Source organism: Phacochoerus africanus, chromosome 3 (genome assembly GCF_016906955.1).
Source record: "Phacochoerus africanus isolate WHEZ1 chromosome 3, ROS_Pafr_v1, whole genome shotgun sequence".
NCBI classification, from domain to species: domain Eukaryota; kingdom Metazoa; phylum Chordata; class Mammalia; order Artiodactyla; family Suidae; genus Phacochoerus; species Phacochoerus africanus.
In genome coordinates this window covers 146,455,751-146,599,929 of record NC_062546.1, presented here as the reverse complement: position 1 = coordinate 146,599,929, position 144,179 = coordinate 146,455,751, and the positions used below count along the sequence as shown (strand labels likewise).

General features: G+C 37.7%; 2 protein-coding genes across 4 annotated transcripts; both read left to right on the top strand.

The window, feature by feature from the left end:
- Nucleotides 1–24,288: 24,288 nt before the first annotated feature.
- On the top strand, nt 24,289–27,882 carry ATP5MC3 (ATP synthase membrane subunit c locus 3). The gene is made up of 5 exons (XM_047772927.1): nt 24,289–24,386; nt 24,581–24,692; nt 25,881–25,958; nt 26,763–26,956; nt 27,622–27,882. Exons 2-5 carry the CDS (start codon nt 24,654–24,656, stop codon nt 27,734–27,736), a joined length of 426 nt encoding a protein of 141 aa, XP_047628883.1. The 5' UTR covers nt 24,289–24,386; nt 24,581–24,653; the 3' UTR covers nt 27,737–27,882.
- Nucleotides 27,883–42,345: 14,463 nt separating this feature from the next.
- On the top strand, nt 42,346–132,286 carry ATF2 (activating transcription factor 2). 3 transcript variants are annotated; one of them, XR_007134022.1, is made up of 14 exons: nt 42,346–42,510; nt 58,665–58,754; nt 67,175–67,249; nt 69,159–69,228; nt 80,760–80,856; nt 84,072–84,190; nt 84,535–84,663; nt 95,524–95,702; nt 97,165–97,279; nt 99,936–100,022; nt 112,446–112,595; nt 113,652–113,858; nt 114,335–114,408; nt 124,532–124,637. XR_007134022.1 is itself a non-coding variant. In XM_047772925.1 (14 exons), exons 3-14 carry the CDS (start codon nt 67,218–67,220, stop codon nt 129,939–129,941), a joined length of 1,518 nt encoding a protein of 505 aa, XP_047628881.1. In that variant the 5' UTR covers nt 42,346–42,510; nt 58,665–58,754; nt 67,175–67,217; the 3' UTR covers nt 129,942–132,286. The 3 variants fall into 3 exon arrangements, 1 of the variants encoding a protein (XP_047628881.1); XR_007134023.1 differs by lacking the exon at nt 124,532–124,637 and adding an exon at nt 117,342–117,589; XM_047772925.1 differs by lacking the exon at nt 114,335–114,408 and adding an exon at nt 129,715–132,286.
- Nucleotides 132,287–144,179: the final 11,893 nt, after the last annotated feature.

Below are 144,179 nucleotides of genomic sequence, written 5' to 3'. Positions count from 1 at the left end.
AAAGAAAGCTGTGTCAGGAACTGGCAGAAGAAAGCAGAGGAGAAATTCACAGCCTCCTCCATCATTTCCATTATAATGGGCACCTATCCTTGAGAAGTGGATGCAAAGTATACTGCCTACATTGATTTTCTACTCAAAAACTCTTGTGTACAGATGATTCTCAACTTTCAAAAGATTGTCTTCCCAATGTTTTTGCCCATTTCCAAGCTTTGTACTCCTCTCTTAGATCACACTTTCTCAAAAGTGTTGTACAAGCTATATGTGACCACAGAGGCTCATTCCCCAAATCCTATTTGAATATAGCCACAAATCCAACCTTGAAGATAAAAAAGGAATGAAATAAAACTTTTCTTGAAAAATAATTATGACTAATGAAGAAAATAGCATTTAATTATAACAGGGACTTTTTTTTTTGTCTTTTGTCTTTTTAGGGCCACACCCACCGCATATGGAGGTTCCCAGGCTAGGGGTCAAATTACAGCTATAGCTGCTGGCCTGTGCCACAGCCACAGCAATTCGGGATCCAGGCCATGTCTGCAAGCTACACCACAGCTCATAGCAACACCATATCCTTATCCCACCAATGAAGGCCAGGGATCGACCCTGCGTCCTCATGGATGCTAGTCAGATTTGTTTCTACTGAGCCACGATGGGAACTCCTGGGATTTTTTTTTCTTTAATTTAATTTCTCTAACCTTGAGAGAAAGTACTAAAGTTGGAGGGATGGTCAATGGAGACTTCAGTGGAAATTCTTAAGGAGACTTCTAGATATTTTCAAGGGCTTTGGAGGCTAATAAGAGATGTTAGCCATCATTTCTAAATCTACTTTCTTCATTCAATCAAGTAGAGGTAGCTGATACAAATGATTTTCTATAGTCACTGCTTTATTCAGGTTTGCTTTAGATCTAATGGCCATAAGTTCCTTTCCCTCGAATTTAGGGTACATAATACTTCAAACCCTAACTCCTCTTTCAAGCCCACTTAATCAAATATAAAATCCAGGAGTTCCAGTCATGGTGCAGTGGGTTAAGAATTGAACTGCAACAGCTTGGGTCACTGCAAAGGCACTGGTTCAATCCCCAGCCTGGCACAGAGGACTAAGGATATGCATGTTACTGCAGCTGTGGTGCAGGTTGCAGCTGTGGCTCAGATGCAACCCTAGCCCAAGAACTTCCATATGCTGATATATATATATATATATATATTCCAAGCCATAGTAAAGAAAGGGCACTCTCTCTTCACATTTTTCCTTGTCCCTTCATTCTCTCAGACCCAGGTTCTCTTATACAATCTCAGCATAATCTGTATAATTTTTAAAAGAAAATAAAATATTTCAGCTCTTATAAATTAATGGGTTTCTTATAAATCAATGGATTTTTTTGTTGTTGTAGTTTTATTAATTTATTTTAAAGAGCTCAAAGATTTTTAATCTTAAAACTCATGCTTTAATATAAAAATGTTATCCTCACAGTCCAGATTTGATTGTGAGACAAGTGAAATAATAAATATACTTTCATTTATAATGTAATTGGAATTCTGTAGCAGAAACTCCCCAACTCCCGGTCAAACTTTTTAATAGGACTTTTCTCTACTTTTTTTTTCTTTTCTCTTTAGGGCTGCATCTTCAGCATATGAAGGTTCCCAGGCTAGGGGTCCAGTCGGAGCTGTAGCCACCGGCCTACACCACAGCCACAGCAGCACAGGATCCGAGCCGCATCTGCAACCTACACCACAGCTCACAGCAACACCGGATCCTTAACTCATTGATCGAGGCCAGGGATCAAACCCACAACCTCATGGTTCCTAGTTGGATTTGTTTCCACAGTGCCACAACAAGAACTCCAGGACTTTTCTCTATTTTAAAAGTCAAATCAGGGACTCCAGAAAACTGATGATAAAAGGAAAAAAAAAAACAACTTAGCCGAGAAATGAAGTGAAAACCTTTATTTAAACATAAAGAAAAAAAACAGGGCAATAAATTTAAAAATTAAAATAAAGAATTTAAATAAATATAAAGAAAGCAAAAAATAAAATAAACCTGACAATGATATCTACAAACAAATACAGGCAGCTGATCCAAATCTTGCTGTTTTCAAGCATTACATATGTAAAGTCCTCAGGAATGGCTTCCAGCTCACCCAAGAGAGAGTGCTTCTCCACATGCCAAGTTACAAGGCGAAGGCAGATTGAGGGAGAAATATAATCAACCATTTGTTGATTATTTATTTTTTAATCATGTCCTCAAGCATCTACAGATGTAAGGAAGCATGTGGCCTCAGACTGGAGCTGTTTGCAAACAGCAGGATTGCCTGGCCCAGGAAAGGGCGCTCACTGTGTGATGAAAACCATCCCTCCACGACTGTATTTGGTTAGCACCTATGCCCTGCTGAAACTGGCACCACACATTCTCCGTGGGCATGCTGCCAGCCTAACAGATGGGCATGACTGTAACCCTGCCAAAGAACCAGCGCGTGCTGCAAGCTCACAACTGTGGTTAGACTCCTTTCCAAGGATGTTGCCTCTATTTAAGCTGCCCATCCAAAAAAAAAAAAAGGTATGACTTTTCATGTCTTCAGATGGTATTAATGAATATGTAAGTAATTCTCCAAATCAGCGGTTCTCAAAGTGTGGTTCCCTGGACAAGCAGCATTGGCACCGTTTGGGAGATAGGCAAGTTCTCAGGCCGCGGCCCAGTCCTATTGAATCAGAAAATCTGGCGGGTTAACAAGCTCTCCAGGTGATTCTAATTCAGCTCTTGTTTGAGAATCACTGTTCTAAACCATGTTCTCACATGTTCAGATGACTTGAGAAGATTTTTAGAAGACCAATGCCTGTGTCTCGGAAATTCTGATTTAATTGAAACAGGATGCAGCATGCACCACAGGAGTTTGACCACCTCCTCAGGTGATTCTACTGTACAGCCAAGCATGAGAAGCACAGCTCTAACTACCCAGAATACCTCGCACGCCCTTTGAGGAGAAAGAAATACTTCAGACCTTCGCAAATATACGTAAGTCTTTATTGAAAGAATATTTGTGTAAGTCTTTGCTTAAATAACTCTTTGGTCTATCACTTTATTTTAAGCCCTTAGATAAGATTAATTTGATGTAATCTGTGGCTTTTGGCTAAATCCTGTGTGCTCTGCATGTCACTTACCATCAAGGCCACCCTCTCTGGCTGCACCGTATTTAACTCTGCTCCCTATTTCAGTGTGCTCTTTTAATCTGAATGAACTCAGCAGGTAATGTAATGTCCCCAAACTCTGTATTCTATTGGTGTCTGGGAGTTTACATTGTGGCCCAATGGGTTAAGAACCTGACATAATGTCCCTGAGAATGCCAGTTCAGTCCCTGACCTCACTCAGTGGATTAAGGATCCAGCATTGCCTCAAGCTGCAGCTTAGTTTGCAGATGTGGCTAGATCTAGCATTGCTGTGGCTATGATGTGGGCCTCAGGTGCATCTCTGACTTGACCCCTAGCCCAGGAACGTCCACATGCCACAGGTGCGGCCATAAAAAGAAAAAAATAAGAATATATTCTATTGGTATCTCACTTCCCTGTGCCTCTCAAATGCTGAAACCTTGCCTTCTTTCCAGCCAGGAAAAGGTCTTATATCAGGAAATTAAAACTTCAAGCAGTCTAGGGAGTTCCCTGGGGGTCTAGTGGTTAGGATTCAGTGCTTTCACCACTGCAGCCCAGGTTCAACCCCCGGTTTGGGGGCTGAGATCCCACATCAAAAAAAAAAAAAAAAAAAAGCAGTTCTCTTGTGGTACAGGGGATTAAGAATCTGGCCTTGTCACTCAGTGGTGCAGGACCAAAATGGCATCCGCATTGAGTACCACCAACATAGCTACCGCTCAAAGAATCTTGCTGCAGGTTCCCAGCTTACCTTACCTGATACCTTAATTTGGGTTTTGTGATTTGGACTTCTGGTCCAGTTTCCCTGGAAATTGGTGAGGTCAATCCCAGGAACCTTTGTCCTGTAAAAGCTTAAGCTCGCCCTCTTCTCCTCATAGACCCACAATGTTGAGGGTCCAGGATGACCACTGGGAAATTGTATCTTCTATGACACTTTGAAGCTTCTTAGAAGGAAGTTTCCAAAGCACAGCCTTCAGGAATCACATAGCTACAATAATTCTCCTCTAGCCTCACAGAGATGGCAGGCTTTAACCCACAGTTTCCTTTGCCTCCTTGCCTCTTCCTCACAGGTGGGGTCGTTTGACTTCATACGATAAGGAGTGTTCCTCTAAATATACCAACCCATTTGCTCTTACATGGCTAAAGACATAGCTCAATGTCTCGGGCACCCTTTGGGCCTCTCACATAGGTGTAGTTTCCCATCTGATTTGTATTCCTTCTGTGGTTAATTGACTGCATAATCAATAGTCTACTCTTTCCAGGCTATTTGGGATAACTCCAGCTCCCCCAAAACTCTGGGCAGTGGCTCTGTCCAGATAAATAATAAATAATATCTTAGCCATAGATAATATATGTTATACATATATTATAGCACATATAATATTAAATATTATTATATCTTAACCATTTAATACCAGCACTGTACGTAATAGCTTAACCATCTAATACAAATATTATCAATGTCCAACCATTTAATATAAATACAGTTTATATACATTATAAACAGCATATTAACAATTTAATGCCAATATTATTCATTCAAAAAGGACTCTACACAAATTTATACAGACAGGAGGTAGAATAGTAGTTGTCAAGGGCTGCATGAGGGGTCAGAAGGAGTTATCGTTTAATGGATTATGAAAAGTTATGGAGATGCACAGTCCTGATAGTTGCACAACAATGTGAACGTACTTAATGTTTCTGAACTATACATTTAAAAGTGGTTACAGTGATAAGTTTTATGTTCTGCATATTTTACCACATTTAAAAAAAAAAGGACTCAGGAAGCAGTAATATTTTTCTCTCATTATTCCTATTCTAGTTATTCACTCTGGGTGGAATAGTCACTCAAATTTCCACAATTAATGGCTCTTTATTTTAAGACTCAGGATGGAGCCAGGATGCCATGGCAATCAACTGGGACCAGGCTGGACCAGAAACTGCCATGTACCCTTGGAACCTTGAGAGAAAGAATGAGAACTCCTCTCTCCAGTGCTCCATTTCCACAGGGCTCAGCCCCTCCCTGTCCCTGCCTCTCCTCACACTTCTTGCTATTCCTCCTACAGAAGATTGGATTCCTCTTCTCCATCTTTTCTCCTTCTCATAGTTTCTGCTTAATTATTCTTTCACCTTTTTCAGTTTAGCTTCCTTAAACTTGGCTTTGCTCTTGGCGTCTATTCTACAATATATGCCTCTCTATACATCCTTTCATCTCAGTTCCTACAGTCCTTGTGTTCTGTTTCCCAGATTGGATTCCCACAGGTGAGTACATGATCAGTCCAACTTGTCGCTCTTTGAGCCAGGTCACCCCAGAAGCTACTCTCCAGGAAATATTTTAGCTCCCTCTAGTGCAATTGGCCATATATATGTAAGGCGGATGTATATGGTACAAAAATCATGGCCACCTTCACCTGCCTCTTCAGCAGTGGCAGTAGGTATAAAAGACTGTGAGAGCCACGTCCAGTACAATCTCATTTTCCTTACACTCCAGAATAATAGCCCTTTTCTAGGCAGTCACATCAACTGCATCTGGGTCAGAGACAACTTTGAAACATCAGTATGCTGTTTTAGGAGCATCTCTACCATCTGACACAGCTGAAGACCAAAGGACTGACCTAGAGATTGTATTAGCAACAATACCTGCAGAAAGCCCTCCTCGTTCTAGGGATCACATGTATAGCAGACAGCATGCCTCAGGTGAGAACATATGCAAAATCAATTTGAAACATTAGCTTGATTTTAGGACACATTTTTACCCCTGCTGGTTAATTATTGTGTTCCCCCTAATGCTGACATAGAATAAATCCAAAAATTCCTTTGGAAATATATCATTTTTAATCAGCAAAATATTTGTAGTTCTTGGTCATTAAATCCTAATAATGTATCTAGTACATTTGGCCTGTAGCAAATGGCACTAATTATTAGTGTTTTAAATAGCACATAATAGTTTATTGTGTAGGCAACATGTTAAGTAAGATATTCCCCCCAGTTGGAGGCTCTTCCTTGAGACATCAAATCCGGCTGTCTGAGTCCCGTAGAGCAGAGTGAACTCATCAGCTGGCTCAACTCCAGCTCTGCAGGGCTTGAAGCTTCTGGGCAGGAGAACAGGCAGAAAAGCTGCATTGTGGGTGCCCCCAAGTGGGTACATTTTGATGTGCACGCTGAGGATTTTCTGGCCAGTAACTAACATTAGGTCATGTCTGTGAAGCGTTTTTAAAGATGGAAAAAAGCTAAATAAAAGTGGATATGTTTTTCAGCATGCATTTCTTATTATGTAATATCAACTGAAACAATTATTTCAGGTTATCACAGATATTTAATTTCTAGCAAATGTCTTATGGGAAAGCTTTCAAGTTGAGCTGCCATGTAACAGTGTGGAAATAAAAAGAGATGGACTTTAGTGGCAGACACAACTTGACTTTGAACACTCAGTCCCTTATTAGTTACGTGATCTTGGGCAAGCCACTTAATCTCCCTAATCCACAATTGTCTCCACAATTGTCTCATTTTTAAAATGGGATTTAGGAGTCTTTGAAAGAGTATTTATCTTATAGGGTTATGTTTTGGACAAGACAATACTTACAGTGAAATAGTGACAGTGTCTGGCACATTAAAATTGCTCAATAAGGGACTTCCCGTTGTGGCTCAGTGGTTAAGGAACCCGACCTGGATCCATGAGGGTGTGTGTTCGATCCCTGGCTTTGCTCAGTGGGTTAAGGATCCAGCATTGCCATGAGCTGTGTTGTAAGTCACAGATGCAGCTTGAATCTGGTGTTGCTGTGGCTGTAGTGTAGGCTGGAGGCTACAGCTCTGATTTGACCCCTGGCCTGAGAACCTCCATATGCCATGGGTGCAGCTCTAAAACCACACACACACACAAAAAATGCTCAATAAATATCATATTATTTTTGTTTGTAAACAATATTGTTTGATATATACATATTGCAAAATGTATTTATTGAGATATGTCTAGGAGCTCCACAGTACCCTTTCAATAAACTCCTTTCCTGCTCAGTCAGCACTAGGCAATTTCTGTTATTTATGACTGAGAACTGAGCAAAGTATATAGTTACAGCAGTGAAAAAAAAGAATGAGGTTCATCTGGATTTGTCAAAAATGTCAATGTCATGACACTGAGAAAGGCTAAGAAAATGTTCTAGATAATAACAGATTAAGAGACATAATGACTAAATGCAACAAGTGACTTTGGACTGGATCCTGCACTAAAGGGAAAAAAAATTCTATAAGGGACCTTATTGGGACAACTGATGAAACTGAAATACGAGCTATAGATTGAATAAACATTTTATTAATGATAAATTTTCTGAATTGATTACTGTGACTATGTAAGAGAATCTTCTTGTTCTTAGGAAAATGCACCAAAATATTAAGGGGTATGATGCATGCAACCTACCCTCAAATGATTTAGAAAAAATAAATAAAATATGTATAATATCCATGTGCATATATGGATAGATAGATATAGAGAGATGTCTATGTATACACACAACACCATGCAGACACATACACGTGATGGCTAGGAATTTAGTCTACTCTTTCCTTTGCTTTTTAATGTCTGACTTTTCCATTACAATAATTTAGACATTACTTTTAAAAGATTGAGTTGGCTGTGTGTTTACTGAAATTGAAATACTACTAACAAATATTTGTTTAAAAAATCAAGGAATAGGAGTTCCCATCATGCCACAGAAGAAACTAATCCAACTAGGAACCATGAGGTTGTAGGTTTGACCCCTGGCCTTCCTCAGTGGGTCAAAGATGCAGCGTTGCTGTGAGCTGAGGTGTAGGTCACAGACGTGGCTCGGATCTGGCGTTGCTGTGGCTGTGGCGTAGGCCGGCAGCTATAGCTCTGATAAGACCCCCAGGCTGGGAACCTCCATATGCCATGGGTGTGGCCCTAAAAGGCAAAAAAAAAAAAAATCAAGGTATAATTTTGGGGTTGTTATATATTATATTTCACTTATTATTTGGGTTAAATATACATAATATAAAATTTTATATGAACATTTATATTAAAAATTATTTCATTTTTACATGTACAGTTCAATGGCATTAAGTGCATTCACATGTTATTTAACAATCACCACTATTCATTTCCAGAAGTTTTTCAGCACCTCAAGAGAAACTCCGTACCCATGAAATAATAACTCTCCATTTCTCTCCTCATCTCTGGTAGCTTCTACACTACTTTCTATGAATTTGCCTGTTCTAAATACATAACATAAGAAGAATGATACAATATTTATCCATTGCTACTGGCTTACTTCACTTGGCATGATGTTTTCAAGTTTCATCCATGTTGTAGCATGTACCAAATTTTCATTAATTTTTGGAGTTCCCATTGTGGCTCAGCAGTAATAAACCCACCTAGTATATACGGGGATGTGGGTTCGCTCAGTGAGTTAAGGATCTGACATTGCTGTAAGCTGCAGTGTAGGTCACAGATGCAGCTTGAATCTGACATTGCTGTGGCTATGGTGTACGCCTGCACCTGCTGCTCCTATTCAACCCCTGTCCTGGGAACTTCCATATGCAGTAAGTGCAGTGCTAAAAAGAAAACAAAATTTTTTTTCATTACTTTTTAAGGCTGAATAATATTCCATTGTATGTATATACCATACATTGCTTATCCATTCATTTGTTGATGGAGATTCGTGTTGTTTTGACTTTTTGGTTATTGTGAATAATGCTGCTATGAACATTGGTGTACAAGTGTCTGTTTGAATCCCGGCTTTCAGCTCTTTTGAGGATATAGACCAAAAAGTGGAATTGCTTAATCTTATGGTAACTCTATGTTTCACTTTTTGAGGAGCCATCACACTGTTTTCAATAGCAGATACACCATTTTACATTCCTACTATCATCGTGCCAGATTCCAATTTCTCTACATCCTCACCTACTGTTGTTTTTTCCATTTTTGGATAATATTCATTCTAATCAGCATTAAGTGGTATCTCATTGTGGTTTTGATTTGCATTTCCCTAATGACTAGTGATGCTGTACACTTTTTTTTTTTTTTGTCTTTTTGCCATTTCTTGGGCCGCTCCCTCGGCATATGGGTGGTTCCCAGGCTAGGGGTCTAATCAGAGCTGTAGCTGCCAGCCTACGCCAGAGCCACAGCAACGCGGGATCCGAGCCGCTTCTGCAACCTACACCACAGCTCACGGCAACGTTGGATCATTAACCCACTGAGCAAGGGCAGGGACCGAACCCGCAACTTCATGGTTCCTAGTCAGATTCGTTAACCACTGCGCCACGATGGGAACTCACTGTACACCTTTTTAGGTGTTTGTTAACCATTTGTATATGTTGTTTGAGGAAACATCTATTGAATTCCTTTTTCCATTTTTGAATTGGGTCGTTTGAAGTTTTTTGGTTAAGTGTAGAAGTTCTTTACATATTCTGAATATTAATTCCTTGTCAGAAATATGGTTTGTAAATATTTTCTCCCATTTGGTGGGTTGTCTTTTCACTCTCTTGATAATGTCCTTTGATGCATAAAATGTTTAATTTTGATGAAGTCCAATTTATCTATCTTCTCTTTTGTCACCTGTGCTTTTGGTGTCATACCCAAGAAATCCAAATCCATTACCATGAATATTTTCTCCTATGTTTTCTTCTAAGATTATAGTCTTAGATCTTAAATTTAGATCTTTGATCCACTTTGAGTTAATTTTTCTATGTGGTGTGAGGTAAGGATCCAACTATTTTGCATATATGTATCCAATTTTCTTTTCATTGAAAATAAGTTATAAGTTTTTATTCAAGAAAATTTTAAACTATATTCATATATTTCCATGTAAAAATACAGTAAAAGATTTAGAAAGGCACATGCTATGCTGTTAATAGTGGTTACTTCTGAGGAAGGAAACAATATTGAGGAGGAGGCTATATAAGAGCTATGGTTTTTGCTATATGTATTTTTATATTGTTTCGATTACTTACAAGCCTGTAGTCACACATTACTTGTATAATTTTATAAAGATTGTTTTGGTGGGTTTTTTTCCCATTTGTTTTTAAGAGAAAATTAGTTGAATGTCAAAGCATGGGACGAGTAAGGCAAGGGTCAGTATTCTGGCAGGCTAGTAATCCAAATCAAATAAAAGTCCAAGGCCAGAGAACTGTAATGTGGGAAGGAATTAGCAGATCTAAAGGGAAATGCTGTTTGTCCAAATAAATGTGAGTAGCATTAGCAAATAGAGACAAATATGAGAATTTGGTCCTAATTCTTAATGTTCCTCCTAGCCTGCCCCTCATTTATTTTGTTTTTAATCTTCAGCTGTGTTTGGTAGCATATATTTTGTTGATACATGTAAGAGGTAACTGAGGCCCAAAGGTCTCTGTGGACTTTGCCAGAGAAAAACAGCCAGAGTTACAAAGAGGCTCTTATGCAGTTGCAGTTGGGGGCTGGTTGTCAGATCAGAGGATTTTAATAGTGGAGTAGTAAGGGGACAGGAAAAAAAAAAAAAGGCTTTTAATATACATTTTATTCTGGAATTCTCACCAAAGAAATATCTATGGAAAGCTGTCTCACAATTATATATAATAAATAAATAGAATGCTTGTTGAATGAATGCACATGAATCTGAAGGACAGGAGATGAAGACAAATAGATTAAATCAAAATAGACTAATACTAGTAAGATATTGGCCAAATAGTTAGCCTCGATGGGAGAAGAAAAGAAAGGAATATGTCTAGACTTACTTCACAGTAAGGGCAGGACCTCTAAATAGTCAAAAATTGTGAATCTGGAAGCTTGTGACTTCAGTAAACCATCAATGAAACTGACTCACCATTGAACTGACACTGCCCCACCTTTCCTGGCCCTCCCTTTCCTTTCTGACCAACACTCCGTTATTAATGACTCTCCTCTAGCTGTCCTTTTCCTGCTGTTTTTTTTTTCCCCCCACTGTACAGCATGGGGACCAAGTTACACATACATGTGCACATAATTTTTCCTCCCATTGTTGTGTTGCGATGTAAGTAGCTAGACATAGTTCTCAATGCTACACAGCAGGATCTCTTCCTGTAGGTTTTCTACCCTCAGAGCAACTTAGAGGCCAACCTGGAAAGATATTTCTAGTTTTTCCTCTAGAAGTCAGTGTAGTTCAGAAAGGATTTTGTTGCTTTATGCTCAAGAGCTTTTCAATAGCACTGTTATATACTGGCTTCCCAGATCTGCCTCCCTAGAGATATGACTCTCCTCTTCTGATACACTTCTGTCTAATTCCTTGGGTACCTGGCTTCTTTTCTGTCCTCCAGATTTTGAGTGTCCAGGATGGCCAGTCGGCTGGCTAGTATACCTACTATACTCTTGGAGATCATGTCATCTTTTGTCAGAGCACATCCCTGATACTCAGCTCCCAGGCCTCATACTAACTAAGATCCATAATGAATGGCCCATCCCACACAACAATGGGTACCTCAGTTGCCTGAATTCTAAATTCAAGGCCCCATCCCATCTCCTTGATTTGTATTCCAGATTAATGACCCTTACCTGGAATCAACAAAAGTTTGACTACTGTATTAGTTTCCTACCCCAGATATAACAAATTAACATAAACTGGGTAACTTTAAAAAACAAACAAACAAACACAAATTTATTATTTTACAGTTTTGGAAGACAGAATTTTGAAATGGGTCTCACTGAGCTAAAATAAAAATATTAACAGGGCTGCATTCCTTTCGGAGGCTCTAGAAGAGAATCTATCACCTTGCCTTTCCAGATTCTGGAGGCTGCCTACATTCCTTGGCTGGTGGCCACCTTCCATATTTCCTTCCTTCCTTTCTTCCTTTTTTCTTTTTCTCTTTTTTGGCCACACCTGTGATGTATGGAAATTCTCAGGCCAGGGATTGAATCCGAGCCACAGCTACAACCTATGCCACAGCTGCAGCAACAGCAGATCCTTTAACCCACTGCATAGTGCTTGGGATCAAACCTGCACCACCACAGCGACAACACCAGATCATTAACCCACTGCATCGCAGTGGGAATGCCCTCTTTCTTTTTTTTCTTAGGAGTGTAATTCATTTAATAGGCATAAAAAAAATGTAAATAGAACAGCAATTTTCTAAAAGTGTTGAAAACATTGACTCATTCAACATTAAAATTTTCAACTGTCATATGAATAACAAACTCTGTTGAGATGTCATTAAACTAGGGAAGCACCCTATATTTTCATGATCTTTTTAATTGAAATATAGTTGATTTACAATATTATATTAGTTTCAGGTGTACGACATAGTGACTCCTCCATATTTTCAAAACCAGTAACAGCCATAGTCTTTCTCACAGTGTGTCACCCTAACTCTGCTTCTACTGTCACATCTGCTTCTCTGACTCTGACTCTCTGGCCTCCCTGTTTCACTTATAAAGACCTTTGTGATTACATTGTGTCCACCTAGATAATCCAGGATAATCTTGGCCTCACAAAATCTGTAACTTATTCACATCTGTAAAGTCCTTTTCACCATGTAAAGTAATATATACACAGGCTCTGGGGGTAAGGACATGGACAGCTCTGGGAAAGAGCATCATTCTGCCTGCCAGAAGCACCCTCCAAATTTATCTGAGAAAGTCGCAGCCTTTGTAACGGGAAAGAAGTTATCACTTTAGACCCTGAGTTTAACCTGAACCCCTTATATTTGGTTCCTCCCTTTCAGTTCATTCCCCAGAACTCTCAGCATGCTGTCATGCTGTGTGGTCAGATGAGGTTAACTGAGGCTGATCTGACATAAGAATGAAATGTAAAAAATATATATATATGTTAATGAGATGTCAAAAGATCGAAAGATAGTGGGAAATGGTATAGGGGAAGGATTTAATTAAAGTAGTTTACTCTTGAGAAATTAAAGTTTCTAGGATCTTGAGAAAAGGATTACATACAAATGCCATGGTCTAGTAAGTTTTCAGAAAGATGGTTTATCTACCTGGTATATAATACATACCATATTGTTATATATGAATGTACCCTCTATTGGCCAGAGCTATGGGATGGCCAGACCGAAAAGAGGAAGATCTGACAATAAATCCTTCCTCCTAAAGCTAAGGTCCTTGCACTTTTGAAGTGGGCAATGGTGGAATAAGAAGAGAGCAAAACCATGCTTTTCTAGCATGACCTATCTCCCGGTACATCAGTTTCACTGAAGAATAATAAAGGGGATAATTAAGTAATTTAATTGGTGATATAAAGCACTTCAAATTACTTCAATTTCTACAATACAGTATAATATAAACATAGTAGGATTTTTCAAAGATAAAATAGAACAGAGCCTTTTGAAAACTTTCCCTGGTCCTTGGAGGCTCTACTGGTATAGGAGGTCTGTTTGTGTTTGTTGACTAGTAGGAGTTCTCTAGTAGAACAAGCTGAGAGGACTGACTCCCTTATGTTATGGTCAATGATAGCAGATGGCATCTCACCAAAGAACACCCTGGAGCAATTGATACAGTTTACAGTTAAATAACCTGCGTCTACCATGAACATACAGTCATTCTCCTGAGTGATTGACCAGCTCCATAATACTGTATAAGACTGAACAAAATTATGACCAGATAAAAGAAGTGCTTTTCCATATGACTTTCCACACTGGAATGTTCTCATCACAATAATGGAATAGGACCCTCTAAATTAGAGATTTATCTGCTCTGAACTTTGCTTTTCCTATAGTTATTGACCATGGGCATTTTTCTTTTTTTCCCCCATCTTAACCATTTTTAAGTGTACAGTTTAATGGCATTAAGTACATTCACGTTTTTGGGCTACAAGCGCCACCATCCATTGACAGAACTTTCATCTTGTAAAACTGAAACTCAGTACCCATTAAACATTAACTCCCCATTTTTCCCATCCCCTAGCACCATGGGCATTTTTCTTTTTTTTCTTTTCTTTTTTTTTGGGGGGGGGGTCTTTTTGCCATTTCTTGGGCCGCTCCCTCGGCATATGGAGGTTCCCAGGCTAGGGGTCTAATCATAGCTGAAGCCTCCAGCCTACGCCAGAGCCACAGCAACACCAGATCTGAGCCACATCTGCGACCTACACCACAGCTCACAGCAACTCGGGATCCTTAACCCACTGAGCGAGGCCAGGGATCGAACCTGCAACCTCATGCTTCCTAGTTGGATTTGTTTCCACTGCGCCACAACGGGAACTCCAGTTTTTAAAGTTTTAAAGTAATTCATGCTTACGGTAACATATCAAATAATACAGAGATATGTGAAAAAAAATTAACAGTTTCTTCATTCTCCAGCCTCATTGCTCAAAAATGTACTGAGTGCAGAGTTCCCGTCGTGGCTCAGTGGTTAAAGAATCCCACTGGGAACCATGAGGTTGCGGGTTCGATCCCTGGCCTTGCTCAGTGGATTAAGGATCTGGTGTTGCCATGAGCCATGGTGTAGGTCGCAGACGTGGCTCTGATCCCTCATTGCTGTGGCTGTGGTGTAGACCTGCAGCTACAGCTCCGATTAGACCCCTAGCCTGGGAACCTCCATATGCCACTGGTGCAGCCCTAAAAAAGACAAAAAGACAAAAAATAAAATAAAATAAAATAAAATAAAATAAAATAAAATAAAATTACTGAGTGCCTATTAATGAGCCAAAAAATGTTCTTGGCTATGTGGATACAACAATGATCAAAACAAAGTCTCTGCCCTCATGGACTTGGAGTCTAATGTGAAATACAAACAAACAAGCAATAAATAATGCCAGCTAGCAATAAGTACTATTGGGAAATATAAAGTAAGCTAAGGGATCTAGGAAGGCCTCTCTTAACAGGTGACTTGAGCAAAGACTAGAATGAAGTAGAGGTTAAGCCAAGTGAACAGAAGGTGCTCCAAGTGAAAGGAGCAGAAAGTGCAACTCCCTGTTGGGGGAGGAACAGCAAAGAGGCCAGCATACATAAAGCAGATGATCAAGGAGTTGCTTGTCTTTTTATACATTTATTTATTCTTTGTATTTACCCTGTGTAGCTATGCTACAAACTAGATACAGTTAAATTCATTTGTTTCATTTACTTTCAATTTGTGGGGATTTTAAAACTTTTTTACTACTATAAATGGTTGCATGGTTCCAAATTCATATACAGAAAGCAAAGTACATTCAAAGATAATTACCTTCTGTTCTCGTTCCCACCAATCTATTGCTTCCCTCATAAGTAACCATCTTTGAACCTTCTATTTTTTAACCTAGGAAATACATTTGTAAATTCTATCCCCTCCTTAGATCCATTCGAATCTTACCCCCACCATTTTTGTTTTTTGTTTTTTTTTTTTTTTGGTCTTTTTAGGGCTATACCTGTGGCATATGGAGGTTTCCAGGTTAGGGGTCCAATTGGAGCTGTAGCCACTGGCCTGCGTCACAGCCACACCACACCAGAACCGAGCTGCGTCTGCGACCTACACCACAGCTCATGGCAACACCAGATCCTTAACCCACTGAACAAGGTCAAGGATCAAACCTGCATCCTCATGGATGCTATTCAGATTCACTTCTGCTGAGCCACAGCAGAAATTCCTCGCCCCCACCTTTGAGATGAATGGCAGCATACTATAAATATATGGAATACGTGACAACTTTGTGTGTCGTCTTGGTTCAGGTACCATGATAGCTGTCTCTGTATCATTATAATTTTTGGTATATGTGCTGCTGAAGCAAGCAACAAGTTAGATTTGTGTAGATAAGAGTTCAGAAGCTGAAACCCTGTCTGTAAAGAGATGACTTCAGAAGGTGCTACCATGGAGAGTCTAACATAGCCAGGAGACACCAAGAAGGTACCACATGCCAGCAGAGAGAGTAAGCTGCCCAGGGGTGGACCAAAGGCACTGAGATAAGAAGGGAAAGAGTAAACCACTTCACAACCCAGCCTAGGGGCTACTCTGCTTCAGATGATGTCCCATTACTGCCAATATTCTATTGTATCATAGAGCAGATCAATAAACGGCTTTAATGTTTTGGGTTTTTAATGAATTATTTAGGCACACAAGAATATAAACAGAATCCTTTGGCATACATGCAAAAAAAAAAAAAAAGATTGTTAGAACAAATGCATGCCACAAATCAAAAAATCATTTAAGTTCGCTAAGATTAAATTTTGCAAGAAAAAGAAACTCTAGAAGTCATTCTAATTTGTCACAAAATCTTAAAATTTTAGTTAAAAGAGAATAAAGTTTTTACAAATCACTTTGAATGTAGTAAGTACCTTATTTATTATTGAGCAAACATTTATTGAGTGACTACTATGTTTAATACTCTATGTTAGGTTCTGCGGAAGTCATAAATATGAATGAGACCAATCCTTGCCCTTGAGAATTTACCGTCTATGCTAGTCATTAACTTATGACTTCTCAACCATGAATCCATCCCTCTTTGCCTTGCATGAATTTTACAACTGGACCCTACGAGCGGTTCGGTTTTGACAACTGGCAAAATGTTAGGCTTGGCCAATAGAGGGTGCTAGAAAGACACCATGAGGCCTGGCCAGGAGGAAGGACTATCTTCTGATGTTTCCTTACTGTTTCCTCTGGGACCTAGTAGACTGGCTTGCAGCTGAGGCCTGGTTGTGTTCACCTCACCAGTCCTTGCTCCCCTGTGGCCTGAATCTCCAGGAAATTTCATCACCACAAGGGGACTGTAAATTCCTGTGACAGCCACACCCTCTCTCTGCATCTCTAAGTTCTTCCTTACTGTTCATTCTTCCTCAGCCAAGTGTAGTAGCTACTCCTACAGTTCTTGCTTCTATATCCCTTAGAGTCCACTCTAGCCCTTTTAGCAGTTAAAGATCTTTTACTGGCTAACAAACCTTATATGAAATTTTCCCTGTTCAGATTACTAATATGGTTTCTGTCTTGTGATTTACCCAGCAAATAAGGGAAAAAAGACAGATATAGGTTAATGTAAATTCTTGGGAGAAACGGCCGCTGTAATCACAGCCCAAAGACCAAAAAAGCCTCAGGAGTAAATCTATATAGAATTATGTATCCGTTTGGGTTGTATTTAGCTGCATAAAACCAAAAGTTGACATGAGTCATGGCTTAGCAAAATAGAGATTTATTTTCTCATGTTTTATTTTCTTCATGATATGAAGTCCACAAATAGGCAGTTAAGACTGCTATAGTAACTCTAAAAAAAAGGTTAAAAACTCAGGATCCTTATTTTTTTTAATTGAGGCATAGTTGATGTATAACATTATATGTTTCAAGTATACAACATAGTGATTCACATTTTTAAAGGTATACTCCATTTACAGTTACATAAAATGTTAGCTATATTCCCCATGTTTTGTGATATATACCTGTAGCTTATTTATTTTATACCTAGTAGTTTGTTACTCTTAATCCCCTACCCCTATCATAGCCTTCCCCGTTCCCCCTCCCCACTTAACCACCAGTTTGTCCTCTGGAAGTCTGTTTCTTTTTTGTTATATTCACTAGTATTTTTTTATTTTTTTAGATTCCACATGTAAGTAATATATACAGTATTTGACTTTCTCTACTTATTTCACTTAGCTTAATGCCCTCAAGTCCATCCACGTTACTGCAAATGGCAAAATTTCATTCTTTTTCATGGTTGAGTAGTATCAGTTTCCTTTCAGTTCTCAGCTTCTCCATCCTTAATGTGTAGCTTCTGCACTATGGCTGCAAGATTGCTGCTTCACCTTCAGACATTGGGTTCATATTCCAGGCAGGACAAAGAAAGGGAAAAGAAAAAAAAAAATGAGCCAGTTACACCTATCCTCTTTCTAAGCATTCATAGAAGCCCTGCCAAATAACTTCAGCTCACATACCATTGACCATTCCTAACTGTAAATGAACCTGGGAAGCTCAGTAATTTTTTAACTGTGAGCAGAGTTCTATAAGTAAGGGAGGAGAGAACAAACGCTGTATGGGCAACTACCTGATTTGCCATAAATTGAAAAATGAGTAAACTACGTACTTTGAGATGGGTAAGAGTCAGCAGAAGGACTTGATCTCCTATCTGTATACTTATTAATTTTCTTTTAATTAGCCATCAACTGCAACATGAAATTATTTTTTTCTTCAATAATAGCATACCTTCTCAGAAAAAAAGGATGGAATAAAGTGAATTCTATGAGTCTATTGTTTTCATGTAACTCTTTTATATAAATTGTAGCCTCAACCATCTGGACCTCTGAGAAGATGTGGATACATTTACGTTTTATTTTTTACTGAATTCTTTGGGGTTCTTTAGCAAATATTCTATTCCAGTATGCCAGATGGCCTGAAAGTGGCTAAGTAATTAGTAAAGGAGGCAACAGTGATGCTTAAGAACAAAAATTTCTGCACCAAAAAGTGATTAGTAGTCTAGGCAATTAATAGCTCAAGGAGTCTTAGGTTTTATTTAAGAGATACGAAGAAATCTTTTCTCAACAAATCAATCCATCCCTCTAATCCTAGCTCAAGTCTGTCTTCAATGAGGTGTTTCTGAACAGGACAATCTCTTTTCTTAAGTTATTTCCCTTACCACACATCAGAGAATTAAGTCCTGGAACATTTCCTAATTTGTATTTTTCTCCAATTTTTTATATACTTTTGTTCAACTTTTCATATATCCCAATTATATTGTAAACTCTTACCTTTTTCTTGTATTTTCACCATATTAAAAGAAGGGGCATAGTATGTATTTGGAGTTCACCTTGATTGAATAATCCTTTTGAATTAGTGCAGATTTAGAGGCCTTTTTTTTTTTTTGGCTTTTTGGCTTTTTAGGGCCGCACCCGAGACATATGAAGGTTCCCAGGCTAGGGTCCAATTGGAGCTACAGCTGCTGGCCATGACCACAGCCATAGCAACACCAGATCCGAGCTGCATCTGCAACCTACACCACAGCTCAGGGTAGTGCCAGATCCTTAACCCACTGAGCGAGGACAGGGATTGAACCCATAACCTCATGGTTCCTAGTTGGATTTGTTTCCGCTGTGCCATGACAGGCACTCCAGGAGGCTTTTTTTTTTTTTTAAGATAAATTGATAGCAATTTAAGGACAATAATTAGAAATGGAAACTTTTAAACTTTTGTAAGAAAAATATAACATTATAATAGATCTCAGTATATTTTTAATGTATATTTCTTATTTTCACTTCCACAAAGAGTATTTTTTTTTTTTTGGGGGGCCATGCTCATGGCATGTGGAAGTTCCAGGGCCAGGGATCGAACCCATGCCACAGCAGCAACCTGAGCCACAGCACTGATCCTTAACCTGCTGAGCCACCAGGGAGCTCCAAGACTGGTGGAAAATTTACAGATTGTTAAAATGAAATGTTGGAGTTCCCGTTGTGGTGCAGTAGAAACGAATCCGACTAGGAACCATGAGGTTGCAGGGTCGATCCCTGGCCCCATTCAGTGGGTTAAGAATCTGGTGTTGCCATGAGCTATGGTGTAGGTCACAGATTTGGCTCAGATCTGGTGTTGCTATGGCTGTGGCATAGGCCGGTGGCTGCAGCTCCGATTTGATCCCTAGTCTGGGAACCTCCATATGTTGTGGTTGCAGCCCTAAAAAAGCAAAAAAAAAAAAAAAGAAAAGAAAAGAAAGAAAGAAAGAAATCTTTCAAAAGTAGATAATTTAGAGAGTTCCTGTCATTGGGCAGTGAAAACAAATCTGAGTAGGATCCATGAGGTCGAAGGTTCAATCCCTGGCCTCGCTCAGTGAGTTAAGGATCTGGAGTTGCTCTGAGCCGTGGTGTGGGTCACAGATGCGCCTCAGATCCTGCGTTGCTGTGGCTGTGGTGTAGGCTGGCAGCTGTAGCTCTGATTAGACCTCTAGCCTGGGAACCTCCATGTGCCACAGGTGTGGCCCCCTCCCCCCCAAAAAAAAAGGCAAAAAAAAATAGATAATTCATGCATCTTTTCATGTGTGCAAGTTAAAATTACCTTAGAAGACTAGTTTTAATAATAATCTCTACACCATCTCAGTACTTCAAGGAAAGGAGACCTGGGCTTCTCTCTATCTGGTTTGCTGTGAGCTATGCCTGAAATTCTAAACTGAAATTCCTTGTATTAATAGGATTCTTCCTTTACATGGATCTCAAAGGAGTGGTGAATATGTGGCAGACAATATATCCTGTTTCACTTATCTGTGGCTGAGTAACAAACCACATTAAAATTCGATAGTTTCAGGGAGTCCCCATTGTGGCTCAGCCAGTTAAGAATCCAACTAGTATCCATGAGGATGTGGGTTCAATCCCTGGCCTCACTCAGTGGGTTAAAGATCTGGCATTGCCACAAGCTGCAGTGTAGGTCACAGATGCGGCTTGGATCCCGCATTGCTGTGGCTGTGGTATAGGCCAGTGGCTGCAGCTCTGATTGAGCCTTAGCCTGGAAACTTCCATATGCAGCACATGCAGCCCTAAAAAGAAAAGAAAAAAAGGTAAGTTTCAAGAACAACACTTTCATTGCTCTTGACTCTTTGGGTCAGGAATTTGGGAAAGGCTTATTTCTGGTATTGGTTGGTAAGGCTTGAAAACAGAGAGTCCAAGATGGCCTCACTCATGGGTCTGAGACACCTTAATTCTCTTTCACTAGGCCTTTTTCTGTCCATTTAGTTCTCACCATTCGGTAGTCTAACTCATGTTTCTTGATATGGTGGTTGACTTCCAAGCAGAGAAGAAAAGCTTTAATATCTTTTAAGGCCTAGTTCAGTGTCATTTCCAATGCATTCTCTTAATCAAAGTAAGTCACCCAGTCAGCCCAGATTTAAAGAGAAGACTCTACTGCTTGATGAGATGACTGGCAAAGTCACATTGCAAAGGGGCATGCAGGACAGGAATGATTGCTGCAGTATAGGCCAGCCGCTGGCCTATACCAGCCAGTACGAGAAATGATTTTTCATACTTTCTTTACTGCCCCATTCCTTTCTTCCCCATGCCATCACCACCCAAATTCTGATGTCCCATAACTTACCATGACTAACTTCACAGTCTAAGGAAAAATACAAAGAGTATTAAATATTTCTTGAAAGATCGCTGTTTATCTTTATGGTCTCACTCTACTCCTCTCAAAATGTGCCTTTTTCCTTCAAACTTCCTCTGTGCAAACAGCCACCTCCCATCAACATGGGTTGGTGTCACGGAAAAGCAAATCCCTTCCTTCTATCAATGTAAGTCTTAGGGTACAAAACCTAGCAAAATCTGGATAAATCCACCTTGGAGACATGAGCCATGGTCAGCCCCCAACAGAATAGTCTAGGCTACCCTTTAGAACCCTAAGTCCAGTTTCTAGCCTCCAGCATGTGAGAGGTAGATATATTTTCTCATTCTTCACTATTTCTTCCTCTAGCAAATAACTATTGGATCCTTTCTCTATGTCTCTATTTTCTCTGTCTCACTATGTCTTCCTGTCTTTATATCTGTCTCTCTCCATCTCTCTCTGTTTTAAATGTGCACATAAGCGTGCATGGGTGCACACACACACACACACACAATTCTTAAAGGTAGAATATCTGTTCTTTGAACATCTAATATTTTCTTCATAAATATTTAAACTCTTAACTCATAGAACCCACAAAGGACCTATTCTCTCCTCTTCTAAGCCAGTTCATCTGCTTATTGACATGTCAACACTAATTAAGTGGAGTCGGAACACAGACTGCACCTTTCCTTGCTACAGGCAACTAGCCCATAAGCACCCTGGAAGTGAGCCTGTTAGGGATCCCGGCTTTTCTCCTGCCTCTTCCTCAAGAGTTACTGCCCCTACTGATTTACTGAAGAGAAAGGAATTTCCTCGAACCCATCTCCATATGCAATTTTAGAACAAATTTTCCCTTGAGAAGATCTGCTATTGGAATATAAGGAATGTGATGGTTAATTTTTTGTGTCAGCTATCCATGGGGGCATGCAGATTAAGCATTATTTCTGGATATATCTACGAAGGTGTTTCTGAATGAAATTAGCATTTAAATTCATGGACTCAGTAAAGTAGATTGCCCTCCCCAATGTAGGTGGGTGGCAGCCAATCCTGAATAGAAAAAAAGGCAGAGGAAGGAAGAATTCATCACTTTCTCCCCATTTCATTGTTGAACTGGGACATCCCATCTCATCTTCTCTGGCCCTCAGACTTGGATTTGTACCACTGGCTTTCCTGGTTCCCAGGCCTTGAGATTCTAACTGAATTATACCACCAGCTTTCCTGGGTCTCCAGCTTTGATAAGGCAGATCATGGGACTTCTCAGCTTCTACATGAGCCAATTCTTCATAATCAATCAATCTCCATGTGTGTGTGCGCGTGTGTGTGTGCGCGCGCGCGTGTGTGCGCGCGCGCGTGTGTGTGTGTGTGTGTGTGTGTGTGTGTGTGTGGCGCACATTACCTAGAGAACCCACTGGTTCTGCTACTGGTTCTGTTTCTCTGGAGAACCCTAATACAGAACATTATTGTTTATTCTACCTTAGATATCACAGGATGTCATATCACACTTCAGGGAAGAACTGAGTACCTGAGGAAACATAATCTCTCTTTGAATTACACATATGAATAATCTCCATTTTATGGGCTCAATATTGAGCCTGAAATTATTAACTTCCATGGGATTTCGAACCATTTGCATGTGAATTTGAATCAGTGCAAAGTCTTATTCATTTTTCAAGGGTTTTTTTGGTTTTTGTTTTTTGGGTTTTTTTTCGTCTTTTTGCCTTTTCTAGGGCTGCTCCAGCAGCATATGGAGTTTCCCAGGCTAGGGGTCGAATCAGAGCTGTAGCCACCGGCCTACACCAGAGCCACAGCAACGCGATATCCAAGCCGCATCTGCAACCTACACCACAGCTCACGGCAAGGCTGGATCCCTAACCCACTAAGCAAGGCCAGGGACTGAACCCCCAACCTCATGGTTCCCAGTCGGATTCGTTAACCACTACGCCACCACGGGAACTCCCATTTTTCAAGTTTTAGTTCTGAGGGCTTCTCCTGAGGATTGCTGCTAGATGATACTGCATCCTTATGCCAATTGGAAAAAAGTGATCTTCTGGGTCCATGTTGTCCCATGCCAGGGTTCTAGGCCAAGTGGGTAGGATTTCAGTACCCAGGTATTCCTACAACTGGGTATACTAGATATTTAATCTTTTATGTTGCATCACTTCTGATAGACACTTGTTATAACTACTAAGTCAAAATTTATAGAATTTAAGTGCCTACCAAGAAGTCCAGTAATAGCCATTTTCCTGAGATATTTCTGTATTCAATAGAAAATGACTTATCCAAGGTTACCAAAAAACAAGTGTTAAAATTAGGTCAGTTTTAGAAAACACTCAGACTTTCTTTAGTTCCTGGCCCTACAAAAAAAACAAAAAACAAAAACAAACAAACCAAAAAAAACCATTTACAAACCCTTAGTTCTTCCAATCTCAGGACTGGAAGAAAAACTGACCTCCCTCACTTTACCAAGAGGCAACTCTGTGCCCAAAGTCACAAAACTCATTTCTTTGCCCAGGTCAGATCCACTTTTACCCAAAAGATTAGCTAGACTTCTAGAACTCTTTTCCAGATTCCTTTAAAGAAATGCATTCACTTTGCTAGGGACTCTAATTTCTTGTCAAACAATGAATGAACCCTTTCCCCACAGGGTCCTATTTCACACAGGGAGGGAATGACCAGGAAGGGGGTTTCTCTATGAATGAGACCTAGCAACCTCTCTTTAAGAATGTATCAAATGAGTTCCCATTGTGGTGCAGCAGAAACGAACCCGCCTAGTAACCGTGAGGTTCCGGGTTCAATGCCTGGCCTCACTCAGTGGGATAAGGATCCGGCTTTGCCATGAGCTGTGGTGTAGGTCAGCAGACCCGCTCGGATCCTGCGTTGCTGTGGCCCGCAGCTACAGCTCCAATTCAACCCCTAGCCTGGAAGCCTCCATATGCCTCAGGTGAGGCCCTAAAAAGCGAAAATATATATATGTGTGTGTGTCAAATGAAAGATAAAGTCCCACTCTTCTGCGACTAGTTTAGATCAAAAGCCGTTCGGTTTCCTCTGCCTGGGCTGTCTTTAATTTCTTCTTTTTCTCTCCTTCACCACCCTCTGCCCGCCAAGCCATCTCAGAGTGGCTGTCGCTGTCCTTCCCAACTGGTTACCAATAAAGTTGTTACAAAGTGACCTTGAACGTCTTCCGGGCTCGCGGGATTCCCCGCCTTCTCCATCCGGGTGCCGGGGCGCGAATAAGAGCCGGAGTGCGTCTGCGCGCCCAGCCCCACTCCTTCGACCTCTGCCGCAGCGGCCGCCGCCACCTCGCCGGAAGGTAAGCGGAGGGCGCGGGAGCCGGGCCTGGCTGGGGTGGAGCCGCGCGCAGGAGGGACCCATTCATTCTGCTGGATTCTGCTGGCGCCTCGCTGGGCGCGCGGCCCAAGCTGACCGCGTGCACGGGAACCCGCGGGACCTGGGTAGGACAGGCCCTTGGAGAGCACTTGACCTTAAGCCTCTTTGCCCCCGCAGAGAGGAAGCGGGAGAGGAGCTTACATCGCCTGCCGCCCAAGTCTTCCAGCCGCGCCGCCCAGAAGAGTGCAAGATGTTCGCCTGCGCCAAACTCGCCTGCACCCCCGCTCTGGTGCGTAGCCCATGCCGGGCTGGGGACCGAGGGCCGAATGTCTTGGCCTGGGCGTCCACGTTGTCGAACGGGTCACCTCCGGGCAGGACACACCGCGCTCTCGGGATAGCTCTCCCTCGCCCCTCAACCTTTGTGTCCGTTTTTTCTTTTCCTTTTTTTTTTCTGGGGCTTCTCACTCTCCTCCTCCCCTCCTAGGGCATTGAAGAGCCACCGAGGCCTAGCTGTCAGGCCCCACTCGGCGTAGGTCAAACCCTCCTTGCCCCCTCATCGTGGAGCGGCTCCCTCCCGCACCCCCTCCGTCACCCTGTTGGGTCGGGGCCCAGTGGAGGTTGGGGTGCAGAGGGGGAAGGAGGGAGGCTGCCGCGGCCTAGTTCACCGCCGGCGCGCTCTCCATTGCAGATCTGTAGGTCAAATTCGCTGCTGCAGAGGGAGGGACTTTGCCTCTCCCCGTGTGGGCGGAGGCAGGTGGTGCAAGAGCCTGGAGTCTTTCTTCCTGCCTTTGGGATGTTATTTCCATAGTCGTTTTGCACGCCTTTGGTGGAGTGAAGATCTGAGGGATTTGCCTTAGAGAATCAGGTCTCGGTTCTGAAGGGATTTTCTGTGACCTTAGTTCAGTGGACACTCAAGGACGGAGAAGGTGGACTGGAATGTGTCCTTATGGTCAGAGTGTTTCGACGATTGTTTTTTTCCTAATATGGAATAGCTTAAACTGCTTTTTAATTTTGAGATTAATGGACATATAGGAATATCTTAGAAATAGTGGGAGCTCATATTAACTAATGGGCTGTTTTAAATGTCAAGCATTTATAGCACTGATGCCCGAACTTGTTGATCCACTTAAAATTACCGAAGAATGTGGGGCGTTTATTGCTGGGGTTTTTGTCTGAATTGTGGTACTACAAGAATTGAAATTTTAAAAGCAATACTTATTCTTTTTAACTAGTTGTTCTTAGAGGTTTTGTTCAGAGTATTACAAATACATTATGAAGCAAGCTTTAAAATGGCATTAGCAACTTTATCAAGATTCTTTCATAACCAGTATAGCCAAATAAGAATCAATAGAGAAAAGTCATGATCTTTTTGATTCATTTTTGCTGCTTTCTTTTTCAGAGTTCATAGTGCAAGAAGGGGCCTTGAAGTCTTATCTGTATTCTTATTTAATACACAGAATCTTTTTTTCATTAACAGATCCGAGCTGGATCCAGAGTTGCATACAGGCCAATTTCTGCATCAGTGTTATCTCGACCAGAGGCCAGGCCTGGAGAGGTAAAAGTAGTAATAATAGAAATTAAGTAACACTATCAAGTAAGCCTTAGGATTTTGATTAAAGGGGAAAACCTTCATTAATGAATGGTTTGAGCCAGTCCTTTCTACTCTTGAATGGAAAATATTTGCAGAGAATGAGCCAGTGAAAGAAACTTCTATATCCAAAACTTAACCACCCAACTTAGCTAAGAAATATAGTCAGTATGTATATATTTAAGTATATTGTTTTGCATTGCCTATATTTAAGATTATGGTGGTAAGTTACTGAGAAGCTTACTCTCTCTTTTTTTTTTGTCTTTTTGTCTTTTTGTTGCTGTTGTTGCTATTTCTTGGGCCGCTCCCGCGGCACATGGAGGTTCCCAGGCTAGGGGTCGAATCGGAGCTGTAGCCACCGGCCTACGCCAGAGCCACAGCAGCATGGGATCCGACCGCGTCTGCAATCTACACCACAGCTCACGGCAAGGCCGGATCCTTTAACCCACTGAGCAAGGGCAGGGACCGAACCCGCAACCTCATGGTTCCTAGTCGGATTCGTTAACCACTGCGCCACGACGGGAACTCCAGAAGCTTACTCTCTTAAAAAGCATATGCACTGTTTCTTAATTTTTAAAAATCTTAACTCAGTGTAGGAATTGTTACTCCTATTTAAGATTGGACTTGTTCTAAGCCATTGATTTTTCTGTTGTGTGACACCACCTCCTATGCAAACTCAGCTACAAAAGAGAAGTAGTTGTCATTTTGACAGTACCTAATAGCTAACTGTGATTACTGACTTGACCTTTGCCTTTATTTCCTGTTCTTTAGGGCTCGACGGTATTTAATGGGGCCCAGAATGGTGTGTCTCAGCCAATCCAAAGGGAGTTTCAGACCAGTGCAGTCAGCAGAGACATTGATACTGCAGCCAAATTTATTGGTGCAGGTGCTGCAACAGTAGGAGTGGCTGGTTCTGGTGCTGGTATTGGAACAGTCTTTGGCAGCCTCATCATTGGATATGCCAGGTAATTTCAAGTGCCAAATACACTAGTTTAAAAACATACTTGAAGTAGTGGGAAACTTAGAAAACTAGTGAAATAATAATGGCTACTTTGTATTAAGTGCCCATGTCTTACATTTATATTTTGAGGACTTTGCATGTATTATCTCACCGCTCCCAACATCCCTTGGAGAAACACTTCAGTTTACCTCTGAAGGACTACAGCCACAGAGCTTATACTGTTTGCCCTAAGTCAAAGCTAGTGTCAGAATAAAAAAATTTTAACTCGCTTTAACTTCAGAGTCTGCACTCTTAATTCTTAAGTTGCAGTGGAAATATAATTACATATTAAGAGTATTTATGCATATCAATTTCCATTTTATTTAAGGCTTTTTCAAAACTATCAAATCTTAAAAAGTATAGAACATACTTTTCATGGGGATAAGAAGAATCCCTCAAAATGGATGAAGACTAACCATTTATACTGACATAGACAATGCCCCCCCTTTCCGATAGGATTAGGATTGAGGAAAAAGAAATGTCAAGGGCAGAACCAAAAGAGATCTACTGTTCCAATACTTTCCAGTTTACAAAGGTCCCCGTGCTAGTAATCTGATTCTTCAACATTTAGCAGTCATGTTAAAATTCAAATAATATTTCAAAGTAACTGATACATGTTGTCTCTTTTAGAAACCCTTCGCTGAAGCAGCAGCTGTTCTCATATGCCATCCTGGGATTTGCCTTGTCTGAAGCTATGGGTCTCTTTTGTTTGATGGTTGCTTTCTTGATTTTGTTTGCCATGTAACAGAAATTACTGCTTGAAATGTTGGCATTCATATTAATTATGGACGTAATTCTGTGTATCTTACTGTGACTCCGAAAACTGTAGTATTGGTGTCATGGAAGTGTACGTTATTTCCAAAGTCATTTCATTAAAGATGAAAACTTTAATTTTTGCTCTGATTTGTACTTATCTAAATTTAAATTTAGGTCATCACAAAGAAGAACATGTAATTAGACAAAGGCTGTACGAATCAGAGGAAACTACAGTAGTTGCCCCAGTGATGGAAAATATTCTAATGTAATTTTTAATCAGAAATCTTTAATATGGAGTTCTGCACATTGTAAATTATAGAGCTTTGGTTTTTTCAGTAAAAGGAAAATGTTTGAGTGTTTTCAGCTTCTCTGCAATGTTAATTGATTGCTTAAGATGGTTTTGTGTTTTTAAGGCTAACAGGATCAGTACTTGGAAGCAAAATCACCTTCCAATATTAACTTGGCTGGTTTTAACAGCTGGATCTAAAAATAAATCTTGTCAGTTTTTTAGGCATTGAAGCCTTACTAAACAGATGTTGGGATTAGGAGGTAACTTTTGCTTTTTAGTAAGTCTCAAATTAAGCAGTTGTGTGTCTATAGTGAATCTTTTTTTTTTGTTTGTTTTTGTTTTTGTCTTTTTAGGGCAGCATATGGAGGTTCCCAGGCTAGAAGTCAAATCAGAGCTGTAACCACATCTGCAACCTACACCACAGCTCATGGCAACACCAGATCCTTGACCCACTGAGCGAGGCCAAGAATTGAACCCAAGTCCTCATGGACACTAGTCGGGTTTGTTAACCACTGAGCCACAATGGGAACTCTGTCTATAGTGAATCTTATCTGTTTTCTAAGAGGAAACCAAGTAGCAGCTCATTTCTTGGTTAAATAAGGAGTTCCTATTGTGGCTCAGTGGAAAGGAACCTGACTAGTATCCATGAGGATGGGGGTTTGATCCCCAGCCTCACTCCGTGGGTTAAGGATCTGGTGTTGCTGCTAGATGCAGTGGAGGTTGCAGACGGCTCAGCATTGCTGTGGCTGTAGTGTAGGTCAGCAGCTGCAGCTCCAATTTGACCCCCAGCTTGAGAACTTGCATAGGCCACAGGTGCCACCCTAAAACAAACAAAAAACTCCAGTATCAAAAAGTAAACTGAATTGTCTACAATTTGAAGCCAAAAATTGCTAAAGCATTGCTTATCTTTGATACTAACAGATGTCTATAATAGGAATCTTGGGAATGACAATTGGTTTCAGGAGCATTTTGTTTATAATACAAAATACTTGTTGCTTCTTGGTCAAAATTTGGAGTTTTTCCCCCCAGCAAATATATCGTGCCATTGTATCATTTGTCATCTCAGTTTCAAGGTTTCTATAAAAGGTTAGGATGATGATTAGGAAAGTATATTTTAATCCCCTCTGCCTAATTTGATTTCAGTTGAGAAGGAGCCATCAGCTACCAGGGTTTGTCAAAGTACAGTGGGAAGACCATCTCCAGCAGAATCACCTAGGATGTCTAAAATACAAATTCCTAGGCTCCAGACCTACTGAATTAGAACCTTTGGCCTTGAGACGCAGCCATCTGCATTTTTAAAAAAGTTTCCCAGGTAATTTTTGTGTACCCTATTTGAGAATCACTAACTCCTATCTATATCCTTCCCACTGTCTATAAAGTATCAAAAAAGCTAGAGCTAGAGCTATTAGCATATTGTTTGGCTAATCATCTACTCTATATTACATTAGTTCCTAGAGCCTTCACTATTTTCTTAAATAGAACAACTCTGTATTTGAATTCAGCAATGTAAATAAAAAGTACTTTTTTTATATGATCCAGCAATTCCATACCTTGGTATATACCCAAAGGAATTACAAGCATTCAAGCAAAAACTTAGGTACAAGTGTTCATAGCAGCACTATTCACAATAACCAAAAGGTAGAAATAACCACATTAAAGATTGGATTAAAAAACAATGGTGTTTGATTAAGCTGACAAAATGTGGAATATGCATGTGATGGAATATTCGGCCATAGAAAGAATGAAGTATTGATAATGTGCTACAGCATGAGTGAAACTTAAAAACATGCTAAGTGAGGGGTTCCCATCGTGGCCCAGTGGTTAACCAATCCGACTAGGAACCATGAGGTTGCGGGTTCGATCCCTGCCCTTGCTCAGTGGGTTAAGGATCCGGCATTGCCGTGAGCTGTGGTGTAGGTTGCAGACGCAGCTCGGATCCTGCGTTGCTGTGGCTCTGGCGTAGGCTGGCAGCTACAGCTCTGATTCGACCCCTAGCCCAGGAACCTCCATATGCCTCGGGAATGGCCCAAGAAAAAGACAAAAAAAAAAAAAAAGAAAGAAAGAAAACATGCTAAGTGAAAGAAGCCAGACACAAAAGGCTACATATTGTATGGTTCTATTTATATGAACCATATATGAACCATATATGAACCATATTGTATGGTTCTATTTATATGAACCATATATTCAGAATAGGCAAATCCATGAAGACAAAGCAAATTGGTGGTTCCTAAAAGCTAGTGAGAGAAGAGATTGGGAAGTAGCTGCTTAATAGGTATGTGGATTCCTTTTGGGGTAGTAAGTGTTCTGGTGATAACTGGACAACATTATAAACATGTAAATGCCACTGAATTACACATTTTTAAATGGTTAAAAAGGAAAATATATTTGTTATAATTAAAAAGTACTATTAACACAAAGTCCATAGTATAAAATCATACCAAATTTTTAAATCCTAGGGAAATACTTAGATTAACCAGTCCTCTGTTACAAGTTCATTTTAAATAAGATCAATTTAAAAAACTGACTTAGTGATAGTTTGGTAGTTAAAAAGGCCTGGAACATTGATTCTAGAAGTTTATTAAAAGACATGCGCTTGGCTGAGGAAACCCCCTGAGAATGAGAAGGAAATATTAGTGCTGTGCTTCCAGATTACTGAGCAAAATGTTTTTTAGAAAATTGGTGTAACTTAGAAGTACATCCACAGGTGGTTTTACCTAGAAAGGAAAGGGACATAATTGTATCAAAGGATCAATGTCCTAGAATATATCTTTCTGCCTAATATTTTTTATTTCCAGTACCAAGTTTTTGACATTGAAAGTATATCACTGGAATACATCTACTTTGATAGCCAAAATGTTTAGCATACATCATTTTGGCAGCAAATACTACCAGCCTTACAAGCAAATATGCATGGTATTTGTTTTGCACTAACTTAATATCTGAAAGAGGCCAGTATGTTGTTTTTGCATCAAAGGCCAAATGAATTTTCAGTGGTGATAAGAGTTTGCCCTGTTTAAAAACTCCAACGGATGGAAGCACACAAGAGTTCTTAAACATACTGGTATGTTCTTAAAGGCATACTTTTTAGTTGGTAACATGTTGTTAACCTTCCTCATTGCAGGAATGTGGTATTTTCAAAATCTTTGGGAAGTGACTGCTTGGGGTATGGGGATTCCTTGGGATTAACTAACTCAAAATACAGATTTGAGTATGAAGTGTATGTTTGAACTAAAAAGAAACTTGTCATCTAGACACAAACACTGGACATGTATGGAAATAACTAGAACTCAAAAAGTAGAATAGTGGGTTCCAGAAGAGTAGGAAATGCTAAGATGCTCAGAGGGAGTAGAAAGAGTTTACTAGTGACAGAATCACACAAAGAAGTGTTATTTTCCTACAAATTAATATAAACCTTGAACTGGTAGAATGAAGAAAGGCCAGCATAAGAGGGTATCTTGGCCAGTGAATAGCTCAAGGAAAGGTTCGTGAGAAACACAGCTGCCTGGTTATGGGAGGGAAATAGCATGAGATAAGGCTGCAAAGGTAAACTAGAGCCAAATTATGTAACCTGGCAGATGTGGAAGTGGGTTTTATTCATCTGATGACAGCCAGCCATTGAAAGTCTAGAGCTGTGCTTAAGAGAGGGTAATATGAGAACAGTGTATAGGATGGACTAGAGCTAGTGATCATCAGTGGCTCCTACAGTAGCTTTGTTGAGAGGCAATGAGGGCCTAATCTAGGATGGTGGCAATGAGTATTTTTAAATCAGTAGGATTTGATGGGAACCAGCTGGAGGAAGAGAGAATATGTGCATTGAATAAGTGCTACTTCCTGTCCTAGGAACTTTATGTACTAAGTCATTTAACACTCATGACACCTCCGCAAAATTGGAATTAGTTTCCAAGATGCAGAGTAAAATAGGCTCAGAGGAGTTAAACACTTCTCCAAATCACAGCCAATTAGTGGCAAAGTCAGTAATTCAAGTCGTCTTCACCTCCAAAGTCCATGCTTTGATTTTTCATATGATTATCTTACGGATGGCAAGGAAAATGCTGGTTTGGGGGAAGTTATGTTAGAGAATTTTAATACATTTAAGCATACTCTTACATAGAGATTTGTAGGCTTGAAAAGGGGAAAGGTATGGTGTATGATGTGGAGTACATGTAAATACAAGAAGTGCAAAGCAGCAGTAAGGACAGTGACCACTTAGGCCAAGAAAAATGCATATACTCAGAAAAGACCTGAGACCTTAGGTTTACACATTGGGGTGATCCTTAGCATAGAGACAGCCTACAACAATCAAAGAAACAATAACAAAAAGGAGCAAATGGGAAGGAGGAAAATGATTTCCAGAGATTCCACATTATTAGATTCAAATGTCCAGTTTTCAACAACAAAAAGATCACAGACTATTCAAAGAAACAGGAAAGCATGGCTCAAAGGGAAAAAAAAATCAATAGAATCTGTCCCTGAAAAAGACCTGATGGCAGATTTGCTATGAAATGACTTAAACAACTGTCTTAAAGATGATCAGAGAACTAAAGAAGGATGTGGAGAAAGGCAAGGAAAAACATGTATGAACTTACTGATTTCAAAACTTACAAAAGCTACATTAAAGCTGGACATAACAGACCAAGAGAATAGAATAGAGAGCCCAGAAATAAGTCCTTGTGTATATAGTTTGCCGAAGAATATTCTCTCCCTTTTTTCAGTATAGTTGATTTACAGCACTGTTTTAGTTTCAGGTGTACAGCAAAATGATTCAGATATTTTCAGATTATATTCCATTATAGGTTAGTACAAGTTACTGAATATAATTCTTTGTGCTATACAGTAAATCCTTGTTGCTTATGTTTTATGTACATAGTTTGTATCTTAATCCCATACTCTTATTAATTTGTCCTTCCTTTCCTACCTCTTCCTTTTGGTAACTATGTTTGTTTTCTATGTCTGTGAGGCTGTTTCTGTTTTGTATGTAGTTCATTTGTATTATTTTTTAGATTCCACATTATAAGTAATATAGTATTTGTTTTACTCTGACTTAATTCACTAAGTATCATGTTCTCTAGGTTCATCCACCTTGCTGCAAATGGCAGTATTCATTCTTTTGTATGGCTCAGTAATATTCCTTTTTGTGTGCTTGTGCGTGTGTGTGTGTGTGTGAGATAGCCAAATAATTCTGACAGAGTGCTGAGACCATTCAGTGGAGGAAGGACAGTCCTTTCAACAAATGATGCTGGGAAAACTGGACACCCACATGCAAAAGGAAAAAGTTGGATCCTCATCTAACACTACATAAAAATTAACTCAAGTTGGATTAAATACTTACTTGTAAGATTTAAAGCTATAAAACTCTTGGAAGAAAAAAAGGCAAAGTTTGCCAGACATTGGTTTTGGCAATGATTTCTTAGATACGACACCAAAGGCTGAGGCAACAAAAGAGAAAGATAAACTTGACATCATGAAATTTTAAATTTGTGCTATAAAAAACTATTAACAAGAGTAAAAAGGTAATCCACAGAATGGGAGAAAATATTTGTAAATCATATCTGATAAGGGATTAATATCCATGTATATAGAGTATTCCTAAAACTCGGTAGCAACAAAAAACACCCCAATTTAAAAATGATTAATGGACTTGAATAGACATTTCACCAAAGAAGATATTTGAATGGCCAATAAACAAATGAAAAGGTGCTAAATATCATTAATCATTAGGGAAATGCAAATCAAAACCCACTAGCATAGCTACTATTAAAGATAAACAGAAAATAACAAGTGTTGGCATGGACATGGAGAAAACGGAACCCTTGAGCACTGTAGGTAGGAATGTACAATAGTATGGTTGCTATAGAAAACAGTATAGTGGTCCCTTAAAAAATTAAGAATAGAATTACCATATGACCCAGCAGCTACACTTCTGAGTATATACTCAGAAAAACTGAAAGCAAGGTCTTGAAGAGATACTTGTATTTACATATTCATAGCATTGTTAACAATAGCTAAAATAGCAACCCAAGTGTCCCATCAGTGGATGAATGGATAAGCAAAGTGTGGTATGTACATACAATGGAATATTTTTCAGCCTTAAAAGAGAATGAAATTCTGGTCCATGCTACAATATGGATGAATCCTGAAGACATTATGCCAAGTAAAATAAGCCTATCATAAAAAGACAACACTGTATGATTCTACTTATATGAGGTACTTAGTCAAAATCATAAAGACAAAAAGTAGATTGGTAGGGGAAATGAGAGGAGGCAGCTATAGGTTAATAGGTATAGAGTTTCAGTTTTATAAGATGAAAAGAGTTACAGAGATGGACAGTGGTGATGGTACCAACGTTATGAAATTTTTTATTTTATTTTTTGCTTTTTAGGGCTGCACCAGGGGCACATGGAGTTTCCCAGGCTAGGGGTTGAATCGAACCTACAGCTGCCCGCCTATACCACAGCCACAGCAATGCGGGATCTGAGCCACATCTGCAAACTACACCACAGCTCAAGGCAATGCCAGATCCCCAATCCATTGAGCGAGGCCATAGTTAGAACCTGCATCCTCATGGATACTAGTCAAGATTCTTTTCCACTGCGCCACAACAGGAACTCCCATAAATGTATTTAATATCACTGAAATGTACTCTTAAAATGGTTAAGATTGTAAATTTTATGTGTATTTTATGAATTTTTTTAAAGGGAGGGACGAGGGATCAAAGGCTCAGAAATTGCGATAAGGCTGAAGATCCATTTCATTCAGTAAGTGCCAAAAAATAAAAAAAAAACTTTTAAAATTTCAGAGTTCAAGATCTTAGAAGTAAGGTAGGTTCAAGAAATTAATCAAATTTTGTGGTCAAGTTTTTGAATGGCTAAAGGGTTGAAGTTAATGTCACTGAAGTTAAGTTTCAGAAGGGATTTGTAGAGAAATGGGTGGTAACATTTGAGAACCAAATCAACTATACTCATGTTTCTGCTATAAGTGCTAAATTCTACTTGATAATTTTAGCCAATATGGTTTGGTTTGCATGTTAAGTAAGGAAAGTTCATATTGTTGCAGTACTATCCTCTGCAAAGCCTTTTAAAATATTTGATTTCTACACATGTAATTATAAATGGGTTGTTGAATTCTCTACACGCTGAACATACATTTTGTAATTTCATGGCATTACTCCTGATAATACTGTGAACCTAAGACCCAAACACATAGCTTATCAATTACTTGCAGAATTCTTTACATTATTAGGGGCAAAGGAAAAAAAAAATTTTTCAGATCAGATACCATCCTTCTCTGACTCAGCAAACATAGTGGTTGGATTCTGTCCCTGCCAATAGCAATTTTATACCTTAGCTTGCTTTGATGTAGTTAATAAGTCATAGTTAAACTGTGTCATAGTATATAGGATTTATAAGAAACAAGAGCATCTTTCTAATAGTTTAACAAGTAGATGGCGTGAGTTTCTTTACACTTCTCTTCCTTCCATCCATCCATATCCCATCCTCCACACATACACCCCTGCATTCTTCTGTAGGTTTTCCGGCAATGTGCATAACATAATTTACTAGAGCATTGCTACTCACAGCTCCATGTCCATGGATCAGCACCTTTGTCATCACCTGGGAGCTTATTAGAACTGTAGGTTCTGGAGCCTCACACCAGATCTTCTGAATGAGAATCTGAATTTTAACAAGGAACCCAGATGATCTGTATATACATTAAAGTCAAAGTTTACAGTGCTTCTCAAAGGAGCACTACCAAAAGAATACTGATTCCTAGCATGCCATGACTCAGACTCTTAATCTTTCAAAAATCTGTCAACTCATTCACTGGGAGACTTGCTTTCTCCTCCCTATTGGAAGGTTCTGCTAATCCAGCGATTCATTTTTTCTTTTGCTTTTTAGTGCCGCACTGCAGCATATGGAAGTTCCCAGGCTAGGGGTCAAATCTGAGCTATAGCTGCAGGCCTACAGCAATTTGGGATCTGAGACCTACGGCAGTCATGGCAACGTCAGATCCTTAACCCACTGAACAAGGCCAGGGATCAAACCCACGTCCTTGTGGATACTAGTCAGGCTCTTAACCCATTGAGCCACAATGGGAACTCCAATCTAGTAATTCTTAAAGTGAGAAATCTCGAGAGCCTTTCAGGAAGTCCATGAGGCCCTCCCTTTTCCATTTTCATAGCTGGATGAGGCTTGATTTTCATCATGTATTTCAACCAAAACATACTGCAACAGATCAAATGCAGAAGGAGATACAAGAATGCAGCTATCTTTAAGCATGATATAATGATTTACAAAAATGAAAACAATGTAATTCTTATATTTTTTTGGAAAGTATAATTATTTTTCAAAAAATGTTATTTGTATTTACATGTTGTGAGGTGCAGGGCCCCAAAGTCAAAAAGTTTAAGAATCACTGGTCTAATGTGTCAGTAAGAAGACAGGCTCCAATATGCATTTCACTTACAAATCTATAGAAATGTCAGTTTTGTAAATTGAGGGTAACCTGTCTCCCGAGGTCACATCCTTTCAGCTATGAATCTGTTTATAATCTCTAAAAATTGGCACAGGTTCCTGGCAAGAATCTGTTCTTCTTTCTCCGCAATGATGTAAGTAATCTATCTCTTAGATGTTTAGTAACTTAGAACTTCTTACTCAAGGGAGCTTAAATATTGAAGAGAGGAAATGACCTAAGATCAACAGAGCTTCTGACTGTTCCACCTATTAGCATGAGCTAGCATCCTACAACTGATCTTGGCAGAGATTCCTAAGAGGACTCATAGTTGTTGGCAGTAGCTGCTTTTTAACAAAAAGTGTTTAGTCAGCACTTCCCAACCCTGGAGATTCCAGTATCTGCTCCTCTTACGGAGAGAGTCCCAGGGTTTGCTTCCTCAAACAGCTGCATATGTTGGCTGAGTCTGATGCTGGACAGCTCAGTATTATTTCCTCAAGATTTGAATCTAAAGGACAGCTCAAAGCATTGTCTATTTCTTTAGAGACAGGTAGCTCTCAGTCTTCTAAAGTTGTATAAAAGGAGTAAGAATATGATATTGCATGTTATCACACTTCTGCTCTATTTTCTCCATAGCATTTACCATTATTTAAATTATCCTACTATTTATGTATGTTTGTGCTGCCCCTCCTCCCACTGTGAGACTCTCTTTAGAAGACCTTGTCCCCTTATCATTGTAGTCTCAGGGCCAGGAACAGTGCCTGGCATGTTCATGCTCAATAATTATTGATACTTTATGAATAGTAAACTATAGAGACAGAGCATTCGGTTGACAGTTAACCTAAGAGGCTGTGTTCAAGGTAAAAAGGTAATTGGGAAGAGCAAGGTGTTAGTCAAAGGGACCTTCCCTGGTTTCCAGCATATAAGGAATTAATAACTTTGTTATTATTGGGGCCTTAGTTTGACAGATGGACTAGTTACGGGAATCATGAAGGCCAGATAAGAATGACAGACAAAAGCATTTACTGTGGAAGTGGTTCTATCTACATTTACTAGTAACTTCAGAGTGTTTGGAAAGCAGATTGTAATGACGACAAGCCCTCTTTCTAGGCAGTGGGATGAGAGAGATAAGAGAAGACATTGAGATGAAGGATGAAAACAAGACCTCTCTTTGGGCTGGTCTCACTGAAGCTGGCATAAGCTAACTGTAATGATTTGAAGGTAAATATATACAGCCCTCTAATTTTCCCCACAATGCTGCACACAATTATAAATTATTTTGAGAAACCAGAGATTAGGGGTGGGAAGTGGACAGTGGGCTTCCTTGCACTTGAAATGTTCAGAATGTTAATTTCCATGCTGAGGACAGGTACTGAGAGGTAACTATTATAGGTCATTTCATCAATGTGTAAGAAAACCTGGCTGTCAGAGGGAGGAAAAGAAGACTTGCCATTAGATGGAAGCTACCCAAAAAGTCAACTGAGATGTCGAGGGCCATGCTCTCCTCATCTCACCTCTCAGATATCAGGTAGGTGGATAATTACATCCTGCTTCCCTCAGCCCTTTCACATCACATGTACATCACACACCCTTCCTAATCCCACTGGCAAAATCCCACTGTACTCAGAGACTCTTTCCCCAAATCCAAGGCAAACATAAGGGAGTATGCCATGTTTTGTTTAGCTACCAAGTAGAAACTATGTCTTATAAATTAAACCTTGCCTTTTCACTTTTTGTTTACAGATATTTAGCAGGGTTTTACTAGTTCTTTTTTTTTTTTTCTTTTGTCTTTTAGAGCCACACCAGTGGCATATGGATGTTCCCAGGCTAGGGGTCAAATCTGAGCTGCAGCCACCGGCCTACACGACAGCCACAGCCATGTGGGATGCTTAGCCCACTGAGCGAGGCCAGGGATCGAACCCAAGTCCTAATGGATGCTGGTCGGGTTTGCCAACCACTGAGCCTTGACGGGAACTCCTAGTAGAATTCTTATAAGCAATAACAGACTCATTGATTAACAACCACACTTCTAAACAAAGTGTTTAGACAATGTAAATAAACAATGTAAATATTACATTCTGTGGGGTTTGGAAGGTTTTGAGGGCATTTAGAAGCCACTGTTGTTTCTTGTAGTATTTAGTAATGGACACTTTTTTTTCTTTTTTTTTTTTTGACAGAAGTGAATTTTCTTCAAATAGCCTCTCCTTGTATCTAAGGAATACCAATTTTATTCAAAAGTCATGCTGGGTTCTTAAAGGCAGTTAACTAGACTCTAATATTCCTAGAAGTTGGGTAGATAACATATGTGGAACAGTAACACAAAGAAGTAGTCAAGAAGAAGTTTTCTGGGAGTTCCCGTCATGGTGCAGTGGTTAACGAATCTGACTAGGAACCATGAGGTCTCGGGTTTGATCCCTGGCCTTGCTCAGTGGGTTAAGGATCTGGCATTGCTGTGAGCTGGTGTAGGTTGCAGACGCGGCTCAGATCCCAAGTTGCTGTGGCTCTGGTGTAGGCCAGTGGCTACAGCTCCGATTGGACCCCTAGCCTGGGAACCTCCATATGCCACGGGAGTGGCCCTAGAAAGGCAAAAAGACAAAAAAAAAAAAGTTTTCTGCATTTGTAAAGAGAAGATTCTAGAGAATTTTAGGGTTGCTGTAGATATTGAATGAAAAATTGAGAAAAAAATGGAAATACAAAGCATGAAGATATTCATAAATAGTGAGCTTACAAGTTCATGGGATCTGAACTGAAAATATTAACTGTGTTCATTTTTGTCTACACCGAATGTTTTCTCCATTTGTAGAAAAGCTATAATGAAGAACTGTTGTAGAACTAGATAAATGTAGATTAAAGTTAGCCACTTTGCTATGCCAGGCTGCCCACATGCATATTTAAAAGGTTTGCATTTGCTTCACCTATTTTTTCCACCTGACCGCCTTTATACTTTCTCTCGATATTACTTTCTCTTTAGAAAATTAGCAAAACTGTTCTCAGAACAGATCAGAGTACTATTTGTATTATTAAATGATTCTTCTCTTGTCTAGAAAGACTCCTAAAAGATTTTCTTTAAAATAACATGTAAATAATTATCTAATGGCAACAAACTGGGGAAGTAAGGATGAGGGGAAATTTAAAACCAAATCTACTGCCAATTGAAAATGAATCAAAACTGAAGAAAAACATAAGTGAATGGAAAACAATTTTTTTTTAATCTATCTAATTTGAATGCCATAACATTTATAATTCATTTGCTCACACTAGGCATTTTGGGGGATGGTGAAAAGCATCATTTTAGTGAGTGTGTTCTAGATGTAATAATTTATGATCTGTCAATTGCACATTTTGTCCGTCACCATGTTCATCATCAGTAACCTGAGCTGCTGTGGTTTTAATAATCAGTGCTACATTACACTAACACTACACAGTATTACTAACATTATATAGGGACAGTACTTTCATTTTAATTTGAGACAAACTGTTAATAATTTGGTCCCTTTCAGGTTTTTGGTTTTTGTTTTTTGGGTTTTTTTTTTTTTTGGCTTTTTAGGAACCTCACCTGTGGCATATGGAAGTTCCTAGGCAAGAAGTAGAATTGGGAGCTGTAGCTGCTGGCCTACATCTCAGCCACAGCAATGCATGATCCAAGAAGTGTCTGTGACCTACACCACAGCTCACGGCAATGCCGGATCCTTAACCCACTGAGTGAGGCCAGGGATCGAACCTGTGTCCTCATGGATACTAGTCAGGCTCGTTCAGGTTCGTTACCACCAAGCCATGACAGGAACTCCCTGAAATTAGTTTTAAAAGAAGGGGTAAATTGGCTCACACATGTATACAGGCCAGACCTGATAAAAAGTCCAGTGCCATTACAATTTCACTTTTATGCCAGATATCATTATTGAACTGCAGGTTCATTAACTCTCGAATACTATGCCCCACAATCTTCCAGCAATTTCAGTTTCACTTGAGTTTGGAGATAATGTTTGAGGTTTTGGGTTGTTGTTTTTTTTTTTTTTCCTGCACTTGTGGCATGTGGAAGTTCCCACTCCAGGGATGAACCTGTGCCTACCCAAGGTGCTGCACTGACAAGGATCTCTTAGCCCTTTGTGCCACAAGGGAACTCCCTAAGATCGCATTTTATGTTCATACGTAAACTTCTCAGACTTAACCCACTGTGCCACAAGGGAACTCTCTGAGATATTTTATGTTCATGTGTAAATTTAATTCATAATTTTGTTATAGACTAGAAATCATCACTTAATAGATGGAAAACAAAACATTGAAAAAAACACTTTCAAAAAATAATGCAAATTTTTGCAGGAGCCCCATCATACTTTTCAACAGTGCCAGTGTGTATTTACTGAACATCAATATTTGTGTTTTTAGGAGTGTATCTGTGTCAACTGCAGAGCAGTAAACATTGTCCCTTTTGTCTTTCATGTTAATCAAAACATCCCCCCCCCTCCCCCGGCTTTTTGTCTTTTTAGGGCCTCACCCATGGCATATGGAGGTTCGAAGGCTACTGGTTGAAGCTGCAGCTGATGACTTAGGCCACATCCACAGCTGCACGGGATCCAAGCCACATCAGTGGCTGACTCAGCTCATGGCAAGGAGGGATCCTTAACCCACTGAGTGAAGCCAGGGACTGAACCGTGTCCTCATGGATACTAGTTGGGCTCCTCACCGCTGAGCCATGGTGGGAGCTCTTCCCCCCTTCTTTTTAAACATGTACTTTCAGAGCCTGACAGCTGTTTCCTTGGCATTGCATCAACCTACTAAAGCGGTAGCATTAATATTGTGGAAGAGTGCAATTTCTAAGCCATATTCTAATTTGGTGTCATTTGGTCCTCTCTAAAATATTAATACGGAGTTTTGAGGTTTTAAAGGTTTGAAATTATCGCTACTAAAATTGATCTATTTTTATCTATAGTAAGTAAAGGAAAACTGATAAAACAAGGTACACCATAACATGGAGGATTTTTTCTTATTAACAAGTCCTTGCATTGTTTTAAGTTATGGAGACATGGTAGAAGGCCACAGTATTTCCTTTTAGTAAGTTACTTAGAATATATTTGTATGCCAATATCATACACCGGTGCTGGGCGCTTTGAGCCAGAGCAATCAGTTTCAGCTACAACTTAGTAAATTCGAACAAAAGCCGTTCACAGTAAAGGCTTTTTGGTTTATTTTCAGAACTGACATTTTGCTTTCGCGCCTTAGGCGTGTATGGGGGCTCGGGGGTAATTTCCAGCAAACTTCGCCTCTTCTAAACTTCAATTTAACCGAACCCCGCCCCTGCCTCCGCCCCCTCCCCACAGGCTTCACGGTAGCCCGAAGGTGGGTTTCGGTGCACGCCTCCCTACGCTTTACTCTTTTTCCTCCCGAGGGTCGGGAAATGACAGCAACGGAAATACCAAGCTCCCGGATATGACTTCTTCTGCTTTCTCTCCCGCTACTTGCAGCCTTTCCAGAGTTCACCTTTCCTCCCTGCACATCAACAACCTCCTCTAGCTACCTCAAGCAGCCACCTGCTGAGCGCCCCAGTCTCGCGCCCGCCTCCAGCCAGCTGCCAATCACCCTTCTGCAGCTCCTGGGTTACCGAGACAACACTCTTTCGACTGGTCCCGCCCCATCCAGAATTGCTTCCCGCCCATTTGGCTCTTTATCCAATAGCCAGCGGTCGAGTAGTCTTTGGCTCCCGCCCCCTTCACCCCGGCCCTCCTGTAGTCCCGCCCCTTTCCTTTCGCCTGACGGAACCACCTGACCCGGAGGCGCTTGGTCTGAAGGAAAGCAAGAAGGGGCGTGTGCGTGGAGGGGAGGGGCATGATAAGAAAGGAGGGATGCCGGGAGTGGGGCGGAGAGAAGGGTTGTCAGTCCGATCTCGCGAGAGAGGACGGAAGCCTGTGGGAGCCCGTGGCCTTTAAAGTGTGGTTCAGCCCTTTCCTCCTGGGGTGGTTGGTAAACACCGCTGAGCTCGGGTATTCTCAGCCACTGAAAGAAGCATGAACTAGTGACTTGGAAAGGTGAGTGGTGATGGGGAGAGGGCTGCAGGACTGCAGACTGTAGTGATACGGAGAAAGAAGGCACTAATATGGCGACGTCGCTCACCATAGTCCCCACCCCCCGCTTCCCATCACCTCGGGCGCTCCTGACTCGGTGCCTAGCCCGCGGGGCGGCTGTGGCTGTGCTGCCACCTCAGCGGACCGCGCGGCGTCCGCTTCGCGAGCCGGACCGGCCAGGCTGGACCGTTAGGTAACTGGCATTTGTTGTTCCGGCCCCTCCCTGCTCGCGCGCTTTCCTAACGAAGAGGAAAAGAATAACGGCTCCTCTTAGACCCCTCCCCCTGATATAGCTTCCCCTTCTTTGGTCAGTTCAGAGGTCCCGGGGCACACGTCGGATTCGCCGAGGATGCAGGGAGACCCCCCGCTTCAGTCCTTAGATTGAACAGGAAGAGGGCTGGCTCTGGGCTCCCCACTCAGTGGTTTGGGGATTGTTATGTGATGGTGGTGGCGGGGGGCAGGATCATGAGGCGCGGCTGAAAACAGGGTCAGGGTCTCTGGCTGTGGTGGAAGCTGGTGGAACAAATGGTATAAGAACCTGGAGCTGGAAGTATCTGCCTTTTCTGTCCTTTCTGCCCCTTCATACTCTCGCCACCCCCTGCATTTTCCCAATGGGGCGGGGCTGAGGTGCGGGTGCAGATTGATTCTGGTATTTTCCCCCATTTTTTTTTTTTTAACCTTACTGGGTAGACTGCAGAGCTTCTGTAGGGGAATAACCTGTGCTTTTTATTGATGCCCTAGGGACCGAGCCCGAGTGTGTGTGTGTGTGTGTGTGTGTGTGCGCGTGTGTGTGCGTTTTCTGTGTTCGCTGGTTGAACTGACGCTAGGAGGAGGGAGAAGGCGGAGGGGCTGGGAACTATTTTTGTTCCCTTAGGTAGCATAAAATTGTCTTTGCTTAATGAAAAGTTTTAAAACTGGTCAGGACAGGAGCAAAAGTACTGTGAATATGGTGGAGTAAAAGGGATTACTCCTGAGGGACCTTAGGCCTGTGACTGATCCCTTAATTATTATGTGAAAAGTTACAGAGTCTTAGGAATTTTAAGTTTTGGAGACGGCAACAGTAAATACATTTAATGTATATGTTTGAAATCAGGAAAAACCGGTTCCTTTGGGCACACTTTTTGTCCTATGTGAAGAAATCTATAACCACTGTCAGTAATCACCTTTCTAGGCACAATCTTAAAGCCTATATCCAAAACTGTGAAGGTGAGAAGCTTGTTAAAAAGTCATCCCTACAGGGTTAAGTGCCCTGGAAGACAAATACAATAGCAATTATATTTTGTAATTGAATTTAAATTTATTACACTGACTTGAAGAATCCGCTGTAAGCACTGTTTTCACAACTATAGGAACATCATTGTACAGTATGTTCAAAAATAGAGATGCCCTTCTTCAGATCACGAAGCAATTACGTTCATGGATCTTTAAGGTCATTAATAATTTAATTCTAATCTTTGTAAAATAATTTGTATGAATATTCCAAATGCAGTGTGTGCTGCTTTCCTAAGAAACATGTTTAATCTTGTTTTGAGAGAATGCTACTGCCATTATGTTTTAGTTATTTAAAGTGTAATAGAGTGGTAGTTTAGAACACAGGTGTTTGGTTTTTAGTTGTCAGTAAGGAAGGGGCTTTCAGGGACTTTTGTGTGTTGTAAGACACATGCCTTCTGTAGATTTGATTGTATTTTCTGGAATTTCTTTTTTAAAATACCTTATTAGAATGTTTATTTAATATTTGGGGCACTATATTATCTATTAAATGTGCAATCCAGAAATTCCTGCATTTACTTTTTTATTTATTTATTTATTTATTTATTTTTGGTCTTTTTGCCGTTTCTTGGGCCGCTCCCGTGGCATATGGAGGTTCCCAGGCTAGGGGTCTAATCGGAGCTGTAGCCACCGGCCTATGCCACAGGCACAGCAACGCGGGATCTGAGCCTCGTCTGCAACCTACACCACAGCTCACGGCAACGCCGGATCATTAACCCACTGAGCAAGGGCAGGGACCGAACCCGCAACCTCATGGTTCCTAGTCGGATTCGTTAACCACTGCGCCACGATGGGAACTCCTGCATTTACTTTTTAACTTAGAGTATATGTTTCATGTTTTTAAACTGAGATTAACAGAAATGATTGTCAGCTCTTTAAGAAATAATTTGAAGTGGTGCTTTTTATTGGTATTCAGGATTTAGAGACTATATGAATATCTTTTTTTTTTTTTTTGGTCTTTTTACCTTTTCTAGGACCACTCCCCCGGCACATGGAAGTTCCCAGGCTAGGGGTCTAATCGGAGCCGAAGCCGCTGGCCTATGCCAGAGCCACAGCAACACAGGATCCAAGCCACATCTGTAACCTACACCACAGCTCACGACAACACCAGATCGTTAACCCACTGAGCAAGGCCAGGGACCGAACCCAAAACCTCATGGTTCCTAGTCAGATTCGTAAACCACTGTGCCACGACGGGAACTCCTATATGAATATCATTTTAAAAAGATATGCTTTACATCAAACTTCTACTCCCTGTAATTAACATTAACTGAAGAAATCATCTAAAGTTTTTCTACCTAAATTTTTGTATTTTGGAAAAGTTGGGATTTAATGATTTGTATATCCTCTGCTGGTAGATTAAATTGTTAGATCTAGTAAATAATCTCACCATACATGCTGTTTCCATTCATTTTGTCTTCAGGCTCTTCCTTCCAATATGAAATAAGCCTATAAGCTGGCACCTCTTTTTCTTTGATATTCCTAGTTTAATGTCCTTAGAAAAGGTAAAGTAGTTGAAGTCTCCCTATTTTAAACCAGATTTTCACCAGAAACTCTCATCTCCACTGAATAACAATTTTTTTAAATTAATAAAGTATTTGTTATCCTGTTCTTTAATTAAAAGTGTACTATGGAATTCCCACTGTGGTTCAGTGGGTTCAGGATGTGGCATTGCCGAAGCTGTGGTGTAGGTCACAGCTGCTGCTCAGATTCCACCCCTGGCCCAGGGAACTTCTGTACACTGAGGTGTGGGCACAGTAAATTAAAATGTACTGTAAATAAATTTGTATTGTTATAGTCAGTAGTTTAATCTAGAACATTTATGTGTTTATCCAATATTCCCACCTTTTCCTTGAGGCTAAATACTGATCTAAATTCTGCATGTTATTGTAACTTTTACTGATGAGGTAGTAATGATAGTATTCACCTATTCATATCTAGGGGAAAATCCCACAAAAAATATTTTGTTTCTTTTGTTCTGTTTCTTAAGTTTGAAAAGTTAGTGTAAGTTATAGTTTCAAAGAAATTTAAGGATCTTTAAGGTCAGCAATAATTGAAATTATTTTACATGTATTATAACTAAATATCATTTTATAATATACATAAATATTCATTAAAAATCCTACTTTCATTTTTTTAATAACCTTGTAACTGGTGTATCCATTTATATATATGTATTTTTGGGGCAGCTTTTTTTTTTTTTTGGCTTCTCTAGGGCCGCACCCACAGCATATAGAGGTTCCTAGGCTAGGGGTCTAATTGGACCTGTAGCCGCTGGCCTATGCCACAGCCTCAGCAACTTGGGATCCAAGCCACATTTTCAACCTACACCACGGCTCCAGAAATGCCAGATCTTTAACCCACTGAGCGAGGCCAAGGATCAAACCTGCAACCTCATGGTTCCTAGTCAGATTCGTTAACCACTGAGCCATGACGGGAACTCCTCCATTTATATATATATATTTTTTTAGTGACGCTTTCTTTTTCTTCTTCTTGGCATTTTGGTAGTGGTAGTAATTAAAAACATTTTTTGCAACAAGAAGGGATATAAATTCTTGGTGGCCTAGGCCTCATCACCCACCTCTGCATTCTGTATCTTAACAGAGATAGAGATTCTTCACCATTTTTTTCTTTCGGTCTTAATAATTAAGGAATAGAAAGCACTCCCAACAGTAATAGTAGCTTATTACTGGAGAAACTCTCAACAAGATTAGAGGGGAAAGACAGAGTGGGAATGATTGTAATTGGCGAAAAAGCCAGTTGGTAAATTACCAAGAAGTATTTTGGTTACTTTGGTATTATATGGTTACCTTCACCTGTAATGTGACCTTAAATTTATAAATATGCTCCCTAAATGTTCTTTGTTTTTTTTTTCTAATTCTACTGTTTTGAGTTAGTGTGTTTACTTTTATTTACTGAATACTTTTTAGAGTAATGTTAGCAGAAATCAGTTCCAGTTTTCCCTACTAACAGATAAGTGTTTTCATTATTTTTGTTGTCTTCTAATTTGTGCGTATACATTACAGTTTTTACAGAATTATAATATCATAGATAGTTTTTTTATTTTACTTTTATAGCATAAGCATTTTCCCATGTTATCTAACCATTGTAATAGTTAATGGTTACATGATAGTTTACCAAGCAGCTATTAAAGTTTCCTCAATTGTAATGCCTAACAGGAAATTTTTTGGTTTCTGCCTATTTTAACATTAAATTAAGCACCTCTGTGCATATACTTTTTTCTTACTTTCAGTTGTTTAAGACACCAATCAAATGAAATTACTAGGTCAAAGAATATAATTGTTTCTATACTTGCCAGAGTCTTTCTCCCCAAATAGTTGAGCAGGTGTATATCATAATGTTAATGTACTAACCTTGTCATAATTTTATCAATTTTGGAGTTGTTCTTATTAAAAAAAGTAGGATTACTTAGCTAGGAATTATTAATGGGAGTAAGCTGCATTATTTAGACGTTTTATTTAGTTGACTATATCAATCCATAATTATTTGTTTGCCAGTGATCTATGTGGGGGACAGATATTGTATATTTAATATTTTCTGTCATTTCATTTTGTTTCCCTTGAAGATTACTGAAACTTTTGATATCCTAGTAACAATAATCCTTAAATTTTATGCAGTTTTACATAGTTTACACATTGGATGTCTTACGTTTGTTTTAACGTAAGAACTATGTTTTGAACTGTACATTTATGAATTACTAAAATTTGTAATGACGTTTATTTCATATATATAATCCTTCAAATAAAGCATGTGTATGTTATAGCCAAATTAACTGTGCCAGTCATCTTCTGGCATGTTTTAAGAATATAATCAATGTTTTAGGATAGTTATTTGTCATGTTGCCATGAGTCTACCACTTATTATCTCTGTCACCCTGGGCAAATAATATACCTTCTCTGTGCTTCAGTTTCCTTATCTTTAAAAATAATGCTTAACTCATAGCTTTTTGAACATTCAGATAATTAATTATATTCAGTGCTTGAAACAGTGTCAGGAACTTAATGAGTACTCATGTACGGTATGGTAATTATTATTGTTAAAGTTCATTCAAAAATAATAATAATCCAGCACAACCCTGACAGGCATGCTTGCAATGTGGCTTAAAGGCAGTACTGCAATCATCTATTTAGTAGCTTTGGCAATAATGTTGAGTTTTCCCTGGGAACTTATAATTTGTGGCAGAACTTACTGCCTTAGAATTTTCATAAATCCATGTGAGAGAATATCTTATATTTTTTGTTCCATATACACCCCTTCTTCCCATGTGAGACTGTTTCTATAAAAAACTCATTCAGTATAGCATATCCATATTTTGAGATGATAAAACTGCGATACTGTGACTTCCATACAATCCAATTATTTTCTTCTGCTCCACCAATCCACTACAAACACTTTGGTGAGACCTTTCATTTCTTCCTCTCCATAGTGGAAGAGATGATTAAATTAAAACACCACATTTCTCTTTTGGGGTGGGGGGTGTGCAAGAATTAGTAGCTTGATTTGGAAAGCCAGCATACCGAGAAGACCATGGATTTGTGTCCCAAAGAATCATCTTCCCTCAGAGTTTAGGCTTCTTTTCTACCAGAAGGAGAGGGAATACAATCCTGGTTCAGGTCAGACTCCAGAAGAGAGGTATTCTTTTCTTCCTTCCTGCAGACATTCACAGGTGAGCATGGTCAAGAGTTTTCCTATGAGCTAAACAAAAGTATTTTAGCTTAACGTTCATTACACGGGAGGCAAGGTTCCCAGAGATGGGCCACTATGTATAATATAAAGTTATAGGCAGAGTTCCCATCATGGCTCAGTGGTTAATGAACGTGACAAGTATCCACGAAGATCTCTGGCGTTGCTTGGTGGGTTAAGGATCTGGCATTGCAGTAAGATGTGGTGTAGGTCGCAGACGTGGCTGGGATCCCACATTGCTGTGTTGTAGGCTGGCAGCTACAGCTCCAATTTAGCCCCTAGCCTAGGAATTCTCATATGCTGCTGGTGCAGTCCTAAAAAGACCAAAAAAAAAAAAGTTTATAGGCAACATCACTTTAGTGATTAAAGGAAATGGATCCAACATGGAGTCAGGTTTGTTCTTCCCTACTACAGGATGACATATTGGTTTATTGGTTCTTGGCTAGATTGAATCATATGTCTACAGTCAGCTGTGGGTTGGCTAGGCAGTCCTTTTCTTGTTACTGGTGATATTAGTCAATTGCATGTCTGCTCATTAACTAGCAGTTAATTGACTGGTCTAGCTAACCTCAGCGTTTCTCCTAGAAGCCTAGCCTGGTTCTCATGGCAAAACACCACACTTCCAATGTTTGCTCTTTTGATTTCTTTACCAATTTCTCTACTAATAAATACAACATCATTTCTCAATCACAGTGTTGAGAGTCACTGATATCTTTCATCATTTGTAAGACAGGCTTTAATGATTGCTGAAGTATGAATGCTAGATTGAGGGTTACTTTTGAGGTAATATCTCTTTCATTTACTTGAATATTGACATATTTTGCAGGAGGGGGAGATGAGCTTACCAGTGTTAAAATGGGAATTGTACGTAATCTATACTCTGTGTTATTTGTGCCTTCTTCATATTGAGAAATTATTGTTGATGTACTCCTAATAGGTGATTGTTATGAATTACTGTAATTCTTGGTGAGCTGTCGGTTTCTATTTCTTTTTTTTAAAAACTTTTATAAGATATATTTTTAGTAAGAGAGCAATGGTAGATAAGTACATTTTATAAATCTACCTTGAGCAAATATAATGCTCTGGAGTTATTTCATGTAAAAGATACGGTTACTAAATCTAAAATAATGTTATTGCAGTGAGATCCTGCTGTGTAGCCCTGGGAACTATGTCTAGTCACTTAGGATGGAGCATGATAATATGAGAAAAAAGAATGTATACATGTATGTGTAACTGGGTCACCATGCTGTACAGTAGGGAAAAAAAACTGTATTGGGGAAATAAAAATTAAAAAATAAAAGATATAAAATAAAAAAATAAAATAATGTTATTAGTAAAAATTTGCAGTAGCACTGTTCGTATTCATAACTATTACTCTGTAAGTTCTTTTTAATTTATATATTTGTAATGTCCTGTTGTAATTTTAAACTATGGAACAAGAACTTGCTTCTCTTAGATCATCTGGGAATCAGAGATTTGAGAATAATCAAGACAATTTTAAAAATGAATAAAAGGAGTTCCCTGGTGGCCTAGCAGGTTAAAGATCTGTCATTGTCATTGCTGTGGTTCAGGTTCTATCCCTGGCCTGGGAACTTTTGAATGCCGTGGGTGTGGCTTAAAAAAAAAGGCTTTTGGAGTTCCCTGGTGGCTTATCAGGTTAAGGATCTGGAATTGTCATTGCTGTAGCTCAGGTCACTGCTGTGGCATGGGTTTGATCCTTGGCCCAGGAATTTGTGCATGCCATGGGCACCGCCGTAAAAAAAGCTTGACTTAAAAATTAAACTAATGATATTTTTATTAAAGAATACTTTGAGATACTAGGCCAATTTCACTTTCCACATACACTCATCCTCAGTATCTGTAGGGAATTGGTTCTAGGATCCCTACAGATACCAAAATTTATTGATGCTCAAGTCCCTTATATAAAATGGCATAATACTTGCATATAACCTAATTGCTTCCTCCCGCATTCTTTAAATCGTCTTTGCATTACTTATACCTAATACAACGTAAATGCTATGTAAATAGTTGCCAGGCAGGAGGCAAATACAAGATTTGCTTTGTGGAGCTTTCTGGAATTTCTTCCCACCAAATACTTTTGATCTGAGTTTGGGGCCAGTTGCACTCATGGTACAGTACTGAGAAGAATCAGTGCTGCTCTGCATGTACCCCATCAACTTAGAGAAATTTCATCAAAACTTTGGTATACTCTTGGAAGTTGTGATATGTGCTAAGAACATCTGTCATTTCTGCTGTAAGTGGAGAACAATTAAAAACTGCTGCTTTTCTCATTAAAGCTGAGCTTATATTTTTTTCACTTCCTTAAACTGATGAACTAAACATTGTATACCACATAAACTTATGGGATAACATCAAATTCATGGCCTAAAGATTAATGTTAAAATCTATCTAAAATTACATAGTTCTCAGTTTCTGGCTTTAAAAATAAAGGTAGTTTAGCAGTGGGATCTTGCTCTGTAGCACTGGGAACTCTGTCTAATCACTTGTGATGGAACATTTAATGTGAGAAAAAAGAATCTATACGTGTATGTGTAACCGGGTCACCATGCTGTACAGTAGAAAAAATAATAAAAGGTTAAAAAAAATAAAGGTATTAAGATTAGGATTAATGATTAGGAAAATTACATTTAAAGTCAAAATACAGTAAAATTTGTGATAAACTGAATAGTTATTGTGCAAGTGCCATGCCTTGTACTGAATGTATTTTACATATACATTATTTTTGACAACCCTGAGACTTTCTTTGTCTTTTTAGGGCTGCACCTGTAGCATATGGACATTCCCAGTCTAGGGGTCTAATTGGAGCTACAGCTGCCAGCTTACACCACAGCCACAGCAATGTGAGATCCAAGCTGTGTCTGTGACCTACAACCACAGCTCACGGCAGTGCCAGATCCTTAACCCACTGAGTGAGGCCAAGGATCGAACCTGCATCCTCATGGATACTAGTCAGATTTGTTTCCACTGAGCCACGATGGGAACTCCCATTTATTATATTTTTCTTTACTGAAGAGGATAGTAAGTGTAATCATACCATGTAAGTTTTCCCTAATTTAGAAACTAGAAGATACTGATTTAGAAGATACTTTAACTTTTAGAGGGGAATGAAGTCTTACTAGCTTATAGCTGCAAGCTTTCAACTTCTTAGCTATAAGTTTGTTATATGACCATGTTGTTGTCCCCAGTGTGAGCTCTAGGATCATTTCTTAGCATTTTGTGGTCCTTGACCAAGATACAAGAAGGAAATTGGAGCACAGATAAAACTCTGAATTGGTAAAGATTCCTTGGGCCACAAGCCTATCCTCTGAGTACCTTAGCATTTTCGTTTACTTTTATTAATTTGCTATTATTCCTGCATCACAAATTACCACATACTTTGCATCATAAAACAACCCAAACTTATCTCATAGTTTGAAGTCCAGATTGGCTCAGTTGGACCCTCTACCTAGGGTCTTACAAAGCTGAACTCAGTGTGTTGACAGAGCTGCACTTTTTTTTTTTTTTTGGAGTCTCTGAGGAAGAAACTCACTTCCCACTTCAATTAGATTGCTGACTGAATGCAGTTATAGGGCAAGGTCCCTCTTTCCTTGCTGTCGTCTAGAGCTGGTCTTCACTCATAGAAGCCAAAATGCTTTTAGTGCTGCTCCCTCCAGTAATGGCGGGTAAAGCTCCTCTCATGCTTATCTCTGTGACTTTTGCTGCCAAAATATCTCTGACAGAAAGTTCTCTGCTCTTACTGGCTCATATGATTTAACTGGGCCATCTAGATAACTCAGGATAATCTCATTTTTACATCTGCAAAGTCCATTTTGCCATGTGATATAACCTATTCATAGGTTCCAGGGATTGGGATGTGGACATCTTTGGGGGGCCATTCTGCCTACTACGTTCATATATACTAAAAAGAAATTTGATGACCATGTATTCTTGCACATCTTTTTTTTTTTTTTTAATTTTATGGCTGCCCCTAGGCATATGGAAGTTCCAGGGCCAGGGAATGAACCTGAGCTACAGCTGTAGCAGCACCAGATCCTTTTACCCACTGCGTTGGACAGGGGATCAAACCTGCACCTCTTCAGTGGCCTGCGCTGCAGTCAGATTCTTAACCCACTGTGCCACGGCAGGAACTTCATCTTGCACATTCCTGAGTTGATTCCTAAAGTGTTTCTTCATAAATTTTTTTCTTTTTGGGTCACACCCAAGGCATATCGAAGTTCTCAGGCCAGGGATTGAATCAGAGCCACAATTTATGCCACATCTGTAGCAATGCCAGATCTTTAATACATTGCACTGGGCCAGGGATTGAACCTATGCCACTGCAGAGACGATACCAAATCCTTAACCTGCTACACCACAGCAGGAACTCCCCTTCATACATTCAAATAGTTGAAAAAAAGTATATTTTCTGACTTTTCAAGATATTGATATCAATTGATCCTTGAAAAAAGAGTTTGAACTGCATGGGTCCATTTACATGTGGATTTTTTTCAAAAGTAAATAAGACACTATTATACTATCTACCACTAATTGAATCCATGGAAGCAGAACTGCAAAAACAGTATTTACAAATACAGAAGTCTTCCTATAAGTTATACTGGGATTTTCAACTGTGGAAAGAATTGGCGCCCTAACCCCCACATTATTCAAGGGTCAACTGTAATCATTAGTGATTTGATGCTATAATTGGTTTTGTTTTGTTTTTTTAAGCCCCAAATATTTTTATTATAGTATAGTTGATTTACAGTGTTTCATCAATTTCTGCTGTTCAGCAAATGACACAGTCATACATATATATATACATTCCATTTCTTATATTATCTTTCATCATGGTCTGTCCCAAGAGACTGGATATAGTTCCCTGTGCTGTACTGTAGGAACTCATTACTTATCCATTCTAGTAGTTTTCAGTATATTTTGTTGATAGTTGTTCAGCAGTTTGTTGTAATTTCATGTTTTTGTGAGAAGAGGTATGCTTAAGTCCTTCTACTCCTTTGTCTTGTCTCACTCCATTCTAAATGTAATAGTTAGGATCTACTAACCCCAAACTCCCAGTCCATCCCACTCCTTCCCCAATTCACCTTGGCAGCCGCAAGTGTATTCTTTACATCTTTGAGTCTGTTTTGTATATAGGTTCATTTGCACTCATATTTTAGATTTTACATATAAGTGATATAATATGTCATTCTCTTTCTTGTCTTACTTAGTACAATAATCTCTAGCTGCATCTGGGTTGCTGCAAATGGCATTATTTTTTCTTTTTTATGGCTGAGTAGTATTCCATTGTGTGTATGATTGATATATTGATATATATATATATATATATATAGATTGATATATTGATATATATATATATATATATATATACCGTATCTTCTTAATCCATATTCATCTGGACATTTAAGTTGCTTCCTGAATAGTGCTGATATGAACATACGATTGTGTGTGTCTTTGTTTTTTTGCTTTTTACGGCTGTACCCTCCACATATGGAGGTTCCCAGGCTAGGGGGTCAAATCAGGGCTAAAGCTGCCGGCCTACACCACAGCCATGGCAACGCTAGATCCAAGCCGAATCTGTGACCTATACCACAGCTCACAGCAACGCCAGATCCTTAACCCACTGAGCAAGGCCAGGGACTGAACCCGCAACCTCATGGTTTCTAGTTGGATTTGTTTCCACTGCGCTATGACAGGAACTCCTGGTTGCATGTATCTTTTTGAATTGTAGTTCTGTCTGGGTATATGCCCAGGAGTGCGATTGCTGGGTCATACGGTATTTCTATATTTAGTTTTCTGAGGTACTGTTTTCCATAGCAGTTGTACCAATTTACATTCCCACCAAAAATGAGGAGAGTTCCCTTTTCTCCACACCCTCTTCAGCATTTGTTATTTGTAGACTTATTAATGATGGCCATTCTGACAAGGTAGTACCTCATAGGTTCGATTTGGTTTTTTTTTTTTGTCTTTTTGTCTTTTTGCCTTTTCTAGGGCCTCACCCGGGGCATATGGAGTTTCCCAGGGTAGGGGTCTAATCAGAGCTGTAGCCGCCAACCTTTGCCAGAGCCCCAGCAATGCTGGATCCGAGCCATGTCTGCAGCCTTCACCACAGCTCACTGCAACGCCGGATCCTTAACCCAACAAGTGAGGCCAGGGATTGAACCTGCAACCTCATGGTTCCCAGTCAGATTCGTTAACCACTAAGCCACAATGGAAACTCCTCGATTTGTATTTCTTAATAATTAGTGATATTGAGCATTTTTTCATGTGCCTACTGGCCATGCTTCTTTGGAGAAATGTCTATTTAGGTCTTATGCCCATTTTTCTATTGGGTTATTTGCATCTTTTGTTGAGCTGTATGAGGTGTTTGTACATTTCAGAAATTAAGCCCTTATTGGTTGCATCCTCCACAACCATTTTCTCCCATTATGTAGGCTGTCTCTTGTTTTTTTCTAACAGTTTCCTTTGTTAATGCAAAAGCTTGATTAGGTCCCATATGTTTATTTCTACCATTGTTTTTAAAAATAAACTTGAATTAATTCACCTTTAACAATTGAGTATTTTTGTTGTTCCTTTTTCTTTTTGAACTTAATTTTTGCTACTCAGTATTTTTTTGGAATTCAGTGTGTTTTAATGTTTTAACTATTTCGATCACACCTTATCTCACTTTTCTGCAACAAATATAAATTGAACGTTTCAGAGTTTCCTATTGAGGAGTTCCCGTCATGGCTCACTGGATAACGAATCCGACTAGGAACCATGAGGTTGCGGGTTCGATCCCTGGCCTCACTCAGTGGGTTAAGGATCCGGCGTTGCCGTGAGCTGTGGTGTAGGTTGCAGATGAGGCTCGGATCCCGCGTTGCTTCGGCTGTGGTGTAGGCTGGCAGCTACAGCTCTTATTAGACCCGTAGCCTGGGAACCTCCACATGCCATGGGTGCAGCCCTAGAAAAGACAAAATAAATAAATAAATAAAGTGTCCTATTGATTTTTCTCTTTGCTTTGTTCTCATGGAGCTCACTCTCGGGACAGTGCATTTTTTGACAGTATTTTGGAGAACAGAAGAGGCAGCCATTAGGCGAAAGTGGTTTTGTTCCTGTCATCACACTGTGCAATATATCTGAATTCAGAACATCCCTCAACACAGGGTAAAACCGCATTCTTAAAGCCATGCTTTGCTTTAATAGCAGTATTAATGAAACAGGAAAGACAGAAGCCTGAGTTTTAATGGTTCCTTTATTAATGGAGGCTTTAAGATACTCTTATTTAAATTAACCTATTGTTTTGTTCCATGGAGATTTTTACATTTACAGGGCAATGCATTGTAATAAGATTAGGTATGGCTGAGAGGTAGGGGTTTCTTCTGAAATGTGAAAGAAAGGTATGCAGATTATTTTTAGGAAAGCAGATGTGGAAGTTGAAGATACAGAAATTTATGTTCTTAAAACATCTCACTCAGGGGTTCCTTGGAAAGTCTTGGTGTTCCTTCAGTAATAATATACACCTATATGAACATGGCTGCCCTGAAAGTCTGACCACCACCTACCAAGCTCCTCTCCTGTCATAAAGCCAGGAGCCAATTTCTTTCTGCTACCCAGGATTGCCCTTTAGTAGACTCTATTTAGTCCATGTCCAAGAGAAAATTAATTCCTTTCTCATACTAATGTCTACCTTTTGAGCCCTGTTTCTTGGCACAGTTTCTCTTTCCAGAATACTTGACATTATCAGTGTTTGTCCTCTTCAGCAGAGATCTTCCTCCTTAACCACCAGTTGACTATATCCAAATACAAGAAACACATATATAGTAGCTAGGATAGGGTAGTAGTGGTAAAGGAGAGGTTCCTTACATCTCTGTCCTTCAAGCTACAAACAAAAAATAAACCCTTATTTTTTAATGTCTTTCAAAGTCTAGGTGGTTAGTTTAACATTGCGTATGTAGAACATAAGGTGTATGTGCCAGGTACAGCTGGCTAGCTTTGTGTTGTTGCTTTTTGCTTGAAGTGAAGACCTGGAGTCCATCATGCTTTTTTCTAGGGTTTAAGTTCCTGGTCTTTTGTGAGCAACTGCTGAACTAAGAACACAAACGTTCAGTAGGAAATCTGAAGCCATACTTAAAAATGAATATTTCCCTGAAAGAAACAGTTTGCAGAAATGTATCTCTACCTGGAAGATGTGAACCTTTACATTATTCCAAAGAGCCATTTGTCTTTTGAATTGCTGCTCCATTTATAGTCCCCAGTTTACATTTGTATAGCTAAATATCCTGTTCTGGTCCCTCTTCCTTTAAGAAACAGTCTGAATATGGAGTTCCCATTGTGGCACAGCGGAAAGGAATCTGACTAGGAACCATGAAGTTGTGGATTCAATCCCTGGCCTCCCCCAGTGGGTTAAGGATCCGGTGTTGCCCTGAGCTGTGGTGTAGGTCGCAGAGGTGGCTCAAATCCTGCGTTGCCATGGCGTAGGCCAGCATCTATAGCTCCACTTCAACCCTAGCCTGGGAACCTCCATATGCCGTGGGTGTGGTCCTAAAAAGCAAAAAAAAAAAAAAAAAAAAAAAAGCAAAAAGAAAAAGAAACAGTCTGACTATAAAACAGAATTTTTTGCTAGCTTTGAAATGAGAGTCCTTATAGCTTTTGGTGTTTGCATCAAAAGTTTTAAACATATTAAGGCTGTTTGGGCCAGCCTTATTCAAGGTAAAGTGCAACCCTTCTTTCCAATAGTCTTCGGTAAGGAAATCTTCAAGTTCATACATAACCCCCCCCCCCATGTATGAGGCTTAGCCCATAAATTATGGTAGAGAGGAAAGTTGACTTTCCCTTTAACATCTTGTTCCTGAGATTATTGCCTTTTCCTAATTCAGTTGGTAACTGAACTTTCTGCCAATTTCTTACCCAATCTCACCTTAGGAACTCCATTACTTACTTAACGGTCCTGCATAATCATTCCTAAGTTTTGTGGACTGCTTAGTGTGTTTATTCTCCCAAACTACAACTGTTAGGATGTTCCTTTATTCCTGCATTGTTATTCTGGTCTTCAGATTTTTTTCCTGATTACTCTGTAACCTACAGATTGATCTTGCATATTTAGAGAAGTCCTTATGAACATTGGTCTTGCTTCTTGGCTACTGGCAGGACTTTCTGCTTTTGAAAGCTCCCTTCGGTGGACTGATAAAGCATCTCTACAAGGTGTCCAACCACCATGTTTTAGAGTGACCTGAGTATGATGACAGAAACAACTAATCATCTACCAGTGTTCATTCTCTTTTTTCTTATTGTAAATGCTCTAATTTTTTGTTGAGTATATGGCAGAATAAAAAATGTATTTCCCAGCTTCCTTGCTAGCTATGGCCATGTGATTTAAGTTATAACCAGAATAGAAGTTTCCTGTAAGATTTCTGAAAAGCTTCTTTAAAGGAAGGCTATTGCTCATCTCCCCATTCTCCTTCCTGCCATTTGATGTGATGGCTAGACCTAGAGCAGTTTTTTTAAACCATGAAGGGGACATCACATGTTGAGGATGACAAAACAACAAAATAGAAGGAACCTGGGTTCCTAATGATCATGGTTTTGGACTGCCTGTGTTCAGGAGAGAGAAATAAATCATTTAAGCCATTGTGATTTTGAGTTCTCTGTCACTCCAGCTGAACCTAATCCTTATTGATGAAAGTGTAAAAAAAAGTCAAATTGTTTCCAAATGAGAAGTACATGAACTGTTATGGTAAGCACTTGAGAAAGTGAAAAAACGATTAATCTCCACTCTTAAGAATTTTTTATGCTACAATTCAGCACTACCATTTCATGCATCAGCTATGACTACTTCTCCCTTCCATTGTATTAAAAAGTTTTATTTTCCTCTTTCCACCAAAATCCCGTTGCCATACTTTCATCCTTGAAGTTATTACACCTCTGATAGGTGGCAATGTGCCAAAACATATGGAAGCCACAGGATAAATATCTTCCTGAAACATTGAAGATTTGGGAGGAAACCTTAGTTTTTATATTAAAAACTAGTAGAATGGAAGGCAAAATTCACATGCATTTTAAAATATAAACATTTTAAAATATGTGTAGTGGAGTTCTTTAGGTCTTGCACAATAATGAGTTTCCTCTTTTCTGCCTCTTCTTTGCCCTAGGGAAACTTAAGAAGTGATGCTTGCTTGGTTAAGAGTTAAGGGATTCCTGGCAGCAGAGTAAATAAAGCTCATGGCCCACCAGCTAGAAAGGTAAGAGATTTTTAAGCTTTTAATACAAAAGTGGTCTTTTATTTTATGGTTGTCTCTCATATGTTACTAAATTCAAGGGATGTTTCCAGATAGTAGTCCTCAGAATGCTAGTGTCCTGCCATATTGATAGCTTTCAGTAAAAAAAAAAAAAATTGTGAGGTTCAGCAAATTTAGAAATGTCCTTTTGGAGCTACAATGCCTATCATCATATAAAAGCATACTGAAGACTTAAAATATGTATACATAATTTTGTTTAACCCAGAGGCTCCTACACTTACCTGACTAGGGAACTGTCAATAGCAGAAGGTTCCCATATGAAAGCCCCAACTCTGCTAGGATTTTATAACAGGGGTTAATCCTTGAGATATTTTCTGTATTTTGGACAAAAAGTTTTACACTGAGGCTATACATGGTAACTAAAATGTCAAACTTTTTTGCTTTTAGATTTAATTATATCAGTTAAATTTAATAGCATGGTTATTTCGTGCTGATCGGAAACATTAATAGGAAGTTATACAGTACTTCAGATATTCATTTATGAACATATACTCCATGCCAGCCATAGTGTTGGTGATGTTAAAGATATAAAATATGGTGGTTTCTGGCATCAAGCCCTTTAGAGTTTGGGGATGTAGCTTCTAAAAATGAGAGGAAACTATGGGAGGAAAATATTGATTTAATAAATGTGATCCGGCATACAGACGCTTTCAAGACATGATGGTCTAGTGATAGATTTTGTCAGATACATCAAGATAAATAAGAAAATTGGCTTATGCCGTTGTACCTGAATCTGGAGGTTCAGAGCAATAGAGAAGTTATGTGTAAATGTAAGGTTACTCTAACTTTGACAAAAACTTGGAAAATCATTTAAATGTACCTATATTTGAAAAAGTAGGAGTTCTCGTCGTGGCTCAGCGGAAACAAATCTGACTGGTATCCACGAGGATGCAGGTTTGATCCCTGGCCTTGCTCAGGATCCAGTTAAGGATCCGGTGTTGCCATGAGCTGTGGTGTAGGTCGCAGATGTGGCTTGGATCCTGTGTGCTGGGGCTGTGGTTTAGGCCAATGGCTACAGCTCTCATTTGACGTCTAGCCTGGGAACCTCCATATGCAGTGGGTATGGCCCTAAAAAGACAAAAAGAAAAAGTAAAAAATTTTAAGCAGATATAAGGAGGAAAGAGTGGCAACACTTGATAATTTTTCTTACACATTGATACCTATATAAAGTAATTTTAAGCTATTTGATCAACGTAAATGTTCAAGTCCACTGGTTTGGTTAGAAGTATTTTCCATAAAAGGTAAATTTGTCGAGGGCAGGGATTGTGTCTGCATCATTGTACCCTGGAGTCTAGCATAGTTCCTACTCTCTTGCATGTGCTTAAGAAAAATATACTGATTGAATGCCTAAGTAAATGAGACATGAATTTCCAGAAAGAGGAATAGTGGATAGAGGAAGATCAGAGGTGAGTGGTATTAGCTAGGAAAGGAACAGATGAATGGGAAGTAAGAGCACTCTGGGCTGAGAGAGGGAGCTAACTAAAAGCCTGTATAACTACAGCCAAGAGATCAAGGTAGTAGCTTAAGAGTGGAATGGGAGGCAGGGGTCAGCCCATGCAAGGGTCTGCAGACAATGGTAAGGATTACAGTCGTTATCTGAAGAGCATTTTTTTTTTTCCCTATAACTTGTTCTTTCCTCTCATTTTGACTGGCTCTGCTTGGGTATAAACCATCTATCTCTTTCCTGAATCTACCTATAACTTGTATTGGTTTTCTTATGCATCATGTTACTCTCACTAATCTATCCTCCATACTTGTATTAGTGATGTTGCAGAAATGGCCTTTTTTTTTTTCTAATTCACCTATTGAAAAATCTTTCCTTTTTTTTTTCTTTCTTTGTTTTACAGCAGGGTTAAGCAGACTTTTTCTTTAAAGAGCCAAATAGTAAGATTTTAGGCTTTATTGGGGTCACAGATCATCTTTTTACTTCTTACCCCCTGCCCCATTTTAAAACCATTTAAAAAAATTGAAAAACTTTCTTAGCTCAACATTTTGGTATAGGCCATAATTTATAAACTCACGGTGGGATGGAGCGCATGTATAGTTGCAGTTCAGCTTCTTTGCTGGTGTATTAAAAGCCCTTTGGGATTTGCTTCCCTATCTGGCCTCACCTCTCTTCCCTTCAAGCATATATCCCATGGTTTAGCCATCAGAAGTTCTTAGATAGCCTTCAGTGTACTCTGCTTTATTGTGCATCTACATGCTGTCTCTGCCCAAAATATCATCCCCTCTTTGTTTGAGAAGACCAAGTGCAAGCATTACTTTCTTCAGCACCCTTCCCAGACCCTCTCTCTAGGGTTGGCTATGTACTCGTCTTACCTAAAATCAGAGAAGTCTTAGATGACTCAGTCACAGAAAGCATAGTCAGGCATCACAGAAACTTCTTCATCTTGGCTACATGGTATCTAGACCCTGTTTTTCTGTACCTACTCCATTTTGGCTTTTATTAATTGCTTATCAATATGAACATGACAGAAAATGACCACCAATCCCGAGTATGACTTTGAATGTCTAGTGTATATTTCTGTTTAGCTGATTTTTTTTCTTTTTACAAATTTCCCAAAGAGCTGCTCTGTATGGCTTAAGTTGTTCAGGTGTCTTCCTTGGTTCTCCTGAAACAAGTATGTCGGGGCCATGGAAATAGAGGATTCCCCTTTGCTGGCAATCTGGCTCTAAGAGGGGATTATGAGTGCTGAGGAGAGATGACTAGCTCCAGTATACTCCTTATTCCCCTGTGTTCCTACAGCACCCATGTGTAAGTTTATTATTATATGTATATCACTGAAGTAGTATTACTATTTTCATTTGTTTTTCTTCCATACTAATCTGATTTTAAGGTCAGAGACCACATCTCTTGTTTTGTACCTGAAATACATTAAGAATAAGAGATATGATATCTGACCTTAAAGCCAGATAGTATAGTATCGGGTACCAAATAGACAGTCAAATGCTTTCCAAATAAATTTTGTAAAATAAATTATTTATATTAGAAATGTTTGGGGAGTTCCCGTCGTGGCACAGCAGAAATGAATCCGACTAGGAACTGTGAGGTTATGGGTTCGTTCCCTGGCCTCCCTCAGTGGGTTAAGGATTTGGCATTGCTGTGAGCTGTAGTGTAGGTTGCAGTCATGGTTTGGATCCCATGTTGCTGTGGCTGTGGCGTAGGCTAGCAGCTACAGCTCCGATTGGACCCCTAGCTTGGGAACCTCCATATGTGGCGGGTGTGGCCCTAAAAAGACAAAAGACCAAAAAAAAAAAAAAAAGAAATGTTTGTGAATGCTGTACATTGTGTAACATTTATTAGCATAGTATATATATTTTAGAAATCTGCTTTGAAACTTCAGTACATGCTTTAAAGGTAAGCATTTACAGCATTTGTAGTTCTATAACCAACTAACTAGAAGATTAGTCAAATTCACATTTTATTTTATTTTATTTTTGCTTTTTAGGGCCGCACCCCCTAGGCATAAGGAGGTTCCCAGGCCTAGGGGTCTAAGCAGAGCTACAGCTGCCAGCCTATGCCACTACCACAGCAATGAGGGATTTGAGCCGTGTCTGATATCTACACCACAGCTCACTGCAACACCGGATCCCCAGCCCACTGAGCGAGGCCAGGGATTGAACCCACAACCTCATAGTTCCTAGTCAGATTCATTTCTGCTGAGCCACAACAGGAACTCCCAAATTCACATTTTAGAATCTAGCGATTTCTGAAATTACTCATCAGAAATTGATTGATTCCCCTCCCCCCCATTTTCAAAGATTCATTTACTCACACTCCTTTCTGTAAAGCAAATTGATTTCCTTCTTTCTTGTTTTTTGATAGAGATATAAGAAAAGCAAATATTTTTATCACCAAATCATTTGAATGATGGAATTTCAGGATAGTGTGGGATTATTGATAACTATACCTTTAAAGACCATCTATCTTGCTTTGACAGATTTAATCCACATTTCGTATTTTTTAAAAAGGAGTTGTCTAATAGGACAAATAATTGTCTAACATCACCTCTCAAGTCTATTCAGATACAGAAATTGTTCTACTGTAATATGATTCTGTTTGCTCTTAACCTTTCAGTACAGAACATAGTTTTTCTGTTCTTTGACATCTCATAACATTGAAGTTATAAACCAGAAACAAGCAGAGAATTGTTAGAGAATCTGTATATTTTAGTATTTTTTCATAACTTTTTATGAGATGAAAATTACATGATACTAATTATGTAATGGCTATATAGTGAATTGTTACAGTGCATGTTTTTTGTATACAACTTAAACTCCTTCTATAAGTTTTTCCTTTTTTATTTTTAGTTATTATAGTTCAGAACCTTTTAAGAGTAAATTGCCAGTGTCATGTCCCTTTCCTCCAAATACTTCATTTTCTGCAATAATACATTTTCCTTCAAAACCACAATACAACCATGAAAATCAAGAAGTCAACTTTGAAATATTGCTACCATCTCACCTACAGATCATACTTAAGTTTAGCCAGTTATTCCAATAATGTCTGTCCTTTATAGCAAAAGGATTCAGTCTAGAATCTCATGTTGCAATTAGTTGTCATGTCTCATTGATCTTTTTTCAGTCTGAAACAGTTCCTCAGTCTTTCCTTGACTTGGATGACTTGTACACTTTTAAAGATTATACACCGGTTATTTTGAGTTTACTGCAATTTGGGGTTGTATAATGTTTCTTAATGATTAGATTCAGATTATGTATCTTTGGCATGACTGTCATGGAAGTGATGTTGAGTCCTCCTCATTGCAGCCCTTTGGGGACACATGGTATTCATTTCCCTTACTTTTAGTGTTGTTAGCTTGTGTCAAGATATGCAACTTAAAATTTTTTTTTCACTGATTTGACAAAAATGTTAGAAAAATAATATCTACTCTTGGTATGAGTGTTGAGAAAGGAGGTCTCTTTGTATACTACTGGCAAAGTAGAATTATTTGAGGACAGTTTAGCAGTATAAATCAAAGCCTTAAAATATACCTTCATTTTAATGTAGCAATTTCACTTCTAGCAGTTCATCCTGTGGAAATAATTGTATAGAGATTTGTTCTCAGGGATTCATTGATGATAAAAATCCACTAATAGAAAATTAGTTATAAATATGTCATATTTATATGATGAAATACTATACAGCCATTAAAATGACATCTGATGTTTAATGATATTACTATTTAATGATGTGGCAGCATTTAGAAAACTGTTTTAAAAGAAATTGTATTACTGTTTTTACAATTTTTACAAATGTTATGTATCTTCATATATTATTAAGACTGAATACATACTCTGAAATGATAAATAGTAGTTGTCATTGAATGGTGATATTTTGGATGACTTTTTTTGTTGTTCTGTATTTTTCTGGGACCAAATTTAAAGTTTCTTACAGTATCTTATTTCAATAAGTGTAATTTAGTTCATATTATCTAGGCGTAACAGTGACTTCCTTTCTAAACCTCAGTTAAAACTTTGAGCTTTAGAAGTTCCTGTTGTGGCTCAGCAGAAACAAATCTAAGCAGCATACATGAGGATGCAGGTTCCATCCCTGTCCTTGCTCTGTGGGTTAAGGATCTGGCATTGCTGTGGAGCTGTGGTGTAGGTCGCAGACGCAGCAAAGATCCCAAGTTGCTATGACTGTGGCATAGGCCAGCGGCTACAGCTCCAATTCAACCTATAGCTTGGGAACCTCCATATGCCGGGGGTGCAGCCCTTAAAAAAACAAAACAAAACAAAACCTTGAGCTTTAAAGGTTTTTTTAGAATTATATAAGATTGAGCATTTATATGGGATACCTAGTAGTGGATATTGCTGTGGCTCTGTTGTAACAAACAAAATTTAAAGTATACATTGAACCAAGTTTGAAGTACTAAAATAAAATGCTTTGTGGCAATGAAATAAAGAAAATATGAGGAACATAAACATGTTTGTATGTGGAGTTGTCCTAGAAGGTGAAAAGCAGAATCTGAGCTGGATGCTTAATTAGGTAGTATAAGCTTCTTCACTACCATGGAATCTTCTTGAAGGCAGTTACCTATCTTAATTCATCACCACATCCATAGCATGTAGCATAGTGCCAAGCACAAAGTAGACACTCAAATATATTTGTTGTTTGAAAGAAGAAAAGGGGGAATTTTTGCACTAAACCCTGTGGGCAGGGAAGATAAAACAGTGTTAGAAGAAAAATTGAGAGAGAGATTAGAGAAACCAAAGAAACTGACTTCTTTTAAATCTTGCCTAGGACCCTTCCATGAACTCTTCATGACAGTGATTTTCCTACCAGTATAGGTTGTGAATGATTGCCAGAGAGTGGTTTGGTATAGTAACAGTTCTCTATCTGCAGTCATTGGCTTCCCCAACAACTTAACAAAGGCACCTTTTTGTGTTTTCTTAGAAGCATGTTTCCACCCTTGCTGTAAGGGTGATAAGCCTAGACTTAGAGGATTAAGATTTAGTTAGATTAACAAAGAGATAGCATTTAAGCCTCCCAGAGAAATTATCATTTACATCTCAAGGTGCTTTATTGAGTTTATAGCTACCTCAGCTGGGTATTAGGAAATAATATAAAGAATGGGAATCTTTCTTGGTTGGCTATGAAGTAGGTGAACGTCTTTCATGGAGGAGTAGAAAAGATGAGAGAGAAGGATACCAAGGGTTAACTCCCTCAAAACTTGTCTAGAATCACGGGATTGGTCCCTCTACAATCCCTATATTTTTAATATTTTAACTCTTAATTTTAACAAATGAATCGAAATTATATTTTTGTGTTCTTTCTTCTGCTAGACTGAAAGTATCTCAAGTGCAAAGACTGTTTTCTCCTCTTTGGATCTTGTCATAAGTATTTTGGGGTTTTGTTTTTGTTTTTTCTTTGGCCATTCCTGCAGCCTGCAGAAGTTCCTGGGCCAGGGATTGAACCCTAGCCACAGCAGTAATCTGAGCCACAGCACTGACAATGCAGAGTCCTTAACCACTAGGCCACCAGGGAACTCCTTGACCTAAGTTTGATATTTAAATGTTTCTTAAACTTAAATGAGTTTAGTTGCTTCAGTTTTTTTCAAATCATTGTGAACTGCATTTTCTTACTAGTTTTAGAAGAATCTTTCAAGTTAGATAAAATAAACTTATCTGACTTGTTCATATCATACAGATACTTATTCATTCCTTAATATGTAAGGAATAAATGCTACTATAAGTTAGGCACTGTAACTTTTATAGGTTTCCTTTGGATTATTCTAGTGTTTTTTCCCCCCTCTTCACAGACAGCCTGGTAAGTTGGACGTGAATGATGAAATGGATCTTATAGATAACACATTTTGCCTGGGCCAGGGGAAAAATCTTTGTTCTTCCTATCTCCTATACCAGATCATCCTTGTCTCTAAGTCTCAGAACTATTTGCACATTTCCCTATTGGGATTATGTATTTTTCCTGAGCAAGACATTCTTGACACTACATTTATAATATGTAAAATAAAATGTTTCTTTCTGTACCGTTGGCTTATTGGGATAAGGATAGAGTTAACTCTGTCCACCACTAGATGGGTTTTCAGTGAATGTAAGATGGAATATTAGTGGACTAAGTAGTTTCAATATGTCATACTTGTCTTTAAGCTAGTATCCAAAAAGTAAGTTATAAAATTAGGGAAGTGGGAGCACCTTATATATAGATCAACTACAGTAGGGAACAGATAGATTTTGATGAATCAGGGTGAGAACCAGACCACCACTGACCACATCTTAAAAAATTAAAAGCTTTTGGGAGTTCCTGTCGTGGCGCAGTGGTTAACGAATCCGACTAGGAACCATGAGGTTGAGGGTTCGGTCCCTGCCCTTGCTCAGTGGGTTAATGATCCGGCGTTGCCGTGAGCTGTGGTGTAGGTTGCGGCTCGGATCCCGCGTTGCTGTGGCTCTGGCGTAGGCCGGTGGCTATAGCTCCGATTCGACTCCTAGCCTGGGAACCTCCATATGCCGCGGGTGCGGCCCAAGAAATAGCAACAACAACAACAAATTAAAAGCTTTCGAAATACTAGAACTCATCCTTTTTAATCAGACTTCAGAGGTCAGGATTTTTACTCTTTTAATGACTGCTCTTCAACCACAACCCTGAGGCGTAAAGTTAAATGTTTCTCTTTTACCATCTTCATGGTGGAGTTGGATATATTAATACCTTTGTTTAAGGCATTTATATGGGTGTTGACATTTTTGGAGCAGTGCTCTATTATAAAAACTCTTAATAGTGAGTGGTTTTTGGATGACAATAGTGTTACAAAGAGTGTAATTATTTGAGTGTTTTTATTTTCTAATATGTTTCAAGAAATGTTTCAAAACTATTTTTAACAGTGGGAAACCCCTTCATTTTTCAGTATCCTTGCCATGAAAAAGAGGACGTGATAAGTTGTTCAACTTATGAAATTCAAGTTACATGTGAATTCTGCCAGGTATGTATGCATTATTTGATATTTGGGCCATTTTTCATATTTTAGATTATAAAATTTTTTATAGGTTGTTTCTAGATGAATATTTAAAGTGTTTTTGTTTGTCGGCCACGCCTGTGGCGTGTGGAAGTTCCCAGGTCAGGGGTTGAACCCACACCATAGCATGACCCAAGCCACTGCAGTGACAACACTGGATCCGTAACCCCCGAGCCACACGGAAGCTCCTCAGTGGATTTTTTTTTTCTTTTTTTCGTAAACAAGAAAACAGTTTTCTAGTATGTGGTTTATTTAGCTCATGCTCTTATTGTGTTTTAAAATTAGCAAATAAAGCATCAAAATACAGTTAATTAACTTTGGCAAAAATAAACATATTTTAGGGTTTTGATTTCTCCTAAAATGAGTTTTAAATAATACTAGTTACATGAGATGTTCTATGAAAAAGGATTCAAATAGTAAATGGATGTGGCAGAAATGCCATATTTTAGGTGCTTTTTTTTTTTCTTTTTTTTGTCTTTTAGGGCTGTACTCGAGGCATATGGAGGGTCCCAGGCTAGGGGTCTAATCAGAGCTATGGCTGCTGGCCTACGCCATAGCCACAGCAATGCAGGATCCGAGCTGCATCTGCCACCTACACTACAGCTCAGGGCAATGCCAGATCCTTAACCCACTGAGCAAGACCAGGGATCGAACTTTCAACCTCGTGGTTCCTAGTTGGATTTGTTTCCCCTGTGCCATGACGGGAACTCCTATATGTACTTTCTAGGAAGAAAGAAAAATAAAATCCTACAAGCTGATGGAAGGAAAAAATAGAATATTAAGTCTAAATCAAAAAAGGAAAATAATTTTGGAGTTCCCGTCATGGCACAGCTGAAACGAATCTTAACTAGGATCCATGAGGATGCGGGTTCAATCCCTGGCCTTGCTCAGTGGGTTAAGGATCCGGCGTTGCCATGAGCTGTGGTGTAGGTCGAAGACTCGGCTTGGATCTTGCATTGCTGTTGCTGTGGCTGTGGCGTAGGCTGGCAGCTTGTAGCTCTGATTGGAATCCTGGGAATCTCTATATGCTGTGGGTGCGGTCCTATAAAGGCAAAAAAAAAGGAAAATAATCTTGACTCAAAAATGTCTTTTTGTAGTTGTTTGGTTCAAATCAGGATCCAAAAATGTCCCCATATTGCATTATGTTTAGTATATTTATTAGCTCTCTTTTAATCTAAAATTGTTCCCCCCTACCTCCGCTTTTCTTTTGTTCCCCATGACATTTATTTTTTGAGGAGACCAGGTCTTTTGTCCTATAGAATTTGGCTAACTGCATGTTGGTAGTGTTTAGGTAAGTTTTTCTGTCCCCTGTATTTCATGTAGTTGGATCTAGAGAGGCTTGATTAGATTCAGGTTTGACACGACCACCACCCCTTCCCAGTATTTCGTGTGCTTTCTGTTGCATCATATCAGGGGTACATAATGTTTATTTGTCTCACTTCCAGTGATATTAATTTAAGGCTAACCTATGAATTCAGATGTTTTCAACCTGACTCAATCGTTATAAAAGTTCCCATCACCTTTGCTCATAATGGTTTTATAAGACTTCGAAGATAGTTGCCTAGATCTGTTATTTCATTGGGAGTCATGTGGTTGTGCTTTCATTCTTTCTGCACTTAAAACGCTGTTGAACAGGAAAAATTTAGCCTGATAGATCAGGGTTCCTAACATAGTGTAAAATCTGCATGTTCCGTGTCTTTTTTCGTAATAGGAAGATGGGAGATGAAATTAAAATGTCAGTAAAAGTGTTTAATTTCACATTCACAAAGAAAAGGTAATTTAGTGGGAAAATAAAATATTATTATATCTTAAATTGTTCTTTATTTACAAATCTGTACTGTAAAACATTTAACGATCTCTTAATATTTTATTATAGGCAATACAAGGACCTGTGGAATATGAGTGATGACAAACCCTTTCTATGTACTGCCCCTGGATGTGGCCAGGTAATATATAAATTATTTTGTATATTCACATTTATTAAAACACTTATGACAGTATATGTTGTCATTAAAGGGATTCTTTTATAATGTTAAATACAATTTTGAAGTTAGAATGAAAATAACTCAGAAAAATTTGAAGAAGAAATTCATTTTCCTCAGTGGCATATCTGAGTTTCAAAGAATACAATCTAATATGAAGGAAAAAAAGAAGTCTTGTATTGGAAAGGTGGAGAACCTGGACAAAATCCAGTGTTTGAAACTATTTTCATTTGACCGTTATTGGTTGAAAATCATTGTAAACTCCCTAATTGGAAATCAAATATACATTATCTTGTATGAAAATTATTTTATTTACTGAACTCTTAAGAAATTAATGTTTACCTCTGAGAGTATCACTAATGTATTAATGTTCTTAAGTCTAAACTTCTAACCATTAAACATTTTTAATATAGAGCATGTGTGAAGGCATTTTCAGAAAATATTTCAGTGTTTTTTAACAGGCCTTAAATTATTAATCTATTACTGACATAATAATTAATCTTAAAATTACTATAGACATTAAAGAATGAAAGAATAAATTTAATGTATGGTGAAATTACAGAGTACTTAAACATATAAACTGTAAATCATAAGTAAGCATTAAAGTGTTTATTGATTCTCATTTGTTTAGTTGATATTTTGAGGTATAATTTATATACAGTAAACAGGACCTGCTTATAGTGTATAGTTCGACACATTTTAACATATGTGTGTGTCCATAAAACCATCACCGCAATTAAGATACTAAACATATTCATCATGCCCAAAACTTTCCTCATGCTCATTTGTTATCCTTCCTTTTCACTCCTCCTGCCCCAGTCAACCACTGATCTGCCTTTTGTCCCTAAAGATTAGTTTATATTTTCTAGAATTTTAATGAGTAGAATCAGATAGTATGTACTTTTGACTGGAATCTTTTCTTCCACATAATTAATTTACAATTTTTCTGTGCTATGTAATCAGTAGTTAATTCCTTTTCACCGAGGAATAGTATTTCCCTATTTTACAGTTAGTTTGTTTATTCATTTGTCTGTGGACGTTTGGCTTATTTCCAGTTTTTATTTCTTACAAATTAAGCTGTTGTGAATATTTATGTGCAAGTCTTTGTATGAACACATGCTTTCTTTTCTCTTGGATGAGTACCTAGGAGTGTAGTGGTGGGATCATATGTCATATATATATATTTACTTTTTAGGAAATTGCCAAACTGCTTTCCAAAGCAGAGGTACCACTTTGCATTCCCACCAACAGTCTGTGAGAGGTCTTATGTAATAGCCTTGCCAACATTTAGTGTCAGTCTTTTAATTTCAGCTATTTTCCTTGTGTGTATACTGATAACATTATGTGTTAATTTGCATTTCTTTGATAATGAAAAGATGACTACTTTTTCATATGCTTATTGGCCATTTGTATACTTTATTTTTGGTGAAATATCTTTGCAAATCTACTTATTTTTAAAATTTGTGTTGTCTATCTTTTAATTATTGAGTTATATGAGTTCTTTGTTCTGGAAACCAATCCATTATCAAATATCTCTCCAGGTCTGTGGTTTTCCAACTTGATTTTCATAATAATATCTTTTGATGAATAGATTTTTCTAATTTTAATGAAGTTTAATACATTGACTTTTTCTCTTCTGTGATTGTTGCTTTCTGTGACTTATTTAAGAAAACTTTGCCTAACCTCAAGTCACAAAGATACTCTCCTTTGCTTTCCTCTGAAAGCTTAGTTTTTCATTTCGTTCTCTTTTGCATCTTGGTTAATTTTTGTGTATGTATAGTGTGTGGTAGGAGTTGAAGCTCACCTTTTATCCGTATGGTTTCTCAGATACTCCAGCATCATTTGTTGAAAAGATTTTTCTTTCTCCATTAAATTGCTTCAGCCCCTTTATTGAAAATCAAATAATTTGGGGGAGCTCCTACTGTGGTGCAGCGGAAATGAATCCAAATAGTATTCATGAGGATGCACGTTCCATCCCTGGCCCCACTCAGTGTGTTAAAGATCTGGTGTTGCCGTGAGTGTGGTGTAGATCGCAGACGCAGCTATCCTGCATTGCTGTGGCTGTGGCATAGGCTGCCAGCTGTAGCTCTGATTCGACCCCTAGCTTGGGAACTTCCATATGCTGCAGGTGTGTGGACCTAAAAAGCCAAAAGCAACAACCAAAAAAAAAAAAAAATGATTTGTATGAGTGTAAATCTACTTCTGAGCTTTCAATTCTGTTCATCAGTCTGTCAGCTTTTATGCCAGTACCACACTATCTTGATTACTTTAGCTTTACAGTAAGCCTATCATGCAGGTAGAGGAAGTTCTCCAACCTAGTTTTTCTTTTTTGTTTTGGCCATGCCCAGGGTATGTGGAAGTTCCCTGGACAGGGAGTGAACCTGCATCACAACAGCATCCCAAACTGCTGGAGTGACAATGCCGGATCCTTAACCCACTGCACCACAAGAGAACTCCTAGTTTGCTTTTTTAAAAAGTTGTTTTGGATAGTCTCAATTTTAGTCATTCTGGTGAGGGTATAGTGGTATCCCAAGATTTTTAGTTTACATGTCATCCAGTGATGTAGAGCAAGGAAAAGAGAGGAGTTATACAGGGTTGGTGATATTTTAGATAGATTGATCTGGGAATGCCTCTGTAATAAGGTGACATTCTAGTGAAGATGGAGCAAACCCAACACATACCTGGAGGAAGAGTTTTCCACACTGAAAGAATAGCATATATAAAGGCCTTGAGGGAGGAGAGGGATTTGATGTGTTTAAGAACAGAAAGATGACTATTGTGGTTGGAGTATATAGTGATTAATAAGGATGAGGGCGAGATGAGGTCAGAAAGGTACAGGATAAAAAGAGTCCATAGTCCATAGGGCTTTTGTTGACTGTGATAAGGTATTTGATTTTTTTTCACAGAGCAATGAAAAGCCGTTGCTGAACTAATAGTGGAAGCAGGGAAAGTAGAGACTGGCAGCAGTCAGGTGAGAGATAATGGTGGCTTAGACTCTGTGGTAACAATGGACATATGGAGAAATAGACTGATTTGACATATATTTTGGAGATGTATTTTATATGTATTTTTCTGTAAATTCAGGAAAGCTATAAACTGCAAATTCCCAAATCCTTTGCACCTAGAATCCTGGATATGATTTTAGGTACCATCAACCAGATTTACTCATTCTGGTAAGTTAAATTTACTCCTTGGATTTGCAGCTGAAATAGATGAAAGGTGTTATTACTCAAGTCATCCATTTTGCTGGAGTGGATTGGACAGACACAGAACGATTCTGTAATCCCTGAATTACAGCTAATACATTGTGTTTCTAGATCCAGCCTTTGGACCAGGACCAGTTTTGCTGTGCTTTCTAGGAATCATTCTTGGAAACCCAGTCTCAAACAAGTTCCTAATTTTTTTGTCCTATTCTTCTCTTCTTAAAATCATTGGAATTGTTATCTTGTGATTGACTCTTTAGTAATATACATACCATTTTTTATAAAAAACATTACATTTAAATTTACTTAAGAGAGCTTCCAAATGAAGGCTACATGACAATACAAGATCAAGGAGAATGAGAACCCAAGAAGTCGAAGTAGTACCATGCAGCCTTCCCCCAGTTTTTAGTGCCTCTATCCCAAAGCTATCCTTTCCCTCTCCTGCCTCCATCCCAACTCCCAGGGACAGGCTCTCTTCCTATCCGGAAGACAGAACCAGTGAAAGAATGAATCAGTAAAATTAGGGAAATTAGGTAAATGGACATGAGATACCCTTTAGGTCAAGAAAGTATTTTAAATTGCTCAGAAAAATTACACAATCTACTTATGCATATGCAAACTCTTTATAGGCACTGTTCATGCTTCCTTACCTGATGAGGTGAGGCAAATGGAACGTTACACGATGCATCCCAGGAGTAAAGCAGGAAGTCTGGGAACTTTTTTTTTTTTTTTTGTCTTTTTGCTATTTCTTTGGGCCGCTCCCACGGCATATGGAGGTTCCCGGGCTAGGGGTCGAATCCGAGCTGTAGCCACCGGCCTATGCCAGAGACACAGCAACGCGGGATCCGAGCCGCGTCTGCAACCTACACCACAGCTCACGGCAACGCTGGATCGTTAACCCACTGAGCAAGGGCAGGGACCGAACCCTCAACCTCATGGTTCCTAGTCGGATTCGTTAACCACTGCGCCACGACGGGAACTCCTGGGAACTTTTTAATAGTCATTGTTTAAGTTCCCACAGCAGACTGTTTCAGATAGAGTATATGCCCAATCTGTGTCTATGGCACAGATAGCCAAGAGACTGAGAAGTAAACTACCCCTTAGCCTGCCACGAAGAGGAAGGAGAACCTCCCTATGACGAGGTCTTCTGCGGAGGTAACAAGGGTGTCCCAGCACTTTTATCAGGCCCCAAAGTCCACCCACTGTTCCTCCTTATATATTTGCAACATTTCTAATTATCCTGCCTATAAATCAGTCTTTCTATGATTATTTTGACATTTTCTACCATAAGAATATTTATACATTTGGCAAAGCAGTAACCACTTTACTTCTGTGATATTAAAAATACTCCTGCACTCTCATTCATTGCTGGTAAAAATGCAAGATGGCATACTCCCTGGAGGGAGTTGGGCAGTATCTAGCAAAATTTGAAATCCATTTACCCTTTGACTTCAGAATCCCATTTCTGGAACTCTGTCCCAAAGATAACACTGTCAAAACTTTGAAAAGACGTATGCCTAAAGTTGTTAGATATATTTTTGGTATATTTGTTAGTTGACAGTCTTTTGGGCAGCAGTATTCCAGGGGAATAGAAGCAGAAACTGTAAAGCTCCTTGAAGCTTCAGTTTGGAAGTGACAGGGCATCACTTCTGCCCTGTCCTATATTGATCAATGCAAGTCACCAAAACAGCCCAGAATCAAAGAGTGGAGAAAAGATAGGTACCCTCCTTTGGACGGGAGAACCAGCCTTAATCACACTGCAAAGGAAGAAGGGTGCATGTGATAATGGAAGGAATTTGTGGCTATATTTTACAGTGTGTCACAGACAAGTACTGAAATATTTTCCTGGTAAATTAATACCTGGGGTTGGCTTAAAAAAAAAAAAATTGATGTGGGTGAGTGGTAAGTAGAGATAATTGCTGAAGCTGGGTAAAGTGTTCAGGGGAGCTTATCATAGTTTTAAAAATCCACTTAAATTCAAAAGAAGAAAAAAATGTATTGCAGAAGATAAGAACATGTGTGTTGTGTATCATAAAATTGGTTAAAAGACTAAGGAGTTCCTGTTGTGGCTCAGCAGTAACAAATGCAACTGGTATGGATAAGGATCAATCCCTGACCTCACTCAGTGGGTTAAGTGTCCGGTGTTGCCATGGGCTGTGGTGTGGATAGCAGACACAGCTCGGATCCTGCATTGCTGTGGCTGTGGCACAGGCCTATAGCCGCAGCTCTAATTCGACCCATAGCCTAGGAACTTCCATATGCCGTGGGTGTGGCTTTAAAATGCAATAAATAAACTAAAATTTTTAAAAAATACGAAAAATATTAAGAAGTCGGAATTGTTTTTGGAGTTCTCTGGTGGCTTAGCAGGGTAAGGCTCTGGTGTTGTCATCTCTGGGGCTTAGGTCTTTGCTGTGGCTTTGCTTTGAAGTTTCCTGGCCCAGGAACTTCAGCGTACTGCAGGTGTAAGCCAAAAAAAAGAAATAATTGTTTTTTAGATTCCCTATGAAAGGAGTTAACTTCATTCTTCATTTTACTTCTCTTTTCCCCTCCCTTGATTTCTGAGAATAATTATTTTTACATTGTGAAGGTTTGTAATACATTTTGTCTGATCATCTGTAATACTCATATTTCTTTAGATTACTTCAATATTTAAAAAGTGAGATAGAGAGGAAGGGTGAGAACTAAGTTTTAAGGCATTCCAGTGTTTAGAAGTCAGAAAGGTGGGATGATATAACAAAGGAGGCTGAGAAGCAGCAGATGATGAAGAAAATTGTGCTGTTGAAGTCAAGTAGAAAAAAGTATTTCAGACTGTGGGGGAACAGTGTACTCATATAGTTAATAGGATAAGGTGAGAATTTAGTCTTTATTATTGGATTTAGAAATATGAGGATTATTAGACACCATGACAAGAGTAGCTGCAGTGAAGCAGCAGTGACAGCAGTGAAATTGAAGCTAGCCTGAGGAGTAAATGTGGAGAACCAGGAGTAGAGACCTCATATGATACCTTTTTCTTGGAATTTAGCTTGAAGGAAAGAGTAAAATACTGCTAGAAGAGGACTGAAGATGGAGGTTTTTTAGAATTCCCTTGTGGCACAGTGGATTAAGGATTGGTATTGTCACTCGGGCACCTTGGGTTACTGCTGTGGCATGAATTCAGTCCCTGGTCTGGAAACTTCTGCAGGTACAGCCAAAATAAATAAATAAAATGGAGCCGTTTTATTTGTTCTGAATTTTAAGATGGGACTATTACAGCATATTGGACACTGTAGACATACAGAAATGAGGTCCTTACGAGGATGTGTTCAGGTGGAGGGACTGGCCTTAGGTAGGACCATGACAGTTTATCCATAGTAACTGAGAGTGAAGAGCAGGGAAGAGGTGTGGACAGTTTGAATAGAGAAAAGGAAGCATATCAAAACTCAGACATAAAAACATATTTTCTTCAATACAGTCACCATAAAAAATTACACTTCTGTTTATTCCATTGCACAAAATAAATTTCTTTTAGAAGCTGTGGCACACTGTTTTAAAGGGACTTAGGAATGGTAAATTTTTAGCCCCTTGTGTTACTTGGGGTTCAGGCTGACAAGGACTCAACGTTAACAATAGATTGAGCAGTTTGTTTTTTATCTAATAGCCCAGAAGTATGAGTCCCAGGGCTGGCTAGTTTTGTAACCCTCAACATGTGACTCCCACTTTTAGGTCCAGGATGGCTATTCCAACTCCTGACATCAGTCCATATTTCAGTAATAAGGAAGGGAGAAGGGGAAGCAGAACAGAGCACATATTTACCCATCATTTTAGGAACATTAACTGGAAGTATTGCAAATAATTTTCACTCATTCTTTTGGCCCCAACCCAATGACATGGTCACCTAACTGCAAAGAAAGCTAGAAAATGTGGTCTTTGTACTGGGCAGCCAAATGCTTGCCTAAAATCCAGGAGTTCTTTTATTGAAGGGAAAAAGAATAATAGATATTGAGGGATAGCTAGCATTCCTTGTCATAGTTTTCAGGATGATTTTGAATTTGGAGACATAGCAGAAAGGCATTTGGAGTCTGAGCCTGGCTAAGCTGGGTAGTACTTTTTTTTTTTTTTTTTAAATGGCTGCTTCCCTGACATGTGGAAATTCCTAGGCCAGGGATTAAATCTGAGCCACAGCTGTGGCAATGCTGAATCCTTAACCTACTGCACCAGGCCAGGAAGCTGTTTTACAAAGGAGATAAAGATTTATTTGTTCTAAAGTTTCAGTGAAGGGGTGTGTGTGTGTGTGTGTGTGTGTGTGTGTGTAATCAGTAACTTCCTGATGTTGAATAGAATCCTTCAGCTAGTGAAAGAAGTAGTGAAATGAGCCTTATAGCGTAATTGTACCTTTTTAATCTGTTGGGTTTGGATTTTTGTTGTCTTTTTAGGGCTGCATCCACGGCATATGGAGGTTGCTAGGCTGGGGGTCGAATTGGAACTGTAGCCGCCAGCCTACACCACAGCCACAGCAATGCCAGATCCAAGCCACATCTGTCACCTACACCACAGATCATGGCAATGCCGGATCCTTAACCCACTGAGTGGGGTCAGGGATTGAACTTGTGTCTTCGTGGACACTAGTCAGATTCGTTTCTGCTGAGCCACAATAGGAACTCCCAAATCTATTGGGGTTTTTTTGGACACACCCATGGCATATGGAAGTTCCCAGGCCAGGGATCAAACCCACACCACAGTAGTGATCCAAGCGGTTGCAGTAACAATGCTGGATCCTTAACCCACTGTACCACAAGGGAACTTCTAATGTTTTAAACAGGAATAATAATCTATATCCTGGATGTGAATACATGTATTAAATGCAGAGTGACTGATTTCCTAGAAAGTTCATTCTGGTAGGAAGAGTGTTCAAGCCTTGGAAACACAGATTTCTTAGATACCAGAACCTAAATTCATTTCTAATAGAAGCAGGAGTTCCTGTCATGGCACAGCGGAAACGAAACCGACTAGGAACCATGAGGTTGCGAGTTAGATCCCTGGCCTCACTCCATGGGTTAAGGGTCTGGCATTGTCGTGAGTTTGGTGTAGGTCACAGATGCGTCTCAGATCCTGCGTTGCTGTAGCTGCGGTGTGGGCCGGCAGTTGTAGCTCTGATTAGACCCCTAGCCTGGGAACCTCCATGCCACGGGTGCAGCCCTAAAAAGTTAAAAAAAATAAGCAAATATTTCACCTCCCTCCCATCTGTCAGGTTACCCTTCCTTTTTAACCTTTTAAGGGAGGTGGTTATCCTGTCCTGTCTTTCTTTACTGCCTTTCTTTCCCATCGTTTATTCAGCTGTATACTCAAAGTCTTCTTGTTAACAAAACACTGCATATCTATAATAATTTGCATTGGGATTTCAATTGCCTAGAAAAAAGAAATTATATGAATTCAATATGTTATTGAATTATTATACAATAACAAACAATTTTTATGCAAAACTTATTTTTAGAATAAAAATAAGCAATTCAGATAGATTCTGCAAAAATGTTAGCTTGTAATAGCTACTTTTAAGTATTTGTTGAAAAAAGAATGAATTTCACTCATTCATATATATCTTTTCCAGGTGACTCCCTTTTGACATTGTCTTTTTAAGTTTCTTGTTAGAGAGAAGTTTGCTCAGATGTTAGCCAAGTTTAAACTCACTTCTTTGAAGTATCAATTACAGTGTATTTTACCCATGTATATAAATATCATTATATGATCAACAATTCCTTTATAAATAGCATTTAGGGAGATTTGATCTGTACATTCCCTGTGCTTCCCCTTTTACTATTCCTGTGATCCTTAATGTTTTTTAGAATCCCTTTAGCTGCTTCTTAGATCAATCTTGGTACCATTTTCCTATGTTTTATACAAAATGTAATGGTAATGTTATTTATTCTACATGTAGTTGCTATTTGATTTGGATATCTGTGTACAAATCAATATCTAAGCAGAGGATACTGTTAGAATAAAGTTCCTAGGAGATAACTTTCCAAGCTCTTCTTATCTGTTAATTATGCTGACTTTGCTATTTATTTAAGATCTCTACCAAAATGCATTCATTCACAAATATTTAATGATTACCCTCAGTGGAAAAGCCATATTGTTAGGTTCTATGGAAGATAAAGTGAATCTTGCTTTAAGATACTTTGTAGTGTGATATGTAAGATACGTACATTCGAAACTGTAATGCAAAGTAAAAATTAATAAAGTAACACCAGTATACACTCTATGTTCATTCTCCAAGAGCTTTGTTTTTCCCCCACTCATTCAAGGGATGATTACTTCTTATTTCTCCACTTTTGGGAAGGAATCTTAGAATGATGGAGCAATAGAAAAATAGCACTTGAGTGTGAAGGAGCTGGATTATGATCCTAGTGCCTGTAATTGATGCTTGGTAAATGAATAAGGGACAGAGGTTTTGTTTGCATCTGGACACTCACGTTCAATGGGAATACAAGCAGTTTCTGAAGAGGGTTCATATAATGATAATTCTCCACTCGTGTGTAGTAACTAAGACTTAGTGGTAAGCAAGTCTTACTGAGAGCAAAATATGACCAAATTAAATTAAGGCTTCATTCACCTTAAGGAATAGTCTGTGATTTGATAGAGTTTGTGAGTTTTTTGTTTGTTTTGTTTTTTTCCTTTAAACTGGGCTTGAAGACTCATTTCTTTTATCTTAAAGAGTTTATTCTTTCAGTTAGCATTTATTGACTACTTACTATATGCTAACTCTGGGAGGTACTCAAATGGTGGGAGCTTAGCCTACTTAAAAGGACATAAGGAAATATCAGTATAGTATTAATAGGTGCTATAAGCAAGAAACTGCAGAACCTAATGGAATATGAAATAATGAAAGGGATTAACTTTTATAGTGTGAGGGGCTTGTGGGCTGGGCTAAGGATAATATAGTAAGGTCATACTTGTAGTATTTAGAATAAAAAGCAAAATGGAAAGAAGTATTTCATTCTCTGACATTATCTTAAGGTTATCTTAAAGCTGCTATCATTAGTTGCATGAAAGGAATATAATGAATTGGATAGGGGGTGGTGGGACCACAATAGAAGGAATCTATTTTTGGTGACTCAGTGGAACCAAGTACAAATTTATATAATTTTATCATCCCCATATATAAAGATATAGACTAGAGAGTGAGTTTAAATCTCTTAATTTGGCATTTTATAATTGTTGCTCTGAAATAACAGAAAGTAAGTGTTCCCTATATTCAGTTATAAATGTTGCTAAAGGTAAGGAACATCTTCATAAAGATTGATGTCCAGACACAGGAGGTATTTAAACAATGCATTTATTTTGTTGTAATCATAAATGTCACCTTTGGCATAGAACCTATCCAAGTTATGTGTAGCTTTAGCTTTAAAAATAATTTTGCTTCATTTTTTAGTATAAGAAACAAAATAATGAAAAATGACTTTGTTAAAATTTTAATTTTATTTTTAAATGAATTGCTTTATTATTGTATTGGTTGCTCTTTCTTTGCTACATTATAATAGAGGCATTCTTTTTTTATGTGGTAACATAAATATAAAGGGTGTGATTTACTTCTTAATTTGTCCAGGAGTAATATTTTTATAAGAAAGTTCTTTTTTTTTTTTTTTTTTGCTTTTTCGGACTGCACCTGAGGAGGCATATGGAGGTTCCCAGGCTAGGGGTCAAATTGGAGCTACAGCTGCTGGCCATAGCCACAGCCACAGCAACGCAGGATCTGAGCTGTGTCTGTGACCTACACCACAGCTCATGGCAACACTGGATCCTTAACCCACTGAGCGAGGCCAGGGATCTAACCCACATCCTCATGGATCCTAGTGGGGCTTGTTAACCCTTGAGCCACGATGGGAACTCCAGAAAGTTCTCATTTTAAAAGTGGTAAGTAACCTGAAATCCAAGTAAAATATAATGCTTTCTTCAAAAGTCATCCTATGCCATGGACTATGTTCTACTATGACATGGCAAAAAAAATAATAGTGGTCTATTTTTAGTGTCCAAATGAAATACATAGTTTCTTTGCCTCAGGCTTTGTTTTTAAATGCTCTCAAATGAGTTATGTGACCTAGTATTTATATCAGTATTGCTTATTCTTGGATAATGGGTTTTTCTATGATTATGTGGAATCTAATATGTTTACCTGTGCTAACAATAGATTCTATATAGTTAACAAACTGCTATGTCTTTGTTAGTGGTGGTTTTACATGTTGTGGAAATGAATTTCCTTATTTAACTTATGTGATCAAATTGAAAATCTTAACTATATTTTAAAACTTTTTGCCACAGCGTTTTACCAACGAGGATCATTTGGCTGTCCATAAACATAAACATGAGATGACACTGAAATTTGGTCCAGCACGTAATGACAGTGTCATTGTGGCTGGTTAGTATATGCTTTTATTAATAGCTTATCTACATATTTCACCTGGAATGTGCACAATTTTTGTGTATTCTCTGTAAATAATATAGTCTGGTGATATCCCAGTGGCTTCATTTACAATAAATGTTGACAACATGTATTTTACCCATGACATTTTCATGTTCCTTTTGACCATTCATTTCATTTTTTTGTGTGGTTTTCAAATGTAGTGTTCAGTGTTACTTTTTCGTGGAAGTTAATTATAATTCTAGGGGCATTCATACCATCTCTACAATTTACATTTAACTGGTAATTGAACTAATGCAATGTTTAGTCCTTTTTTTTTTTTTTTTTTAAGGACTGCACCTGAGGCATATGGAAGTTCCCAGGCTAGGGGCTGAATCAGAGCTACAGCTGCCGGCCTACACCACAGCCACAGCAACACCAAATCTGAGCCACATCTGTAACCTACACCACAGCTCATGGCAATGCCAGATCCTTAACCCACTGAGAAAGGCCAGGAATTAAACCCGTGTCCACATGGATACTAGTCAAGTTTGTTTCCACATGCCACAATGGAACTCCAGTCCACATTTCTTTTTGCTGTTTACACCTGCTTTGCAGTGCTGTACGAAGATAGATGATCATACTCTTCCTGTTGGAGAAAGAGCAGTTAGCAGACCTGTTTATTAAGATTTTGTTTATATTTCTTTTTGGACTAAACATCTCTGTTTAGTAAAATACTCTCAATAAAGGAGGATTAAATTCATTAAGTGCTTTTTTTTTTGTATGTTGCTCCTGTGAACATACAGTATCACCTAAGCAAATGATTATCTTTTAGTATGTGAAAAGAGAAACCCCATTCGTGCATTGGTTTATTGTCTTTCCATGCTATATTAGTTATCCCTTTTGGGTTATGTATATATATGCACACATCTGTTATACACACACATACCATTTAATTTCATTCTGTATATTTTTATAAGTATTGTCATAAGAAAACAAAGTTTTATATAAAATTTAATATACTTATATAAACTTCAATCCTTTTTGTGTCATAACCACAGCTTCACTTATAAATATTCAAATTCACCTTTAATTTTTTTTTTCTCATAAAACTCAGGTTATATTTTTTTGTAAGTCTGGAATTATACCTGAATACTGACTCTCCAACATAGAGATCAAATGTAATGCTTTAGAAGATAATGAGGAAAATAGATGGGTCTTCCTGTCATTTCAATATGAAAATTTTTGTATTGAAAAAACTAGAGGTAACAAAGTTGGTAATTTACCAAAACAGTTTATTTAGGAAAAGTATAGAGGAACATTCAACATATCTTCGTTTCTTTGAGTAAAAGGGAGCAGACAAGAGTAAGGTGTGCATCAGACATTAAAAGAGAAGCAGAAGCACAATCAAACAAAATAACAACAGCCTAGAAAGGTCACTCTCCTAGGCATGAAGGTCCGTGCTTTTCTGGAACCTCTTGCCTTAGAGCCATATCTCTCTCTGTAACATTTAACTCAAGAATGTTTTGAGGTTGGTTTTTAGAATGTAAAAATGTATCTGTTCACATTTAATGCAGTAGAAAAATAGACTACATTAAAACATTGTACTTGTCCATTTTTTACTAATATATGTTGAGATGGTTTGGTATTACTGTACAATGTAATGCATGATGTGTGTGGTATATATTGATGATCAATAGCCATAAGCCATCTGCATGTTTAAAGTTGTGCCTTTGTTGATTTTTCTTTTCAAGCCTGATCATTACCGTAATTACTGGTAAAAGTGAGTTATGCATACGTATTTTATTTTTAGGACTTCTCTCCCTTTAATACAAAATAGGAGCCTTCTCTTGAGCTTAGATAGACAAACCCTTTGGCTGTTCAGGAGAGTCAAATATAGGTTCATTTTACTGATTCAGTCATTATGGACCTGCTGGGCCCTTGCTATAATACAGTTCTGTAAGTCTTTTGAGGGGTAGAGGTTATGTGTGTTGCAAACTAACTGTTAGGTAAAATGATAACAAAAGTACCTTAAGTAATTTTGGTAATACTGAAATGGACCTACATTATAACTAATGTGTATGACAAGCATGTCATTTTAGTGTTATATTTATACATAGTAAACATATTAATACTCTGGGTATATTTTAGGCCAGAGACGAGCATAAAACAGTATAAGTAAGGCCTACCCTGGGGACCCAATAGTTAACAAATAATGTATGAATTTTAATTTCACAAAAGGTTTTATGAGTATTTTATCTTAAACCAGGAGTCATCCTTACACTTTTATTTACCTTAAAATAAATATAACCTTTAAAATTGATGCCCCAAAACTATATATGAATAGAATTCGAATGTGCTACCAACTCTGATAAATAAGAATAGCCTTGAAAACAGTAAGACTTAAATAGACAAAATTCATAAATTTGCTGTTTTTCATTTCAACATGGACTTCAGCATTTGTTCTGTAGATGTACACTCAGTGGATGTTTTAATGCACATAGCATGAGTACACATTCAAATGTAGTTAAAATGTTTCAATTTCAAGAAAGCAGAGTTGACCATTCCTCTGCTGCTTAGAAATTAAGCTAGGACATTCTACAGGTATATGACATAGTCCCTTATACTAAGCTTGAAAAATGTGTTAAAATAGAAAATTAGACAGTAATAAGGAGGGTTTTGTTTTAGTGGGGGTTTTTTTAGGGGGGGAGGGTCTTGTTTTAACCTTCTTTTTCTTCCTTATAGTATTCTGATCTGCCTACTAAAGATTGTTTTATTTTAAGTTTGCTTTCCGTAATAAATTATGAACACCAGTGGAAGGGCCAAGGTAAAGCAAATATACATGCTCCTGTCCTAGTTTTCCTCAAATTGCATGTATTTTAAGCCTTTACAAGTTTTAACAATGTAAGTTTTAAGAAATTTGTATTATGTTAGATGATGATAATAGTTGATCTCTGAGTAGAGGATACTTATGTCACTCTACTCAGAGAAAAGATGTGGACTGAGGAACAAGAAGGATTTCTTTTCATACTTTTTTGGTTCATAAAGTTAGAGGAAAAATCTTAAACTACAACAAAAACTTAACCAAATTTTGTTTGCTTTAAAGGAAGAGGTCTTTCCAAAGAGAATTAACAGCTGACTGAACCAGTCCTGCTAATTTGTTAATTTACTAGTGATATTTTAGGGTCCTGTATGCATTTTAAGTTAATGCAATTACTTGACATTTATTTCAGATCAGACCCCAACACCAACACGATTCTTGAAAAACTGTGAAGAAGTGGGTTTGTTTAATGAGTTGGCAAGTCCATTTGAGAATGAATTCAAGAAGGCCTCAGAAGACGACATTAAAAAAGTATGTTAACCATAAAATTTATTTATCTATTTTTATGACTGCACCCTCAGCATATGGAAGTTCCTGGGCCAGGGATTGAATCCAAGCCACAGCTGTGGCAGTGTCGATCCTTTAACCCACTGTGCTGGGACAGGGATTGAACACGTGGCTCCACAGCAACCCAAGCCACTGCAGTCAGGTTCTTAACGCACTGAGCCATGGCAGGAACTCCTAACCATGAAATTTAAAAAGAATACTTCTCATAGAATAATCATAGTTTCAGTTCCTACTTTATTATTTTAGATAAAGTGATTGGCTGTTTGTTTTTTTAACTCCCAACATTTTCCTTAATGTTTGTGTTTTAGATGCCTCTAGATTTATCTCCTCTTGCAACACCCATCATAAGAAGCAAAATTGAGGAGCCCTCTGTTGTAGAAACAACTCACCAAGATAGTCCTTTACCTCACCCAGAGTCTACTACCAGCGATGATAAGGTTAGAAATTGGTGTTTATGGTAGAAATGCAAACTAAGTGGGAAAAAATCAGTACTCTTAAGTATAATGTTTCTTCTTCCTAATATGTTATTGTAATAAACTATTCATAAGTCAGTGTCAGATTATAATAGTTTTATATGTGAAAGTCTGTGAATACTCAGAAATTTCAGGGAAAGAAGACTCCATTTTTATAGATACTTCATTTTTTTATTAGACACAGAAAAATTATTGGGGAGAATAGCAGTCATTTTATTTATTTATTTATTTTTAATGTATTTTTTATTGTTATTTCCCCCAACACACTTTTTTTTTCTCCCACTTTACAGCATGGGGACCCAATTATGCATACATGTATACATAATCTTTTTCTCCTATTGTCGTGCTGCGTTGTATCTAGACATAGTTCTCAGTGCTACATATCAGGATCTCATTATAAATCCATTCCATGAGTAATAGTTTGCATCCATTGACTCCAAGTTCCCAATCCCTCCCACTCCCTCCCCTCTCCCCCCTGGGGCAACTACAAGTCTATTCTCCAAGTCTGTGATTTTCTTTTCTGTGGAAAGGTTCATTTGTGCTGTATATTAGATACCAGATATGAGTGATATCATATGGTAATTGTCTTTCTCTTTCTGACTTATTTCACTTAGTATGAGAGTCTCTAGTTCCATCCATGTTGCTGCAAATGGCATTATGTCATTCTTTTTTTTATAGCTGAGTAGTATTCCATTGTGTATATGTACCACATCTTCCGAATCCAATTGTCTGTCAGTGGGTTGTTTCCAGCTCTTGGCTATTGTGAATAGAGCTGCAATGAACATGTGGGTGCATGTGTCTTTTTTAAGGAAAGTTTTGTCCAAATGTATGCCCAAGAGTGGGATTGCAGGGTCATATGGTAGTTCTATGTATAGATTTCTAAGGTACCTCCATACTGTTCTCCATAGTGGCTGTACCAGCTTACATTCCTACCAACAGTGCAGGAGGGTTCCCTTTTTTCCACACCCCATCCAGCACTTGTTATTTGTGGACTTATTAATGATGGCCATTCTGACTGGTGTGAGGTGGTATCTCATGGTAGTTTTGACTTGCATTTCTCTAATAGTCAGCAATGTTGAGCATTTTTTCATGTGCTTGTTGGCCATCTGTATATCTTCCTTGGAGAAATGTCTATTCAGATCTTTTGCCCATTTTTCAATTGGGTTGTTGGCTTCTTTGCCATTGAGTTGTATAAGTTGCTTTTATATCCTAGAGATTAAGCCCTTGTCAGCTGCATCATTTGAAACTATTTTCTCCCATTCTGTGAGTTGTCTTTTTGTTTTCTTTTTGGTTTCCTTTGCTGTGCAAAAGCTTGTCAGTTTGATCAGGTCTCATTGGTTTATTTTTGCTCTAATTTCTATTGCTTTGGGAGACTGACCTGAGAAAATATTCATGATGTTGCTGTCAGAGAATGTTTTGCCTATGTTCTCTTCCAGGAGTTTGATGGTGTCTTGCCTTATATTTAAGTCTTCAGCCATTTTGAGTTTATTTTGGTACATGGTGTGAGACTGTGTTCTAGTTTCATTGCTTTGCATGCAGCTGTCCAGGTTTCCCAGCAATACTTGCTGAAAAGACTGTCTTTTTTCCATTTTATGTTCTTCCCTCCCTGTCAAAGATTAATTGACCATAGGTGTTTGGGTTTATTTCTGGGTTCTCTGTTCTGTTCCATTGGTCTGTATGTCTGTTTTGGTACCAGTACCACACTGTCTTGATGACTGTGGCTTTGTAATATTGCCTTGAAGTCTGGGAGAGTTATGCCTTCTGCTTGGTTTTTGTTTCTCAGGATTGCTTTGGCGATTCTGGGTTTTTTGTGGTTCCATATAAATTTTTGAATTGTTTGTTCTAGGTTCTGAGAAAAATGTCATGGGTAATTTGATAGGGATTGCATTGAATCTGTAGATTGCTTTGGGTAGTATGGCCATTTGTACAATATTAATTTTTCCAACCCAGGAACGTGGAATATCTTTCCGTTTCTTTACATTTTCTTTAATTTCCTTGATTAATGTTTTATAGTTTTCGGCATGTACATCCTTTACCTACTTGGTCAGGTATATTCCCAGGTATTTGATTTTTTGTGGTGCAGTTTTAAAGGGTATTGTATTTCTGTATTCCTTTTCTAATATTTCATTGTTAGTATACAGAAATGTGACTAGTTTCTGAATGTTAATCTTATATCCTGCTACTTTGCTGAATTTGTTGATCAGTTCAAGTAGTTTTTGGGTTGCGTCCTTAGGGTTTTCTATGTATAGTATCATGTCGTCTGCATACAGTGACAGTTTTATCTCTTCTCTTCCTATTTGGATGCCTTTTATTTCTTTTGTTTGTCTGATTGCTGTGGCTAGGACTTCCAATACTACGTTGAATAACAGTGGTGAGAGTGAGCATCCCTGTCTTGTTCCAGATTTGAGTGAGAAGGCTTTCAGTTTTTCTCCATTGAGTATTATATTTGCTGTGGGTTTGTCATAAATGGCTTTGATGATAAGGAATGTTCCCTCTATACCCACTTTGGTGAGAGTTTTTATCATAAATGGATGTTGGACTTTGTCAAATGCTTTTTCTGCATCTGTTGAGATGATCATATGGTTTTTGACTTTTCTTAATGTGGTGTATGATGTTTATTGATTTGTGTATGTTGAACCATCCTTCTGAACCTGGGATGAATCCCACCTGGTTATGATGTTCAATCTTTTTGATATGTTGGTAGATTCATTTGGCTAAAATTTTGTTGAGAATTTTTGCGTCTATATTCATCAAAGATATTGGCTGATAGTTTTCTTTTTCGGTGGTATCTTTGTCTGGTTTTGGAATTAGGGTGATGGTGGTGTCATAGAATGTCTTTGGAAGGGTTCCTTCTTCTTCGACCTTTTGAAAAAGTTTAAGGAGGATGGGCACCAGATCTTCTATGTATGTTTGGTAGAATTCCTGTGAAGACATCTGGTCCTGGACTTTTATTTGCAGGGAGTGTTTTTATGATGTATTCAATTTCATTTCTAGTGATCTGTCTGTTCAGTTGGTCTGTTTCTTCTTGATTCAGTTTTGGCAGACTGTACGACTCTAGAAAGTTGTCCATTTCTTCTAGGTTGTCAAATTTATTGGCATATATTGTTCAAAGTATTCTCTTATGGTTTTTTGTATTTCTGTAGTATCTGTTGTGACTTCTCTTTTTCATTTCTTATTTTGTTTATTTAGGTTTTTTTTCTCTCCTCTTCTTGGTGAGTGTAGCCAGAGGTTTGTCAATTTTGTTTACCTTTTCAAAGAACCAGCTCTTGGTTTTATTGATTTTTTTTCTATTGTTTTTCAAATCTATATTTTCTTGATTTCCTCTTTGATCTTTATGATTTCCTTCCTTGTGCTAACTTTAGGTTTTTTTGTTCTTCTTTTTCTAATTCATTTAGGTGGTGGGTTAAGTTGTCAATTTGAGATTTTTCTTCTTTTTTGAGGAAAGCCTGTATTGCTATGAATTTCCCTCTGAGCACTACTTTTGCGGCGTCCCATAGATTTTGAGAGGTTGTGTCTTCATATAATTTGTCTCAAGATATTTTTTAATTTCTTTCTTGATTTCCTCATTGACCCATTGGTTTTTTTAGTAGCATGTTGTTTAGTCTCCATGTAATAGGTTTTTTCTCATTTCTTTCCTGTGGTTGATTTCTAGTTTCATGCCATTGTGGTCAGAGAAGATGCTTCAAACAATTTCTATGCTCTTAAATTTGAGGTTAGCTTTGTGCCCCAATATGTGGTCACTTCTTGAGAATGTTCCATGCGCACTTGAGAAGAATGTGTATTCTGATTTTTTTGGATGTAATGTCCTGAAAATGTCAATTAAGTCTAAATTTTCTATTGTTTCCTTTAGGATCTCTGTTGCTTTATTGGTTTTCTGTCTAGAGTATTTGTCCATTGATATGAGTGGGGTGTTAAAGTCTCCTACTATGATTGTATTCCCATCAATTTCTCCTTTTATGCCTGTTAATATTTTTTGTATGTATCTGGGTGCTTCTATATTTGGGGCATATATGTTGATGATTTTAATATCCTCTTGAATGGATCCTTTAACCATTAAGTAGTGTCCTTTGTCTTTCTTTATGCCTTCGTTTTAAAGCCTATTTTGTCTGATATAAGTATTGCAACTCCTACTTTCCTGTCTTTTCCATTGGCATGAAATATCTTTTCCCACCCCCTCACTTTCAATCTATATGTGTCCTTTGTCCTAAGGTGAGTTTCTTGCAGACAGCAGATTGGAGGTTTTTGCTTTTTTTATCCAGTCAGCCACTCTGTGTTTTTTGATTGGAGCATTCAGTCCATTGACATTTAAGGTGATAATTGATAGATGTTTATTTATTGCCATTTTTGTTTTCCAGTTGATTCTATGATTCTCCATTCTTCCTTTCTTTTTTTGGTTGGATGGTCTCCAATTATTTTCTGCTTGACTACTTTTCATTTTTTTGTGAATGTACTGTTCGGTTTTGATTTGTGCTTGCCCTGTTTTTTAAGTATATTAACCCCTTCCTATTATTGTGTTTGCCTGATAGTCCTGTAGGTTCAAACACTTCATTACCATAATAAAATTTTAAAAAAGAAAAAAAGAATCTATTCATTTTCTTAGCTACCTTCCCCACGTTTTATGATTTTGATGTCTTTTTTTTTAATTTTATTTTAAACATCTTCATGATTAGATCTGTCTGCTGGCTTATTTAAGTGATTGCTCTCTGATTGTGGTTTCCTCCATCCTAGTTCTTCCTTTTTTTTTTTTTTTAATTTAAGGAAGCCCTTTCACTCAGTATTTCTTTTAGAATGGGTTTTGTATTGCTGTATTCATTTAGCTTTTGTTTGTTGGAGAAATTCTTTATTTCCTCTTCTATTTTAAATGATATTCTTGCTGGATAGAGTATTCTAGGTTGCATATTTTTTTTCCTTTCAGTGCTTTAAATATCTCTTGCCATTCCCTCTTGGCCTGTAGAGTTTCTGTAGAAAAATCAGCTGATAGCCTTATGGGGGTTCCCTTATAATTGAACTTTGCTTTTCTCTTGCTGCCTTTATCATTAACTTTTTTCTTTTTTTTTTTTTTTTTGCTATTTCTTGGGCCGCTCCCGCGGCATATGGAGGTTCCCAGGCTAGGGGTCGAATCGGAGCTGTAGCCACCAGCCTACACCAGAGCCACAGCAACGCAGGATCTGAGCCACATCTGCAACCTACACCACAGCTCACGGCAACACCAGATCATTAACCCACTGAGCAAGGGCAGGGACCGAACCCGCAACCTCATGGTTCCTAGTCGGATTCGTTAACCACTGCGCCACTACGGGAACTCCCTATCATTAACTTTTGACATTTTTATTATAATATGTCTTGGTGGGGTCTATTTGGGTTCAACCTATTTGGGGCCCTCTGTGCTTCCTGTACCTTGAAATCAGTATCCTTTGGATTTGGAAAGTTTCCAGCGATAATTTCTTCAAATATATTTTCAATCACCTTTTTCTTTTCCTTCTGGAATTACTATTATGCGTAGATCGGCCCGCTTTACATTATCCCATAGGTCTCTTATTGTTTTCATGTGTTTCCATTTGGTTTTCTGTCTGCTGTCCTGTTTGGGTGATTTCCATTATTCAATCTTCCACGTCACTAATTCGTTCCTCTGCATTATTCATTCTGGTTTTTACTGCCTTTAGCTCCATTTGTACCTGTGCAAATGAATTTTCTAGTTTTTCTTGGCTTTTCCTTGTATTTTCTAGTTCCTTTCTGAGGGAGTCTACATTGCTGTTCATATCTTCTCTTAATTCCTTCAGTATTTTTACTGTAAAAAATAGACAGTAAAAATAGACAGTAAAAATAGACTGTAGAGGTCTGTTTGTTGACTGCTTTAGGTGAGTTCTCCTGTTGTTTTAACTGGGAATGGTTTCTGAGCTTCTTCATCTTGCTTGTGTTTTTCTTTTCTGTGGTGGAGGTGAACTCCCTGTGGCTGGGCAGGGCTTGCCCTGGTGCTCCTGGGCCACCACACTCTTCCCGAGGGCAAGTGGTGCTGGGCAGCTTGCTCCACAGGTGTAGGGCGTTTCCTCTGTGCAGGCAGGCTGGGCCAGGGAAAGCCACGGTGGTGGATGGCTTCCCAAGGGTGGTGAAACCGCCCACCAGGATGGCAGGCAGCTTCTGGCCAGGTGCAGGGGGTGGGTGGGATGTGCTGGGAAGCTCTGCTTTCTGCTAGCTAGCAGGCACGTGTGCACGCTGGGACACAAGGAGTATTCTGTGGCAGCCCACCCCTTCTCTTCCCTCCCCAACACTGGCACCTTGTCTCTCCTCTGGGTCTAGACCTTTTTCAGGGTTCCCTCTATTGTGGCTCTCTACTCCCCAGCCCTTAGCATATTGCTCCCTCCACCCACGACATACCGCTTCCTAATCCCTCAGGCTGTCTCCACACTGCCAACCACAGCCCGCTCCCAGGGACTAACCTCCAGGGCCTAGGTCTCAGTGCCCAGCCCCCACCCGAGCATCTCCGTTTTTGGTGTCTGTGCCAGTGGTTCGGATGATCCGTGAGGCTCTCACTCTGCTTTTTAGATCTCAGACCCATTGCTGTGCTTTTCTTGGAGTCTGGAGATCCCTCCGACTCAGTTGATCTTTTCGTCAGTTAGGTGACTTTCCATGGTGTGAGGTCCCTTTCTCCTTCACAGTTCCCTCTTGGGAGTGCCAATCCGATCCTGATTCCCCTTCGCTCTCTCTCCTCTTTTCTCTTGTTTTACCCAGTTATGTCAAGAGATTCTTGCCATTTTTGGATGTTTAAGTTCTGCCAGCATTCAGTTGTTACTCTGTGCGAGTCATTTTACATGTAGATGTGTTTTTTTTTGTTGTTATGTTTGTGGGAGAGGGCGAGCATGTCCCCCTACTCTTCTGCCATCTTGCCTTGTCTCCAGCAGTCATTTTAGATAATAATTTTCTTTTAAAGGATTTATAAATTTTAATTTTTCTGGGTTTTGCTATTTAATTTTTTGCTACTTATATATAGTGACAGCTTAAGAATTCTTACAAGTAAAAATTATTTGAACAAAGGTTATTTAGGCTTTTAAAGGCTTAAAGGAATAGCTACTCAGAAGTGGATCTTTGGTAATAGCAACTAAGTTAATAGTGATGATACTGTCTTAGTACAGGCTTTTTGTAGATGGTTTAGGGCCGCATTCCTGAATCTGAATACCCTGGTGACCTGGGACCACCTGGACTATATTGTGTGTTCACTTACCATTATTATGGGTACCTCTTGATTATTCTTCATTCATTAACACATCTAATGAACACATTTATTTTGGGGCACAGTGAAAAAGGCAGTGGGACGTATAAAGAGGCAATGACAGTATTTTGTAGATTACATTATTCTAAAACCATAACCTAACTAGTGAACTTCTGCCATGGCAGAGAAGCTAGGAGTAAGCAGAAAAAGTTAACTATTTACCTGGGTAAATAGACGCTTTGACCTTGGGTGTTTTGGGTTTTTTTCACTTCCTTATTATAAATGTACATTCTTATTATAAAAACTTTGAAGAATACAGAAAAATATGAGGAAGAAAAATACAAACCACCTTTTAGCTCATAATTGAGTGCTAAGAATCACTAGTATTTTGTAATGTAAACATAATGTAAACATTTACATTATGTACAAATGCAGGTATATATCTAGGAAAAGTGTTTCAAAATACTAGTGATTCTTAGCACTCAATTATGAGCTAAAAGGTGGTTTGTATTTTTCAAACCACCTTTTACATGTGTTTCAATATACACATGTAGGAGTTCCAATTGTGGTTCAGTGGTTAACAAATCTGACTAGGAACCATGAGGTTGTGGGTTTGATCCCTGGCCTTGCTCAGTGGATTGGGGACCCAGTGTTGCCATGAGCTATGGTATAGGTCGCAGATGCAGCTCAGATCTGGCGTTGCTATAGCTGTGGTGTAGGCCAGCGGTTACAGCTCCGATTTGACCCCTAGCCTGGGAACCTCGATGTGCCGCAGGTGCAGCCCTAGAAGAGGCAAAAAGACACAAAATAAAATAAAAAATAAAAATATACATATGTAAGTGACTAGTTACATAGAAGGATAAAGGGATACAAAGATATGAAGAAAAGAATCCTAGTATCATGCTTTAGATATTCAGGATTAGTGAACATTTTCCCATGTCATTAGAAGTTTTCCAAAGTCATAATTTTTATTTATTTATTTTTGGTTTTTGTTTTGTTTTGCTTTTTAGGGCCCCACCCACAGCATATGTAAGTTCCTGGGCTAGGGGTCGAATCAGAGCTACAGCTGCTGGCCCACAACACAACAGTGTGGGATCTGAGCCTCATATGTAACCTACACCACAGCTCAAGCCAACACCAGATCCTTAACCAACTGAATGAGGCCAGAGATTGAACCCGCGTCCTCATGGATACTAGTCAGGTTGGTTACCACTGAGCCACAGTGAGAACTCTCTCAAAGTCGTAATTTTTAATGGTTGCACTTTATTTTATCCTTATCTTAATGTATTTACTTATCTTGTTCTTACTGGATATAAAGACTGTTTTCCATATTATCACAATTATTAGGAATGCTGTTAAGCCTTTGACATAAATATCTTTTCCTGGAGCGTATTCCATTCCCTTCTCACTCAACAGTTTTTTCCTGTTTGCTGCGTTTGCCTCTTATAGGAGTATTCTTCCTGCATTCCTCAAGTCATTAGCTCCTCTGGGGTAGGGTATAGTCATTCCAAGTTGTAAAAAGTAAGTTCTGGGCCCCCTTCTCTTTTCTTTCTTCTTTCCTTCTTTTTCTTTTCTTTCTTTTTTTTTTTTCTTGTTAAAAGCCATCTACAAACTGATGATTTTCAAATTTATATCAACTCAGCTATTTCTCAGATCTCTATATCTGTATCCAACTCCATCTTGACATTTCCTTTTCTATGTCTGACAGACATCTTAAACATAATATGTCTAAATCAGAACCCTGGATTCTTTCCAGTTATCCCTATCTCAGTAGATTTTCTCTCCATCCATCTAGTTGTTCAAGCCAAGAAGACTTAATTCGCTCTTTTCCTTCACACTGAAACCAGAGCAGATCTTACCAGATTTACTTCCTGAATACAGATTTACTTCCTGAATACATCCTTATCTGTTCTATCTTCATTGTCACCATTTTAGTCCAAGCTATCATCATCTTTTACTTAGATTGTTAATAGTTACCTAATAATTATTAACAATTACTGTTAATATATTGTTAATATAATTTTTAACAATTGCTTGGACTTTCTACTTCCACCTCCAACCTATTTTGCATAGGTTGTTTTATTTTCAATATATAAGTCACTTTCTTGATTAAAATCCTTCAGTGGTTTATGATAACACACCCTCCTTCCATAAGTCCTCATTGATCTGGTCTTGTCTACCCATGCAACCTCACTTTGTACCATTCCCTGGTGTGTTCATCAGGTATTCTAAGCTTTTTCCTAACTGAAAGACATTGCTTTTGGTGTTTCTTCTTTCTCCCTAGAGTGCTTTCCTCATCTTTTCAGTGTCTGTTCAAATGATATTTTGTAAAGAACCTCAGCTTACCTCACTGTGCTGTCTAAAGTGGCCAACTCCAACCTTCTCTGATTTTTAATCTTTAATGATTTATTATGTTGTGCTCTTAGTATATAATGCATTTTTACGGTCTGAAATTTTGTTTGTTTTACTTTTTTGTGGTCTCTCCTCCCATTAGTCCTTGAGGGCATGTTATAAATTCTCAAACTTGTGAAATAAATAAAGTTCCAATAGTGCTAAGTTTATCTTTCTTTCTGTGTAACTTAACAAGATTTTGATAATAAAATGGCAGAATAAAGGACAATTTAAAGAACACAGTAGAGCTAGCTTTTACACTAGCTAGTTATGCCATTTTGGATAAGACCCATAATCTCTTTTCCAATCTATAAGATGGGGGAAAAGACCATGTGTAAGGTTCTGTGTTTTCCTTTACTTTGGAAAGATTTCACTCCAGTAGTTATTTTACATTCAAGATATTGATATTATTTGGACTTTTGATACTGAGAAATCATTTGGTAAGGGAGGGATATTTACTTGAAATTAGCAAACATGCATATCACTTACCAATTAAATAATAGAAATGTTTAAAAAATTTTTCATCAACTGTAACAATCTTCTGGACCTGTCTCTTCTTTATACAATATGATGATGGAGTAGGACTAAGTAATCCCTTCTAGATTTTAAATGCTTTTGCTTCTATGAGAATGGGATTGAATTTTTACTTTTTAAAAATTCTTATGGAATTATAGCAGAGTTGCCTTGCCTAACTTATTTCTAGGTTGATGATAAAACAAGTGGTGCTGAAAAAAACCACTCAGATATTTCTAAATTAAAGTATGAACATTGATTTGAAACTTTACAGCTGCTTTTTGTTTGTTGGTGGGGGGGGGGGGTGTTGGTTGTTTTTTTAGGGCAGCACACATGGCAATATGGAGGTTCCCAGGCTAGGGGTCGAATTGGAGCTGTAGCCACTGGCCTACGCCACAGCAACAGCAGATCCGAGCCAAGTCTACAACCTGCACCACAGCTCACGGCAACACTGGATCCTTAACCCACTGAGTGAGGCCAGGGATCGAACCTGTGTCCTCATGGATGCTAGTCAGATTCGTTTCCGCTGAGCCATGACAGGAACTCCTATAGCTGCTTCTCACACTTTCTTTTAATTAACTTTAAATATTAATATACTTGGGGAGGGTATTAAGTATTATGTTTGTGGTTGTTTTTAAAAATATATTCTTTTCACTAAGGTAACATGAATTGCACTTTAAATTGCATTCTTCCTCTGTCTCACTATTAAATAGGAAGTACCTTTGGCACAAACTGCACAACCCACATCAGCTATTGTTCGTCCAGCATCATTACAGGTTCCCAATGTGCTGCTTACAAGTTCTGACTCAAGCGTAATTATTCAGCAGGCAGTACCTTCACCAACCTCAAGTACTGTCATCACCCAGGCACCATCTTCCAACAGGCCAATTGTGTAAGTGATTTGGGCCAATCATTGAATTATATGAATTAAGTTTTTCTTGTCAAAATTTGTCCTAAGATATTTGTGTGTTGATCATATTTTACATGCTTTGAATTTTAGAAAAAGTACTTGGGTAGTCTTTTTTTTTATAAATATAAGTATTATCTAATAAACTAGAAAACAATTTTAAAAACAAATCAATATAAAATGTGATTTTTAAGACAATCTCTTATTTTCATGCTGTTTCACACAAAATACATAAAATTACTTTTATCACCAGGTAACATTTCTTTTAGTTCTTAGAGGTAGCTCTCAAGAGTTTTCTGGGTAGGAACTTTCCTCATCTAACATATTGGAGATGATCCTAAGTAAATTCATAACTTTTTCCATTTTTTTCTACACTGTTTATATACATTTTGCATATAAGATATAGTTAAAATAGATTTTACAGTGTGCTTTGTAGTGGTTAGAAAATTTTTGTTTTTAGTTGAGTGGTATGTATATGCCATGTATAATTTTTTGTGGGTATTTTGTTCATTATATGAGAAAGATGGTATCAGGTTTCATCTGTCAAATGGGCATTTTCCTTAGCCTGGAGCTGCAGGGGTTTTTTTTCTTGTTCAGTTTTATTGAAATATATGGTAGAACCTTGAACAGCACTTTTTGAACTGCATGGGTCCACTTAAACGCAGATTTTTTTCGACAAATACATACTACTATACAATTTAATCTGTACTTGGTTGCATCTGCAGATACAGAGGGCCAACTGGAAGTTCCACTCATATTTTTCACCATACATAGGATCAGTGCACCAACCCCTGTGTTGTTCAAGGGTCACCTGCAGTTGACATATAGCAGTATATACATTTAAGGTATACAGCGTAATAATTTGACTTACATACATTATGGAGTATTCCCAACAGTAAGTTTAGTGAATATATTTCATCTTGTACAGATACAAAATTAAAAAATATTTTTTTCCTTGTGATGAGAACTCTTAGGATTTACTCTCTTATTTTAACAACCTTCATATATAATGTACAACAGTGTGAATTATATTGATCATGTTGTACATTACATCCCTGGTACTTATTTATCTTATAACTGGAAGTTTGTACCTTTTGACTACCTTTATTACCATACAAAGATGATATTACATTATTAGTGACTGTGTTCCCTACGCTGTGCATCTCATCCTTCTGACTCATTAATTTTGTAACTGGAAGTTTGTACCTCTTAGTTTCTCTCATCCCTCTACCGTCCCTCCCTCTGGCAGCCACCTGACTATTGTGTTTCTGTTTTATGTTTGTTCATGTTTTGTTTTTTAGATTCCACATATAAGTGAATTCATATAGTGTTTGTCTTTCTCTAGAAAATTTATTTTTAAGTGATAATAAATAGAAATACTCTTATAGTTGTAGAGATTATTGATATGGATTTGTTTTTTATAATTACCCTTCTGTTATTTTCTTAGTCCTGTACCAGGCCCATTTCCTCTTCTGTTACATCTTCCTAATGGACAAACCATGCCTGTTGCTATTCCTGCATCAATTACAAGTTCTAATGTGCATGTTCCAACTGCAGTCCCAGTAAGTTTGAAATTTAGACTATTTAAATCTTTTCTTTATTACAAACTGATCTTTGTAATCAGAAAATACACCTGGGGCTGCCTGATTAGTTTTATGAAAGGGAATCCAACGAAATACTTGTTAGTGGTAAGTATTTACTCACTGATATTTTTTGTGATAGCATTTACCTTTCAAGGCAGACATAATTGGTAGAAAACATTTTTCCATCCTCAAAATGTTCATTGTTTTCCTTATATTTCTAGTATTAAGAACTTTATTCCTTGCTCAACCCATTTGAATTTGCTAGAATGTAGAATTCAAACATTAACACAGATTTTTTTTTTATTCTTTATGAAGATATTTATACTGGAACATTTATCAGGTAACTCACAGTATTTTGATTGTTATAGAAATTGTTTAGAAAAGCACTCTCTGTGAACTTTTATGGTCAAGTTGCGTTTACAAAATTCCTTTGCTGTCCCAAGCGTGTGAAAATCTAAATGGTCTAGTAGAAAGTCCCCCACTTTCCTAATGAGAAGTTCTAAACCAAAAGTTTTGAGGAGCATGTTAGAAAAACAATAGATAATAGTTAAATATCTACTTGTAATATTTAATAATTTAGTGAATATTTAAAAGCATATTCTTTGAATTAACATTAACTTAGAAATAATGCTTTTTTCCTATTCTCACATTTTATGAAAATGTTTTTACTCAGATACTTCACATGTGTCTTTGACATTGAAGTTTTCATTATTAGAACCAATTTTTAAGAAATCCAGCACAATTTTCCAAAACAATATTTTTATCCTCATCTAATTAATTTCAATTTAACACTTTTTTAATCAGTTATTATTATAACCTGGGAAATCTTAATACCAAGCCCTAATATTCACACATACAGTATAAAGACAGTTTCTTCTTTTACCTTGTAGGTGGATATTTCTGATCAGTTCAATATAATCATTTGTTCTATAATTTTGGGGGGTTTTTTTGGGGGGGAGGAGGGGGGGGTTGGTCACCTCCACAGCATGTGGAAGTTCCTGAGCCAGGGATCAAATCCAAGCTGCATCTGCAAACTTCACCACAGCTGCAGATCTTTTACCCACTACATCAGCCTGGGGACTGAACCATGGCCTTGTACAGACACAAGCTGGATCATTAACCTACTGTACCACAGTGGGAACTCCTCATATAACTGCCTCCTTACAGTAACATCCAACACTTTTGGTGAAATTATATCTTCAAGAATATTACTAAAATTAATGTTAAATATTTTTTAATTGGTTTTTCTAAGTGACTTTTCTAAGTATCTAAGCATTGATTGAAATAATTTCAGGATGTGTTGTCTTCAGACAGAATTGTGCTGTTCAAAATGCATTATTTGAGAGACTTTATAAGGACTCAAACGTAAGGTGACTACTTCCTCTTTTCTCAGGATATTTTTGAGGGGAAAAAGATGACCTCTATCTGGGATTATATGGTTATCTTGTTAAATGTAAACTGCAGTGAAAGAAACTGAAATGGAAAAGAAATATCCTTTAGGTATACAATAACTAATCATTCATTGTTGAGATTAGTTTTTTTAAAAAAGGCAAAAGACAGTGGAAAAACATGTTCCATATTTTTTTTAGGGCCACTTTCACGGCATATGGAGGTTCCCAGGCTAGGGGTCGAATTGGAGCTGGCCTTCGCCACAGCCACAGCAACGCCAGATCCAAGCCTCATCTGCGACCTACGCAACAGCTCATGGTAACACCGGATCCTTAACCCACTGAGCAGGGCCAGGGATTGAACCTGCATCCTCATGGTGTGTTTCCCCTGAGTCAGGATGGGAACTCCCTATATCATTATTATTATTATTATTATTATTAGAGATAATCAGGTTTTCCTTTGTCATTATGCATTATATTAATATATCAAAGAACTTTCATTTATGTATTTTAGAAATTTTACATATATGTATTTTAGAAAAAAAATTAATTGTTGAAATTATTTTTTATGCCCAATTACTAAAAGTTTTGACATTTTTTCCTTTTTCATTCAAAATGGAAGTGTGACAGATCTGTGAGAAATTTTGAACCAGTCACTTTGAATATTATGATTTTCTATAAGAAGAAATCATTGAGGAGTTCCCGTGTGGCACAGTGGTTAACGAATCCAACTAGGAACCATGAGGTTGCAGGTTTGATCCCTGCCCTTGCTCAGTGGGTTAAGGATCTGGCATTGCTGTGAGCTGTGGTGTAGGTTGCAGATGTGGCTTGGATCCTGCGTTGCTGTGGCTCTGGCATACTCCAGCGGCTATGGCTCCGATTCGACCCCTAGCCTGGGAACCTCCATATGCTGCAGGAGCGGCCCAAGAAATGGCAAAAAGACCAAAAAAAAAAAAAGAAGGAATCATTGAAAAAATAATGAAAATTAAAGATTAGGGAAGCAAGTATCTCATAAAAATTAACTTTTGAAGGCTAAAGTAGGATTAGGATCAATAAAGGGTTAATATAGAGATGCAGTTTTCTGATTCTGAGGTCTCAAATAATTATATTTAATGTATATAATATATTGGCATATATTAATATATATTGTTATAATTTGTAAAGTATTATAGTAGCCACTGTGTAAGTAAAGTACAAATCTCTTGAGTATATTCTCAAGCAGTTCTTTTTCAATATCTTTTGCATAGCTTGTTCGACCAGTCACCATGGTGCCTAGTGTTCCAGGAATTCCAGGTCCTTCCTCTCCTCAGCCAGTACAGTCAGAAGCAAAAATGGTAAGCAAGATTGTATTTGTTGTGTGCATTTTCCTTGAGCCTGTTTTGAATTAGTTTTTTCCATTAAAGTTCAATTCAAATGCACAATTTAGATCAAGTTTTATAAAACTGTGGACTATATTTACATTATAGAAGAACTAGAAAGTTTGGAAAAGGAAAGCTTTCATTAACATAGTGACAGGTTAGTGGTACTTTTAAAACAAACAGATAGATTGGGAGTAAAGTTCTAGTTCTTGTTGGGTTTTGGTTTTGGTGTGGCTTTTTAGACAAACTCTCCTCCTGCTGGAGGCTAGGGATATTGCAGCTGAAACTAGATGTATATCATCTGGAGACAGTGCTGATATAATAAGTGTTTTAAACAGTGATACAAGTGAGTAGAACAGTACTAACAAAAATTCTGAAATAGTATACAAGTTAATAAACACTGTATATAATATATAAAAGGAAAACCATATTTTTGAGTTGTGTTTCAGACACTAAGAAATTGGTGTTAAGGGATGAACATGATCATTTTAATCCTAATTCTGCTATTCACTACCCCTAATCAAATCACTTTAATTTTTCTGAGTCTCATTTTCCTTTATCTGTTTTTTAAAAGGGGGGTGGAATTACGCTTTAATTTCTAGGGTCTCCTTAGCACAAAATCCTACTAACTTGCTAATTTTCTTGGAAGAAGATTTGAAGCTGCTACTTTGGGGCAGGGGTAGGCAAGCTTGTTTTGTTGTTGTTGTTGTTTTAAATCATATAATTCTTCCTTCTAAAGTCTAATATACTTTAGGGCTAATTCCCTTTAACATCAGTCAATGAATGTATCCTTAGAAAACTGGTAATTAATTACCTATTGGTTTCAGTTCTGTGCTAGGCACTATATTAACAATATAAATCTTTACACATAAAACCTGTTATGTGTTATTGTCAGGCTTTAAATTTTTTACTGCTGTTCTCTATTAGTGCAAATAATCAATCTGAAATGGCCGCTAATAACTTCTATACCATTTGAATGAATAATGCTGAAGAATATAAAAATTAGCTGGTTATGGATTATTGTGAGAGAACTGGAAAACCCAAGAGAGGAATTTTTCACATAACAGCATGTTTAGGTCAAAGTCACGGAAATAGGAAGATGAATCTTTTTCAATTGATAGCAGAAGAGCTTAAGGGAATGTTTTTTACATTTCCTACTTTAAACATTACTGTTCTAATGAAAAGTTCAATTAGAACTGAGTAGAAATAGAAGTTAGAGATCCTGTTGTACACTGCATTTTAAATATTTTTACATATTCAGTGGACATGTCTCCCCACAAATTAATTCAAAAGGAACAAATCAGATTTAAAGAAATACTCTTTGCTACAAGAGCAGGCCATATTTGCAGAAACTATTAAATTTACTTCCCTGAATAACTTTCTTTTAGGTCACTGGGAAATTAATAAGAATAAAAGTGTTTTGGAGTTCCCGTCGTGGTGCAGTGGTTAACGAATCCTACTAGGAACCATGAGGTTGTGGGTTCGATCCCTGGCCTTGCTCAGTGGGTTGGGGATCTGGCGTTGCCGTGACCCTGGTGTAGGCTCGGATCCCGTGTTGCTGTGGCTCTGGCATAGGCCTGTGGCTTCAGCTCTGATTAGACCCCTAGCCTAGGAACCTCCATATGCCGTGGGAGCGGCCTTAGAAAAGGCAAAAAGACAAAAAAAATAAAGTGTTTCGTATGCTTGTATATTAAAAAACAACAAAGGTATATTTCAAAAATTTATATATGAAAAACAGTCATTGGTTGAAAGCCCAAAATATAGCATGGAGAGTCACAGATTGCCCCACCTAAAAATCCAACAGCCCAATTAAATTTATTATTAGAATTTTGTTAATATATAAAATAGCCTTAGTTAGGTGATTGCCTATTTTAATTGGGATAGTAAATAAGATTGCCCTGTTTTAGTTTAATAAAAAGATCAGAAATTAGTCTACTTTGGTAATTAGCTTATTTCATTTTTTTAAGCTTTTAATTATGGAAGATTTCAAACATACACAAAGTCAGTGAACCCCCACATCCCCATCACCCAGCTCAATTATTAGCAATATAACTGCCATTCTTGTTTTATCTATACTTCAGACCACTCTCTAACCTTAATAATTTTGTAATAAGCCTTTCTTAATGTAAAATTTACATAGATTGAAGTGGACTGGTGTTAACCCTACGGTTTAAGTGCATTCATGTAACTCCCATCTGTGTTATGGTATAAAACATTAACATCTACCCAGAAAGTTTATCTCCCTTCCCGGTCAGTCCACCTCCCTCAATTCTTCTGATATTTGTCACTAGCAGTTATAATAGAACTTCATAGAAGTGAAATCAGTATATACTCATGTGTTCAGCCAATATATTTGATTGTTCTATGTATAAGTTTGATTCAAGAATTTTCAGTGCTTGCATTGTCATTATCATCAATATCAATTATATAAGTACAAAACAAATCTACCTACCTTTGGGAATAACCTGGAAATAGTTTTGGTTTTGTAGATCAATTCATGCTCATATCTTGCCTCAGCCTAATTTAACAGTTACTTCTACCAATTGTTATTTATTTAATGAAAACTTCTTGAGTACTCAGAAATTCAGCAAATGTCATCTTAAATTTTGAGATTTTTCTTGCATATGTTTCTGATGATCATCAAGAGAGTAAAAAAAGTCTACTGACCTTTTAATAAGGTCACTATTGTTATTATTTTTATTTTTTAAAAGCACCTGAGACACAAAGGCAGGCCTTCAGTTTTGTTGTTGTTGTTGTTGTTGTTTGTCTTTTGTCTTTTTAGGGCCGCACCTGAGGCATATAGAGGTTCCCACGCTAGATGTCTAATCGGAGCTGTAGCCTCTGGCCTACGCCACAGCCACAGCAGAATGGGATCCCAGCCACATCTGTGACCTACACCACAGCTCACGTCAACACCAGATTCTTAACCCACTGAGTGAGGCCAGGGATCGAACCTGCAATCTCATGGTTCCTAGTTGGGTTCGTTAACCACTGAGCCGTGATGGGAACTCCCTAAAGCCTTATTTTTGTTTTTTCCAATAAGTATGGCAGTTAGGATTATATCATATTGATGAGGTTTTGGTTATTTTTAGTTTTTTGATATGCTTGATAGTGATTTTTGCGCATAAAAACCATCATTCACAATCTTTTTAAAAATAAAAATAGATTTATTAAAGTTACAAATTCAAAAACTTATTTCTTCTCCAAGTTCTCGGGCGACTTTCTAAATCCACTTGTAGAATGATCTGTTTTAAAGGGTTGTAAATATAATTAAACATGCTAAACTTCATTTTAAACCTAATATATCCTGTTTTCTCTATAGGTACCTCATTGTCTAACAAACTTTCCCAAGTACTTTAATAACTCTTAAATTTGATTAAACTTATATATATAATGAGGCTTGGTTTTCTTAAATATCCCTGTATTATTAAGAGGTGCTTAATAAGATTATCTTAACTCTTCCAACTAAAATCACAGTACTAAATCACAAAAATTTTATTTATTTATTTATTTATTTATTTTTGTCTTTTTGCCTTTTCTAGGGCTGCTCCCTCGGCATATGGAGGTTCCCAGGCTAGGGGTCTAATCGGAACTGTAGCTGCTGGCCTACGCCAGAGCCACAGCAACACAGGATCTGAGCCGTGTCTGCAACCTACACCACAGCTCACAGCAACGCGGGGGGGGCGGGGGGGATCCTTAACCCACTGAGCAAGTGCAGGGACTGAACTCGCAACCTCATGGTTCCTAGTCGGATTCGTTAACCACTGCGCCACAACGGGAACTCCCCTCAAACATTTTAAATTGAAATCCAAGGACAGTCTCACTCTGTGTGGTAAATTATTTTAGATGCTTTTTTATAATATTGAATACCAAATAGTTAAAATACCAAATAGAGATTATTTCTATATTTGAATTAAAATATCAGTGTCATTGATTTTACTTTATTAAGCTTCAAGGGGCTAAAAAAAAAAAAAGATTTACTAAATAAATGTATAATTCTGATTGGAGAAAGTTGAGACTAGGTTCATATCCCAATACACAGAGTTTTCTTAATGACTAGATAATTGATCATGGAACTTGATTCTTTTCTCTGTCAGTGATAGAACTCCAATTCCATGCTCTCTCACATTCCCTAGATTCATGTTACATGTTAAATAATTTTTCTGTTTACCAGTCTTTAGCTCCCCAGCAGAACTTTAATTTCTTCTTTCACTGTTTCATTTGGATTTTGCTTTGTTGTTTTCAACTCTTTGAAAATATTTAAACATCCTCGTTTGGTTCTGCATCTCTGTTAAGGATTTATTTGACCTTCGTGTTCACAGTCTTTTAATAATATGTTAAATAGTGCAGCAGTGGTAATTCTGCTAAAATGTGGTTAAAGAATAATCTAAGATAAATGGAAGCATTGGAATATAAAAGAATGAGTAAGCACACTACAGCTGAAGAGAAATTCATTTGTATCCTGAGATAGCCAAGGATGCTTTTGTGGAGCCCTGATTTTCAGAAGCTCAAGGCTTACAGGAAGATAAACATTCATTTTTATGTGTATACCATAAATATTTAAAGAAGATCCTTCTTTTTTTGCTACAGAAATTTCTTCCAGACAAGCTGTGTTTGTTTTGTTTTTCAAGAACTTTTAAGTCTTTGGAAAAGTAAGAATGTAGTTTTTTTAAAAAATGTGGGGGGGGGCGGGTTCCACAAATACAAAATCATCTATTTTAAGATTATATGAAAATTCCTAGGATCTACATTTTCTATAAAACTGTATTGGATCTCACCAAATTTAGGTTTAGGTGCTTGGTCAGTAAGCACATAAAACCATAGATAATTGCTATCTGTGCTCCTCTTCTAATAAAACAAATTTCCTATGTAATATTTGTAATCAAAAAGTAACTTCTGAATAAGAAAATGTTAACCATCTAGGAGTTTTATATAAGAAGATTTAGTAATTAAGAAGTGTAGTCTAGAATCATTCCTTTAAGACTTGTGTGACAAACTGAGATATCTTTGCACACAGTGGGTAGCCAGTAGGTTTTCTGCAGGGGGGTTTCTACTGAGAGCTGACAGAGGGCATCCTGGCAAATGTTCAGAAACCTACATTAACTTAGTTGGGCCCTGCATGGAACCTCATGTTCAGCAGAATTCTTCTGACCTGCCTCTGCATGCCAAGCTAATCAGCAAACACCTAATGAGCCCACTCCAAAAAAACAGACTCTCTCCCAACCTACTTCATTTTCATATGTTCTCTGGGGGTAGGGAGACAAGATTTCATGAGGACTGATGATGCTGCAAAGACCACAATAATGATAATTAACTTGCTGAATTTAGAAGATTATGCTGTTAATTAGTTGCAAAATAAAGATAAGTAATAGAGCAGCAGATGGTAGGATAACACCCAGGAGAAGGAGGGTTATTACTCTGATGAGCTTTTGTGGCACATATGAAATATGGATCTGACTTTTTCATAAATTGTTTCTAGGGAACATAACATTTTTTCTTTGAACTATGATAGAGTAGTTTCTTCCTACCAAGTTCTGACAGATGTGATAAAATTTGTTTTCCAAGGTTATAGCATATAACGTAGAATTTGAATAGCAAATTATTTTTAGCAGATTACCTCTTAAAATGAATGTCAGATTGATCAGCATAACAGATTATTCACTTTTTAATTGACACAATTTATATCTAAGAAAAAAGTTTTCAAAGTAAAAAAAAAAAAAATCCTTTTAAAAATCACACTAAATAAAGTACTTAGAAATAATCCTAACCAAAGAGATGAAGATGTTATATGCTAGGAACTATATAAATGTTAATAAACGGTATTGAAGATGATTCAAAGAAATGAAAACTCATGCTCTTAGATGGAGGAATTAATATTGTTAAAATGGCCATACTATCCTAAGCCATTTACAAATTTAATGTGATCCCTATTAAATTACCCAAGCAATTTAGTTCTAGTACAGAACCAGAATTAAAATTTATATGGATCAGAACTAAATTTATATAGAGCCATAAAAGACCAGAATTGCAACAGCCATCATGAGAAAAAAAACAAAGCAGGGGGCATAATCCTCCAAAACTTCAGACAATGCTGCGAAACTACAGTAATCAAAATGGCATGGTACTGGCGCAAAAATAGGCATGGATCAATGGCACACAATAAAGAGCCCAGAAATAAACCCACACACCTATGGTCAGTTAATTTTCAACAAAAGAGGCAAGAAATACAATGGGAAAAAGATAGGCTCTTCCGCAAGGGGTATTGGGAAAGTTGGACAGCTGCATTTAAATCAATGAAGTTAGAACACAGCCTCACACCATACACAAAAATAAACTACAAATTGGCTTAAAGACTTAAACATAAGACATCATATCCTAAAACTCGTAGAAGAGATCAGACAAAACATTCTCTGACATAAATCATACCAATGTTTTCTTAGGTCAGTCTCCTTGGGCAATAGAAATAAAAACAAATGAGACCCAATCAAACTTAAAAGCTTTTGCACAGCAAAAGAAATCATAAACAAAACAAAAAGACTACCTACAGAATGGGAGAAAATATTTGCAGACGATGTGAACAACAAGGGCTTAATTTCCGAAATATACAAACAGCTGGTGCAAATAAACAACAACAAAAAACCCAATCAAAAAACGGTCAGAAGACCTAAATACACATTTCTTCAAAGAAGACATACCAATGGCTAGTAGGTACATGAAAAGACATTCAACATTACTAATTATTAGAGAAATGTAGGTCAAAACTACAGTAAGGTATAACCTCACACCAGTCAGAATGATCTTCATTAAAAAGTCTACAAATAAAATGCTAGAGAGGGTGTAGAGCAAAGGGAACCCTTCTCCACTGTTGGTAGAAATATAAGTTTATATAGCCACTATGGAAAACAGTATAGAGGTTCCTCAAAAATCTAAAAATGAAGTTGTCATATGATCCATCAGTTCCACTCCTGGGTCTACATATTCCAGACAAAACTTTTAATTCAAAAAGATACATAATACCCTTATGTTTATAGCAGCACTGTTCACAATCGCCAAGATATATAAACAACTTAAATGTCCATGGACAGGTGAATGGATACAAAAGATGTAATACATACATATGATGAAATACTACTCAACCATAAAAAGAAAATAAAGCCATTTGCAGCAACGTGGATAAAACTAGATCATCATACCAAGCGAAATAAGTCATAAAGAGATAAATACCATATGATATGTGGAATCTAAGATATGACACAAAATGAACTTATTTGTATAACAGATCTGACTCACAGACATAGAGAACAGACTTGTGGTTCCCAAGATGGGGTAAATGGGAAAGGGAGGGACTAGGAGTTTGGGGTTAGCAGATACAAACTGTTACATATAGAATGGATAAAAACAAAGTATATGGCATGGGGAACTCTAGTCAATATCCTATAATAAACCATAATGGAAAAGAATATTTTTCAAAAGAATATGTGTGTGTGTGTGTATAATAGAATCTCTTTTGCTCTGCAGCAGAAGTTAACACAATATCGTGAGTCAACTATACTGATTTTTTTTTGTCTTTTTGTCTTTTTGCTATTTCTTGGGCCGCTCCCGCAGCATGTGGAGGTTCCCAGGCTAGGGGTCGAATCGGAGCTGTAGCCACCAGCCTACGCCAGAGCCACAGCAACGCAGGATCAGAGCCACGTCTGCAACCTACACCACAGCTCATGGCAACGCCGGATCCTTAACCCACTGAACAAGGGCAGGGATCGAACCCTCAACCTCATGGTTCCTAGTCGGATTCGTTAACCACTGCGCCACGACGGGAACTCCTCAACTATACTGATTTTTAAAAAGACCTCAGGAGTTCCCATCCTGGCGCAGCGGAAATGAATCCAGTCAGGAACCATGAGCTTACGGGTTCAATCCCTGGCCTTGTTCAATGGGTTAAGGATCCAGCATTGCCTTGACCTGTGGTGTAGATTGCAGACGTGGCTCTGATCTGGGGTGGCTGTGGCGTAGGCCGCCAGCTTTAGCTCCAATTAGACCCCAAGCCTGGGAACCTCCATATGCCATGCAGGTGCAGCCCTAAAAAGACAAAAAATAAAAAGATCTCCAAAAAAATTTTTTTAAATAAAGGCGTTCCCATTGTGGCTCAGTGGTTAACGAACCCAACTAGCATCCATGAGGATGTGGGTTTGATCCTTGGCCTCGCTCTGTGGGTTGGAGATCCAGTGTTGCGTGAGCTGTGGCCGTACATCACAGAAGTGGCTCCGATCTCCCTTTGCTATAGCTCTGGCTGGCAGCTACAGCTCCCATTGGACCCCCTAGCCTGCAACCTCCATATGCCGCGAGTGTGGCCCTAACAAGACAAAAGATTTAAAAAATTTAAATAAAAAGACATCAAAAAAAGTTTTCAACATAGTGGCTGATTTTTTTTTTTTTTTTTTTTTAGGGCTTCACCTGTGGCACATGGAAGTTCCTGGGCTAGGGGTCGAAAGGGAGCTTTAGCTGCTAGCCTGTGCCACAGCCACGGCAACGCCAGATCCCAGCCTCATTCACGACCTACGCCACAGCTTAATGGCAGTGCCAGATCCTTAACCCACTGAACGAGGGCAGGGATTGAACCCACATCCTCAGAAACCCTATGTCAGGTTCTTAACCTGCTGAGCCACCACAGGAACTCCAGTAGTTGAATTTTATAATTCTAAATTTTAGCTGTAACCATTAAAGCAGTAGTCTGCTTAGAAATATAGTAGTAAAAACTTGTTTTCTTGCAGTGTATACCTTTAGTTTAAAATTAAAATTGTGCCTAGGTTTTATTGTACGTTAGAGAATATAGACCTGCTAAATCTTAATTTCTCTGAGTACTCAATCTTTATTTACTTATATTAGATTTCTCTATTGAGAGAAATTCTGATCTTAGCAATGGACTGACTGATGCCTGATATGCTTCTTAATAATTACTGTAATATACTTAGAGTAGTTGATTTTAGACAAAAGCTCTAGTTTGGCAAAAAAAAAAAAAAAAAATTTTTTTTAATGTTTGTTCAGTGAGCTAGGAGTCAATAGAATTTCTGGTCCTAGCTCTGCTTCTAACTTGCTCTATCATTCTTGGAAGCAACTACACTCTTTGGGCCTTAGTTTCTTTATCTGTAAGATGGTATTTGGACTAATTGATTAGCTCCAAAATTCTATTGTAAAATAAATATTCATTATATTTATATATGTTTTCATTCATTGTTTTGGTCCAAATAGTTGCCCTTCTTTAAAATGTGGGTGAATTGTAGATATTATATTAATTGTAAAATTTATATGAATCATATTTAGTAACAACTTTCTTAACCTAACCTAACCTACTATAAATTTTTTTAACATGTGAAATTTTTGTTGCTGTCTTTAAAAAAATCTGCAGTTCAGAGCAGTGTTAATTAACCCTCGAAATTTTTTTTCTTACATTTTGTACCCAGTGGCACTCTTTCCAAGTTAGACCCATTGTAATCAATGTAACAGCATGGAGCAAACATTAGAGCTTCCTCACTGGATGAGTACTGTATACCCTAGGGCAGTCAAGAGAGGATAATGAATGAATACTGATGCTGCTTTTAAGTGCTCTATAAGGTAGTAACTTGCCCTACTAAAGATTATTCAAGAGAGTGATGTTTATGTACTTCAGCCTCCCCTATGGGCAGTTACTGTATTTCATTAATTCTAAGAGTTAAGCTCTTCACTATAAAACTTTAAATGCTCTTCAATTCTGTGTTTTCTACCTAAGGACTTAAAAATGTTTTACCAACATATAATTTACCAAGCTTCACATCTCAACCGATACTTGTATTTATGCATATTTTATTTCTAGAAATGAAAGCCCTAGCCTAACACTACAGACTGGATGCTTTGTTCATTGTATTTTGATGTCTAACATTCTATTTTTAAATGACATAATTATGCCTACTGACCACCTACCTCAGATTCTCCTCCTACACTTTCAGACTCCTTTTATACTTCCAGTTCTTTGACCATTTAGCCTAAGTATTTCTGAGTGATTACAGGCACTTACTGCTTTGGTCACCTACCTAATTAGTGTGAATCCATCTACTTCTACATTATCCCATCAGTTAGGAGTGTCCCAATTTCCTGTGTCTTTGCAGCTAACGTGGTCATTTCTGCTTGTTTAAAAATGAAAGGAAGAATGGAAAGAACTAGGAATCTTACCCAGATTCTGAAAGATGCAGTATATCATGTGGTTTTAAGAATATATTTTCAATGATATAATATGTCTAAGGCTTTGACAGTGTTTTGTTTTGTTTTTTTTTTTAATAGTTTATTTTTTTTCCCACTGTACAGCAAGGGGATCAAGTTATCCTTACATGTATACATTTTTTTTCCCCCAGCCAGTGTTTTAAGTACTTTTTTTTCTTAAGTACATTTTGAAACTACGAAAGTGTAGGAACTATTCTGATTTCTTTGGTGTCCTCAATCCAACACCCATGCTAAGAAAATAGAGGCCTCACTAGCTGTTTTTGAAAAAGGAAGCTGATATTTAAGAAATTCTTTTATGAGTCAAGTATCTTTACATGTTATATTTAATCTTTACCTCAACTTTGCAAGGAGGTTACCATTGTTCCCAGTTTCACACACAAGAAACAGACTCAAGATTAAATGATTTGTCACACAGACAGTTTGAGGCAGGTAAGTGTTATCTCATATAAAGTATCTTCTCAGCCGTATGCATTATGTATACTAATCACAGAAGACACTAGGGCTTTACATATCATGTTGCTACTTGCAGTTCATAAAGAAGTACTCCGTCAGAAAAGAGGCATCTGTCACCTTTTTTTTTTTTTTTTTCCTTTTAGGGCCACACCTGTGGCATATGGACGTCCCCAGACTAGGAGTCAACTTGGAGCTACAGCTGCCAGCCTATGCCACAGCTACAGCAACATGGGGTCTGAGCCACGTCTGTGACCTACACCACAGCTCACAGCAGCACCGGATCCTTGACCCACTGAGTAAGGCCAGGGATCGAACCTGCATCCTCAGGGATGCTAGTCAAATTAGTTTCTGCTGTGACACAACGGGAACTCCCAAAGAATCTGTTTTTAACACATAATACCAAGGCAGTTATTTACTTCTAGTAAGTGTGGGTAGCACTGGATAGACTGCAACACAGCTCTCATGTCAGTATTTGTAACCTCCTTCCCACCGCATGTGTACCTAAGTATGGATCCTACGAAAATGTAATGACATATCCTGCATCAGATTTTAGAAAACTTTATTTTGAGCTCAAGGACTATGTTTAGTATGTTTAGTTATTAAGAACAGTATCAACAGCAGTAATCCCAGGTCTGTCAGATACCTGAGGTCCCTTTGATTCCTTAGATACTGTGATATGATTATCTTATGCTAATTATTTCATATTTACAGATTATAATACTAAAACTACCCCAAAGATTATGTGGGCCTTTTTCGAGGAAACCAATTTCTGTCAATTACCAAATATATTTGTTGTTCACCTATGTAGCAAATCAATGTATTAGTTGCTAAAGGGATGCAAGGAAATAAATAGAAGACAATCTCTGATCTTAAAGAGCTTACTGTCTGGTTGGGGAGATAAGATACTTATGACACATTTTTTGCTGATAGAATAATAAGCTTTACTCAGATTATTTTTATAAAAAGAAGTAGCATAAATGTCTAGGGCCTCATTCTAACACTAGATTGGCCATACTCTGATAGCGGGCCAGGTGCAGTTCAATTAACTGACAAGATTGAACAGGGACAGACTTGGAACTAGGTCTGTTTACTGGAAACAGGGAAGACCTAAGGGAGGCAAACCCAGCTGATGCTTCTAGGAGGAGGTTCAGTCGGACTGTACAGTGGCCTAAAAAATGCAACACCAGGTCATTGTCCCAAGTAAACACTGACATCAGACCTGCCAGCAGAGATCAAATTGGTTCAAATCTGGAAAAGATATTTATGTCTAAGAATCAAGGCAAAGCCTGAGAAGATTCAGATATGGGATATAGGGGTGGAATAGGAGAAAATAAGTGAAACATATATAATTTACTTGTGCTGCTTATTCTAGCTGAAGAAATCTCATTTTCAGTCAGCAGTCTTTTTACTTTTTACTCTTCTCAGAGTTGATTAGGAATAGCAAAGTATAGAACCTTCTAGTAGTACTAAACAAAAAAGTCTCAGACATTCTCTCCAAAGGTGCTGTTGTTTATCTTACTGATACTTATTATGACTTTAGGAATGCAATGAAATATGATAAAACTAATTTTAAAATGGAATGTATATATGTATTCCTTAACAAATAATCTCTTTTGATTAACCAAAGATTACTTTGGGAGTTGAATTTAGGCGGAAAGCAGAGAGTGTTTTTTTAAATTGGTATATGCTTTTCAGAGATTAAAAGCTGCTTTGACCCAGCAACATCCTCCAGTTACCAATGGTGATACCGTCAAAGGTCATAGTAGTGGATTGGTTAGGACTCAGTCAGAGGAATCTCGTCCACAGTCATTACAACAGCCCGCCACATCTACTACAGAAACTCCGGTATGTGTGGTGTTTGTATCATTCGGCATTCAGTTATCCTTCTGCTCATTCCGGTTATTTCCCTGCAGAACTTAAGATTTTTGCTTATTGTATAGATTAAGAGAAAATAGAAGTTTTTATTTGTTCACATCATTTAAAGTATCATTAATTAGAGGTAAGAGATTGCTTCTGTGAATTCTGCCCATGGCTGGAGAGTGCTGTTTCTTTTGCACTATTACTAAGGGTTCCCATCCTGTCTCCTATATTCAAGTGTTTGTGGCACAACTTTGGGATTTGTGACAGGCTTGAAGATACTTATTGTTCTGTAGTCCTAGACACTAAACAGTATCACTAATGACTGAAGATTTCAGACTCTGGCCAATCTGAGATAACCAGGCTGATCCATTGCAGGGCAGGGGGACTAATTAAAATGAAAATCTAGGCTCCTGTGGGCTTCTACATACCAGGAAAAGCAGTATTAATTACATGAACCTGGCCCTTAGAAAAAGACTGACCCCAAATTTCAGGAACTGAAGAAAAGCTGAATAAATAAACTAAATATCTATATACTATACTTTCAACTCCTTAATTTTAGAGAAACCAATTTTTAAAGAATATTTCCATATTTAATGCTATTTTTTATTCAAAAATAACATAGAAAACATGGTTCCCATAGTGAATTTTTCTAAGAAATTATTATATTTTTTATTTTTGTACCATAATAATTTTCAAAGGATTGAAGAATATCGTGATGTTTGCTTAAAAGTACACTTGAAAAAAAATACAAGACCTGTATGATCATTTGTATCACATTTTCAATTTCTTCATATTATTTCTATATAAATGAAAATATACAAACTTTAAAAAAATAGCATTCACTGCGATAGCTAATTAGTGAGAATCTTGTTTTAGCAGTGCTCATTTGTTTCAAGGAATTTGTTAAACCACAGTGTGATATTCACATTGCTCCAAAATACTGAGGTGTACAATGAGACTTAGTGGCTCTCACCTTTACTGCCTATGTTAATTTAATCACTAGGTGCAAATATAAAAAGCTTTCATTTGTGTTTTAAATAGGCTTCTCCAGCTCATACAACTCCACAGACCCAAAGTACAACTGGTCGTCGAAGAAGAGCAGCTAATGAAGATCCTGATGAAAAAAGGAGGAAATTTCTGGAGCGAAATAGAGCAGCAGCTTCAAGATGCCGACAGAAAAGGAAAGTCTGGGTTCAGTCTTTAGAGAAGAAAGCAGAAGACTTGAGTTCATTAAATGGTCAGCTGCAGGTATGGTGCATATATATAAATTATTTTATTTATTTTTAATATCTGAATACAGATTGTCCCAATATTTTCTGATTTTCCATCCAGACATTTTAGAATACAATACTGGGTGTGTATGGAATCTATAATAAAGCATAGTTTTGTAAACGTGTTTGAATACTGAGATGAAGTAATATAAAACTTTCAACACTGATACAGTAAATAAATTTTTAAATATTGAGTATTTTCTTGTATAGTACAAAAGTACCTAAACTTACCTGGTTTAAACTTTATGAAGTTGTGATATAGAACGCAAAGAATCTTAAAATTTAAAATAACAGTGGTATTTCACTTATCTTGATTTTTGTTTTTTGTTTTTGGGGTTTTTTTCTTTTTTGGTTTATATCACAACTATAAAGGTGCTTCAGTTTGTAGTTTTTGTTTTTTAAGTTCTTTTGTTCTCTGAATTATAAATTTTGTTTTGTTTGTTTTATTTAAAGTGAATATAGTGCTCGTGAAAGGTGCCAGATTGACAGCTTTGGAAACTGAAGGACTCTAATTATCCACAGAACAGGTACAATATGGCCAGTGGCAGTAGAAGTCATTTCATACTGCCCTGCCAGTGTGCCTCAGATATATTTCTTAGGAACCTTATGGGGTATAAAGGTTTTAAGTCTCCTTTTTAGTCTTTGGTAAGATTTCCAGTGACGGTATTAGGCAGCACTAAGTCTCTTTCCTTCCTTCTGTTTTTTCTTCCTTCTTTTTGTTGTTGTTTTTAATGTTGTGAATATTCTCAAGTAAAATTCAAACTACTAATTGATGAGCATCAACTAGAAACTTGGTGTTTATGAATTGTATTGTTATTGGTTCAATCTTCTGAGCTACCCATTTCTAGTTAAAAATGAATCTTCTGTATCATCATAATTGATGATGAGACCTGCTCTCATATGTTTAAAGATGTCATCAATATAAATGTCTTGTTTAAACGCTTGGAAACAAGTTTTTTAAAAGCACCAGGCATAGTATTTAACTTAACGTAAATTTTATAACTTAAATTTTTTTCACATGTGAGGCAGATATCTTTGAAAACTCCATGTTAGGCTTTGACATTACCTTACAAAATTTACTTTTTCAACTTTGTCATTTTGACCATTAGGATGAAATTAAACATGATTTATCATATCACAAAGACTTCAAATATGTAGTTATATACTAGGATATATTAATAAATAATATGTTACCTGATAAATTCTTATTCAAAACTATTTTCATAATTTTTTTAGAAAAAAACTTAATTTTTTCCTTTTGAATAAAATGAGACAGATTATAGATACCAATTTATTTGTATACTATAAAAATGGCTGTTATTTACCAGTTTCCTCTGTTAGAATATTGACTATTACCATTTAAATTTTAAAATATTCATATTACTTTAATAAAGTGATTTAGGTAGATCTGTTATTTTCTTTTCTTAACAAAATCTTTTTTCTGAATGCCTTGACTACTTTACAATAGCGTTCTTTGTTAGCCCTAGTTATCTTACTCATGGACTAGAGATAATAATACTTGCTGGTCCTACTTCTCTGGGTTACCTCATAAATCAGTTGATTTAGAATGTTGCAGATATTTTTAAGTATATAAATTTTAATAGGATAAATTTATCAATATTTTCCTTTGTAATTTGGCTTAATTGTGCCTTTTTAAGAAGTAAATATGTTTGAAAACTATAAAGTGGTATATAAATAGATGGTATTATTTTCAGGATATTGGACTTTAGTTTGGGCCACTTTTCTGTTTTGACCCAAGTTACTGCAATATTAACAGCTTTTAATGAGATATTGTCATTTCCTTAATTATACTGCTGCACTCGTAACCATTATGAATAGCAACAGTGCTTTATTATTTCAGAAAGCCTTCAAAAATTCAGTACTCAAATATAATCTTTACTTCATTAATCTCATGTTTTTTCCACCATACAAACTGATTAAAATATCATTGTAAAATGCATTACATTTTTATATTTCCTAATTTGATTAGAAATTTCTTGATTGGAGGAACAAAGGCAAGATTTATCATTAGGTAAAAGTTAGCTAACACTTTAGTTTTCAAGCAAGCATGAAATCTTTAAATAGAAGTCAAATTCAAGGAATCACTAAGTTGAACATAACTTTAGTTAATGCCTCAAATTATAAACAGAACAAATAAAATCAGTACTTTTTAAAGTTGAGTTATAGTTGATGTATAAGTTTTAGGTGTATAACATTTTGAGATTCATAATTTTTAAAGATTATACTCCCTTTAAAATTATAAAATATTGGCTGTATTCCTTGTGCTCTACAGTATATCCTTGTAGCTTATTTTATATATAAAAATGTTTGTACTTCTTAATCCCCTCCCCTATTTTCCCCCTCCCTTCTTTTATCTCCCCACTGGCAAGCTCTAGTTTTATTCTATACATCTGTTTCTTTTTTGTTACATCCACTAGTTTCATGTTTTAGATTCCATATATAGATGACATCATAGTATTTGTCTTTCTCTGACTTATTTCACTAAGCATAAAAATCAGTATTTTTCATCACTAATAATTGAGTGGTGATGCCATCATGGTTAGATAAGAAAGTGTTCTTAGTTTTAGAAATGCATACCAAAATATGAAGATAGGTGAAATGATGTTGTTATAAGGGATTTTTAAAAAACTACTTTCACCAAAAAAAAAAGAGAGAGAATAAGGTCTATCTGCCTGTACTAACCTGGGAAAATGTATATATTGTTATGGGCAAAATCAGCCCAGATGTCCATCAATGGATAAATTGTAGCATACATACCCATTGTACAGCTGTTAAAAAGGAGTGATAGTACACGGTACAGTGTGGACGAACTTCAAAACATCATGCTTAAGTGAAAGAAGCCACACACAAAGTCACATATGAATCATATGAACTATCTATAACATTAATCTATAGATATAAATGAAACTGGTAGTTGCCTGGGACTGGGAAGAGGAGGAACTAGGAAGAAACTAGTTAATGGGTAAGGGGTTTTACTTTGAAGTGACAGGAAGTGTCTTTAGATAGAGGGTGGTGGTAGGACAACATTGCAAATGTACTAAACAGTACTGAATTGTTCACTTTAAAATGGCTTATTCTATGTTACGGGAATTTCACCTCAATAAAGTTACATACTAAAATTATAGCAAAATTCTTTTTCATTATTAAAAGGTTTATAGATTGATAAATGTGTAGGCATGGAAATCAATATAGAAATGAATCCTTTGAGGTAAAATTTTAAGAATGAGACATGTACCATCATGTAACAGTGATGAAGAGGGGGTTGGAAAGCATGAATGGTTTGGAAAGAAAGGGTACTTCAATTATGACTTTCTCTATTGTTTCAAGTTTATATATGACTTTGTTGTTTCTCATAAAATTAAAAACAGTTTTTAAAAAGTGAAGTGACAGATTCTAGTTTTCAGAATATGACGAGTTAAAGTGCTTATTTTTATAATAGATTCTGGGAGAAAAAAATTTCATTCAGTCTGCCGACAGCAAAACCGTTAACTGTGAAGAACAGAATGACTTGTAAAGAAAATTGAATGTCAAAGAAATAATTAAACTCTACTTTATGTGAAAACATTCATCAATTCTACATTTCCTTAATAATCCTTCATGTGATGTAAAGGCTTAGCTGATCAATGTAGTGGGCAGTAATGACCCATGGTTACTTATGTATTATATATAATAAAAGGTTTAATGAGTGTTGAGGTGTGACTGTTCATATTTTTATCAAATATATGTTAGGTTTTAAAAAAAATGCTAATTATTCAGCCTTATTGCCCTATGCATTGAATTTAATTATATTTTAGCTTTCTGGAATCATTGCTTTAAAAGAGCAATTTCATCAAAGTGTATTAAAACATTTATGATAATCTAGATCAAGAACTGGATACTGTTGATTATAAACTGTTATATTTTTTAAGGTAACATGATTTTATCTTTTACTTGAAATGGTTTTAACCTCGTTATATCTTTGTCTTTCAGCTATACTCATCTTGGGGGTTAGTGTTCAGTTTACAGTTTCAGTATTTCCTTTGTGAACAAAAGGCAGACTCTTTATTAACAGGAGCTCCTTAACAATTACTCTGTGGATAAAACTTGGAGACTAATGTGGATTTGCTTCTAAAACTTAGGTATTGCTAAATGTATATGGAGTGGAAGCTCAAATTAATAGAAGCATTCTTTGATGACAGGATATGTGAGGAGTTTTCATTCGTAAGTTAATGATATGGAAAAGATTTTGTTTATTGGTCCATTGACTTAAAGGGAATGTGATCAAATCTTTTATTCCTGGTACCTAAACAATATTTTACTTTAGTGTTTATCACCTGAGATAGAAAGGAATGGCAACAATTTGGAGAGGCTAAACAATACCTGTTTGTTTTAATTCCTGAAAAAAAAAAAAAATTTCTGTGACTGTCTTCTTCTTCCTCTGAGTTTTTAACTATGTTCTAGAGGGGAAAAGGGTAATAGCAATGCCACCTCTACCTCATGCATTTTATTCCGAGTCCTTTTACTAGCCTTTGCTAAAAATCTTCCCAAGACTTCCCTGTCAAACTTGAGAATAAGTACTATTTTGAAGATCAAATGAGAGAAGGTACAGAGAAGTGTGTTGTAACTATGCTACGCAAGTGCTAGTTATTTATTATTCATTCTGTCATTAAGCATCAATTGTGTGCAGTGCATGTTATTAGACATGGGGGACAGAAGAGTGAAAAAAGACATTGTTCTTATAGAGTTTGTGGTCTAGCAGAGAAGACAGATGTGAAACAAGTAATTAAAGTATGAGAATAGGAGAAAAATCATTCCCATTCATTTGGCAGAGTATTTCCAAAATATTAAGAATCCTGACATCCTTTTTATCTGTTGTTGGAGATAAAAATTAAAGAACTGTTTTGTTCTCAAGTATAAGGTTTTACATCCATGACAACCCTTGGAACTTGTGATGGTGGGAAGTTAAGATACTTAATCACTGATTTTTGTGAAAACTAAGAATGAAAAATATCTTTAGCAATGAGAAATTACCCAAAGAAGAAACTGATATTATTTCTTTAATTTGGGAGGTAGTAGCTGGGAGCTAGAAAGTCAAAGATCATGAATTTCTGAAATACCGGGGCATCAATCTGTGGCCAGATATCAATGAAAAGTTTTGAGTGGTTAATCAACTGGCTATCCTGTCCTTATTTTATCAGTCTGATCTGCTTTAGACATACCATAAAAAAAAATATTATCAGTTCATCAGTATGTAATTAACCTTTGAGTAGCTACAAATAGAGTAGAGCAATGGTACAGACAATGCCAAAATAATGTATTTTATTTTAGACCATAATAATAATTCTCTTCAGCATCTGCTTTATCTTACCAAATGCATTTTACTTTGACAAAAGAAAAAAATTGCTCACATTTGAATGGGACTTTAAAGTTTTCAAAATATTTTCATGTTTCTTATTTCACTTTATCTTCAGAGTAACCCTGGAAGATAGTTAACATATTTTGCACATACGCTAAAAACAAATTAACCAGAAGGGCTTTGGAGGCTGAATCCAATTATAATCCAGTCTAAAATAATCCACAGGTAGTAGAAGTATATTACTTCTTTTTTCATTTAATATTAAATCTGTTTATGGCTTAACATTTATCCCCTTCAGATTCACTTTGGCTTAAGCAAACTTATATTTACATAGGTCCTATGTGTGTCTGTGTGTGTGGGAGAGAGCGAGAGAGATCATTAGAGCTTTCTTTTTTTTCATTCTGAAGATGTTCAGGAGTCTTCTCATTATATGTATGTAGGCATTTTTCTGATTCTACCTGTCTTCCAAATAATTTCAGAATTAAAGTCATGATTTATGCAACTGCTTTATCGAAATGGTGTCTGTCTTTAAGTCCTTTCCTTTATGCATATGAATATGAGACTGTGATTCTTGAATGTTTGGGTTAATTTGTTGAATTTAACTATATTTATCAGAAATGACTTAAAAAACACTGGCCAGGCTTTAGCCTCTTGTAATTCCGCCTAATGTAAAGGTTATAAGCTAGAATCAGGCTCCTCTTTTCAACCTCTGCTTGACCTATCTTGACCACTAGCATATGCTCACACTTAAGGCTCTACAGCTCAATTAAATCCACTTCCTTCAAGGTTTGGTCCTCTCATTCCTAATTAATACTCCAACTGTGTTTGCTTTGCAGTATTTCTCACAGTCCCAGTTCTTTGCTCACAGCTGTGTCCCATTTGCTGTTCTCAGTCTACTGCTAATACCAATTTTTAAATAAATTGAATATTAGGGTACAGTAATAATACAAGCTATTAATTTAATTTAAACTTTCAGTCAGAAATCATTTTCGAGCTTCAGGTTTATCATTACAAAAAAACTCTTGGTTCAGCAGAAACAAATCTGACTAGCATCCATGAGGACGCAGGTTCAGTCCTCGCTCAGTGGACTAAGGTTCCAGCATTGCCATGAGCTGTGGTGTAGGTCACAGATGCAGCTCGGATCTGGTGTTGCTGTGGCTGTGGTGTAGGCCAATGGCTCCAGCTCTGACTTGACCCCTAGCCTGGGAACCACCATGTGCCACAGGTACAGCCCTAAAAAGACCAAAAAACAAAAACAAAACAAAAAACCCTCTTAACATTGTTAAACATTTTAGATCGGGATTGATCTAAATTTGTATTGAACATACCTTGAGTTTGTTGGGTTTTTTTTTTTTTCTTCTTACTGTTTCTGTCATTTAAAAGATGGGGAAGATTTCGTTGTTTCAATAAAGAACAGCATACTTGTGAACCGTATCACTTAGGTATATGTAAATTGTATTAAAATGTTCAAGTTTTTATTTTTAATGTTCTTCTCTCTTCCATTTTTTTTTTCCTTTTGTTTGCTCTGTTAAGTGTGACTCCAGTTAAATTCACTCAATACGAAGTTGTTATAACAGGAATCAAATACCTTACCTCTTAAGTCCTTAATGTTTATTGCCCATTGTTAGCTAATGGCATCTTTACATTTGTTCATTTGTTAATGGGCCAGGAATTTTATCTAATATAAAATTTTGTTTCATACTATGGTTTATGATGAATGTCCATATAGAGTATTATGGAAAGAAGGAATGTGTGATTTTTAAAATTCTGTAATTGAGATGTTGCCAATTTTCACTTTCTGACTGAGAAAAGTAGCTGTGGCTATGTTGGTGAGGTTGATGGCAATAAATGAAATTAGTACCCTCGACCAGTATTATTTAAGCTATTTCATTTCACTTTCTCTCATGTTTTTTCATCCATAGAAATAGATTTTAGAGAAAATCATGGTAATTCTGTGTACTCAGTTTATGTCAGGCTATGGGCTATGCTCTGGGGCTGCAAAGAGCAAGATAATCCTTGCCCTTGAGAAATTCTCAATCTTGCAGAGGTGGCAAACAAATAAGCCCAAAACTAAAAACCAGTGTGATAAGTAGGATGTAATACATACATATATGTATATATATGGCTGTGGAAAGCACAGAAATGGACACCTAACTTCTTTTCCTGTGTATATTTATATTGTACTAAGTTGACTCTTAAAGATGAGTGAAATAATTAGCAAGGCAGAATCTATTGTGTTAATGCTGTTACTTTGAACTCTGACCATATGGCAAAACTACAGAATTACCGTGATGGCCACAGTGTTATCCATTTCAAAAACAGCGTTTTAATTATGGCTTGGGGGAGTAGAAGGACTTAAGCACACTTCCTCTCACAAAAACACCAAAATCACAACTCGCTGCTGAACAACCATTGACAGAAAAGACTGAAACCTGCTGAAAAAGATATTCTACATCCAAAGACAAAGTCACAATGAAACTGTAAGGAGAAGCACTTTCATGATATAATCAAAGCCCATACCCACCAGGTGGGCAACCCATGAACTGGAAAATAATTATATTGCAGAGGTTCTACCACAGGCCTAAGTTCTGAGCCCCATGTCAGGCCACCAGCCTGGGGTTCTGGCATGGGAAGGAAGAGCCCCCAGAACATTTGGCTTTGAAGGCCAATGGGACTTGAGTGCAGGAGCTGCACAGGACTAAGGAAAACAGAGACTCCGCTCTTGAAAGATGCACACAAAATCTTGCACGCACTGGAACCCAAGGCAAATCAGTGACTCCACAGGAGCCTGGGCCGGGCCTACCTGCAGGTCTTGGAGAGTCTCCTGGGGATGCAGGGGTCAGCTGTGACTCAGTGTGAGGGCAAGGATACTGGTGGCAGAGGCCTGAGGGAATATTGTGAGCTCTCCTGGAGGTCGCCATTTAGGCACAGAGACTTGGCCCCACCGAACAACATGCAGGCTCCAGTGCTGGGACACCTCAGGCCAGACAACCAACACAGTGGGAACATAGCCCAACCCATCAGCAGATAGGCTGCCTAAAGTCATCCTGAGCTCTCACACTCACCTCTAAACCCATTCTTTGACACCAGTCTCACCACAAAGCAAGCACAGGCCCATGGGCCAACTTCACACACCAGGGAGCAGACACCAGAAGTAAGAACTACAATCCTGCAGCCTGAGGAAAGGAGACCACATACACAGAAAGACAAAATGAGATGGCAGAGAAATATGCTCCAGATGAAAGAACAAGATAAAACCCCAGAACAACTAAGTGGAGATAAACAATCTGCCTGAAAAATAATTCAGAATAATAATAGTAAAGATGATCCAAAATCTCAGAAAAAGAATGGAGGCACAGGCCAAGAGATCCAAGAAATGTGTGTAATTAGCAAGACAAAAAGGAAAGATTTTCTGTCTGGAGACAGCATTTTATATTTAGTTAGCTCTGAAATTTCTGTTTTTATAGATCAGAATGATTAAATATTATTTAATAAGTTTAGACTAAGGCAAAGGTTGGTCACAGGTACCAGATAAAAGATTATGTATTCTTGACTAAAAATACATATCCAGCCCTATTTCCTATTATAGAAATTAATCAGACTTGTAGATGTGAGTCTCAAAACCAAGCTGATAAAACAGAGAGAAGAATCTCATTTAACCCAACAGACTTGCCTTTGAGTTACTTCCATCATTTTGATTTGTATGTTTCTGTCATTGATCATTTAAGAAGATCTAATGAGTCTAGGCCACCAAATTTTTTTTTGTCTTTTTGCTGTTTTAGGGCCACACCCATGGCATATGGAGGTTCCCAGGCTAGGGGTCCAATCGGAGCTGTAGCCGCCAGCCTACACACACAGCAACGCGGGATCTGAGCCTCATCAGCAACCTACACCACAGCTCACAGCAATGCTGGATCCTTAACCCACTGAGTGAGGCCAGGGATCGAACCCACAACCTCATGGTTCCTAGTTGAGTTCGTTAACCACTGAGCCACGACGGGAACTCCAACCAAATTATTTTAAATTCAGTTTTCTGGTTAAGAGACTTGGGGGTGAAAAAAAAGAAGTGCTTGAACTTTTTATTTTTTTAAGAGCTGCTCCCACAGCATATGAAGGTCCCCAGGCTAGCGATCCAGTCAGAGCTGTAGCCACTGGCCTACACCACTGCCATAGCAACTCGGGACCCAAGCCGCGTCAGCGACCTACCCCACAGCTCATAGCAACACTGGATCCTTAACCCACTGAGCAAGGCCAGGGATCGAACCCGCATCCTCATGGATGTTAGTCGGGTTCCCTAACCACTGAGCCATGACAGGAACTCCAAAAAGTGCTTGAACTTTTATGAACACCTGTTTGCTATATTTCTTCATTTAATTTTGGGTTCATGGATGAAGTCTGGATAAAGTTAATTTAAATCCAAATAAGTAGAGGTATTTGTAAGTTAAGATTTTTTTTAATGTTACCAATTTATTAAATTCATATTATTCCTGGCTCTTGAGTATTGTTAATTATCACCAATTTATGTGTGAATATTTGGGGGGGAACCCAAAGGAATTAATTGGACTCTCTCAATTTGAAACTTTTACATAGAATCTACCAGATTAATGCATCTAGAACAAAGACTGAACTGCTCATTTTGTAATAAGGAGTAGAAAAATCACCATTGAATTTCAGATTTAAATTTAGATGTGTACAAATGGCCTAGGTCGAAGGCAACTAAGCCATTTGGACATTACATCTACTTTCACTGGTTCCATGTCCAGTGCAGTGCTTCACAATGCACTTTAGGTATCTGTGATTCTTTGGTTATTATGTTTTCTCCTACGGAGCTTTTCCTAGTTTCTAGAAAACTGCTTAATTGAGTTTCCAGGATAAATTTTTTTAATTTCCATATAAGTAGAAGCACTGAAATTGTATCACAACTGTCTTGATACTTCCAATTTTTCAAATAATTAAAAGAACATGTAACATATATAAAATAAAAATACCTTTGATAGGTAACCTGTAGTATATATTATCAGTCTGAAGGCAAGTGATAATGTAAAAATCCTTGAAATATGTTATCCAGTTCTGGTAGTGGTTAAATTTTTCTGCAATTGAAGGTTTTATGCAAATACTAAAATATAGAAGTTAATGTGTGTAATTAAACACATTTAAATAACATGTTTTGTTTATTCCTTGGTATTGTTTTAAAGATGTCTGGTTTTCATATCTTAATTTTCATCTGTTTTAAACAGTAAAAAAAAAAAATTTAGACTGATGCTGGTAAGGTACATAAGTTGTTTCTTCTCCAGAGTGAAGTCACCCTGCTGAGAAATGAAGTGGCACAGTTGAAACAGCTTCTTCTGGCTCATAAAGATTGCCCTGTAACCGCCATGCAGAAGAAATCTGGCTATCATAGTGAGTAATGTTCCATTACCTATAGCCTTAGGCTACATCAATGAAATACTGCCAGAGTGAACCAAGCTAACATTAAAAAAATAGGGACTGCAATTCTAATATTTAATATTAAATATGAGAGCATCTACAAGGTTATTATTTAATGGGGGTATACTTAGGATCTAGAGTTTTTTGATTTTCCTATTTCTAGCTTTTTTTCTAAAGATTACTACTATAGATCAACAAAATGGTTAGTAATTTTAAAAAAAAATTAACTGTCTTAATATGTAGCAGATCCTATAGTTACAGTAGCAGATCCTATTGTTTCCTAGATATCAGCATTGTGCAGTTTTATCCTTCTGAATCTTTCTATTGAGTCTTCTAGTTAGTCATAAAAATGCTAAAATAGAAGAGTATTTAAATTACCTCCCTGTAAGTTTCTTCTTAAATAGTTCCCCTCAAAATGAGATTCTTCTGTGTTCAGCATTTTAGAGGTTAATTGTGCTTTTCCTTCTTGTAATGCCCTTTTTTGATAAGATGCACAATGTTGGAACCAGCTGTTACGTTTGAATAAATGGCCAATTTTGTCCATCGTATACAAATTTGTAACAAATAACAGAGCTGGGAATGCATTAGGCAACATTCATAATATATAACCCACAGCTTTCATTTTTATGATTTAGTGATATTTCAGGATATTTGTAAATGTGAAGATTGTTTCAACCATATGTATCCACTTCATTTTAATTTGCCAGTGTCAGTAATTCAAAAGAAAGAAACATTTTGTACTGGATGCAAACAGTTCCTCAGGTGCTCACGATAAAACTTAATGGCCACCATCTTTACTTGTAGTCATTGTAAGCAGTTTCATCAGAATGGGCAATATTTTTTAATTTAAAAGATTCAGTAGATTTAGCAATTCCCTATTGCCATATATATTTCAAACATTGATTTTTGTCACTTTTGAGCAAATAAATCTCAGTCCTTTGATATCTAGCCATTTTGACAGGATGGTGAAACACATTGTGGAGTAAATTGGAACCATATAGAAATATATTTGGGGTTTGTATTAATAATGATTGCTGCGGGGATGAGGCCATTATGGCTCCCGTCTGACTTAACAACATAATTTCCTTTAGAAGCTACTGAGTTCAGTATTATGCATACATGATTTTCTTAACAAGAGAGCTGTTCTAAAATTTTGATAGTTCAAAAAGGAGTATGCAAGTGATTCTCTAAAATTAGAAGGAAAATTAACTCAAGTTGAATTTAATTCAAGATTATCTTCAATTTTTAGGAGTTCCCGTCGTGGCGCAGTGATTAACGAATCCGACTAGGAACCATGAGGTTGCGGGTTCGGTCCCTGCCCTTGCTCAGTGGGTTAAAGATCCGGCGTTGCCGCGAGCTGTGGTGTAGGTTGCAGACGCGGCTCGGATCCCGCGTTGCTGTGGCTGTGGCGTAGGCCGGTGGCTACAGCTCCGATTCGACCCTTAGCCTGGGAACCTCCATATGCCGCGGGAGCGGCCCAAGAAATAGCAACAACAACAACAAAAAACAAAAAACAAAAAAAAAGATTATCTTTAATTTTTAAAGCTTACTTTTTTTTATTAGATAACCCCAACAGTTTTATCGTATTATAGTTGTTTCTATAATCATAAGTAGGAAGGAAAGCTTATTGGGCCCTAAATGTAATTGGAAGCTTATATTTTTCATTAATGAAAATATGTATAGATATTGGTAGAACTTCAGAGAAAGTAAATTGTCAAACAGCTGGTTTCTTTTGAGTAGGGCTGAAAGATCTCTTGTGTCTTTCAAGTGCTTGTGATCATACTAGCAATTTTCTCTCTTTACCATCTAGAACTGGACATAGGTGTGGCTGTATGAAATTATAAAGATATTTTATACATAAAATTTATAATAACACTTTATGAGTACCAGATTCTTTGTACAGTCCAAAGATTTGCTTTACCTAATTTTGAAACCTGGAGATAAGCACTTGTCCCTTACAAGTTACTCTTTCATTTTGAGTGATTGCCTCCAATATATATTTATATTTCCTTATACTCTTCATCACAGATCAGCCTCTTCATTCTTGAAAGCTATTGTATCCCTAGAACTTAACGTTGAGAGAAAGGTCATTTTGTTGTCATGTTGAATAGTGGTGAAATAGAGGGCTTTTTACTATTCTTTCCAGTTAAACTGTCATTTGCCAGTGTTTTCTTTGAATACATAACAATTGTATTGAATATTTAACTGAACTGTAAATATTTCATAACATTCATTATTGCTTGATCAGAAAAATGTCCTTTCTGCTTCATAAAATTTCGGAGGATTACTGGTTGTGATTTTTTTTTTTTTTTACACTATTATCTTGAGGTCAGATTTTTATCCAGTGGTGCAGTTTGGCATTTGAGGCAGATTTACAGAGAAGTTCCCGCTGTGGCACAGTGAGTTAAGAGTCCAGCTGTAGTGGCTCAGGTCATTTTGGAGGTGCAGGTTCAATCCCCAGCCTGGTGCAGTGGGTTAAAGGATTAAGCATTGCAGCATCTGTGGCATAGGTTGTAGCTGCAGTTTGGGTTCAGATCCTGGCCCAGGAACTTCCATATGCCACAGATGCAGCCATTAAAAAAATAAATGAAGCAGATTTATAGAGAGGATGAGATTCTATCTCATTAATGTATTTAAAACCTGCTTTTCAAAAATGCATGGGAGTTCCCGTCGTGGCGCAGTGGTTAATGAATCCGACTAAGAACCATGAGGTTGCGGATTTGGTCCCTGCCCTTGCTCAGTGGGTTAACGATCCGGCGTTGCCGTGAGCTGTGGTGTAGGTTGCAGATGCGGCTCAGATCTGGTGTTGCTGTAGCTCTGGCATAGGCTGGCGGCTACAGCTCTGATTCAACCCCTAGCCTGGGAACCTCCATATGCCGAGGGAGCGGCCCAAGAAATAGCACAAAAAAAAAAAAAAAAAAAAAAGACCAAAAATGCATGGATTTGAGGCAAATATGTCAAAATTCTGTAAAGGATACTGTATTTCAAAAGACCCCCAAAATGAGTTTTATTTGAACCAATGTTGTGCTTGCCAGGTTGCTCCCCCTCTATCTTCTATATTACAAACCAAGGGATAAATCCTGCTTTATAGGGTCCACAGTCGTTTAATCATTGACTTTCACAGTGAGCACCTGGCCATCAGTGAGAAGGCCAGTATGTATTGTCAGATTTGATAGAAAGTGAAAGCCTGCTTATTGTCACTTCTAAACACTAAATTAAAAAATTTTAATGCCAAGTGCAAAATGCAGTGTACAAAAGAGTACATCCAGTATGATATTATTTTTAGAATGTTAAAAAATAAAACCAGGGAGTTCCCATCATGGCTCAGTGGTAACGAACCTGCTAGTATCCGTGAAGACGCTGGTTCGATCTCTGGCCTGGCTCAGTGGGTTAAGGGTACGGTGTTGCAGTGAGCTGTGGCAGCTCGGATCTGGCATTGCTGTGGCTGTTGTGTAGGCTGGCTGCTACAGCTCCAACTCGACCCTAGCCTGGGAACTTCCATGTGCCATGGGTATGGCCCTAAAATGACTAAATAAATAAATAAGCTAAATGGTATTGTATAGGGATACATACCTATTAGGTAAAACTTCAAAGAAAAAAAACAAGGGAATGGTAAAAGAAGTACCTATCAGAACGGCGATTACCTTTGGTGAAGAGAGGAGTCTTCAAGAAGCATAAGCATTACTATCTACGTTCTCCAAGTTGGGGGCTCAGTGCACAGCTGTTCATGCTGTCATAGTATATGCAAGTTATAAGACACAATAACTATTTGTGTTTTGCATATCAAATTTTTCACTAAATTTCTGGACTCTTGTTAAAATAAGAAATATGTAGAAAATTTGTTGTTCGGGCCTTAAAGTTGGTAGATTTTCATAAATATTTAGAATGCTCTTTCTTTTCAATTATAGTATCTTGAGTTTTATATGGACTTTTATTTGGATTTTTTTTTTTTTTTTGCATTTTAGCATATACTGCATCTGCAGCACATGGAGGTTCCCAAGCTAGGGGTTGAATCGGAGCTGCAGCTGCTGGCCTACATCACAGCCACAGCAACACCAGATCCGATCTGTGTCTGCGACCTACACCACAGCTCACAGCAACACCTTAACCCAAAGAGTGAGGCCAGGTATCGAACCCCTGTCCTCTCATGGATATTAGCGGTGTTTGTTACCACTGAGCCACAGCGGGAACTCCTGAATCTCAATTAATTCATGCAACTGCAACAGCTGGTGGCATTTAGATTCTAAATATTGCTTATCCTCATGTGTATGCATCATTAGAATCAGGTGTTATAATCATCCATTGCTGCAGTAGATGGAAAGTCAGCCAGAATAAATATAGTTCTGCAGAGGGAATTATTCAAAGATATAATTTATATGGAAGAGTTCATTTTGTTTGTGCATATGGTTATAAATTTATCTTCTAATAAGAAAGGCATGTAACAGGTTTTGTTCAATGTGTTGCTGGACAGGTATTTGATTATTTCTATGAGACCTAGCTCCCAAATTCCTACCCAATTTTCCTTCATAACCCTAGTTAGCAAATAATTCTTCACCTTTGTTTCATGTGGTGCTGGGCACTGAGGTGTTTCCATATGCATGTTTGCGCCTTTGTTCATCCTGTTGTGTGCAAAATTGCTTTCTTGAGGGTGTTCCCAATGAATCTGACTAGGAACCACGAAGTTGCAGGTTCGGTATCTGGCCCCGCTCAGTAGGCTACGGATCCAGCGTTGCCATGAGCTGTGGTGTAGGTCACAGATGTGGCTCGGATCTGGCATTGCTGTGGCTGTGGTGTAGGCCAGCAGCTGTAGTCCCATTAGACCCCTAGTCTAGGAACCTCCATATGCTGCGGCCCTACAAAGCAAAAAACAACAAAATGGCCTACTTCATAACTTACAGCCACCTTTCAATTACTCCGTTCCAGTCATACCAGCTTCTCTAAATAACTGATTTTGTAAAATGCCTTCTAACTTTATTCTGTGCATTAACTCAATCCGATAAATTCCTACAACTGTATCCAAACACTGAGTCATTTTATTTTTTCCTCTCAGCTGCTGATAAAGATGATAGTTCAGAAGACCTGTCAGTGCCGAGTAGTCCACATACTGAAGCTATACAGCATAGCTCTGTCAGCACATCCAACGGAGTCAGCTCCACTTCCAAGGCAGAAGCTGTAGCCACTTCAGTCCTCACCCAGATGGCGGACCAGAGTACAGAGCCTGCGCTTTCACAGATTGTTATGGCTCCTTCCTCCCAGTCACAGCCCTCAGGAAGTTGATTATAAACCTGCAGTGCAGCGGTTTTAGATACTCATTAGTGACTTCAAAGGGAAATCAAGGAAAGACCGGTTTCCATTGATGCGAAATCTGTGGTTGTAAATTTTTTTTTTTTACTTGAAATTAAATTTGGCTCTAAAGTTGGTGTTAACAGCAGTTGATGATCAGACTGAACAGTTTTTAGTCTCTGGAAAAGGACTGATTTTGCTTTTTTTATAAATATTGTTAGATTTATTAATTTTTCTGTGCTCAATGTGTAAATTGTATTATAATTCATTGTGGTTTATTTCATTTTTAATTTGGTGGTGTTTTAATAAATGGGGGTGTTACTGAATCTCTCTTCCCACTTCCATTTCTTTTGACCACCTCTTAATCCTCAACTGTGATGGTAGTATTGTTATATCATTTATACCAAAGTTCTGCATAGTCCCTGTTGACTTTGTAATGTTAACAAGGTCATAAAGCACTAGCAAGAGAAGGATAGAAATTCGCTTTTAATCTTTTTGCCTTTTATTTTGCACATGATGCAAAAGGAAGAACATTAGCGAACACTTTTTGAGTGAAACATGGTAAAAGACATACAGTGCTTTTATGCACGCTCAAACTAAATGAAGATCAATTATAGTCCGTTTTCTTTTTTGTAAGATTTTAAGTGGGCATAAATTTTTGAATCCTTTATCATTTCAAAAATGACTATTTTTCAAATCTTAAATTCAGTATTTTAAACCCCATGTTTTGAGGCTAACAAAATATGAAACCATATAATGTATGATACAGGGTTATCAGATATCTAATAATTTTTAGAAATTAGAGGTTTGTTTTTATTTTTGTTTTTTGCAAATTTCAGGTTTCACACTGAGAAGTTTATGCATAATCAAGTAAGGTATGGTTGCCAGAAAGCCTAAAAATTACTACTTAGAAAATTTAAGACTGTTTACCCCCATTGTCTTGTACTTGCAAGCTAACTTGTACTTATTCTTGTGAAAGCACTGTCATCTTTTAGTAGCAAATTTTGATAACATTTCTCGTGAGAAAAAATCAGTATCTTTAGAACAATGTAATTATAACGTGGGAAACAAGAGTGAGTGAGAGAGAATGTGTGTGAGAGTGCGTGTATGTGTGTGTGTTGTGTATGTGAGTGTGTGTGTCTTTAAATAGTTTATGCCAGCAACCTTTGCTTGAATGTCTAACGATGCCTTCAGTGTGATGCTGGCCAATAGATGATTGCAATTTAAAATGTCATTACTGTGCAGGCTTGGATAACTAACATTCCATGATGTAGTTTGTTTCTGATGAGATGATTGTAGGTACTGTTTTCTCATTATCCAGTCATCTGTGGGATACTGAGTTTTCTAATGTGCCATTATCTATTTTTATTCTTCAGTTAAGTTCAAAATACAGTACAATATTTTAAAATAGACAAAATTGTTAAAAATAAAAACGTAGTAGACGTGTGTAAGAAAACTTTGTAAAATAGTTCCGAGTCCTCCCCAGTAGCAACTTCTGGCATTCAAGCAGGATTCCATTATGTAAATATCTGTAATGCATTTATAATAAGTTGTGTAGTTTGTTCTGCATCCATACTACACTATTAGCTAAAGTCTCAGTGCCATCTCCTAATGAGGCTGACATTTAAAAAATCTATATGGAATATCCTTGATAATTCAAGGAAATATCCCACCTGCCTAAGTTCTAAACTGGGAAACATTCAGATTATACAAATGACATTTCAGGACTTTAAGTATGAAGATAATAGGAATTTTATCATTTGGCTTATTAAAATTGAGAGCATTTTTAGTTGATAATTCTAATTTTTTTTATTCTTAACTGATTTTATAATTTTAAAGTAATCAATTTCTAATCATGATTTTGCCATAGTTATGCTAAGGAGTTGATCTCAAAGGCACAAAATATGAATTCTGCAAGAAAGCTATTTTTTATTGTAGTTTGGATGGGTTAGGAAAAGTCTCCGTTTTTCACTCTCCTAAGTCCTTCAGTGCATTTATCTTTTCATTTTATTATTTATGCAAGTTAAATTTCTTTGGTAACAGGAATTCTTGCAACTGTAAAATAAAACTACATAGATGTAAGAAGTCGTGTAAACGGTTAATGATCTTATTACCAAGGTTAGCAAAACTTTCATTGTAAATCAGTCTGTACTCAGCAAATAAAAATCATTATTAGTTGTATAAACACAAATTCCATTTTGACTTTCAGAATGTCACACTACTTCTGTACCTAGCATTTTGAGTCCTTATATTTGCAATGTTACACAAACTGTACTATTTTCTTTTATGTGCAGTTTGCATGAGTAAACCATCAGAGAATAAATTCTATCTTTAAATTATGTTCATAATTTGCTTATTCTTACCTATCTTTCATAAAGTAACATCACCAGATAATGATGTTTTTCTCCTTCAAAGTGTTTATTACCTGAGAAGAACCTGATACTCTATTTCTGTGATGAAATTAATTCCTTCTCAGAGAAGTTTCAGCTGCAAGGTACTCAGGCCTTTTTCCTCTTCACTTTAAGCCCCATTCATACACAGTGAACCTTTAATTTATGTCTCCAGCCCAGAACATTCCCTTAGCCACCCACAGATTCACTGGCCTTTGGCATCTCATGGTGACTGCCTAACGAAACATCTCGGAGTATCTTCAGTGCTGACCTCTGATCTTCCCTCACTTACGTTCGAACATACTGCTCCCATTCTATTTCATAAATCAACTGATGACAACTCCCATCCTTCCAGTTGCTTAACCCAGAACACCCTGTTCTCGTCTTTGATTCCTCTCTTTTCTCATAACCCACATCCAACCCACTGGGAAATGCTTTTTGCTTTACCTTCAAAATAATACAGAATTCAGCCATTCCTCACCATTACCAGTGCTATCACCTTGATCTGTGCCCTCACTGTTCCTCACCCAGATTACATATTTACCTTAGAACCATCTTCTTTCTTCCACCCTGGCTACTACAGCCCATCCTCAATATAGAGTGAAGCTTGTCAAATATATATCAGGTTACGGCACTGGCACTCCTCTATTCCAAATTCTAGAATGGCCTCTCGCTGCATTCATAGCTGGAGTCTGTACAGTGGCCTATAAGATGATCTGTTCACACATCCACCACCCATTGTATCTCTGGCCTCATCTCCTAACACACTGTTTTGTTCAGTGCATCCAAAGCACTGCTAGGAGTCAGTCATTGTCCTAGGCACTTGGAATATACCAGTAAACAAATCACAAGAATCCCTGCCTTTGTGAGGCTTACATTCTAAGAGGGGGGAGGGGGTGTTGAGAAACAACACAAGAACATCATCATATTAGAAGAGAAAAGTGCTAAGAAACAAACACGCCAGTTTTGCTGGACAGCACTGGAGTGACACTTCAGTCTTCACTCTCAGTTTGAACCAATTTGAAGAGATGCAAAGAATCACATGGCTTTTTTTTTTTTTTCCTAAGGTACACATTTCAACAAATGTGCTTAACCAAAATTACATGATGTTAGATAAAAAGATTTCATGAAGACAAGCTGATGAATGATACATTGAAAGAGCATACTCCTTTGATTTATTTCAGAGGACAGGAAAGATCATCTGTCTCTGGCATGTACCTACTATTAAGTGTAGTTTTGCTAATTCTCCATCCATTAGTGATGCTTGACACTAATAATTTATTTGTGAGAATTATGGGAGAGTTCTTTTTACTTCTAGACTGTCACCTTAGAAAAATGTACACATGTACAAACCAGATACACACAAAATGCCTAGAGAACACAGTTCTCAAAGCAATTAGTTCTAAAATACAGGAGAAAATTATAGTCTGACTAGGTTATCATGACCAAAGATAATAGTTTTGAAGCAATTATACCATCTTGTGTCTGATGTAATTATAAAAAATTATTTCTTTAAACTTAATAAATACAAATAAACTTTCTGTAATTCTTTTTTAAAGTGCGGGCCTTTCTAAAATATCTGTAACTACAGATTGAGACTTGAGTGTACAATGAAGCAAAGAATTAAGATCCTTCTGTGTGAAAAAAAAAACTCAGAATATATAAAAACCTTTCCGGAGAAATAAGTAGTCCTACCATTTAGGTAAATAGTGAGTTGCCAACTCTATGGTGCCATAGAAAACGTACAAATCAGTGGAAGTGTTTCCAAAACAAAAGGATTGATTAGTTCTGAAGTAACCAAGGCTGTGTGACATTGGAAACTATAACAAAAGAGAAAATATGCATAGTTTTATTCTGTTGTAGCACTCCAAGGCACCAAATGTTAATTCTAAAATTACCAAATGTGTAATGGCACTCGAACCAGAAGGATCGTCATTATTCGACAATGGGCCAGTGAGTTGTAACTTTTTCTCACACGTACATGCATATTTTTCCAGTATCTTTGTGAAAGGAGGACATCATTAGTACACTCATGTCACTGTGACAATGCTTCCCTTGCCTCAATTTGCATTAGATTTTACTTTTAAGATATCATTCAGGAGTTCCCGTCGTGGCGCAGTGGTTAACGAATCCGACTAGGAACCATGAGGTTGCGGGTTTGGTCCCTGCCCTTGCTCAGTGGGTTAACGATCCGGCGTTGCCGCGAGCTGTGGTGTAGATTGCAGACGCGGCTCAGATCCCGCGTTGCTGTGGCTCTGGCGTAGGCCAGTGGCTACAGCTCCGATTCAACCCCTAGCCTGGGAACCTCCATATGCCGCGGGAGCGGCCCAAGAAATAGCAACAACAAGAAAAAAGACAAAAGACAAAAAAAAAAGATATCATTCATTGAGCTAGTGTTTTGGGTTTTTTGTTTTGTTTTGTTTTGTTTTTTTTGGTCTGTCCCACAGCATGTGGAGTTACCTGGCCAGAGGTCAGATCAGAGCCAGAGTCGCAACCTATGCTGCAGCTGTGGCAACTCCAGATCCTTAACCCACTGTGCTGGGCTGGGGAACCTATGTCTCTATGCTGCAGAAACACCCCTGATACCGTTGCACCACAGTGGAACTCTAAAGCTAGAATTTTTTGAACAAAACAGTTGCCTTGGTTTTATCATGCATTCCCTCAATTATTTGGGAAAGTATTTCTGATGATGAATTTCATATTTAACTATCAAGTCAAATAAACATAAACCTATGTGTTTACTTTGTTCAGTTAATTTTACAGTAGGTTTTGTTTTCTATGAAAGTAGACAAAAGAATGTTCCCTCAAGAGAGCGCTTTAAAAATTCATCTTTGCTTTAATAAGTTTTTTAAAAAATGTAAATTAAAAGAGATGTTGTTTTCCATAACCTGACATGAAAATTATTTAATGGGGTTTAGTTAACAGAATTTAAGACGGTAGAGCTATCTATTACAAATTTCACCTAATTGGGACCAAGTGCTTCATGTGATGGCTGAGGAAATGAGAAACTTTGTCAATACCATTATCCTCAAAAATAAATACTTCTGCATAATACGGTATTAATGGATAATCTATTTTGTTTGATTTTTTTCCCACCCCCAATTTTTTAAATCTCTGTAATTAAACATGGGGCTAAGTTCCTCTGTCTGTTGTTGGGAGGTGTGCTAGTTAAAATTCATTGTCATGGGATCTAATAACATCAGTGAAAAATAAGTTAGGTAATAATATAACTATCCTAGCATAATTAATGTGAGCATTTAAAAATTGTTCAGAGATAATTATTGACTTTCAGCAACTACTAATTTTCTAGAGAAATACTTTGAACATTACATCTTAATTTATTCAGCTCAACAAATGGTTTCTGAGGTGGGTCGACTTCCAGCACCACAAGGCACTTTGCTAAGTCATAAACAACATGACAATAGCCTAAGTTAACACAGTGCAAGCAGAGCTCTTCAGATCTTGTTCATGACACTGAAAACCAGTTCAAATATAACTGGTGGCAATTCCTTTTTTATGGACTAGAGTATGTTTGTGACAGGTAACATTAGATAACAATGTTGAAAATACAATATGCTTCTATTGTCAATTTCATTCATGTGTCCTATTTACCTGTAGAAGTTGTGTAAGTGCCTCAGAAGTAGTGAGCTATTGAAAGTATCATTGATCTATAATTTAAGAACTTGCAGTAAAGGTATTTGCATGTGTACTATAACTAGTAGTATATAGGTATATATAATTTTAAATCATTTATAATTTAAAAATACTTTAATTTCTTGCATAGTTTCCCCCAGAATTTTTTAATCAGAATTCCTAGCATTAAAAAATTAGTTTAGGTGTGCCTTATTTCTCTTGCTGGTAAAAGCACATATGAGTATTGACCCACAATACTTATGGGCTATGACAGGCCATGGATGAGGAGTATTTGACTAGTAAGTACCTAGCAAGCAACCTACTTTGTGCTGAGGTGTTGGACTGTAGGGACAACAATAAAAATAAGGACCAGGATCTAACCCACAAGTAGGATCCATTTAAAAAGACAAGAACCGTTGTTACACCTATGACAGAAATAATCACAATCTACAACTTCGAAAAAGGTTTTATAAGTTCACAAAAGGAGGGAGTTGTGGCTCATCAGTTAAGAACCTGACTAATACCCATGAGGATGCAGGTTCGATCCCTGGCCTCTCTCAATGGATTAAGGATCTGGTATTGCAGCAAATGGCTGTGGTGTAGGCCAGTGGCTATGGCTTTGATTCAACCCCTAGCCCGGGAACTTCCATATGCCCTAAAAAGACCAAAAAAAAAAAAAATAATAATAATAATAATAAAAGGAGATAAACCACATTATACTTGAACTTTGCCTTAAATTATGAATGAGATTGGTATAGAGAGGAAACTAAAGACAAAAGTTTAAATCAACACACATATTATGTTCATAAGACAGTGGAGAGACAGAAAGAAGAGGGTGAGGAATGAGAAATGTTACACAGAATAGGGCTAGATTTATAGAGGGTCTTGAAAGTTGATTTAGACTAGAAAACTGTTGACTTTCAGAAGAGAGACATAAAGAAAATGCCTTAAGAAACACACAATAGGGAGGCTGGGCCATAGGGAAACCAGCCAACAAATTGCACTAATCCAAGCATGAGTTGTAACAAGCACTAGGGAAGAAGAGCCAATGGGAAGCAAAAGGAAGAGATGTAAAGAATGTTTTGCAAGGAATACCTATAGAATTTATCCACTAATAAGGGAGATTATGAAAAGCACAAAAATCAGAAGACTGGGGAGTGGTAGTGTCATTTGTGAGAACAAGGAAGTTGGGAAAAGGAAGCCAGTTTGGGAAGGAAATATGATTTGTATTTTGGAGATAAATGCGAATGTCCAGGAAGCACATAAAGATAAAGTAATAGCCTCTACTGAGTATGTATTGTTTACTCAGTCACCTGCATCATCATCACAACCCTATGATAGTAGTAGCATTTCTTTAGTAAAAAGAAAGAATTGATTAAAGCTTTAGAAGTTGATAATAAAATTCTGGGACTGAATTATCTCAAAATATCTGAAAGAAGATGGAGACAGGCAGAAAATCAAGTCTTGAATCATACCAAATGAGTATAACAAAGAGAAAGAGCAGAGTGATCAGAAGAGAGCCAAAATAGTATGGTAGTTCATCTCTCTAGTGGTCTATAATTTATTAAGTACTTTTATAGATATTAACTTATTAGAACCTCTGAATGCTAGGAAGATGGCATTATCCCCATTTTAGATAAGACATGAACCTCCAAGTTGAGTTATTTGACCAATGTCACACAACCAGCAAGATCAACATGCACATGCATCTTCTAATCCCAAATAAAAGTGTTTTGTCCACCAGAGACAAGAAAAGCAAAATTTAAAAGAGAATTGGTTTACATGCAACAAAAATGTCAAAGGCTGTGAAGATTTTAAATGCCACTTAATTTGGCAATATAAAGGCCTTGCATGACTTGTGGGAACATTTTTAGCACAATGATTGGGACAAGTGGCAATAACCTCTATAGGCACTTGGATTTTATTTCTCATCTGGGGATCAGTGGAGGGGGGATGTCTAGGGCTTTCTGATTTCTGGAACTAGACCCCTGCTTTAAAGTGGGATCTCAGGATTGTACCCACAAAGAAATATAAAAGGATGGAGTTCCCATCATGGCGCAGTGGTTAACGAATCTGACTAGGAAGCATGAGGTTGCAGGTTCGATCCCTGGCCTTACTCTGTGGGTTAAGGATCTGGCATTGCTGAGAGCTGTGGTGTAGGTTGCAAACGTGGCTTGGATCCCAAGTTGCTGTGGCTGTGGTGTAGGCCAGCGGCTACAGCCCTGATTAGACCCCTAGCCTGGGAACCTCCACATGACACGAGAGCGGCCCAAGAAAAGGCAAAAAAGAAAAAAAAAATACAAAAGGAAGCTAGTTTGTTTCTGCCTAAGTTCTGAGTTGTAAAAATATCTCCTCTGAAAAATGGAACCCTCCTGGCACCGTGCAGTTTGGTTGCAGTGTTTTAATGTGCATTATCCACATGATCTAAGAATCCAAGCTGAAAAATTAACAGGATATGGTTTTGGCATAAATGCAGAGTCTCTACAAGTGAACATTGCCACAATCCAAGTCATACTCGAGTGTCATAGGAAAAAAATTTACCTCACTAAAAATATGCATATGTTTAAAAAAAAAAAAACTATCATAAACCAGGATTAGAAAACAAGAAACAGGAAGATTAGAGCACCAGGAATTCGAGCTAATAAAACAACCAGAAAAAAAGGTATAAGTATATTGACATCATTAATGATTAAAAGAAGAAATCAAAAGTCTAAGGAAAGAAGGATGTTCAGTTAGCCCTCGGTATCACAGATTCATCATCCGTGGATACCAAGGGCTGACTACACTACACCATTTTATTTAAGGGACTTGTGCATTGATGGATTTTGATATTCAAGGGGGCCCTGGAACCAATACCCACGGACTCCAAGGGATGACTGTACTGTGAAATATGAACAGGAAGATTTGAAAATGGTCAACAGAACTTTTACAAGTGAAATGCACACTTTGAAATGGAAAGGTTAATGAATATATTAACTGTAGACTAGAAACAGTAAACTCAAATTAGACTCAAATCAAGAAGAACTAAAAAAGAGAAGCTTAAAGAGAAAGAATAGAATAAGACACTCCTACATCTTTTTAATAGGAATTCCAAAAGGAATGACTTTTTAAAATGGGAGAGACTGGGAGTTCCCATCGTGGCACAGTGGAAATGAATCCAACTAGGAACCATGAGGTTGTGGGTTTGATTGCTGGCCTCACTCAGTGGGTTATGGATCTGGCATTGCCATGAGCTATGGTGTAGGTCGCAGATGTGGATCGGATCTGGCGATGCTGTGGCTCTGGCATAGGCTGGCAGCAGCAGCTCCGATTAGACCTCTAGCCTGGGAACCTCCATATGCCACAGGTGCGGCCCTAAAAAGACAAAAAATAGAAAATAAATAAAAATTTAAAAAATTTTAATTAAAATAAAATAATAAAATGGGAGAGATTATATTAAAAAAGATAATGACTGAAAATTATCTATTATAAATGAAAGACATGAATTCTCAGATTCAAGAAACAGTTTACATAAAACAATCTCTTCTTAGACACATCATGTTAATACTTTATAACTTGAAAGACAGAGAAAATCTTAAAAGCAGAGAAAAGAAACTATTCCACAAAGGAATAAAAATGCTCCCTCTCCCCCCAAAAAAGCTAAAAAAATATTGATAATTGTTAACCCTAGATTGTTTTCTCTACTTAAGAGTTTTTGAAACTTACTACATGCCAAAAAATTTCACAGCCTATAAGGAATGGAAACATTTCTAGAAACATACAACCTACCAAGACTAAATCATGAAAAAATAGAAAATCTGAAGAGACTACTATTACTACCAATAAGGAGATTGAGTCAGTAATCAAAAACCTCCCAACAAATAAAAATTCAGGACCAGATGCCTTCACTGGTAGCGTCTACCAAGTATTTAAAGAACTAATACCAATTTTTCTTAAACTCTTCCAAAAAAAATATAATAGAAGGAATACTTCCAAACTTATTTTACAAGGCCAACATTATCCTGATAACAAAAACCAGATAAGAACATAACAAGAAAAACAAAATTACAGTCAATATCCCTGAAGCATGTAAATCCAAAAATCCTCAGTGAAACGTTAGCACACTGAATTCAACAATACATTAAAGGGATCATACACTTTGATGAAGTGGGATTTATTCTAGGAATATAAGGATAAGGATGGTTCAAAATCTTCAAATCAATCAACATGTTACACCACATTAACAAAATGATGGATAAAGATCACAATCATCTCAATAGATACAGAAAACACATTTGACAATTCAATATCCATTTTATGATTGAAACTGTCAGCAAAGTGGGTATAGAGGGAACGTACCTCAAGATAATAAAGGCCATATAGGATAAGTCCAAAGCTAACATCATAGTCAGTGGAACAAATCAGGGACCAGGAACAAAAGAAGGATGCTCACTTTCACTGCCTCTATTCAATACAGTATTAGAAGTCCTAGCTAGAATAATCAGGGAAGAAAAAGAAATAAAAGTTTCCAAACTGAAAAGGAAAAAGTAAAACTGTCACTATTTGTAGGTAATGTATTATATATATTAAACCCTAAAGATTCCACCAAAAAACTGTTAGAATAAATGAATTCAGTAAAGTTTCAGGACACAAAACCAATATACAAAAATCTGTTGCATTTCTATATACTAATAACAAACTATTAGAATGAGAAATTAAGAAAATAATTCCAGCCTACAAATAAAAAATGCTGGAGAGGATGTGGAGAAAAGGGAACTCTCCTACACTGTTAGTGAGAATATAAATTGGCATGACCACTATAGAAAACAGTATGGAGGATCCTCATACAACTAAGGATAGAATTACCCTATGATCCAACAATCCCACTCCTGGGCATACATCCAGACAAAACTAGAATTCAAAAAGATACATACACCCCTATGCTCATAGCAGCAATATTCACAATAGCCAAGACAGGGAAACAACCTAAATGTCCATTGACAGATGAATGAATATAGAAGATGTGGTGCATATATACAATGGAATACTATTCAGCTATTAAAAAAATGAAATAATGCCATTTGCAGAAACATGGATGGAACTAGAGATTATCATACTGAGTGAGGTTAAGTCAGAAAGAGAAGGAAAAATATCATATGATATATTATGACACAAATAAACCTATCTACAAAACAAAACAGACTCACAGGCATAGAGAATAGATTTGTGGTTGCCAGGTGGGAGGGGTTTGGGAGAGGGATGAAGAGGGAGGTTGGAATTAGCAGATGTAAGCTATCACACACAGAAAGGATAAACAACATGGTCCCACTCTACAGCACAGAGAACTATATGGTGTCCTAAGATATACCATAATGAAAAAAAATATTTTTTAAAAAGAATGTGTGTATATATATATGTATATATATTACTGAATCACTTTGCTGTACAGCAGAAATTAACATAACATTGTAAATCAACTATACAAGTAAAAAAAAAAAGAAAAAAGAGAAACAATTCTATTTATAGTTGCATCAAAAAGAATAAAATATCTAGAAATAAACTTAACCAAGGAGGTGAAAGACTTGTACACTGGAAACTTTAAGTCACTTATAAAAAGAAATTGAAGAAGATACAAATAAATGGAAAGAAATTTCATGATCATGAATTAGAAAAACTAATATTGTTAAAATGTCTGTACTGCCCAAAGAAATCTACAGTCATTGCAATTCCTATCAAAATTCCAATGGCATTTTTCATAGAAATAGAAAACCCTAAAATTTATATAGAACAACCAAAGACCCTAAACCAAAGCAATCCTGAGAAAGAACAAAGCTAGAGGCTCACATTCCCTACTTTTGAGGTACAGTTGACTCTTTTTTTTTTTTTTTTTAAATTATTATGGCCACACCTGCAGCACATGGAAGTTCCCAGGCTAGGGGTTGAATCAGAGCTGCAGCTGCTGGCCTAATTCAACCATAGCACAGCCATAGCAACACCAGATCCAAGCCACGTCTGTGATCTACACCACAGCTCACAGCAATGGTGGGTCCTTAACCCACTGAGTGAAGCCAGGAATTGAATCCATGTCCTCATGGATACTAGTCAGATTCATTACCACTGAACCACAATGAGAACTTCTTTCAGTTGACTCTTTAAAAAAAAAAAATGCTTATCCAAAAGGGAAAGGACAGTCACTTAAATAAATGGTGTTGGGAAACTGGACAGTCACATTCAAAGCAATGAAGAGGGATCACTGTCTTAGACCACACACAGAAACTAGCTCAAACGAATTAAAGACGTGAATGTAGGACCAGAAACCATACTCCCAAAAGAGAACATAGGCAGTAACCTCCTTGACATAGATCTTGGTGACAACTTTTTGAATCTGACATGGAAAACAACAAGAACAGTAAAAATAAACAAATGGGACTGTATCAAACTAAAAAGCTGTTGCATATCAAGAAAACCATCAATAAAATGAAAAAGTAGCCTACCAAATGGGAGAAAATTTTTGCAAATCACATATCTGATAAGGGGCTAATATCCAAAAACTGAAAGAACGCACCAACTATAACAGAAAAAAATAAAAACCATTATAAAAAAAAGAACTCCTACAACTCAATAGCCAAAAAAACAAACAACCTGATGATAAAATGGGCAGAGGACCTGAATGGACATTTTTCCTATGACAACACATAGATGACCAACAGGCATGTGGTTTCCCATTATCAGGGAAACGCAAACCAAAACCACAGTGAGATACCTCCTTACACCTGTGAGAATGGCTACTGTAAAAATACAAGAAATAACAAGTGTCGGTAAGGATGTGGAGAAAAGGAAACCCTCATGTATTGCTGGTGGGAATGTAAGTTGGCATAGCCACTGTGACAAACAGTATGGAAAGTCCTCAAAAAATTAAAAATAGAATTACCATGCGATCTAGCAATTCCACTTCTGGGTATTTACACAAAACAATAAAAACCGTAACTCAAGAAGATACGTGTACACCCACATTCATTGATTGCAGCATTATTTACAATACTCAAGTCATGGAAGCAACTTAAGTGTCCACTGATAAATGAAGGATAAAAATATCATGGTGTGCATATATGAGGGAATACTACTCAGCCATAAAAAGAACGAAATATTTCATTTGAGCCAACATAGATGGACCTTGAGGACATCATGTTCAGTGAAATACTCAGAGAAAGACAAATATTGTATGATCTCATATGCAGAATATAAAAAATAAAAAACAACCCCTGCCTAACCCAAGCCTATAGATATAGAGAACAGATTGGTGATTACCAAAGACAGAGGGTGGGTGGAGACATGGGTGAAGGGGGTCAAAATGTAAAAGAATAAATAAAATACAATTTTATTAAGACATAATTTTAAAAACTAAAATTCTTGTCTATATACCACTGGAATCACTGCTAGGGTCACCAGTGGTGATATCCTTTGGAAACAATGGGGTCAGTGGATCACTGACATGGGCCCTATATGAAAGCACATCTGGAGATACCTGGCTGACTGGAGACAGAGGGCTAAACTGCTCAGTATAATGCAGCAGGAAAGCACTGGGATTTCTGTAGCAGCATGATGGGGGTGGGAGTGAGAGCACCAGAATGGAGAGGAGCTAAGAGGAGGCTGGAAGAGAGGGAGGGCTGATTGGGGACGGAGTGTCTGTCACCCTTCTTCCTTCATCTCCAGTCACCCAGCTTCAGGACAGGGGGCTAAACCCCAACATCATCCGAGTTCTCTGGCTCTGTCCCAGCTATCTGGTTGAGGGGGGCACATCATCAGAACAACCTAAAAGTCCTTCCTTCTATCCTGGTTCCTCTGGGAGAGGAAGGCACACTCTCAGTTATCACTTAGTTCTTGCTGTATAATGAGTCACGCCTAACCACTGGCTTGAAACAACAAACATATCTCCCCAGTCCCAGTGGGCTCATACATGCATCTGTTGCTGTGGGGGGCTGAGGGCAGCTTTGATAATCTAGGCCAGGTTTCACATGTTGGGTGGCTGGCTGGTGCAGGCTGCTCCATGCCTTGGACCTCTGTCCTAGGGTCTCTGTCCTGGGCCCTCCAGCAGCTTCACACAGTAGCTCAGACTCCAAAAGGTGGAGTGGAGGCTGAGACCAGCTTGGAACACTAAGAGAAGCCAGGGATCGAACTTGCATCCTCATGGATACTAGTCAGGTTTGTTACCACTGAGCCCCAACAGGAA

What these genes read in the sequence shown, in the direction of transcription:
- ATP5MC3 (XM_047772927.1), top strand. Translation starts at nt 24,654, where the DNA reads ATGTTCGCCTGCGCCAAACTCGCCTGCACCCCCGCTCTG. An exon ending in TCGCCTGCACCCCCGCTCTG is followed by an intron (nt 24,693 to 25,880) that starts GTGCGTAGCCCA and finishes TTTCATTAACAG; the next exon opens with ATCCGAGCTGGATCCAGAGT. An exon ending in CAGAGGCCAGGCCTGGAGAG is followed by an intron (nt 25,959 to 26,762) that starts GTAAAAGTAGTA and finishes CCTGTTCTTTAG; the next exon opens with GGCTCGACGGTATTTAATGG.
- ATF2 (XM_047772925.1), top strand. Translation starts at nt 67,218, where the DNA reads ATGAAATTCAAGTTACATGTGAATTCTGCCAG. An exon ending in CATCTACTACAGAAACTCCG is followed by an intron (nt 112,596 to 113,651) that starts GTATGTGTGGTG and finishes TGTTTTAAATAG; the next exon opens with GCTTCTCCAGCTCATACAAC. An exon ending in GAAGAAATCTGGCTATCATA is followed by an intron (nt 124,638 to 129,714) that starts GTGAGTAATGTT and finishes TTTTCCTCTCAG; the next exon opens with CTGCTGATAAAGATGATAGT.